Source organism: Macaca fascicularis, chromosome 4 (assembly GCF_037993035.2).
Source record: "Macaca fascicularis isolate 582-1 chromosome 4, T2T-MFA8v1.1".
In the NCBI taxonomy this organism is placed as follows: domain Eukaryota; kingdom Metazoa; phylum Chordata; class Mammalia; order Primates; family Cercopithecidae; genus Macaca; species Macaca fascicularis.
The window spans coordinates 127,199,789-127,335,848 of NC_088378.1; the positions used below are offsets into that span (position 1 = coordinate 127,199,789).

General features: G+C 51.7%; 9 protein-coding genes and 1 long non-coding RNA gene across 66 annotated transcripts in view; 5 read left to right on the top strand and 5 right to left on the bottom strand.

Moving 5' to 3' along the window:
• Positions 1-6,826: 6,826 nt before the first annotated feature.
• On the top strand, positions 6,827-21,488 carry AARS2 (alanyl-tRNA synthetase 2, mitochondrial). 8 transcript variants are annotated; one of them, XM_074037878.1, is made up of 22 exons: positions 6,827-7,082; positions 7,921-8,112; positions 8,647-8,792; positions 9,021-9,188; positions 9,645-9,886; positions 12,784-12,929; positions 13,149-13,257; positions 13,645-13,683; positions 13,786-13,897; positions 14,391-14,524; positions 14,968-15,112; positions 15,349-15,521; positions 15,633-15,746; positions 15,844-15,984; positions 16,739-16,876; positions 16,987-17,096; positions 17,254-17,362; positions 17,656-17,778; positions 18,009-18,119; positions 18,731-18,814; positions 18,929-19,039; positions 19,488-21,488. In XM_074037878.1, exons 5-22 carry the CDS (start codon positions 9,794-9,796, stop codon positions 19,650-19,652), a joined length of 2,157 nt encoding a protein of 718 aa, XP_073893979.1. In that variant the 5' UTR covers positions 6,827-7,082; positions 7,921-8,112; positions 8,647-8,792; positions 9,021-9,188; positions 9,645-9,793; the 3' UTR covers positions 19,653-21,488. The 8 variants fall into 8 exon arrangements, with proteins under 8 accessions (XP_073893979.1, XP_005552910.2, XP_073893980.1 ...); XM_005552853.5 differs by having other exon boundaries at positions 9,742-9,886; XM_074037879.1 differs by lacking the exon at positions 12,784-12,929 and having other exon boundaries at positions 9,742-9,886.
• A 950-nt stretch (positions 21,489-22,438) lies between these two features.
• DRC5 (dynein regulatory complex subunit 5) lies at positions 22,439-40,837 on the top strand. Of its 5 annotated transcripts, none has more exons than XM_005552851.5 (5): positions 22,439-23,070; positions 31,405-31,774; positions 32,780-33,348; positions 37,022-37,471; positions 39,209-40,837. In XM_005552851.5, the coding sequence occupies exons 2-5, from the start codon at positions 31,498-31,500 to the stop codon at positions 39,416-39,418; spliced, it is 1,506 nt and encodes a 501-aa protein (XP_005552908.1). In that variant the 5' UTR covers positions 22,439-23,070; positions 31,405-31,497; the 3' UTR covers positions 39,419-40,837. The 5 variants fall into 5 exon arrangements, with proteins under 5 accessions (XP_005552908.1, XP_073893983.1, XP_045246928.1 ...); XM_074037882.1 differs by having other exon boundaries at positions 37,022-37,210; XM_045390993.3 differs by having other exon boundaries at positions 22,439-22,553.
• Positions 40,144-48,773, bottom strand: TMEM151B (transmembrane protein 151B). The gene is made up of 3 exons (XM_045390990.3): positions 48,345-48,773; positions 45,729-46,169; positions 40,144-44,164 (listed from the first exon to the last, which is right to left on the bottom strand). Exons 1-3 carry the CDS (start codon positions 48,477-48,479, stop codon positions 43,040-43,042), a joined length of 1,701 nt encoding a protein of 566 aa, XP_045246925.1. The 5' UTR covers positions 48,480-48,773; the 3' UTR covers positions 40,144-43,039.
• Positions 48,774-53,642: 4,869 nt separating this feature from the next.
• NFKBIE (NFKB inhibitor epsilon) lies at positions 53,643-61,282 on the top strand. Its single transcript, XM_005552855.5, has 6 exons — positions 53,643-54,212; positions 56,531-56,633; positions 57,341-57,563; positions 58,918-59,006; positions 59,174-59,413; positions 60,174-61,282. Exons 1-6 carry the CDS (start codon positions 53,848-53,850, stop codon positions 60,237-60,239), a joined length of 1,086 nt encoding a protein of 361 aa, XP_005552912.2. The 5' UTR covers positions 53,643-53,847; the 3' UTR covers positions 60,240-61,282.
• A 645-nt stretch (positions 61,283-61,927) lies between these two features.
• SLC35B2 (solute carrier family 35 member B2) lies at positions 61,928-65,338 on the top strand. Of its 5 annotated transcripts, XM_074037904.1 has the most exons (5): positions 61,928-62,067; positions 62,598-62,791; positions 62,977-63,131; positions 63,811-63,886; positions 64,087-65,338. In XM_074037904.1, exons 1-5 carry the CDS (start codon positions 62,057-62,059, stop codon positions 64,104-64,106), a joined length of 456 nt encoding a protein of 151 aa, XP_073894005.1. In that variant the 5' UTR covers positions 61,928-62,056; the 3' UTR covers positions 64,107-65,338. The 5 variants fall into 5 exon arrangements, with proteins under 5 accessions (XP_073894005.1, XP_005552918.1, XP_073894006.1 ...); XM_005552861.4 differs by having other exon boundaries at positions 63,811-65,338; XM_074037905.1 differs by lacking the exon at positions 62,598-62,791.
• A 221-nt stretch (positions 65,339-65,559) lies between these two features.
• On the bottom strand, positions 65,560-72,993 carry HSP90AB1 (heat shock protein 90 alpha family class B member 1). 3 transcript variants are annotated; one of them, XM_005552858.2, is made up of 12 exons: positions 72,791-72,993; positions 70,387-70,533; positions 69,568-69,774; positions 69,305-69,464; positions 68,989-69,122; positions 68,547-68,855; positions 67,934-68,099; positions 67,540-67,730; positions 67,270-67,417; positions 66,886-67,154; positions 66,063-66,396; positions 65,560-65,952 (listed from the first exon to the last, which is right to left on the bottom strand). In XM_005552858.2, the coding sequence occupies exons 2-12, from the start codon at positions 70,531-70,533 to the stop codon at positions 65,843-65,845; spliced, it is 2,175 nt and encodes a 724-aa protein (XP_005552915.1). In that variant the 5' UTR covers positions 72,791-72,993; the 3' UTR covers positions 65,560-65,842. The 3 variants fall into 3 exon arrangements, with proteins under 3 accessions (XP_005552915.1, XP_005552914.1, XP_045246920.1); XM_005552857.3 differs by lacking the exon at positions 72,791-72,993 and adding an exon at positions 71,933-72,028; XM_045390985.3 differs by lacking the exon at positions 72,791-72,993 and adding an exon at positions 71,039-71,609.
• Positions 72,994-82,409: 9,416 nt separating this feature from the next.
• LOC135970620 (uncharacterized) lies at positions 82,410-88,206 on the top strand. The gene is made up of 2 exons (XR_010586396.1): positions 82,410-82,872; positions 87,965-88,206. It is a non-coding gene; the product is annotated as an uncharacterized lncRNA (long non-coding RNA).
• On the bottom strand, positions 85,972-101,125 carry SLC29A1 (solute carrier family 29 member 1 (Augustine blood group)). Of its 39 annotated transcripts, none has more exons than XM_065543965.1 (16): positions 96,814-97,126; positions 96,531-96,624; positions 96,169-96,306; positions 94,265-94,371; positions 93,094-93,173; positions 90,984-91,065; positions 90,664-90,866; positions 90,409-90,548; positions 89,974-90,108; positions 89,790-89,887; positions 89,580-89,658; positions 88,998-89,095; positions 88,017-88,125; positions 87,695-87,780; positions 87,119-87,318; positions 85,972-86,707 (listed from the first exon to the last, which is right to left on the bottom strand). In XM_065543965.1, exons 2-16 carry the CDS (start codon positions 96,586-96,588, stop codon positions 86,596-86,598), a joined length of 1,725 nt encoding a protein of 574 aa, XP_065400037.1. In that variant the 5' UTR covers positions 96,589-96,624; positions 96,814-97,126; the 3' UTR covers positions 85,972-86,595. The 39 variants fall into 39 exon arrangements, 38 of the variants coding, with proteins under 38 accessions (XP_065400037.1, XP_065400036.1, XP_073893997.1 ...); XM_065543964.1 differs by having other exon boundaries at positions 93,094-93,176; XM_074037896.1 differs by lacking the exons at positions 96,169-96,306; positions 96,531-96,624; positions 96,814-97,126 and adding exons at positions 94,979-95,115; positions 100,930-101,125.
• A 1,347-nt stretch (positions 101,126-102,472) lies between these two features.
• On the bottom strand, positions 102,473-108,704 carry MYMX (myomixer, myoblast fusion factor). 2 transcript variants are annotated; one of them, XM_065543980.2, is made up of 2 exons: positions 108,435-108,704; positions 102,473-103,257 (listed from the first exon to the last, which is right to left on the bottom strand). In XM_065543980.2, the coding sequence occupies exon 2, from the start codon at positions 103,233-103,235 to the stop codon at positions 102,981-102,983; it is 255 nt and encodes an 84-aa protein (XP_065400052.1). In that variant the 5' UTR covers positions 103,236-103,257; positions 108,435-108,704; the 3' UTR covers positions 102,473-102,980. The 2 variants fall into 2 exon arrangements, with proteins under 2 accessions (XP_065400052.1, XP_045246913.1); XM_045390978.3 differs by lacking the exon at positions 108,435-108,704 and adding an exon at positions 103,738-103,782.
• A 23,963-nt stretch (positions 108,705-132,667) lies between these two features.
• Positions 132,668-136,060, bottom strand: part of CAPN11 (calpain 11) — a 15,040-nt gene continuing 11,647 nt past the window's right edge. The window contains exons 13-21 of the mRNA XM_005552883.5: positions 135,726-135,765; positions 135,563-135,628; positions 135,420-135,477; positions 135,227-135,291; positions 134,916-134,984; positions 134,039-134,117; positions 133,827-133,943; positions 133,303-133,361; positions 132,668-133,160 (exon numbers count right to left, since the gene is read on the bottom strand). Coding sequence (XP_005552940.3) covers positions 133,134-133,160; positions 133,303-133,361; positions 133,827-133,943; positions 134,039-134,117; positions 134,916-134,984; positions 135,227-135,291; positions 135,420-135,477; positions 135,563-135,628; positions 135,726-135,765 — 580 coding nt within the window. The 3' untranslated portion in view covers positions 132,668-133,133. The remainder of the gene's footprint in view (positions 133,161-133,302; positions 133,362-133,826; positions 133,944-134,038; positions 134,118-134,915; positions 134,985-135,226; positions 135,292-135,419; positions 135,478-135,562; positions 135,629-135,725; positions 135,766-136,060) is intronic.

Consider the following 136,060-nt stretch of genomic DNA (forward strand, 5'->3'; position numbering starts at 1 on the left):
TTCATTTTCTTGCTTTATCAGCTTCTTCTCTGTACCAAATCACTTCTATCTGCATACAAATAAGCCAAATGTTGCTGTTCTTAAAAATAAATAAACAAGTCATGCACAGTGATTCACGCCTATAATCCCAGCACTTTGGGAGGCCAAGGCGGGTGGATCACCTGAGGTCAGGAGTTCAAGACCAGCCTAGCCAACATGGAGAAACTCCATCTCTACTAAAAACACAAAAATTAGCTGGGCGTGATGGTAGGCACCTGTAATCCCAGTTACTTTGGAGGCTGAGGCAGGAGAATAACTTGAACCTGGGAGGCAGAGGTTGCAGTGAGCCAAGATCATGCCACTGCACCCTAGCCTGGACTTTCATATCGAACACTGAATGACCTCTCCATGTAGATGTCTAATTTGAAACTTAACATGACCAAAGTAGACTTACACAAATAAATAAACATACTCCCTAAAGCCCACAGTCCCGTCCAGCCTCTATTGTTTGTGTGTTTTTTTTGTTTTGTTTTGTTTTGTTTTTTTTCCTACTTCTCTTTCCTGAAAAATTCCTCCGGAGTTGCCTATGCTTCCTGTCTCCACCTTCTTGTCTCCCCTCCTCTCCCACTCCAGTTGGGCTTTCCTTCCCATCATCCCACTGAAACTGCTCCCATCTTGCCTGATCCATTGGTTAGGTCTCCGCTCTTTTTCTGCTTAACCCCGCACAGCACCTGGCACACTGGCCACTCCCTTCTTCTTGAATACGGTCATCTGGAGAGCTTGGTGCAACCACACTCTTTCCAGTTTTCCTCCTGACCCTGACTGCCCTCTCAGCCTCTCCTGCAGGCATCTCCTGTTCCAGCTCCCCAGGAAGCACCCAAGATCTCACCTTCCTTTCTTTTTCTCCATCCTGATCTTCCACTAGATGATCTCATCTCATCCAGGACCACCAATGTGCTAGTAACCCCCTAAATCTACAGCTGCAGCTAGATCTTGCCTCTGCACTCCGGACTTTCATATCGAACACTGAATGACCTCTCCGTGTAGATGTCTAATTTCAAGCTTAACATGACCAAAGCAGACTTTTTATTTCCCTTCCACAGACCCGCTCGTTCTCCAGCTTTCCTGTCTCAGTGAATGGCACCACCACCCACCCTGTTATTCGGGTCATAAACTTAGAAATGAATCTTCTCTCCCTTTCTCTGCATCCCATCCATTGGCAAATATAGCCCTACCCTCACATGCAGCCTGAATCTAACCATTTCTCATCTTCACAGCTGCAATCCTGTCCATCACCTCTCTCCTAGACAATGTCAGCAACATCCTTAAAGGCATTGCTGCTTTTGCAATGACCCCCATAGTCAACTCTCCCTCAGTGGAAGGATCTTTCAAAGGCATAAATCAGATCATGTCGCTCCCCTGCTTAAAAACTTCTAATGAACCATTTTATCTGTAAATATGTATTCCTCCTGTCTCTGTCCTCTATAAAAATCTGGAAACAATGACTGACCCAGTAGCAATAAGTATCCCTAGCACCTAGATTGTAGTGTTGAATTACTTTCTCACATTAAAAGTAGCTGGGACTTTTGTAAATGGTTGATTCCAGGTCTGGGGCAAAAAATGGACAAAATAAGCCAGAAACATCTTGCCATAACAGAAAGCAAGGAATCTATCAAAGATTACGAGAGTCATGTCAGAGGGATTCAGAAGCCAAATCAAAAAAGTTCCCACTAACCAAAGATGGGACACTTTTAGCTTTAATGGACACAGCACTGTAATTGAAATGGATTGAAACTGTCAAATAGGCCAAAATCCATGAGTTCACAATGATGCTGAAAGTATAATAATAGCTCACTTTTGGAGAGTGATAGGAACAAATTCATTATCTTGAACACTGATAATCAAAGGGGGAAAAATCAAGCATGTAGCCTTTTCTACATTAACTATACCACTGGTTAACAAACAATTGATTAGGTGAAGCATCTCTTCATGAAAAGACTCCGATTAATAAATGAAAAAGAGATGATAGAATTAACATATCACCATGTTGCACCTTCCAGTGAGTTAACAGATATAGGCATTATGTTATCAGGGCCTGCTAAGATCACAGAAATACAGACAACCAAACATCGATGTACCCTCTGGTGAAGGAACATCTATGGTCTTGCCAAAGGGATTCAAAATTGTGTCTAATCAAATCTCTACATCCAGGTGCTAATTTGCATGAAATAGAGAAGATAGAGGAACATGTTGAATGTGAGTTGAATGTCGAATATGCAGTCAGCAAAAACCTAGACTGTGGGAAACCACAGATCAAATCTCCCTAGCTATGCAATAGATATACTGTAAGGAAAAAGATGGAGATGGAGCCTATCGATAAAAGGATGTAAAATATCAAGTCGATATGCTTTTTTATAACACATGCAAGCCTGTGACGTCTAAGGATGTACATTTGGGTGATAAACTGTAAAGAAATGCAATGCAGGCCGAACTCGGTGGCTCACACCTGTAATCCCAGCACTTTGGGAAGCAGAGGTCAGTGGATCACCTGAGGTCAGGAGTTCGAGACTAGCCTGGCCAACATGGTGAAACCCCGTCTCTACTAAAAATACAAAAATTAGCCAAGCATGGTGGTGGGTGCCAGTAATCTCAGCTACTCGGAGGCTGAGGCAGGAGAATTGCTTGAACCTGGGAGGCGGAGGTTGCAGAGAGCCAAGATCGCACCATTGCACTCCAGCCTGGGCAACAAGAATGAAACTCCATTTCAAAAAAAAAAAAAAAATGCAGTGATTACTATGAAAGTCAGGGTAATAGTCACCTTTGGGAGAAGGAAGATGGTTGGGGGCAGGGCAGAATCCATGGAGGGGCCGCGGGGTGGCTGCAAAGTTCTATTTCAAGACCTGGGTGGTGGATACAAAGATGTCTGCCTTTGAATTAACAACACTGAAACAAGTCAACATTTGTTTTGGTTGATTTTCTGCATCTATGTTTTATGGTGTGATTTTTTAAAAATCTCTGTTGTAGTGTCTGGCAAACTTTTTATAAAAAGGGCCACATATTAAATATTTTAGGCTTTCCAGGCCAAGAGGCAAAATCGAAGTTGTTATGTAGGTATTTCTATAACCATTTAAAACGTTTACCTTGGAGGCCGAGGCGTGAGGAACGCTTGACACCAGGAGTTCAAAACTGGCCTGGGCAACATAGCGAAACCCCATCTCTTTCAAAAATAATAAAAATAAAATAAAATAAAAATAAATAAAATGTAACTACAGTATTTTTTTTAATGCATAAGGATAAACCTCTAGAATTGAGACCCTCAAGGGTCCACCAATACTTGAATTCCTGATTGAGGGGCTCCAACAGCCACTGGTGTGCCCTGATGACTTTGCCAGATTCCCATGGTAACCGCTCCCCTTCCACCCTGGTCCACATTAACCTCCATGTCTCTAAGCCACAGGCGGACGCAGTCACCAACCTCACTTCCCTAAGAAGCTGGGGGAGGGAAGGGGGCGAGCGTTCTTGCGCACAATGAGCTCCCAGCTACACCCACCAACTCTGGGTGAGCACCCCTCCTAGGAGAAAGGGAGAACCTAAGGGCACCTAAGTCTTAGGCCCCAGGACCAGACAAAAGAACGTTTCCTAAAGCCTGTGTCCAGACTCCCCTCACGAGTCCTTGACTACGTCCTTGTCACTCAAGGTGTGGTCTAGTAGACTAGCAACAGCAGCAGCATCACCGGGGAGCCTGCTAGAAATGCAGAATTTCACCCACTCCAGACCTACCGGATCATAGTCTGCACATTTAACAAGCTAGCAGGAGATCCATATGCATATTAATGTTTGACAAGTGTTGGTTGCTTTCACAATCCAGATAAGCCGATGCCATAAATAAACACATCAAACCAGAAACACCTCTCGTAGGTTGACTTTTTAACCTAGACGCTAAAAGACTGCTTTTATGATTTATAAGAGGAAATTCCCAAAGTTGAGTTCCCCATGCTCAGTAAGAATGAAAATTCCCTCCTATCTTCTCTGACCATCAATCCAGCACAGAATGTCTCACTGATCTTGGGGTCTTGCTCTCAAAGCCAATGGGGAAATCAGAAAGGACACTTTCTACTCCTAGAATAAGAGTGTTACATCTTTTAAACAAGTGAAAGGGAGAGCACAAAGAATGGCTGAATGCCTTGAACGTACCAAGATAAGTAGGTCAAATGGCAACATAAGGGAAAATCCCAACTCCAGGGAAGATAAAACACCACTGTCTTAAACAATGAAAGGAGCACCCCAAACGTTGCTCACAAAACCCAGCTGAGTAACTCCCAAAAAGCAGACCCTATTTGCATGTTAAACCTCAAAATGAAATTCCCACAAATACTGAGACAGTGGATCAGTACCCTTCAGAGAAGTTCCCAGGGTTGGTAACTTCCCTGTCTGATGAGTTTTCTCCACCTCCATCTATCTTGGGAAGCTGCAGGCCTTCAGTTTAACTTCCTCATCAGATGACAGTTGCAAACCAGAACAGACACATCCCAATCCTACATGAACCACTTTGCTTCACTGGGAAATATTAAAAAGAACCTAATGATTCACCAAAGAGCACCACATTTAAAGAAAAGAAAATTATCATTTTTAGTGGCAAAGACAAAATAAGATGAGAGAAAAACCTACTTCAAACAGAAAACAACTAAAAACATTTTTCTAAAAATCCAAGGTACATGCTACAACACAGATGAACCTTGAAAACATTATTTTATGTGAAAGAAGCCAGTTACAAAGAACTACATATTATATGATTCCATTTACATGAAATGTCCAGAATATACAAGTCTGTAGAGACAGAAGGTAGATTAGTGGTTGCCAAGGGCTAGGAGGGATGAGACAATTGGGGGTTAATGGCTAAAGGATTTGGGGTTTCATTTGGAAGTAATGAAAATGTTCTAGAAGGGATTGTGGTGATGGTTGGGCAATTCTATGTAAATATACTAAAAGGCATTGAACTGTATACTTTATTTAAATGGGTGAATTGTATAGTATGTAAATTATATTTCAATAAAGCTGTTTTTAAAAATTATATGGCTCCATACTAGATCCAAGTTTGGAGTTTCTACTATAACACAACGACTTTCTGAGCAAAATCTGAAAAAAAAAAAGGTGATGTCAGTACTGAGTAGAGGCCCCACCAGGTTTGCATGGCAAAACACTCCCATCTCAGTTTGGGAAATAATTTCACAGTCTTGTCTAAAGATCATCAATCTCAGCTGGGCGCTGTGGCTCGTGCCTGTATTCCCAGCACTTCGGGAGGCCAAGGCAGGCAGATCGCCTGAGGTCGGGAGTTCAAGACCAGCCTGACCAACATGGAGAAACCCCATCTCTACTAAAAATACAAAATTAGCCAGGCATGGTGGTGCATGCCTGTAATCCCAGCTACTCAGGAGGCTAAGGCAGGAGAATTGCTTGAACCCAGGAGGCGGAGGTTGCTGTGAGCCAAGATTGCGCTATTGTATTCCAGCCTGGGCAACAAGAGCGAAACTCCATCTAAAAAACAAAACAAAACAAAAATCATCAATCTCACAGAAATCCCCAGCTGATTTTAGCTTCCTGTTCCAGAAACACTGGAAAAACCAAAATAGGCCAAACACACTTTCAAAACAATACCTTTAATCTATGTAGGCAAAGGGAGAAAAAGGGGATCATGGAATAGGAGTTATAGGTGCTGTCAGAATACAAAGTTGAGAATTTACTATCACTATAAAAATTCAAGTCCAATGTCGATTCCCCAAAGAAACTATGCATCCAAAGACTCCAAATAACTTAACACACACAGAATGGTGGCTAAAACAGACCACCTGGATGGTTAAGGCCTTCTCCATTATTACACTGACCTCAGCGCTGGAACCTCTATTGAGTTTTAGCTTGGCAGATTCTCTTCTCTCTTCCCAATCTGTTTAATTTTCCAAGCCAAGGGCATCATGAGAAACCCCATGAGCACCCTGATTGCATCCACAAGGACCTGTTGGCTTCAGGGTCACAGCTGCTACTATGGAAAGACAGAAGGGAGAGGTAGGACGGGTATATCTCTTACCTTAAACGAAAACACACAAAACCTCAGTGCATTAGAAGGCTTAGAGAGTGAAATCTCTGCAGCTATCAGCCAACAGCTTCCTCCTGCCTTGACGACCTGGATTCTCTCTGATCCCCAGGCAAATGACAAGACCAAATGTTAGGCAATTAATAATATAGCAGATGCTGTTTGGTTTCTGTGTTCTCCTATAGACTCCTGCTTCAAGGGCAAAATGGCGGTGTCTGATGCCAAGGTCCAAGGGAACTGGCAAATGACTAGAACGTTGCCTAGCACATACTAGGTCTTCAAAAACTATTTGTTGAATATCTCTTGAAGGAATGCTGATACTCCCCTGTCACTCTCTGCCTTCTTCCCTCAGCCTGGAAACACCGACACAAACACACACACACACATACACACACACACGAAGTTGAATCCACACTTGTTTATTGCAACCCCATCTGTAACTTTGCAAAACTAATAAGCACAACAGCAATTACTGCTAGAATACAGATTTCAATGGGCAGGGCATTTTGTTAATTTTGTACCCTAAACGCCCAAAACAATGCCTAGCACATAGTAGGCTCTCAATATGTGTTTAATGCCGAATGAATTAAAAACCTACTATGTGCCAGGCGCTGTGCTAGATCGACTTCTGCCAGCGACCCAATCGATTACTTCCACACCGGCGGCAGAGCCGCCCCCTGAGTCCTCCTACAGCCAGGGGCCGCTGTAGGAAACGCCTGGCTTCCTTGCCTCGTCACTCTTTGACCCCGTAAAGTCACTGCCCGGAGCTAAGATGGCAGCGTCGGTGGCAGCTGCAGCCCGGCGGCTGCGGCGGGCCATTCGAAGGTCGCTCGCATGGCGGGGCCCCAGCCATCGGCTGCTCTCATCGGAGCCCCCTGCAGCCAAGGCCTCGGCCGTGAGGGCCGCCTTTCTGAACTTCTTTCGGGACCGCCATGGCCACCGGCTGGTGCCCTCCGCCTCCGTGCGGCCCCGCGGCGACCCCAGTTTGCTTTTTGTCAACGCGGGCATGAACCAGGTGAGGGCCGAACCATACTGATAGGGAGCGGAGTTTGTGAGTTTTCCGGTGAGAAAGACGCTGCAGGATGGGCAAAAGAAGCGAGAGGCGGAGTTCGTAGCTTTTGGGGAAAGAGGGCGGTGCTTGGTTGGGTAAAGTGATGGGGGTACGGCGCTCAGAGTATAGGGAGGGCTTCGGGAGGGCTTGGGGAGGGCTTGAACTGGGAACTTCTGAATTGGAATTGAGTATTTGGTCCAGAAATGGCTGGAGTGGAATCCCGTGGGGGCAGACTGGTGGGGGAAATCCCATTTCATTTATTCGCTCTTTAAATAAAGATAACGCTTTCATTAAATGTTTATTGATCACCTGTTGTGTGCTGAGTACTATTCTCTAAGCTTTTGATTTTTATCAGCCACTTACCTTTTCTAGACTTCATTGTCCTCATCTGTAAAATAGGGGCGGCGTAAGTTAATCTTAGAGGCCGTCTGGGATCCCTACTAAATAAGTCTTAGTTTTGTACCCTGAAGTTATTGGGTGTGGTTGAAGAAGCTGAGACGGAGGATGCCACATTTCAGTGCCCTGTTTCCAGCTCCCAACACATTCCTCCTTTTACCTTGCCCATTTTACTAGCAGAGGGTCTCCGGTTCATGATTTATTTACCTCTTCTGTGCTCCCCACATACCAGAGATGGCTGTCTCCAGGCTCCCAGGTTGTCCTCCTAGACCAAGATTACAGTGCACTCTCAGGGGCACTGTCAGCCTTCGGTCTGAACAGCCATCCCTAAACCCACTCCCCACATTTCCCTTCTACTGAGAAATTGCGATATCCCTCTCCTCCTCCCCACTTTATGTGCTTCCAGTTCAAGCCAATCTTTCTGGGCACCGTGGATCCACGAAGCGAAATGGCAGGCTTCCGACGTGTGGCCAACAGCCAGAAATGTGTGAGAGCTGGAGGACGCCATAACGACCTGGAAGATGTGGGTCGAGACCTTTCCCATCATACCTTCTTTGAAATGCTTGGCAATTGGGCCTTTGGGGGTGAATATTTTAAGGTGAGTCTCTGGAGAGCATTGATCAGCCAAGAAGGGAGTCAGTTTGTCCTGTTTCCATTGTACTGTCTGCTTAGGCAGGGCCTAATCCAGATGTGGAGGCAAAGTGCTAGTTGAGCAGGTGTAACAGGAATTACCTTGCTTCCCTGATTGGATTGTAAGTCCCTCAAGGGCAGAGACTGTGCTTCCTGCCTAATGACTACTCAAAAATTGTTGTTTGAGCAAATGGTCAAATAGCAATGCTAAGGTACTTACTAAAGTTAAAGATCACTCCAGGCTAGAGTAGGCAGAGAATTTCATGTGAAAGTGGGACTTGTTCTGGGGCTTGAAAGAAGATAGGATTTAGAAGAAGGGGAAGCTTTCTGGGCAGTAAACACTCAGAGGCAGTAATGGTTCATGGCTTATTCTGGGAACAAGATGGCCGCAGAAATGCTTTTGTCTTAAGTGGGGGGCTAAACTCATGTGGCTTGATTACTTCAGTGGGGTCTCCGTCTCACCCATCTTCCTCCCCCGACCCCATGCTGGTTTCTGCTGCAGGAGGAGGCATGTAGCATGGCCTGGGAACTGCTGACTCAGGTCTATGGGATCCCTACGGAAAGGCTCTGGGTCTCCTACTTTGATGGTGACCCTAAGGCAGGGTTGGAGCCAGACTTGGAGACCAGGGACATTTGGCTGAGCTTAGGGTAAGTCAACCCCCTACTTATGTTCATTCCTGGAGGGCAGAAGGACTGGATAATGGAGACTACCAGCACCAATCCTCAGAGTCTCAGCATTTCATTCCAGGATACTGTGGACTTAGCCCTGTTCTTCCTCTTGCTGAGCTTCGACTTGAGGGAGGGGCTCTCGTGGCAGAGAGGGTCCCAGCTTCTGGGTCTGTCTATCTCTCACCACTCGCCTGCCTTTCTCCTCAGGGTGCCTGCTACTCGTGTGCTTTCCTTTGGACCACAAGAGAACTTCTGGGAGATGGGGAATACCGGCCCTTGTGGACCCTGTACCGAGATCCACTATGACCTTGCTGGTGGGGTGGGAGCCCCCCAGCTGGTAGAACTTTGGAACCTGGTCTTCATGCAACACAACAGGTAAGGGGGTGCGGAAGCAGGACGAGAATCCCTGGCTAGAAGTGGAAAAGGTGGCAATTAGAAGATTTTGATCTGTTTCGTATAAAAACAAACACGTAAATGATGCTTACCATGTGCCAGGCACAATTCTCATCACCTTGTAGATAATAACTGATTTAATTGTAGTCTTTGCCTGTGACAGCTTAAACAAGTCACTGCTATTCTCTGTTGAACTTGATGATCAACAAGTTGAGTTGAACTTGATGATCTCAGATTTTCTTCTAGCCTTGACATGTCTTTCTAGGGGCAAAGAATTCTGTCCCAAGATGGGATGTCTGCTGCCCAGGCAAGGGCCCAAGCAGGGGTGAGAGTGGAGATAGCCCTATATGAGAAAGGACAGGACCCCAAGGCCATCATCATCTGCTACTGCAGGGTGGCAGGGGAAGATACTGATTGTCTGGTTCCTCCCATTGTCAGCCCCCTTAGGCTCCCCGCCACCCAACATTACTCCACTTGGGCATCTCACACCTGTAATCCTGGGTGGGGCCTCACCTTGCACACCTTCCCTGGACAGAGAGGCAGATGGAAGCCTGCAGCCCTTGCCCCAGTGGCATGTGGATACAGGAATGGGCCTGGAAAGGCTGGTGGCTGTGCTGCAAGGCAAACACTCCACCTATGACACTGACCTCTTTTCCCCGCTGCTCCACGCCATACAGCAGGTGAGTGCCTCTTCCCTTCCAGAAGCCCTCCAACTTGCTCATCATAGCCCTCAGCCCCATTGCATTCCATCTTTGTTGAGAACTGAGAGTGTTCTCAGCATCTGAGGGCAATAACCAACCAAGAATTCCAAGACGTCAAGCAAGACACTAGGATTCATTACTTATTACCTGCTATTCCTCCTAACTCCTTACCTCTTTCATTTATTCAGAAAATACTTGTTGAGTGCTTGCTTTATGTTAAGTCCTTTGTTTGGTACAGAAGACACAGCAGTAAGCAGGAAAGAGATCATGGAGATTATATGCTAGCATGAGAGATAGACAATAAATGTGTTAAAGAACAAAGTAATAGCTTACAGATTGTGAACAGGCAGTAAACATGGATGAAAGTAACTAGGAAGAAGGAGGGGTACAGAGGAATCTTAGATAAGGTACTTGGGGAAGGCTCACCAAGAAGATGACCTTTGAGCTGAGCCCCGAAGAAGGAGGAGTCAGCCACAAGAAGCTCTTTCCAGGCAGAGGGGACAGCAGGTACCAAGGACCTTGGTACTGATGGATTAGATGGGGAGGGGAGAGAGACATCAAAGATGGCTCCCAGGCTATTGGCTTGAGCAACACAGTGAATGGCATGACTGTTTACTGAGATGAAGAAGCCTGGGGAAGAGAGAGCTTTGGAGCTAGGTGAATCAAGCTCTCTGCTTTGGAGCATTTCCATGTGTGTATAGCTTATACCTTCCCCGTTGCCCCCCAAGAAAGGGCTTGACATGTGCCAGAAACAAAAAGGTGGCCAGCCAGCTAAAGGAGAATCCCATGGGATATAATAGGAACATGTGTCAGTTAGCTTTTGCTGTATAACAAACCACCCTAATGCTCTGTGGCTTAATCACCAACCATGTATTTGCCCCCTGAGTCTGTGAGCTAGAGTTTAGGCTGGGCTTAGCTGGCTCATACTTTGGTCTTGTGTAAGCTCACTCATCCATCTGTGGTCAGCTGAGAGGCAGCTCCTCCTCTGGGGCTTGGCTGGCTGTCAGTTTGGAGGCAGTAGGGGTGACTGGGCCATGTGTCTGTCATCACCTAGCTGGCTGGTCTGGGCTTGTCCACATCACAGCTCAGCAAGGTTCCAAGACAGAGAGCAGACACATAGGCTTAGAACAGTGTTGTTTCCAGTATATTCTGTGGGTCAAAGCAAGTCACAAAGCCAGCACAGATTCAGGGGATGGAGAAACAGAGTCTATCCCTTGATGGGAAACAGCTGTAAAGTCCCATTTTTAAAGTGGCGTATGCATAGGAAAGGGCCATTTTTGTGAACAGTCTACCACAGACAAGAGGGCAGAGTTCAGTCTTGTGGGCCTTGAAGTCCAAAGTGGGGCTTTGATTCTCAGAGTGGCAAGAAGGGTTCTAAGGGCTGGGCACGGTGGTTCATGCCTATAATCCTAGCACTTGGGGAGGCAGAGGGAGGCGGTTCGCTTGAGGTCGGGAGTTGGAGACCAGCCTGGCCAACATGGCAAAACCCTGTCTACTAAAAAATAGAAAAATCAGCAAGGCATGCTGGCACATACCTGTAGTCCCAGCCACTTAGGAGGCTGAGACAGGAGAATCACTTGAACCCAGGAGGTGGAGGTTGCAATAAACTGAGATGGTGCCACTGCACTTCAACCTGGGCAACAGAGTGAGACTTCATCTCAAAAAACATAAATAAATAAAAATGTACATCAGATCATATCACTCTCCACTGAGAACACTTTTTTTTTTTTTTTTTTGAGACAGAGTCTTGCTCTGTCACCCAGGCTGGAGTGCAGTGGCATGATCTCAGCTCACTGCAACCTCTGCCTCTTGGGCTCAAGCAATTCTCATGCCTCAGCCTCTAGAGTAGCTGGGATTACAGCCACCTGCCGTCACACAAAAAATCTGTATATTTTTAGTACAGATGGGGTTTCACCAAGTTGGCCAGGCTGGTTTGAAACTCCTGACCTCGGGTGATCACCCGCCTCAGCCTCCCAAAGTGTTGTGATTACAGGTGTGAGCCACCACGCCCAGCATGATGTACACTTTTAAAAGCCTACTCCTGTTGCTGTGTGGAGGATGAACTGGAGGGAGATGAGAGCAGAAACTTAGGAATCAATTGGGAAGCTGTTATCGATCCAAGCAAGAACCACAGGGCATGACTTCAGCTAACAGCAGTGGAAGTAGAGACAAGTAGATTGATCTGAGAGATCTCATGGAGGTAGAAGCAAAAGGACCCACTGATGGATTACAATGGGTAGGGGAAAGAATTCAAAGATGGCTCCCAGACAATTGAGCAACACAGTGAATGGCATGACTGTTAGATGAAGAAGTTTGGGGAAGAGAGAGGTTTGGAGCTAGGTGAATCAAGCTCCCTGCTTTGGAGCATTTCCATGTATGTAGCTTACACTCTCCCTCCCTGCCCACCCCTACAAAAGATGGGAGAGGCAAGAACAGGCAGTGGAGAGCATCTGGAGTCCAACAGGCCCGGCTGAGATCTCAGATCTGCTCCTTGAGAGCTGGGTAGCCTTGTGTCACTGAGTTCCTCTGAGCCTCAGCTTCCTCTTCTGTAAAGCAAGGATACTAATACCTCCTGGAATGGGCTGTTTTGGGGATTAGAGTTCATGTTGTTCAAGTTCTCACCCAGTTCTGATAGTAGAAATTCAGTAAATGATCACAGATATGTTCACTTGTAGCACCAAATATGAGCCCCGTGAGGGCAGGGGCTGGCTCCTGCTCATCCGTGAGGCTTCTCAGCCCAGGACTGGACTGGCAAGGCCATTCTGGATGTGGTTGGCTTTAGGGCTGAGTTCAGATGCTCTAGAGGCGATAAAGAGCACCTACCTGGGCCAGTTCAGGCAGGGCCACTGGCTGACTCTTTCTCTCCTGCTTCCCAGGGCTGCAGGGCACCCCCTTACTTGGGCCGGGTCGGGGTGGCAGACGAGGGGCGCACAGACACAGCGTACCGCGTGGTGGCTGACCACATCCGCACACTCAGTGTCTGCATCTCTGATGGCGTCTTCCCTGGGATGTCAGGTCCCCCGTGAGTCTGGAAGGGCTACAGAGAGGACAGGGGCTGCTGGGGGTCGCAGGTGGAGGAGGGAAGGAAGAGGAGAGGTGGGTCTGGTTGAGCCAGTAGGAGGAATGGGGAGAGGGAGAGCTTTGGGGTGGGAGCGCACACTGTGGATCTTGTCCTTCCCACTCCCCATATTGCTGACCATGAGCTGCTATGGGTTCATGTCTGGGCTCTGAACCCCTTTAGGCTGGTTCTTCGTCGGATCCTCCGTCGAGCTGTACGTTTCTCCATGGAGATCTTAAAGGCACCACCTGGCTTCCTAGGCAGCCTGGTGCCTGTAGTGGTGGAGACATTGGTAAGGACAGAGCTTCTTCTCCACTGTGGGCCTCCCTGGGCACTTTGGGGAGCCTACCACTGAGCCTAGACAGTGCCCCCAGCCTGGGTGCCCAGAGGTCCCCACCCTAAATGTCCAGCCCAGCATCCTATCAGCAAGCTAAGAAAGCTGTCCTTGCTTGCAAGAAGCAGGAAAACTTGAGGCTCCTTGCCCAAACCGCTGAGCCTTTGACCTCATGACCCCCTTCTGCCACCCTACAGGGAAACCAGTTCCCCATTTGAGTCCCTCTCCCAGCCCCTCAATGTGCCTGAGCCTCCAGGGCAAGTGTCCTCAGGGAGGCCCAGGGTGGGGAGGTGGGGGTGGGTTGGTTGCCTTTCACACCTCCTCAGCCCTCTCCACCTCCCCCAGGGAGATGCTTATCCAGAACTGCAAAGGAACTCAGCCCAGGTACTGGATTCCAGTGGGAGAGAAAGGGGTTGATGGGAGAGTTGTGGAGAGAGACCCTCCTTTCAAGGAGACCTAGCTCCACTTCTGCTCTGTCTGGTTCAGATCTCCAACCTGGTGTTAGAGGACGAGGCAGCCTTCCTGGCCTCCCTGGAGCGGGGTCGGCGGATCATTGATCGGACTCTGAGGACCCTGGGGCCTTCAGATATGTTCCCTGGTCAGTGGGATACCTAGCCCATGCACAAGGGACTTGCTGAGACTTGCCAGGGTGGGCAGAGGAGGGAGCTCTGGGCCAGCCCCCTGCCTCATGTCCACCCCCAACCTCTGCCCAATGTTCCTCTCTCCCTGGACTCTCCTTCCATACCCAGACCCCTCTGCAGCAGGAACACCACCCTGCCCCTCCCTATGTCCACACTGCCCGGCTAGCCCTGCCTCCTGCTTTCCTAGGTTGGCTTCATGCATAGACTGAGCTTCCCTCCTCCCTTGAAATGACCTGTGCCCAGGGAGTACCCTGGACTACCCCCAGCTCTGGCCTTGAGGCATGAAGCCTGAATGTGACCCCTCTCCTGAGGCTACCCAGTATGGAGGGGGTATTTGTGTTTGGCATCTGGTGGCTTCTGCGTGGTTAGAAGGGCCCTGGACCTTACTTTTCTCCCCTTCTTTGTCTAATCCCTCCCCTTGTCAACACTCTTTGTCTTCCTTTCTTAAAGCTGAAGTGGCCTGGTCCTTGTCACTGTCTGGAGACCTGGGGCTCCCCTTGGACATGGTGGAGCTGATGCTGGAGGAGAAAGGGGTCCAGCTGGACTCCACTGGACTGGAGCGGTTGGCCCAGGAGGCGGCCCAGGTACAAGCTGTGGCACCCCCATGCTGGTTCTGTTGGGACACCCCTTCCCCAGCCCTGAGCTCCTGGGGGAAGAGCTGTGGATATTGAGAGAAATCAAGAGTCTGAGATAGGATCTGTCCCCTCACCTGGGAGGTTTCTAAAACCTCAGGCCACGACTTGTAGAAAGCATCACTAGCCAATGGGCTAAACACAAGAGCAGAAGCCAGCACAGCTTCCTGGAGAGGGGCCTTCCAGGGGCAGCGGTGGGCAAGAAGGCCTAATCCCGAGGATCCCACATGATGGATGGTTCACCAACCCGCCCAGGGGCTCTAGCAGGCAGCCAAGCCCTGAATTCTTATTCCAGAAGGGCTGCAGAGTCCACAGCTGTGTGGCAGGGACAGGGCCCTGCGAGGCTGAAGTCCCACTTTCATTCTCCATGTACTTCTTCCATGCCCATCCTGCAGCACCAGGCACGGCAGGCTGAGCCAGTTCAGAAGCAGGGATTGTGGCTTGATGTCCATGCACTGGGGGAGCTGCAGCGCCAAGGAGTGCCCCCAACTGACAGCAGCCCCAAGTACAACTACTCCCTGCGACCCAACGGAAGTTATGGTGAGAGCCTGGACCGAGGTCTGCCACCACAAGCTTGCCTGACCATGACATGACTAAGACGAATGTCCAAGATGGTTGCTGCTGGCCCCTGTGTATTCCCCAGGATGGCCACCAGGGGTCTCTGTGGCCCCCAGCTGGAAGTGCCCTGCCGGGGTGCCTGTTAGCCCCAAGGCACAGACCCACCTTCACGTCCCCAGCCCCTGCCCACCACTAATAACCATTCTGTTCCCTGGCAGAGTTCGGCACCTGTGAGGCCCAGGTGTTGCAACTGTATACAGAGGACGGGACAGCAGTGGCCTCTGTGGGGAAAGGCCAGCGTTGTGGCCTCCTCTTGGACAGGACCAACTTCTACGCCGAACAGGGGGGCCAGGCTTCAGACCGTGGCTACCTGGTGCGGGTAGGGCAAGAGGTGAGTCTCCACCACAGCCCAGGCTGATTTCTGTGGGTGGCAGACCCAAGCCTGGGTGGGAGCCAAGGGGAGGGAAAGGCTACAGGCACTTTGACCCCTACCCTTCCCCAGGACGTGCTGTTCCCAGTAGCCCGGGCCCAGGTCTGTGGGGGTTTCATCCTGCATGAGGCAGTAGCCCCTGAGTGCCTACAGATCGGGGACCAGGTGCAGCTGCATGTGGATAAGGTAAGGATCCTCCCTAACTGTTCCCAATACCCTGCAGCCCTTCACTCTCCCCACCCCCTGCCCTCACCCAGGACCCTGGGTGACAAAAGTATTTCAGGCCTGGCGTCTAGCCTGCATGGCGAAGCACACGGCCACCCACCTGCTGAACTGGGCACTGCGGCAGACCCTGGGCCCTGGCACAGAGCAGCAGGGCTCCCATCTCAATCCTGAGCAGCTGCGCTTGGATGTGACCACCCAGGTGAGCCCGGCACAGAAAGACAGGCTTCATGTGAGGTGACAGGCTTAAAGAGAGACAGCCTGCTGTGAGCGGGTTGCCCTTAGAGGCCTGGGCTCTAGGCCCAGCACAGCCACCCAATCACTATGGGACCCTGGGCAAGTCCTTTCCCCTTGGGCTCCTCGTGCACCAGTGAGGAATCAGGCTACAGAGTAGCTAGGGCCTCACCCAGCTCTGATGTGGGATCCTGAAGGCCCTCCAGCAGGGGCCCTCCCTTCACCTCCAGCCACTCCTTCCTTGTTTCTACTGCCACCCGAGACATTCTTGCTCAAATTGGGCTGCCCTCTCCCTCTGCTGCCACCCTGTCTCCCTGCCCTTCTTACACATCTGGCTCAAATCCTTTCTCCAGGAAGTACTTGCTGGCTAATCCCCATCCCACCTGCTTATTCCCTGCCCCTGCATCCCCCCATCCTGTAGTTCTCTCTTCCATTGGGCTGCCCCTTGTAAGCTCCATGTGGGTACAGCCTCCTTTTTCTGTTTCTTCAACTTTTGGTGCCTAGTGAAAGGCCTGGAGCTTCCAGTAAGCCCAACTCCCAGATAGCTTTCTAAGGAAAAGAATTGTCTGCTCAGCTAGTGTTTATTGAGCACCTATCATGTGCTAGCCACTATTCTAGAACCTGGGGATAGCTCAGTGAACATTGACCATGTTTCAGTGCATCAGTTACAGGTGTGGGGCTGACTGCATGTTGGTCTTTCCATTTCCTCCCCACCCCTCCAGACCGCATTGACCCCAGAGCGGCTCCGGGCAGTGGAGAACACTGTGCAGGAGGCCGTGCAGCAGGATAAGCCTGTGTACATGGAGGAGGTGCCCCTGGCGCTCACTGCCCAGGTCCCTGGCCTGCGCTGTCTGGATGAAGTGAGTTGGGGAAGCCCTTTTGGTAGAGATCGGGGGCCTCCTTCAGGCATACCTGGAGGCTTTATCCTTCTCCTTTGGCAGTTAACGGGCCTGTCCCCTCTTGACCTCAGGTTTACCCAGACCCTGTACGGGTGGTGTCAGTGGGGGTACCCGTGGCCCATGCATTGGACCCAGCCTCCCAAGCCGCACTGCAGACCTCTGTGGAGCTGTGCTGTGGGACGTGAGTCACTCCTTTGTGCTGCCTGGCCCAGGGGCCCCAGATCCTCGCCCTTCCCTTGGTCTTTGGAGCCATCAGCCCTTGATGGGAGATGCACTCTGGCTTCTCCCTTGTCTCCTGTCGTGCGCCCTGACATTCTGTTCCCTCCTTCCTCCCACAGGCACCTGTTACGTACAGGGGCTGTAGGGGACCTGGTTATCATCGGGGACCGCCAGCTTTCCAAGGGCACTACCCGCCTGCTGGCCATCACTGGGGAGCAGGCCCAGCAGGTCAGCTTGCCAGTAGGCCTGGGACTTCTGGGTTGAGTGGGTGCATGGGACACACGCAGGTGACATGCTCGGGCTCAGGGGTGCCCAGCAGAAGAGCCAGTATTAATACTTGCACACCAATGTGGCCATAGCAGCTGTTGGCAGCTGGCATGTGTTTTATTTGGTGCTGGTGCCTTGACTGGTCTTGATTGTTATATCTTATTTGTCCCTGACCAGTAATGAGTTGAGAGGCCTTGTCCTGGGGAGATGAATGTAAGCCTGGCGGCCCTGACCCTCCTGTCCCCTCCCTGCAGGCCCGAGAGCTAGGCCAGAACCTGGCTCAGGAAGTGAAAGCAGCCACTGAGCGACTGAGTCAGGGGAGCCGGGATGTGGCAGAGGCACTGAGGCTGTCCAAGGACATAGGACGACTCATTGAAGTGAGGGCCACGCCTACTGTGGAGCTGTTCGCCACCCTCTCCTGGCCCTATTCCCTCCCCTATTCCTCCCTGGACCCCTCTAGACTCTCCCTAGCACTCCAATCGGGTTGGGCTCCAGCTGGCCCAGATGTTTGTCTACAGGGTGGGTGTCTTCCCTGGCCCTGCTGGTCCCTACCTCAGAGACTATGGCTCAGGGAAGGGCAGAGGTGATGCACTGCTTCTGGCCATAGGCTGTGGAAACTTCTGTGATGCCCCAGTGGCAGCGGCGGGAGCTGCTGGCCACAGTGAAGATGCTGCAGCGGCGTGCCAACACTGCCATCCGTAAGCTGCAGATGGGGCAGGTGAGAGGAGGTTTGGCTGCACCCATGTGCCCAGAGACACTCCAGCACATATACTGAGAAGTCTCAAGGGCTGGGGCGTGGGGGTGAGTCTGAGGCTGTGCAAGGACATGGGGACGGGGTGGTGGCAGCTTCTTCCTTCTCCCGCCAGCTGAGAACCATCACCCAGGCCATTCCCCCACTTCTGTCTCTTTCAAACTGTGTTTCTCCCCCAACTCCCAAGTCTGGCTCAGGCCCCCCAACCCCGGAAGCCTGCTGACTTGATTAGTGCCATTCAGCCCTGATTACACCTCCACTGTGGATCCCCTTTCTCCCGCCCACTCCTGGTCCATCTGTGCTCTGACCTTCCTCCTTTCACCTTCAGCGACCTATTTGTAGGGGCCTGAAGCTATGATGAAAGGAAAGTGGCAAGGGAGATGAGGAAGGACACATGTGGGACCCAAAAAGGAGGCCACCCTAGGCAGAGTCCCTGCCCCCTCTGCCTAGAGCTGATGACCTTTGGGGTGGGTGGGGGAAGCAGGGGATTGCTTAGCTGGGTCTCAGTTCAGAGGTGGGGGCTAATTGGAAACTTGCCTCTCAGCCTGACCCCTCTGCTCATCCTTCCTGCCCCATAGGCTGCAAAGAAAACTCAGGAGCTGCTGGAGCGGCACTCGAAGGGGCCTCTGATTGTGGACACGGTCTCTGCTGAGTCTCTCTCAGTGAGTGCTGGCCAAGCGGGGCTGCCCCAGGGTCTGAGGAGGGCAAAGTCCTGACCAGGAGGTAGCTAGGGGTCTGGGAAGCTATGGGCTCACCATCTGTCTTTCATGGTCCAGGTGCTGGTGAAGGTGGTACGGCAGCTGTGTGAGCAGGCCCCCAGCACATCTGTGCTCCTACTCAGCCCCCAGTCCATGGGGAAGGTGCTGTGTGCCTGTCAGGTGGCCCAGGTGAGGGAAGTGGGAGAGCAGCCCACCACCCCCATTAATACCCATCCTGGTCCAGCTGTCTGATTCTACACCTTTAATTCTTCCCAGACAAAGGGGCCAAGGCTGGGTGGAGGTATCTATGAGAATACTCCAGGACAGGGATAGGGGAATCTCCTTGTTCCTAAAAACAGCCCCTCCCTACTCCAGAAAGCACCAGAGATTCCTTAATTACCAGCCCCTCCCAGGCCTCACATCCCTTGTAAACAAGTAGCAGATGTTCACATTCATAAACCTCCCCACACACATTTCCATCCCAAACCTTCTCCGACTTGTCACCCGACTGCCCCACCATGTGCCCAGCTGGGAAGCGGGCGCTGATCACCTTCAACTCCACTCTTGAGGGTACCTTGGGTGGATGCTGGCAGGGAGGGCCACTCTGCATCGCTTCCCCTTCTGATTCTGTTCCTAGGGTGCCATGCCCACTTTCACAGCAGAGGCCTGGGCACTGGCAGTGTGCAGCCACATGGGGGGCAAGGCCTGGGGCTCGCGAGTGGTGGCCCAAGGCACCGGAAGCACTACTGACCTGGAAGCTGCCCTCAGTACAGCCCGAGCCTATGCCCTCAGCCAGCTCTGACCCAGGCCCACCCGGGGACCCACATGGACTAAAGGCAATGCCAGGAGCCCTGAAGGAGCCAGCAGAATCTTCCTACTGGCTGAAGCAAGGACTAGAGGCTGGAGGCCAAGCAACTGAACCAAAGAGGATCACCCGGGCCAGGCCCTACCTGACACAAGGAGACATGGGCTAGGGAAGGCAGAAGTGGGCCCAAAGACACACACCCCCTTGCTGAATGAGAAGACATGGGCAATTATGGCTGTGACTGCACATTAGAAATTATTTCACTGGCCGGGTATGGTGGTTCACGCCTGTAATCCCAGCACTTTGGGAGGCCGAGGCAGGATCATGAGGTCAAGAGATCAAAACCATCCTGGCTAACACGGTGAAACCCCATCTCTGCTAAAAATTCAAAAAATTAGTCAGGCGTGGTGGCACACGCCTGTAGTCCCAGCTACTCGGGAGGCTGAAGCAGAAGAATCGCTTGAACCTGGGAGGCGGAGGTTGCAGTGGGCTGAGATCGCACCACTGCACTCCAACCTGGGTGACAGAACGAGACTCTGTCTCAAATAAGTAAATAATTTCACAGAGGACAGGAAGCTGCAGAGGTTCTGTTACTTTAAAAAAGAGTAGTTTTGCCCCTCCCAGCAACCTGGTATGGGTGCCCTAACACCAGTCTGAACTCGCACTGTCTGAAAGGCCACCCAGGATCCAAATCAGGCCATCTTCATTGCCATGAGTGTTCAGACAGGCTCTGCGTGGCAGGCAACAGTGGGCACTGACAAAGGGCTCCTTGGCTACTGGGACAACACGGAACCATCCTGTGAAAATCATTTCAGCAGTGGAGACCTTTGCTATCACTTCTTTCATTAGCAATGACCTCTAAATTAAATTAGGCCCTGCTGGTTTGTCGATGAGCAACTGAGAACGTGGCGGGCACCAAACACGATTCCTTCCTTCATGGAGCCTGCTTCTTGTGGAGGAAACAGGCAGTAAAGCAAAAGAAGAGGGTCAGGCTTGGTGGCTCATGCCTATAATCCTGGCATTTTACGAGGCTGAGGTTGGAGGATTGCTTGAGGCCAGAAGTGCAAGACCAGCCTGCACAAACAGCAAGACCCTGTCTACAAAAAAAAAAAAAAAGATCTTCCTGCCTCAGCCTCCCAAGTAGCTGAGACTACCCACACTTTGGTCCCAGCTATTTGGGAGGCTGAGGTGGGAAAATCACTTTAGCCCAAGAATTCAAGGCCACAGTGAGCTATAATCGCACCACTGCACTCCAGGCAACAGAGTGAGGCCCTGTCTTAGAAGGGAGAAAGTGTCAGATGGTGATGAGGTCTGGGGGGAAAAATAGATAATGGGGATTAGGAGTGTGGATGGTGGTATTCCCTCACCAAGAGGTGGCATGTGAGCAGGCAGCTGGGAGGTGAAGGTGTGAGCCATGTGGAAATCTGAGGGAAAAGCATTCCAGGCTGAGGGAACAGCCAATGCAGATGCTGTGAGGTGGCCAGTGCCACTGAGCAGTGAGCTGCTATAGGGGCAGGTGATGAGGTTGGAGAGCGGGGTCAGACAAACTACACTTCTTAAAACAAGTTGTACAGCACCTGCCTCAAGCCTGAGCTAAAGCTGAAAATTGACACCTCAAAGCAGGTGGAAGCCAAGAGATGGAGGAAAGCCCTCCTTCCCTACTAGAATGAGTCCACCTCAGACAGCCAGATGTTGGACCTCTGCCTCTGTTCCTAGATCTCTGTTGCTAGATGAAGGAAAGGGCCCCAGGGGACCCATGTTCAAATCAAGGGCTCCCTGGGTACCAAGTTCTGTGTAGTAAAAATTCTAGCAGCGTGGGCCTGCCTGACATCATTTTCTGCACAGTTTCTCATTCTAATTAAGGCATAGATTTGCTGGTGAGGCACTGGTGAGGGCTTGAACAGACCCAATCCCTGGTGCCTGGCCCCTCGCTGCTTGCAAAGCTTTGCCTCAGCATCCTGGCCACTGGAGCAGTAGCCACTGTTCAGCAGTGCTCACCACAGGCCCTGGTCCAAGTTCCTCCGCGGGCGCCAAGATGAGTTGTGGCACCCCGATTTATTGATGAGTTAACAGAGCTTCGAGATGTACATCCAGGGTAACCAACTAGTAGTCCTCGGCAGAGCCGAAATCAAAGCTACCCTTTGAAACCTCCACCACCCTGGCTGCCTCTCCCTTCCTGAAGGCCACTTTCTTTTTTTATTAGCCGTCCCTCTGAAGTCTGTCCCTCTCACCCTCCAGGAGATCAGGGGCCCCAACCACATCTTGTGGCGCCAGGGCTGGAAGGGTGTTTGGCACAGGACATGGGCTGTGTGAAAGAGCACTCTGTTGGCCTGGAACCTTCCTGCGTCTGGTGCCAGATTTTCAGCCGGGGAAAAGGTGGACGGTGCCCTCCCGCAGGGCCTAAGGTCAACAGGAGACCTCAGGGGAGTTCAGTGACTTACACAGGTGCCCTGGAGAAGGTCCGTCCACCCTCATCTTCCACAGACGCTTTTCCTGGACCAGCTCCCTATCCATGGCCACACAAAAGCTAGCAATAGAGCACAAGGACTCCAGACCAGCAGCCTGCCCGACCTCCACCTCCCGCAGAAAGCCCACCCGTTCCTAGACACGTCCCACGGAAGCACAGGGCATAGCTCAAGACCACGGTCCCACTACCCCCAAAGCGGCCGCTTCCACGGAACCGTCCGAAGGGCTGGCCTCGCCACCCTGCGCGCGAGTGAGCCGCTTGCCGGCGCGCAGCTGCAGCCAAGGAAGCAGCAGCGCCCCCTCCTCTGAACCGCGGCGCACTGGTCCTCCCGGCCCGGCCCGCTCCTAGCAACACGGGGCGTCCCCAACGACAATGACCGGCGCCGGCGCGCGGGACTCTGTGTGAGGCGAGCGCCGAGGCTCCCGAAGCGGGTGAGGCGACCTCGGGGGAGTGGGGACACACAGCCCCGGTCTCCCTTATCGGGGCCCGCTCAGGTCAGCTGGGCCCGGGAGCCCCTCTAGCGTCCTCTGCCCACACCGGCCAGAAGCCCACAGGCGGCCATTGCCTGGGTTCCGTTTTCTGTGGCGGGGAAGCGCCGGTCCGTACCCACAGGAGACCCCACGCCCTCCATGCGAGGACGCCCCGCGCCTCCTCCCCACCACAGTCACTGTCTGCAGACCGTCTGGCCCAGGGCTGGGTATCCGAGTGAGGCGAGCGGAGGAACTATGGGAAGAAGAGGGGGAAAATGGGGCATCCGTAGGGCGTGGAGGAGAGCGGTCCCAAGCCCTGGGGCCCCAGCCTTCTGCGAAAGGCCGTCCCTGTTCCCAGCACCCGAGGGCTGTAATCCCTCCCGCGTGTCCAGAAGCTTGCTTCCGCATCTCCCTCCCTCCCACTGCACTGCCGGTTTTCCTGGGTTACCAAGGAGAAACCAGCGCCTCTACACCCCAGGTAGGATGGGGGAGGGACCCCGTGGCCTTTGCAGCTGAGCTTCCTTGCTAGGGTGTCTGAGCTGAAGGTAAGGAGGGGTGGGAGCAGAACCGCTGGAGTCCCTTTTGAGACAACAGACCTGAGTGGTCAGGAGTTGGGAGGAGGCCAGCCCGGGGGCTGTGGTAAGTGAACTGGCGGTTTCACCCAGCCCAAGTCCAAGTACGCGGGCCGAGGCCCGGTTGGAGAAAGTTTTTTGCCCTTCCATAAATGGAATTCCCAACTTGGGAGTGACTTACCCCAAAGTAAGACATGGTGGGCATGAAAGAAATGGAGGTGGGTGTAGACAAAAGCCGAGAGTCCTGAGGACAGACGAGGGCTCTCCTGAGGGGATCTGGGATGGGAGTGGCTAAGAAGGCAGTCAGAGCAGTGGGTGCAGAGCCAGCTCCTGGGGAAGTGTCCCAGGCACAGAGGTGCTGTCTGCCCAAAGAGAACTGGGTGTCTCCACTTCTCGGCTAAGAGGAAGGGAGGTAAGGACAGTTGAGGACCAGGACTGTGATGCACAAGAAGGTGAGAATGCTCCCCTACAGCATCTTCCTCGTGTTCCCATTAGGGCAGGTGGAAGGAGCTCCTGCCCAGAATGGTTAGATTTAGCTGGGGACCTGAGGAAGGATAGAGAAGACCGGAGACTTCCTGTGGAGGGAATGTGCCAGGGGCAGGAGAGCACTACTCTGCAGCACTCCGTTGGGCTCCTCTGGCCCTCCAAAGGATGCAGGCAGTGGTCCAGCTTGCAGAAGGCTTCTGTGCCCAGCAGTGAACTGGAAGAGGGAGCCTGGACTATTTAGGTCAGCACCAAGGGGATAACCCTGGGCTCCGTGTTGGTGAACAAGAGAGCTCATGAGCTGGAGAAAGTGGGAGACTCACTGGAAAAGTGCTGTGAATGACTGAGTTGGGAGCAATTTATAAGCAACCCCAGCATCTCATGGAAGTAAGAGCATTAGACAGACACAAACTAAAACCTCAGCTTCTCCACTTACTAGCTAGTGACATTTAGTAAGTTACTTAAGCTTTCTAAGTTTCAGTTTCTTCATTTGTGAAACAGGGACAATAGTGTTAAATAATAATCCTCAATAATTAATTTCAGAATTTAATGAAATTATGTAAGTAAGCCATCTAGCATCTTCACTATATCTAACACACATCTTGAGTGCTGGCTCTGGGCCCAGCACTATATGAAATGTCTCACACACATTAACACCTTAATCTTCTGGGTAATCCTATGAAATAGGTACTATTAAGTACTGTCCTCACATTATAGATGAAGAAACTGAGGCAAGCGGGGACCTGCCCAAGGTTGCACAGATAGTGGGGGGCACTGTGGAGATTTGACTTGAGGCAGCAGCTCAACTCCTGAGTACTTAGCCAGCTGCTGTCCTGCCTCCTGCTATGTACATGCCATTGAAGGCCTAGAGCTCTCAATAAATCATAGCTATATATAGCCAAGGGTATCGTTCCCAGAACACCTGTCCACCAGATTCAAGCCATCAGAAATGAGGACAACTCTGGCCAAACTGGAGCATCTTGTCACTTTCTATTACACGTGCTTGGGCATGGAAAGAGCAGTCCTTCACACCCGGTCCTTTGAGTTAATGGCCTGGTATGGATGTTGTTCCCTGTGTGTGATTTCAGGACCCTGGACCCTGGTCCTGAGGATGCACAGTAGGGGCCCAGGGGAGGAGGATTGTCCCTTCCCTAGGGACTGTGGTACCAGGTTAGAGACACAGCCATGTGAAGCCAAACTAGCTGGTAAAGGCAGGCCCCAGAGAAGTGAAAGTCCACTGCATGTGTCCCCACTTTCCCCCTCTGAGAGCACAGCACATCCTTGGATGGGGACACCAGGTGGTGGCACAAGACATACCCACTCCTGGTGGCCCTGACCTCTCTGGAATGTCAGGATTCCTGCCCTGCCCATGTTCAAGACTGGCGTCTTGAACATGCTCCTAGTCTTCAAACTCTGGGATTCTCTGACTGACCCAACAGGTTCCCCAGGGAAGGAAAGCTCCAGAGAGGAAGGTGACCCTTCAGCCACCTCCAGGACTGCCCTGATGAAAATATTAAATTTTGTTTCATTTAGGGGGAAAATGCATTTACCCTAACAGGGATGAAAACTGTACATTAGGGCCCTGAAATTCCCATAGTAAAGTACCAAAGGCCTGGGCGCGCTCTCAGCCCAGGGAGGCCCTCCCCACTTTCCAAGGAGCAAGAATATTCTTTCTTCTTTCCTAGTGGAGGGCAGGAACAGCCAGGGGAAGGGGACATACTGAGTGACTGTGGAGGGGTAGTGTATTGTGACTAGAGGAGGAGACCTGCCCTCAGATGCTGGCCCCGGCTCTCATAGGTGTTTTAGGGCCAGTCATTTCCTGTTTCCTTGTTTCTTCATCTGTAAAATAGGGATAAGGAAGCCCATCCTAGCTCCATTATAGGGTGGTTGAAGAGTCACATGAGACTTTTTTTCTTTTTTAGAGATGGCATCTCGCTATGTTGGCCAGGTTGGTCTTGAATTCTTGGCCCCAAGCAATCCTCCTGCCTTGGCCTCCCAAAGTGCTAGGATTACAGGTGTGAGCCACCACACCCAGCCTTTTTTTTTTTTTTTTTTCCTGAGAGGATAGTTCTGAAAGGACCTTGAAAGGACCTTGCAACTGTTAAGTGCTGGACAGTTGTAAGGTGCTGATACTGTCCCAGCCCTGGAGACATGGAATGTGAGACTAGAGGCTCAATGTAGTCAGGAGAGGAAGAGGCCACAGGAGTGAATCAGGTCCTGTGAGTAATAACCTGGGGGCCTTTGGCCCTTCTCAGCTATCCCTTTGAACTCTTTCATCTACTGATTTAGGATTTTTCCCATAATTTCACTCACCAAACAGTGAGCCTTTTGGTCAAAATGGGGCAGGACCTTTTGGTCAGAAGGAGTAGAAACCCAACTCTTAGCTTTGGCAAAGGGACTTATTAGAAGGCTGCCAACTTAGCTCTCAGAGCTGAAGGCACTGCCAAGGAGCCAGACAGCTCTGGGAGCCTCCGGGACTAGGCATGGGGATCGAAGATACCAGGATGCTGTCTGGGTCTTTCGTTTCTGCTACTCTCCCCCAGGCTTGATTCCCTCCTGCTGCAAACAGACCTTGTAAGTGTGGAGAGAAATGACTTCCAGCAGCAGGAGATCCAGATCCTTCAAGGACACATGTCCTTCTGTCTCCCTCCACTTGGACAAATCTCAAGAAGGACTCTGATTGGCTTATATCAGATAGCCACCCCCAAACAAGTTGCCCTGACCAACAGGATACTCCTGTTGGCCAGAATCTATTATCAGAAGCCAGTGGAGCAGCCCCAAACACCAGCTACCTCGCCTAAAGCAGACCTACCACTGGGCTAGGAATTGGAAACAAAACTGAGGAGGAGACAGCCCCTACACCTCGAGCAGCTCACAGTCTAGTGTGGGTGTGGTGAGAGGGTGGGCAGTCAGGTCACTGGAGTGATGCAGGTACTGGAAAGATGGGGTCTGACAATGGGAGGGGTTGTTTTGTGGCATCAGGGACAAAGAAGCACCTCGCCTTCAGAGAGGAAGTGGTGCTTGAGCTCAGACTCAGAAGACCAGTGATTGTCCCTTTCTCTGGCTGAGATGGTGGGAAAAGCATTTCAGAGGGAACAATTTGAGCAAGGGCTTGGCAGCATGAACTGGGCTGCAATGTCCCAGATGCAAAGAGGAGCTTATTTCTAACAAGGTGTCCAGCCACGGAGGGCCTCACACACCAAGGTGAGGAGGCTGGATTTTACCGTAAGCAGTGATGAGCCGCTAGAGGGCTTACAAGGAGCCTGCCACAGCGGCTGTGTGAAGGCTGGATGTGAGAGAACCAGACTGGATGCCAGAGACTACATGCCCAACAGCTGATGCTGTGATCCAGACAGACACTGAGGCCCTGAGCTAAGGCGGCAGCAGGAAAGGAGAGGCTGCCTGGGTGGGAGGCAGAACTGAATCAGTAAATAGATGGTGGGGTGGGGTGGGAGGGCTGGAAGAGAAGTGATTCCCTGGCTTCTGGTGCCAGCATCTGGATGGATTGAGTTTGAGGGACCTAGGCAGCATCCCAGTGGACTTGAGTCTGGAATGCAGATGTAGGAGAGTCTGGCATTACTCACACCACCACCCCGCAGCCTCACCATCCTGGTAAGCAGTACCCTCTGCTTCTCTGGGACGTCACAGTTAGGAAACCCCACCTGGAAGAGGTGAAAGCTAGAGTCCATCAGCAGGAATGAGTGGACGACCAGGGCAGAATTCTGAGGGACCTTGGCACATGGGGGATGGGCAGAGGGAGAGAAGTCTGTGGTGAAGACTTTTGGAAAAAGAATGGTCGGAAAGTAGGAGGAGAGCCAAGAGAGTGGCACACCAAAGGGTGGCCCCCAAGGGCAGGGGTCAGAACGTGGCCTGCCGAGGGAGGAGCCACACTGCATATCCTCCTCATAACAGTGATAGCGGGGCAGCAAGGAGTTCGTTTTGCTCGTTATCCTTTTAAATATACTGTGTTTTCTATTTTGTTAGTTTTAAAAGTAGATTTTTTAAAAACACTTAGAACTACGTGTTTTTTAGAACACTCCTTAGAATAATCTTCTGTGTCTGGTAATAATTTGCCTGCCAAAATATTTTTGCGATATCCATTTTTTAAAAATCAAGAGATGATTAAATGAAAATTATCCACTCTGATCTTACACAGTTAATTTTTTCAGCATTTGCCTGCCTTGTGGTATGGATGATCCTGTAAACGCTGAAGGTGGCAGGGGCTCATTTTTATACCAGCCATGCACACGGCAGCCATGTGATTTGGAGCGAGGCCCTGCCCCTTCCTTCTGAGAAGTTGATTCAGGGCCCTGGAACATGCCCCGATGGGTCCTGCTGTGTCATGCCCAGAGGCGGGCTGCAGGCACGAAACAGCAGCAAGAGCAATTAGGACCAGATGGCAGGAAGAACTCCAGGTCCTGAAAGTGAGGTGCTAGGCGGTGGGACTAGAGTGACCTCATTGCAGAGGCATCCCGCCTGGCCCCGGGTGGGGTTTCCCAGGTGTGGCTCCCCAGGAGAAGAAGGAGAAGGGACTGCCTGCCAGGATGCTGAGGCTGGATGGTGCTGTGAGGAATGACTAAAGAGCCAACTCCAGGGCAATGCATACCAGCAACCTGGGGCTCCCCCTGCCAAGCCTGGTCCTGCTCCCTGGGTGTGGCCCATGGGTGTCCAGGGACATATCTGGGACCAAGGGAAATTATAGAATGTTTTAGGCCAAAACCAAGCAGGAGTTGGTCTAGTCTGTTGCCTCTGACCTTCCTCCATTGTCTCTGTCGTGCTGTCTATGAGCCCTCAACACCACCCTGCCTCCTTGCCCTTCACATCGATCCTGGAAATAGGGAAGGACCTCAGAAACACTGCACTCATCCAAAGATACCATCTCAGGTCAGCATTCAAGAAGCGGGTCTCCAGGATGTGTTCTCTCCAGCCTCAGACCCCTGCCCCTCATAGTACCTTCATTATCCACATACCCCTCCTATATTCTTTACAATGATCAATATTAACCGACCATTATCTCAGGGGGATCTCCACTACAGCCCATGTAGGAAGATATTATTATCCAGTTTCACAGATAAGAAACTGAAGCTCAGATAGGTTAAGTAACTTGGCCAAGGTCACAAAGCACATAACTGGCAAAGTCAGAAATGCAAAGTCAGCAGGTACCGCTAAGCAACAACCCCCTCCAGCCCTACACTCTGAGAGGCCATTAGTCAAAAAGCACGATCTGGTTATTCCACAATTCTGGACACAATCTGTGTGTGAATTTGCATTTGATTTGCATAAGGGATGTCACAATACCTAGATATCTTTCCTGCACTATCCCTCTCCCCGCCACCTGCCTCTCAACCAGGCTTTTCCTCCTTGAGATGCCTGGCAGGCTGGGGAGCACCATCTGGTCCCTCCCTCTGCCAAGGACGCCTTTGCTGGTTCAGAGTGTTCCCTCCCACCGGCCACTACCCAGTGCACTGAGTCGTCAGGGTGCACATCTGATGGGAAACTGCCTGGAGGAGGAGCTAAGTGCCAGCAGCCCCATTTCCTCCTGCAGATCTCAGGGCAGGAGTGCAAGGGTACAGGAATGGGCAAATGGGGGAGGGTCCCCGGACCAAGACACATCCTCTGTCTTCTGTCTTCAGCCCCAGATTTAGCTACCTTCTCGCCTCCCACGCCTGCCCGCTGCTGTCTGGAATGCTGGGAGGCTGGAAGAGCTAGAGGCAGACTGGATGGGGAGATGGAAGGGAAGGGACCTGGAGCTTGAGCTCTCAGTGGGAAGGAGGAGAGGAGGCTGCGGGCACCCTCGTCAGGGCATGGGTCTCTTTCCCCTCTCCTTTCTCTCTCAACCTGCACTTTCCAAAACGGTAGCCACAGGCTTAATGTGCCCATTGAGCCATCAGATTTTGAAGACTTCATATGAAAACATAGTATATAAAATATCTCATTAATAATTTTATATTGATTATATGATAAATAACATTTTAGACATACTGGGCTAAATATAAAATTAATTTCATGGTCAGGCACTGTGGTTCACGCCTGTAATCCCAGTACTTTGGGAGGCTGAGGCGGGTGGATCACTTGAGGTCAGGAGTTCGAGACCAGCCTGGCCAACATGGTGAAACCCAATCTCTACTAAAAATACAAAAATTGGGCCGGGCGCGGTGGCTCAAGCCTGTAATCCCAGCACTTTGGGAGGCCGAGATGGGCGGATCACGAGGTCAGGAGATCGAGACCATCCTGGCGAACACGGTGAAACCCCGTCTCTACTAAAAAATACAAAAAACTAGCCGGGCGAGGTGGCGGGCGCCTGTAGTCCCAGCTACTCAGGAGGGTGAGGTGGGAGAATGGCGTGAACCCGGGAGGCGGAGCTTGCAGTGAGCTGAGATCTGGCCACTGCACTCCAGCCTGGGCAACAGAGCGAGACTCCATCTCAAAAAAAAAAAAACAATACAAAAACTAGCTGGGTGTGGTGGCGGGCACCTGTAATCCCAGCTACCTGGGAGGCTGAGGCAGGAGAATCACTTGAACCCAAGAGGTGGAGGTTGCAGTGAGCCAAAATCACACCATTGCATTCCAGCGTGGGCAACAAGAGCAAGACAGAAAAAAAAAAAAAAAAAAAACTACTAATGTCACCTGTTTCTCTTTACTTTTTTTTTTTTTTTTTTTTTTTTTTTGAGACAGAGTTTTGCTCTATCACCCAGGCTGGAGTGCAGTAGCGCAATCTTGGCTCACTGCAACCTCTGCCCTCCAGATTTAAGTGATTCTCATGCCTCAGCCTTCCGAGTAGCTGGGACTACAGGCACCTACCACCATGCCCGGCTAATTTGTGTATTTTTAGTAGAGATGGGATTTCACCATGTTTGGCCAGGCTGGTCTCGAATTCCTGACCTCAAGTGACCCACCCACCTTGGCCTCCCAACGTGCTGGGATTACAGGCATGAGCCACCACGCCCAGCCTTGTTTCTCCTTACTTTTTAAAATGTGGGCACTAAAGAAATTAAAATAGCATATGTGGCTTGCATTTTGGCTTGCATTATATTTCTGTTGGCCAGAGCTGTTCTCAACCCCATCCTACGGATCAGGCAGTTGCTGTTCTATAAAATACTTAGTGCAGGGTCCTGTTTTGAGTTGAATGGCTCTTTATTATACCTGTATTTTGGCAATATACACCCCTCACCCTCAGAGGGCCAGTCCAATGTAGGGTTCAGAGCATGAATTTGACAGACTGAATTTAAACCCACCCGTAATATTTCTAAGCTGCATGACATTGGGCAAGTCAATTCGCCTCTCTGTGCTTTAGTTTCCCAGCAGAAAAATGGGAATAATACAAGTGCCTGTCTGAAAAAGGCTTTTCTGAAAAAGGTTTTTCTGAGGACACATGAATTAATAGGCATAAAGAACTAAAAAGATTGTCTGGCACAGAGCAATTACTGTAATTGCTATAGAGCTATTATCTAAAATTTTGGGCTGCTCCTTGCTAGTTTCATGTGTCAGATAATATATTATGCCCTTTGGATGCATTATTTTATCCACTCCTCCAAATAATCCTACTGGAACTGCGACCTTCATTTCTAAGAGGCAGCATCTGAAATTCAGAGAGGTTCAGTAACTTGCCCGAGGTCACACAGATAACCAGTGGATGTGTACCTGGATCTGCTTCACTCCAGGGACTGATCCTTAAGCACTATTCTGTACCACCTCTCTTAGTAAATGCCCACCAAGACCCTCCAAAGTAACACCACTACCTCTTCCTTTTGCTCCAGATCCCTACCTGTATCAAGGACCTGCCAGTCTGAGAAGTTTCTTGTCATAAGGCCATCCAGGGGCCACCTGCCCCTACATTACCAGCCTCCAGCATGCAGGAGACCGTAACAACATCAGCATTGTTGGACCCCAGCCACTCCTCAGTCTCCACCCAGGACAAGTCCTCCACTGGCGGACACACTTCAAGCACAGGCCCACAGCCCTCAAAGCCTTCAATCACACCAGTCTCTGCAAAGTCCAGAAACCCACATCCTGGGGCCAATTTCCATCGGATGCGCCGGATCATTGCTGAGGATCCTGAGTGGTCACTGGCCATCGTGCCCCTCCTCACAGAGCTCTGCATTCAGCACATCATCAGGAACTTCCAGAGTGAGTCTGTCCCTGCTTTGGGTGGGAAGAAGAAGGCCAAGAGTGGGGCAAGGTGGGTGGGGACTCTCTGGAGCCAAGACTGCAGAACCTGGGTCCTGGGGCAGCCCCTGCTCTCCCGTATGGCATCCTCATACCTACTCAACACTTCCCTTCCACCCAAGGCCAAGGCAGTTTCTCCTTCTGTTCCCACCAGGCTCCCACCCACACTGCACCCTCCATGCCTCTGCCCTCTCCTTGCCTTTTCCACTCTCTCCAACAAAACTCAGCCTGAGCCATATCTACTTCCTTCTCCAGAAAGCCTTCCCAAGTGAACCACCCTCCACTCTGATGGAGTCTTCCATGCCATGTAAGGTCTCTTGGTTTGTTCCATATTTTGTGCTCTGTAATATGGATCCTTTCCAAAGATGGGTTGCCAGCCTCTCCTACCAGATGGAGCGCTGTCTGAGGACAGGGCCATTATTTCATCTCCAGCAACTATTGTCACCCAGTCTCACTCATTTTACTTGTTTATTGTCAGCCTCCCCTCACTGGATGTAAACTCCAAAAGGGAAGAGCCCTGTTTTGCTTACTCTTATATCTCCAGCACGTGGGACATAGTAGTCTCTCATAGTGGTACCTCCAGTTTCTGGCACATAGTGGGTGCTCAAAAAATTTCTTGTTTTGAAATGGATGAATCAAATAAGATTGGAAGCCTCTGACCTCAGGAATTGTATTCCCCATCAGACCAGGTGATAATTGAGAGTTGGACCTGAGAGTCTTCCTCAGTCTGGGAGCTCCCTGAGAACAGATGCTGAGATGTCCCCCTTCAGGCAGGGAACATCCCAAAGCTAAAGGCTGGTGTCCCACCCTCCCCCTGATCTCCCCTGAGAGGAGAGGCTGTCTATCCCCTAAGCAGGGAAGGGTCTTCCCTTTGCCTGGTGCTCCCAGGCAGGCCCAGCCTGAGGCATCATGTTGAGGTGTCCCCCAACACTGTGACCCCATGCTTTCCTTCCTCTGTTCCCAAAGATAACCCTATCCTGAAGCAGATGCTCCCGGAACACCAGCAGAAGGTCCTGAACCACCTGTCCCCTGACCTACCACTGGCTGTGACCGCCAACCTGATAGACAATGAGAACTACTGGCTCCGCTGCTGCATGCAGCGCTGGCCCGTGTGCCACGTGGCCCACCATGGCGGCAGCTGGAAACGCATGTTCTTCGAGCGGCACCTGGAGAACCTGCTAAAGCACTTTATCCCAGGCACCACGGACCCCGCGGTGATCCTCGACCTGCTGCCCCTCTGCAGGAATTATGTGCGCAGGGTCCACGTCGATCAGTTCCTTCCGCCGGTGCAGATCCCGGCCCAGCTCCGGCCAGGCGACCAGTCGGACTCAGGCAGCGAGGGAGAGATGGAGGAGCCCACCGTTGACCACTATCAACTGGGCGATCTGGTAGCTGGCCTGAGCCACCTGGAGGAGCTGGACCTGGTGTACGATGTCAAGGACTGCGGCATGAATTTCGAGTGGAATCTCTTCCTCTTCACCTACCGCGACTGCCACTCCTTGGCAGCTGCCATCAAGGCGTGCCACACCCTCAAGGTACTGTCTGCTCCCAGCCTTCCCCCCACCCCTCCTCCGCATCTCTCAGATTCCCTCTCCCCTCCTCTTCCTCCTCTATTGTTACCTTCTTCCCATTTCCTTCTCTTTCATTGGCCAAGTGTTGTTTTTTTTTTTTTTTTGAGACGGAGTCTCGCTCTGTCGCCCAGGCTGGAGTGCAGTGGCCGGATCTCAGCTCACTGCAAGCTCCGCCTCCCGGGTCCACGCCATTCTCCTGCCTCAGCCTCCCGAGTAGCTGGGACTACAGGCGCCCGCCACCTCGCCCGGCTAGTTTTTTTTTGTATTTTTTAGTAGAGACGGGGTTTCACCGTGTTCGCCAGGATGGTCTCCATCTCCTGACCTCGTGATCCTCCCGTCTCGGCCTCCCAAAGTGCTGGGATTACAGGCTTGAGCCACCGCGCCTGCACCCTACACCAAGATACACAGTTCTGGGGGTGTAGAGATGAACAAGGTGCTGCTCTTCCAGTTCACCAGTTTGTTTCATTGAACAAACATATGCACTCCAGGCCCTGTCCTAGGTGCTGAAGATTCAAGGATGAGCAAGATTGTGCCATTTGTGCCCTCTGTAGCTTGATGGGATAAAGGCACTAATTATCAATCATATAAACATAAAATTGATACTAGAATAGGGTTGCCAGATTTAGCAAATGGAAATACAGGACATCCAGTTAAATGTGAATTTCAGGTCCAGGCACGGTGGCTCACACCTGTAGTCTTCCAGCGACTGAGGAGGCTGAGGTAGGAGAATGCCTTGAGCCTAGGAGTTCAAGCCTGCAGTGACCTGCAATCACACCACTGCACTCCAGCCTGGATTACAAAATGAGACCATCTCCAAAAAATTTGAATTTCAGATAAAGAGCAAATAATTTTTAGTATATGTCCTGAATATTCCATGGGGCATTCTTATTTATCTGAAATTTATATTTAACTGGGCATCCTGTACTTTTTTCTGGTACCCCTGAATTGTGATGAATGCCACAAAGAAGAGATACTCTTATGAGAGATTATAAAGGAGCATTTGACCTTGCAGGGGAAGGCTTCCCTGAACAAATGTCACTTACATAGAGATTAGAAGGAGGAGTAGGAGTTATAGTCTCAGAGGGAGGAACATTCCAGGCAGAGGAAGCAGTGCATACAGGCTCTATGGGCAGAGTGAACATGGCCAGCTCAAAGAGAAAGAGAAGACTGTGTGGCTGGCACAGAGTATGAGGTGGTCAGCCTTGCTGGGTAAAGGAGGCCTTGTCCAGGAGGCTGTCTTTATCCTTAGGAGCTCTGGGACACCATCCAAGTGTTTTAGGCAAAAAGGTAGGTACCATTACTGGATTTCACACGTGAAAAGGTCACTCCGTCTGTGAGGGATGATGGCCTGGGCAGGGTAGCAGTGGACGTGCAGATTACCTAGGAGATCATTGCCAAATCCAGGTGAGGGTGAGGGTCATTTCAGCGAGGGTAGTGTCTGTGGAGTCTCAGAGGAGTGGAGAGAGTCAAGACATATTTAGGCAGACATGTGTCTGGCATGCATGGGCCACACTGGCATAGGGAGGATCTGAAGGAGAAGGAAGGAGAAGGAGGTGAGGTGCAAGACGTCTGGCTTGTGAGGCTGGATGGCTGGAGGGGCCATTTGCAGAGACAGGGAATGTGGGAAGAGGATCGGTTTTGAGGGGAAAGAGTGTAAGTTTCAGTTAGAGGCATCTCAAAGAAGGGGTCATTTTGTTAGTCGGGTAGAGGGTCCGAAGCTCAGATGAGAGGTCTGAGTTGAATGTGGAAATGTATGCCGTCTTCATGAAGGTGGCAGTTGCAGCCCTGGATTTGGATGGAGTCTCACAGGGGAGAGCCAAAAGCAAGACAAGGAGAGGCCTGGCATGTGGTCTTAGTGGAAGAAGAGCTTGCCAGGAAGCCAGAGGGAGGAGGAAATGGGGGACATGGCATTGTGTCACAGAGCAAGGGAGGGGTATGTTTCAAGTAGAGGGAGTGAGCAACGGGGTGGAATAGAGCTGAGGACTGGATTTAGTGAACGTGGAGGTCACCGAGGGGGAGCTATTTCAGTGGAGTGGCAGGAACAGAGGCCAGATAGCAGTGGTGTCTGGGGAGAGTGGGAAGTGAGGAATGGGTGGCTGTGATCAGCTCTTTCAAGAACTTGGCTGTGAAGGGGGAAAGGTACAGCCATAACAGATGAGAGCTTTGGGTTCCTTCAGAATAACTCACACATGTTTAAAACCAGTGTAAGGTTCCATCCAGTTGCAAGAAAGGGGATGAATGTAGAAGAGAGGCACGGGTTCATAGACCAATAAGTCAGTGCTTGGTATCAGGAAAATGACAGGTTCCCATTCAATGGCTGGGAAGGCAAGAGGAGAGTTCACCTGCTGAAAGAGGGAGCTCAGCAAGGAGGCCCCTGAATTATGAGGAGGCTGCAAAAAGCTGAAATAGTTGTTGTAGATTATAGGCAGGTATTTTGGCCAGAGAAATATAGTTAGATTGGCATGCAGCGTTACAAGCCTATTGGTGGTTCCAGTGATAGCAACCAGTCCCGTCAGCTGATGTTTTCTATTTTGTCAGTTGCTTGCGCACAGGCATGCAGAAAATAGAGAGTGGGGCTGATCCAGGGTAGGGCTTTGCCAGAGAGATGCAATGAAAAGAGAAGAGACACAAAAGACTCAGCTGGGTAAGAGGAGCATAAAGAGGAGTGAACTGAAGGGTAGGGAGAGAGAGGTCAGACACTCAGAGGTCTCAAGGGAGAGAGAGGAGCAAGACAAGCCAGCAGGAAGGTGAGGGGGAGAGGCTCCCATGGACAATATTCATACTGCCAGCCCCATCCCCTTTCCTTCATTCCTTTATCTCATCCTTTTCCTGCTTCTCCACCTCCCCACTTTCTCCCTGGTTCTTGCCCTGGCAACCTCCTTCAAAGAGGTCCTCTCCTTGCCCTGGTGGATCTTGGCTGGCAGAGGAGGATGCAGTGAGCGGCTGAGGCCTCAGGCAGGCTTGGATTCCAAACCTGTCTCCACTGCTTCAATCACTGTATTACTCTGGGGAAATAATGTAAACCTCCATTTTCTATCTGCAAAATGGAGAGAACTTTCTCTTCTTCACTGAGATGCTGAAGGTTAGAGATAATGGTTATGAAAGACCCAAGCGGCCAGGCGTAGTGGCTCGTGCCTGTAATCCCAGCGTTGTGGGAGGCCGAGGCAGGTGGATCATGAGGTCAGGAGATCGAGACCATCCTGGCTAACACGGTAAAACCCCGACTCTTCTAAAAATACAAAAAATTAGCCAGGTGTGGTGGCGGGCGCCTGTAGTCCCAGCTACTCGGGAGGCTGAGGCAGGAGAATGGTGTGAACCCGCAAGGCGGAGCTTGCAGTGAGCCGAGATCGTGCCACTGCACTCCAGCCTAGGTGACACAGCGAGACTCCATCAAAAAAAAAAAAAAAGGAAGAAAGAAAGAAAAAAGAAAGAGCCAAGCATGTAGTAATTGCTCAATAAACAGTGATCTTTCCTCCCTGCTACCTGCCACCAATTCTACACTACTCTGCCATGCTGGTAGGCCTGGCCCCCTCCATGACCTAACCAGGTGGCCAACACTAGGTGAGCCAAGTTTGCCAAAGATCTAGGTGGGCAGGCTGATTATCCCTGGTGCCATAGACCCTCTGCCTGCCCACAGATCTTCAAGCTGACCCGAAGCAAGGTGGATGATGACAAAGCACGCATCATAATTCGAAGTCTTCTGGACCACCCAGTCCTTGAGGAGCTGGACTTGTCACACAACCTCATTGGGGACCGTGGTGCACGAGGTGCTGCCAAGCTGCTGAACCACAGCCGCCTGCGTGTGCTCAACCTGGCCAACAACCAGGTGCGTGCGCCTGGTGCCCAGTCGCTGGCTCATGCTCTGGCACACAACACCAACCTCATTTCCCTCAACCTACGTCTCAACTGCATCGAGGATGAGGGTGGCCAGGCTCTTGCCCATGCCTTGCAGACCAACAAGTGCCTCACCACACTGCACCTCGGTGGCAATGAGCTGTCTGAACCCACCGCCACACTCCTGTCGCAGGTGCTCGCCATCAACACCACACTCACCAGCATCAACCTGTCCTGCAACCACATCGGGCTGGTGAGCCACCTACTCTGGGCTTGTGAGGGTGGGTGTGGAATCCGACTGCCAGGAGTACTTGTGGGATAATTGTGAAGATCACAGACTTTACATACTACATACCGCATCGAGTATGCACACATACTGTGTATCCCAGTGATTATTATTTTTCCTTTAATCCTTACAGTTACCTAAGTAACTGTATATTAACCCTAAGCGTATTTAAATATATTTAAGTATATAACTAAGTATATTTAACCCTACTTTCTAGATGGAACACTAAGTCTGAGAGGATTATGAATTGCCCAAGGGCATCAAGTCAGTAGAAAGTGGCAAGGCTGTGGTTCAAATCCAAGATTGATTGAAAGCCTGAGTCCTTTCTAATAGACTGTATCTCTCAAACTTTCTTAACCAAGTCTGAGAGTAAGAAATGCAACTTATGACCAGGCACAGTGGCTCACGCGTATAATCTCAACCCTTTGGGAGGCTGAGGTGGGTAGATCACATGAGGCCAGGAGTTTGAGACCAGCCTGGCCAACATGGTGAAACCCCATCTCTACTAAAAATACAACAATTAGCCCAGTGTGGTGGCATGCACCTGTAACCCCAGCTACTCGGGAGGCTGAGGCAGGAGAACTGCTTGAACCCAGGAGGCAGAGATTGCAGTGAGCTAAGATCATGCCACTGCACTCCAGCTTGGGTGACAGTGCAAGACTCCATCTCAAAAAAAAAAAAAAAAAATGCAATTTACATGAACACCAACATAAACATAATTTTGAAATTTATGACTTGTGATATATGCTGATATTTTCCTTTACATTCTACTCTATTGTATTTTTAAATGCTTCTGTGACCCATTAAATTGACTTTGCAACACACTGCTGGGTCACAACCACAGAATGGTGGCATTCTGCCTCCCAACATGAAATTCTTTCACATTGGGGCTAGCCCACCCAACCCGCAGGGGTTGGAGCTGTGATGACCATTGAGCGGGGCCCTCCGTTAGGTCACTGAACCCTCTGCTAAACCTCCCCATGAGAACCTTGCTCACCTACACAGGCACATACACACATGTGCATGCACACACACACACATACACACACACACACAGACACACACACACATTTTCTAGAGGGGGTGCTGTTGACTGCAAGTAATAAAAAGCTTAACCAGAAATGGCCTTAAGCAGGAGGAATATTCAGTGTCTCCCACAACCAGAATTAGAGGGTTGTAGGGTTGGTAAACCCCTGGGTTCAGTGCCACCCTCTGCTCTGCCCACCCCAGCCTCGTGGCTAAGGCCTCTCTAGTGCTTCTCTCGGTCCCAAGATGGCTGCCACAGTTCTGACATCTCACATAGGGACATGCCCAGAGGCAGAAAACAGGAGAACACCTGCTCCCTTTTCTTCTCTTTTTGGAGTGAGGAGAACCTTCCCAGAAGCCACCCCCTCTCAGCTTCCCCCTCGCATCTCATTAGAGTTGTCCCACATGCCCATGGCTGAACCAAAGGAATGGAATTCTCATCATTGCCAGAGATTCATGTTTTTCAAGCTAGTAGGGTTGAGAAATCAATTTAGTGGGTATTGGCTACCATTTTTCAAATGGAAAAGAATAGAATATGTCAACATGCGTCACAAAAAGGTTAAGTATTGTTTTGTGAAACTTTATGTTTTAGTCACATCTACATGAAAATGTGTAGTTATGTATGTCAGATCCTGGGTAGTGATGTATATGACCCCTTCCTTTGCACCCTTCTCCCAGGACGGTGGGAAGCAGCTCCTGGAAGGCATGTCGGACAACAAGACCCTCCTGGAATTTGACTTGCGCCTGTCAGATGTGGCCCAGGAAAGCGAGTACCTCATTGGCCAGGCCCTCTATGCAAACCGAGAAGCAGCCCGCCAGCGGGCCTTGAATCCCAGCCACTTCATGTCAACCATCACTGCCAATGGCCCTGAGAACTCTGTGGGATAAAATGACCTGACTTGGATCATGGCCCCAGCCCTGTCCCTCATTTCATACCCCTGCCATGCCTGCTGCAGACTATCACTCTGGTTCAGAGGGAGCAGGGAGGGGGACCGTGAATATCCTTGGAGTGATCAAGGGTTGTATGGATGGAGACATGAGGCAGGAAAGGGAGACTGGCATGGCGGAAGAAAGGGTATGCAGTAGGAACCCAGCCCCTGTGCCCAGGGAAAGGATATTACTGAACCCCCACAAATGACCAACTTCTTCCAGGAATAGGGAAGTCAGAGAGGTGTGTGAGGGACTGTGCCTGCCAGATTCTCCCACGGGGGCTGCCTGCCTCCCTGACTCCCCTCCCCACCATTTTCTTCTCTACCAAACAGATCCTTGATCTTCAAACACGCACGCACACACACACACACGCGCGCACGCTCTGGCTACAGCAGACCTATGTCTGGCTCTCTTTGCCACCCTCAGCCCTGTAGATGCATTTCCCTGTTGCTTGACTCTGCTTTAGGTGATCCAGTTCTATAGGCCACTCCATCCCCTATTTCCCCAACCCCCAACCTGGGACGGGGACAACGAAATGACACCAGGGACTCAGACCCAGTGGCCTCCTCTGGGGAGGCAGCTGTAGATGACGACTTCCAGGGAAGGATGACACGATTCCTGCCACCCACCCCAGAGAGCTTCCCTGGGAGGGAGGGAAAGAAGTGCCACACTGGGACAGGAAGTCAGTGAGTCATCCACAACTTTATTATCCACCAGTTTGATTTGTACAATCTTTGCGCTTAAATCCACGACAAAAAGGCCACAGTGTGATGCACCCAATTGACAGAGACCTGTCTTCTCCCCAGCCAGGCCCAGCCCACCCCACAAGCCCTTGTCCCCAGGCCACATGGAGCCTTCTAGGTGCCCTCCATGAGTCCCCATCACTCTGTAGCTGTCCACCCTGGGGCCACACCTACAGGAATCACATCAGCCCCCAGGGCCACAAGAGACCTAGCTGACTGATTCAGGCTGAGCGCCATTCCCCATCCTCCTCAGGCTGATTGATTGGCCCAGAGCCTCCAGAACTGTGTCCCCAAAGGGCAGGTCATGGGCTACAACCCCAATCCAGGAGTGCCTGCTCTCCAGGGACTCCTTCCACTAAGCAGACGCTAAGCAGAGCACCAAAGGGGGCTTGGGAGTGACTGCATGTGTATGCCTGTCTAGGCAACCTAGAGTCTGTCTGTGCCTGACACCCTCTGACAGTTCCAGAGTGCAAACGTGTAGGTGTGAGGGTGTGTGTGTGTATAGCCACAGCTGCTAGCAGAGGTTCTAATTAGAGAAACAAGAACATTCAGTGTAAAGTTTAATTTTAGAGATTAATTTTCTGGTTTTTGTTTTCCCTGGCAATCAATAAAGCTACCAAGAAAATAGACCAAAGAATTGGTTTCTCTCTAAGTCTGTGCGTGTGTGGGAGATGAGGCTGTCTGAGACGACCTAGGCAGAAATGGTCAATACAGGCAAAAATAATAATAGAGGTCCCCCTTCCCCTCTTCTGAGACCAGGCTCTGTCTCAGGAACAGGCCTGAGGGAGGAGGAGCCATGTTCCTCCTCCCCTGGAGCCCTGAGGTGGCCAGGCTGTCCCCACACAGAGCATGACATCCGGGTGCCAGCTGGCTAAGAAATGGAGCCTGAGGCCGCAGCTCACCACCTGTACCTCACAGATGTCCATCAGAGGAAAGAAGGGTGCTCCAAATGCCAGGCCCCCAAGGAGCACAGACTCGGGATCCAGGCAGGTTCAGTGCTGATAGGCAGGTGGGCACTACTGCCAGGGAAACCTGGTGGGCAGCCGTTTCCCCTGCCCAAGCCTCTCTCTCTCTAGTCTCTTCTCCCTCCTCACTCAGCCATCTCTACCTGAAAGTAAAGCTAAACCCTTTAGAAGCCATGGGCCATGGTATCCCCACAATTTGGGCCCCTCTCCCTAGGAAGAAGGGAAGGGGAGCCAGAGGTGATGTTGCATAGGTGGAGGCCACACAGTTGGTGGTGCAGGCCTGGCTGGGCTGGAGGAAGATGACAGGGGCTGAAGGAGGGGAAGGAGGAGTTCTGATGGCTCAGGCGAATGTAAGCAGCATCAGGGGTGAGAGATGTGGGTGGCCCAAGGGTTATCCTCTCTAGCCTGAAATGTGAGCTCAAGCCCTGGGCACTAAATCTGCTGGGGAGACTTTAGCCAGGGGAGTTGGGAGGGCAGGAGGGCTGTTCACAGACATGCACACTGAAGCACACTGGGGTGGAGGTGGTGGGGTGCGCACAGGGAGAGAAGGCGGTGTCAGAGCTTTAGGGGAACAGGATGTGGGGCCAGCACCCTGGGGTGGTGGCAGGATGCCCCTTTGAAGACCCTGGGACACACAGCAGGGCTTCAGCTCATAGGATAGGGGAGGATGGAAGGGTTGGGCAAGATTTAGAGAATGCTTGCCTCTGACCCTGCCATTGGAATTATTTCTCCAGTTGGGACTTGTGACAATGTCCTCAGCCCCCCGAGATGTGTTTGAGGGAAAAGCACGCTCCACTCCTCTGCACAGGTTTAGGGAGGCAAAGACCGCCCCCACAGACACCCCACCTTTGGAAGTCCTTTCCTCTACCCTCCACTACCCTCTTCTCTCTTACTCCCACCTGCTTCCAGAGGTCCCCGTTGTCACCCAGGTCTATGTCATGCTCTCTCCCCTTAGTCACTCGCCCTGACCAGCTTTAACAAGTGCCGCCCGGGTGTATCTCACACTCTCTAAAGGGAGTACACACCCAGAACCCAGGTGAGGAGGCCCCTGCCGGGAGGCTGCAGAGTTTAGAGAAAGGACTGAGGTACACAGCCCTCCACATTTCACTCTCCTCCCCACTGCACCCTGGCAACAGCTCTGCAGGACCAGGGAGCGGGAGATGAGTGCCGTCCGTGCGGTGAGCACAGTTCCTCTGGACCTGGAGTGGGGGCCCAGTTAGATAAACAACAGCGGAAGGAGCGGCAGAAGGGAAACCCCAATCTTGGGGTCAGCGCCAAGAAGAGGGCAGCAACATTTCCACGGTGTTGGATGGAGGCTTGGGGCTGACACCTGGCCCCAGCCTCAGACCCGCTAAATGCATTAGCTAGTTGGAATCCAGCCTGCTGGTCACCAAACCACTGCTCCCTCCATAGAGAGAGGCCCCAGGGGAGTGAGGCCACGGAAGAAGGAAAACCCCAAGTTCCCTTCTCCACAGCCTCTAAATCTCCCAGCCGCACGCCAGGGCCTCTCCCTTCAGACAAGGCCCAACGCGGGGCCCACGGTACGGTTGTCATCTAACAGTCAGAAGATCTGTTGAAGGGCTGGACAGGAGGGAGGTGTCCCTTTAGGAACTCAGGGGTGGGGCTGGAAGAATGACTCTGCCAGGGGGATCTCGGGGAGCAGCCGACCCCCCTCCCACCCATCGGTCTCTTTATGTACAGGGACGACAGGGGTCTCGGCCCCATCCGGGTCTGTCTTGCGGCCCTCACCTCCCTTTCCCTGCCCCCCGCGCGGCCTCAGTCATCGTGATGACTCGCCCTGCGTCGCACAGGGAGCACAGTCCGGCGAGGGGCAGGCGGGAGGGCGGCGCGGGCCACGCCGGGGACGGAGGTCACAGTGAGGTCTCTACGCAGGAGCCGTGGCGGTGCAGCGGCCGGTGGCTGTGGCCCAGACACCCCTCCTGCCGGTGGACGATGAGGACCGGAAAGTAGAGGGCGTCGTGGTAGGGCGGTGGAGGCCCGGCCTCCTCCTCGTCGTCGTCCTCGTCGTCCCCCATGCTGGCCTGGCTGGACAGCCGCGTCTGCTCCGTGGGGCAGCTGGCCTCGTTGACGCTCCCGCTGCGGCTGCGCCACAGGCAGCTGCGTCGGGAGCCGTAGAGACGGCCGAGCGAGAAGCGGCTGCCCCCGCAGCCCGCGCCCCCACCGGGGCCCGGGCCGGCCCGCGGGCTGGCGCAGATGCTCAGGGCACTGCGCGAGAAGATGGACGAGCTGCTGACGGCGCGCTGGCAGTGCTCGCAGCTGCGCCGGTAGGGAGCCACGCCCGCCGCGCCCGGGCCGCCTACCCCGCCGTAGCGGCACGAGGGCGCGTAGCCGCCGCTCGCCCCGCCGCAGCGCGTCCCGAGCCCCGCCAGGTCCATGAGCACCGCCTCAGAGTAGCTGGGCACCAGCTGCTGGTTGGAGCGGATGTGCCACTCGAGCTCCGTGCTGTCCACCGTGTTGACCCGCGGCAGGCGGTGGGTGAGCGGGGGCAGCAGCTCGTCGCTGGGGCTGAGGCCGCCGCCCGCGCTACTGGCCGACCCCGGGCCCTCCAGGCCAAAGAGCTTCTCCACGTGGTAGTGTGCGTAAGCCGTGCGGTACTCTGCCAGCACTCGCAGCGGCCACGACAGCGTGAGCAGCGCCGCGGCCCAGAAGGCCGAGGAGCAGGCGTACCAGGGCGGCCGGGCCGGGTCCGGGAAGGCCACCATGAACTCACGGAAGTCCACGTTCTTGAGGTGCATGCCCTCGCGTGCCTCCATGTAGTCGTCCAGGCCCTCGTTCTCTGCGAAGAAGCGCGCGCGCTGGCACAGGTACGCGTTCTCGGCCTCCACGCTGGCGAAACTGAAGCACTTGGTGAAGCGCAGCCTCGTGGCCGGCGCGCCCTCCAGCCCCACCAGCGTCTTGGACACGTCGCGGACGCCACAGCGCGCGTAGTCGAACTCGGCCTCCGCCACGTGCGTGTTGACGCGTTCGTGGTAGACCTGCGGCGCGGGGGGCAGGCGGCTGGGTCGCGAGGAGCCCGTCAGCGGTGCCCGCTTCTGCCCACTCACCCTCGCCTGCCCCATCGCTGCTCTGGTTGCCTGGTCGGACCCTAAGTCTGTCTTGGTTTAGGTGCCGGCTGGAGCTGGTTAGGATCTTTCCGAGTTGCAGAGCAACTGACGCCCTCTGCATAATCAGACGTGAGGACCGGACTAGAACCAGCCCCACCTGTGCGTATTTAAATTCTAACTAAACCCTGCGTCCTCTAGGGGTCAGGCCCTGGCCACGAACTGCCCCTCTGGCTTGCCTGATCCATTTGCCACTGCCTCTGTTTTCCAAAGTGCTCCCGCATCACCACAAACAGCCTTCTCTTCTTCTTTCTTCCCTTTTACAATTGTGTTTCCAAATGGGTTCCCCAGAAGTACTCCCTAAAGAACCCCTCTGTCTCTAGTCTTCCTGTTCAGGCTATAGCTATCACTCAGCCTCCTTCCTGCTTCTCACCGGCCCCAGGCTTCTGTCTGTTGATCCTTATACTAAGACAGATGGCCTACATCTGGGAACGTCTCCTCCAGGACTCCAATATGTCTCATCCTGGCGAGTCCACAAAGTGCTGATTGACCTGCCCACCCCCAGTGAGACTTCCTATGCCCACCTCTTCTTAGACCCTTGAACTTGAGATCCAGGAAGCTGGGATTGAGCCTAGCACTACCACTTAAGAGCAGCAGACTTTAGACAAGTCACTGAGTTTACGTGTCCATACCTGTGAAAGAGAACTCGGTAGCAGTCACCTCACTGAATAGGTAGAGCATGCTATGATATTGGGCATGTGAAGCCATCTCCAACCATTAAGCACTAATTTTTTTTTCTTTTTTCTTTTTTTTGAGATGGGGTCTTGCACTGTGGTGATCACAGCTCACTACAGCCTCAACTGCCCAGCCTCAAATGATTTTCCCACCTCAGTTTCCTGAGTAGCTGGGACTACAGGTGCATACCACCACACCAGCTACTTCTTTTTATTATTTCTACAGATGGGGTGTTACTATGTTGCCACGAGGCAGGCTGGTCTCAAACTCCTGGCTCAAGAGATCCTCCTGCCTCACCAAAGTGCTGAGGTTACAGGCCTGAGCCACCACACTGTGCCATTAATCACCAAATAGACCCATTAAGCACTAAACAGTATACAGATCCTGGAGCCAGATTCCTTGAGCTCGAGTCTCATCTCCACCACATACTGCCTATTTGACCTTAGACATGTTACTTAAACTCTCCAGGCCTCAGTTTCCTCATCTGCAAAATGGGAATACCTGCCTACCTCATAGGGTTATTATGAGGGTTAAATAAATGATTTGATGTGTGTAAAATACTTAGAGCAGAGCCTGGCTCCTGGTCGTTGTTTGCTGTTACGACTATGGTTGTTGCTATTGCCCTGCTGTTGCAATGCTCATGGGAGCTCACTGCTGCCTTGTGCTCCTCCCACCTTCCCCCCAGGGAGGTGGGGAGGGAGTAAGGCAGGGCCAAGTGCCACCTCCCATGTTGAATGTCTTGCACTCCCCACCAGCTCCTCACCTGGGTGGTGGTATAGGCGTCTCCGTTGCGGTATCTGGTGACCTGGCGGGTGCGGCGGACATAGTGGTAGCTGATGGCCTTCCACCAGATGCAGGGTGTGGCTTGCTGCATGCGGCCCACACGCTCCCGCACACTGCTCACATCAACACGGTGCTGCAGCTCATGGCGGGCTTGGCAGTGCCAACACTCCACCAGGTAGACGGCGTACAACATGAGCAGGAAGGCCAGGGGGATGTAGACATAGCCGTTGGAGCAGGGGCTGTCATGGTACATGAGGCTGTTGCCCTGGTAGGCGCTGCTGAAGGTGAGGCGCGTCACTGTGGTGACGTGGCACCAGGCCACTGCCCCCAGGCAGCCGTACATGAGCAGCGAGAGCAGGAGGCACTTCCAGTGGGACTCACGGCAGAGGGACTTGGTGAAAGAGGGCTGGATGGGACGCTGCTGCTCGGGTGGGCAGGGAGAGGGGCCGAGATGAGTGGGAAGTGAGAGCAGGCAGGACCCAGCACAGAGATGGATGCAGGGATGGAGGGGCAGAGGCCAGCACCAGAAATAACAAGCAAAGAGAACAAGGATATGGAAAGAAAAGGTGAGACCAAGATGGAAGTCAGGGGCCAGAGGTAGAAATGGAAGTGACACAGAGTGAGCCATGAGGATAGGAAAGGGGACCAGAATGCCAGCACAGGCAAGTGCAGAGAGAGACACCCCAAGAGGCAGAGAAAGATCAGAGCCAGAGATGGAGGCCCAGGCAGCAAACACAGATGGATAGGATGGTACCCAGAGAGTGTCCAGAGACAGACATAAAGAGGGCAATGAAACAGGAGAAGGTGTGGACAGGGAAGACAGGGGAGGACAGACAGACAGGCATCAGCGAAGGCAGGTCCCCAGCCCAGACCCCTTCCAGGTCCTCTAGAAAAGGGGGAGGGACCCACTGACATCACCTCCCCACTTAACAAGTGGGGCCCTCACTTCCAGATTTGTTTCAGTCCTAGGTTCTAGAGGAGCTGCTCCCCTCCGACCCATCCACCTCCCTAACCCTCACAATTAGCCTAACACCTCCTTTGGAGAAGGGCCTCCAGAGAACCCCAGGCCCTGTCTCATTCCCCATGTTCTGGACCCTGGTTCCCCTGTGAGTCTTCCTCCTGTGCCCTGACATCCTTCCCTTTGTCCTAGGATGGGAGGGAGGGGGCTGGGGTCCCTGAGCGGCAGGCAGTCCAGGAGGAGGTATCCAGAAGGGCAGAGGCATGTGGCTGAGGAGAAGACAGGCATAGGGGATGTGGGACCAGGGTAGCGAGGACAACGTTTGAAGCCCAGCAATTTGTCAAGAGAAAATGAATTTTGGTACTCTCTTGGAGCTGGTCTTTTAAAGCACTTGGCACATTCTGTCCCAGGGTTGGCCCAGGATTTGTTTACATGTCGGGCTCCCCACTAGATTGGGTACTCCTGAGGACCCACACTTCATTCTCTTTGCATCCTAGGTGCCTACTGTGGTGCTGGCCCCCAGCAGCCACATCCTAATTGAGTGTTGAGTTTGATTTATTGTAGTGGCCTGTTTTCCCACCCCTCCTCTCTGCTTTCTAGCTTTAGGAACCCATCCCCCCACCACACACACACACACACACAGCTGCCTGCTGGGATCCTGACTTACCCCCTCAATTCCTCAAGCCTGACCTAGAGGCCAGCCAGGGAAGAGAGGGAAGAGAGGAAAAGAGTGGAAAAGAAGGTACAATAATAGGCATCGAGCCCTGGATCTAGAAGTATGGATAGTTAGGCGAGCTAGGAAATAGCACACAGTACATGTGGACAAGGAGGTTAGGGTACATGTGCCTTTCGGGGAGCCTTGTCCTTAGGAGGTATGAACACATGGGCCCCTTCGTGTGCCTACCTGGTTGTGCGCTTGTCCCCATGTGGGTACCTCTGAAAGGGGCTTTACCTGCAGGCCTATCCCCTCTTGTGTGCCTCTGCCCTAGTGCAGGGTGCATGCGTGTGCACAAGTGTGCATGGGAGGCTGGAGTGGGGGTGCTCTTGGTACTTTCCTCCGTCTCTTTGTCTTCAGGTTCAGAGGACTGAGGACTAGTGACCCCAACTAGGGATATGAGGAAGCAGCAGGAGCCTCGTGAGAGGTGCACACCCCCCCTCCCACACACACACTCCCAATGACCACAGGGGGGATCCCCCTGTACACATCTGACCTCCTTAGGGTCCTAGATCAGGTAACACCACCACTTCCCCATGGTACCCTCCTCGTTCTGTAGCCCCTACAAGTCTCCCTTCCTGGCCTTCAGGGTAGCATCCCCCTCTGTGAGACAGGATCCCTGCCACCGTCCCCACCCCGGTAGAACCTAGCCCCCTCTCTCATAAGCCCAGGGTCCGCGAGGCTCCGCCCCTAGGCCCCTCCCCCTGCCCGGGACCCCTGAGCCCCGCCCCCGGCGCGGCCCCTTCCCCGGCACCGCGGACCGCCGCCGGGTGGGGGCGGCGGCGCGGACTGCGGCTGCAGCTGCCGGCTCGGGGTGCGGGGCGCCGGCCGCGCTGCGGCGGAACCGGCGGGGGCCGCGTGCGATGGGGGATGGGGGGCCAGGCTGCGGCCGCGCTCGGGGAAGGGGCGCCCTCGACTCTCACCTCCTCTCGGGCGGGGCCCTCGTCCGCCGCCGCCGCTGCCGCCGCCGCCGTGAGCTCCTCCGGGACTCCGGGGCCGCCACCGCCGCCGCCGCCGCCGGCGGCGCTCTCTCCCGCAGCCGAGCCAGGGGGGGACATGGCGTAGAGGGGGCGCGTCGAGCTCAGGACCTCCCGGGGGGCTGCCAGGGGCCGGGGGCATCCTGCGCGGGCCCTGGGGAGAGGACGGGAGGGGGCGGGGCCCTCGCTGCTCCCCACCCCCCGCCGGGGGGAGGGGGCCCGGAAAGGGCACCGGGAGTAAGGGGCTGGGGGTTGGGGGTGGGAGGCAGGCTAGGGGGGCCGGGCCGGGGGGGCCGGGGCCGGGGGCGGGTGTCACCTTGAGGCCCTCGCGGCGCCGCTCCGCCTCCCGCCCGCTCCCGCCGCCGCCTTTTGTCTGAGCCGAGCTGGAGCCAGCGCGCCCCCCCTTCCTCCCAGCGCAGCCGAGCCCCGCCCCCAGCCCCCCAAACTCCGCCTTCCCAAGCCTACCTAATAACCACCCCCCGAAGGGGTAAAGCAACAGGGACTCCCCACACCCCTTCCCCGCTCCCAGCCCTGCTCACTGCACCTCCCTCCCGCACTCCCATCTTGGGAGAATCTATGCCGCAACTCCTCTCCATCTGTTCTCCGTGGACTGGGTCCCCGAGGTTCAACTAACAGCACCCCGCCACACACTGCACACATCTCTGGTTCCCCCAAGTTCCTGGGGCACAGGAGTGGGGAGAGGAACTTGATCCTTGAAACCCTAGGGAAGATCCTTACTCCCAGTTGCATGGTGAAGGGTTAAAGCAGAAGCTAGACTTCCAGAGGAATGGAATAGGGTGAAAGGGAAGAGACTGAAGCTAGAGGTGGGAAAGGACTAACAGAGGGCAGAGGGAGGACATTGGAACCGGCCTTCACTGAACCATCTTCCTTCCCTAAAAGAGCAGCTCCAGAGAAGCAGTGAAGTGTGTGCAATGCCCTACGCTGGAGGGCAGGAAACCTGAGTTCTAATTCTCAATCCTGTCTCTGTCATTAAGGAGTTATGTGACCTTGGGCAAGTGCCTTCCTCTCTCTGAGCCTTAATTTCTTCATCTGTGCAGTGAGGAAATTGACTGGACAATTTCTAAGGCTCCGACTTGTGGGTGTAGGAAGCAGGCCAGGCTGAGCCATTGCAAGCAGGCTATCCTTTCAGGCCATCCCACACTGCTCTTGCCTGCATTCCCTGGCACAGCAGGAAGGACCCTGACATTCATTCATTCATTCCTGGATGTCTCCATTCAGTAAACAGGTGTTGGGTACCTATTGTGTAACCAGTACAGAAGTGAAACACAGTTTCCTTCCCTCAAGGAGCACAAAGTCTAATGGGGAGAAAAGAACAGGAAAACCAACCATTATGAAGGATGTAATAAAAGCCATGCATGATCAATCTTGTGCATACACAGTTACTGTGGAATCCTACTATGTGTCATTAGAGTCTTTGACATACAGTAACTGTTCTCGCCAATTACTCATAGGGAACCAAGGCAGAGGGAGAGTGAATGGCTTACTCAAGGTCACCTGCTAGCACTCACAGAGCTAGTCCTAGAATTCAGATCTTTCCCACTCAAAAGTCTATGGGGAATATTTGTGGGTAGGAAGTTAGTTTGATGTCTGATTTTGGGGGATAGGGTACAAGCACACTGATCTGCCCAGGATGTTCCTTCCCCTTATTGGGAACAGCCACTGTTCCCACCCCTCTAGTACACTCCTGGCCCTGTCTTCGTTTTAGTACTCTTCCCTTTCCAGGCAGGTGAAGGTGGCTCTCTGTCCACCTATTGCTTAGAGCTATCCAGCCTGCATGGCCCTCTCCAGGTTGATGGGCCCATTCTCCCTGCCCAGAGGAAGGCGGCTGTCCAGAAGAGGCGGTGGTCTTGTTCACTCCCTTGGCAGAGGCAGAATCTCACTTGGTGACTCATTCCAGCATCTCCCGCCCATGCTTTTTGGGAAGCTGGCCTCACAGCTAACTCCAGCCCTTCTTGTTCCAGTTTCAGCCCCTTCCACGCAATTCAGTCCTCACTGCCCACAGAGAGCAGAGCCCCTAACCTTGGCCTTTCCAAACCTACGGAGGATCCTCTCGTGCTCCCCATTTAGGCACTATAATCTTCCTCTTGACACTCACCCCCACTGCCTTTCTGTCTCCACTTCAAAAGGCTTTGGAGGAGGGACAGTTTAGCTCTTTTGGCCAGCCCTAGAGCTCCAAAGAGACAAAAGGCTACCCCTGCCTTCTCCATTCACACACAGTACCCTTCCCTGGAAGCTACAGGAAAGGGGGGTGAAGGAGGGGGCGGTGGAAGGAGCCAGCTGACCGGCTGGTCACCATGGAAACCAGGCCTGTTTCCTGAAGATGAGCCTAGCTGGGGTGGGTGGAGGTGGGGAGTGGGGGCACAAAGGGAACCAGAAAACAACAGAGAGAAAGACCAGAGGCCCAGCCTCAGAGAAGACTGGAGCTGAAGAGGCGAGGTCAGGCCCCTAACTATGCTGTGGCCTAAGTCAAAGTCCCCAAGTCACCCTTTCAGATAACACTGCAATGGTCCCTCTCCCCATTTCTGGAGTGTTGGAAAGGATTCCTGTCAAGAGTGCAAGCTCTGGTACTGGGGCCAGTGGGTGACTCAATGCTGACCTCATGTGGCCATAAAAGGGACTGCCACACACCTGTTATGGCTCAGGGCCAAACACCTGGCTGAGTTGAGTGGGTTTTTCCTTAAATTCAGACTCCGTATGACTAAAAAGGAGGTCCTTGCACACTCCTGAGTTCTTACGTCCTTGCAGAGGGCTCAAACACTCCCACCCTATGTGGTTTACATCTTGATAAAGAAAAGAAGGTTTCACTAAAAAATATATAAAAGTTTTGGATTACATCAGAAGCCATCTCTGCACTTTCTATTTTACCTTGAGCAAGTCAACTCACCTCTCTGGGCCTCAGTTTCCCAACATTAAAATGTGGATGATAGTGTCAGATTTTGTATGGGTTTTTTTGGTTTTGTTTTTGTTTTTCGACTGAGTCTCACTCTGTTGTCCAGGCTGGAGAGCAGTGGCACGATCTCAGCTCACTGCAACCTCCACCTCCCAGGTTGAAGTGATTCTCCTACCTCAGCCTCCCAAGTAGCTGGGATTAATTGCAGGCATGTGCCACCAGGCCCAGCTAATTTTTGTATTTTTGGTAGAGACAAGGTTTCGCCATGTTGGCCAGGCCAGTCTCGAACTCCTGACCTCAAATGATCCACCTACCTCAGCCTTCCAAAGTTTATAGGTGTGAATACAGGCATGAGCCACTGTGCTCAGCCAAATTTTGAACCCAGTTGGTCTGGGTCTGGAGTTTATTACTATACTTTTGCTGCAGCCTTTGAGGACTGGAGAGGAACATGTCAGGGGAGGAGATTGAGAACATCTGAAATCATGCTGACCCAAGGGAAGGAGATGCTTCAATTTCCCGGGCCTTTCCCCTCGTGGCTCCTCACTGGGCTTCATGCTCATCACATCCTTCCCACTCTGGTCCTACATGGGGTTGAAGAACAGTGGGCCATATTCTCCCCTCAGCCCTCCCCCAACTCTTCTGTCTCCAATCACCCCCCAGAGACTAGGTCCTCCTCTCCGTATCTCTCTTCCCTTCCCATTCTCAGTTCAAAGGGAACCTTCCTTACCTCTCACCCCACTGAGTAGCTGGCCCCACTGTGTGCCCCCACAACACCCTGTTCTCAGTTCTGTCTTATCCCAACCACTCTGAGCTGTAATTGCCAAGGAGCTTTTTTAGGACCATGGGATTTTTTTTGTTGGTCATAGGGGGGTGGTTATGGGTTATTACTGTGATAGTCAGTTTTGCTTCCAATAGAAAGAACAAAGTCAGACATTACAGGAGACCTTCCATACATGTTTAACAAGTGGGTGCATGATGGATGAATAAAATGAGGTTGCAGGGGAAGGGCAGTGGGAAAACTGGCCTCTCCCCTGCAAAATGTTGCTATCTACACTCATCCACCTTCCTTTCCCCAATGCTGGAGATGGAAAAGCTACATGTTTCCTTGGGGATAACCCTGTAAGGGCATTGCTGGCGCTAGGCTGATAGCACTTGGAGTAGTGGGGAGGAACAAGGGAATAAATCATGGGGCATGGGCTTAGGGCTCACTTGTAGTGGGGTTCTCCCACGGCCTTCCTAAGCCTAGGGACAGCGGTTTTCGTACTAAGATTGGGGCTGTGTTAGGGACCTGAGCAGAGTGCAACCAGCATATCTGGGGCCTCCCCAGTCTGACCCCACTTCCTTGACTGCTGGGGTTGACCAGAAACTGTAACTACCCAAGGCCAAGATTTCACCCTTTGAGGAAGAAGAAACCCCATAACCACTTTGCTTTTTAGACAACAGTCTCCATGAGAAGACGCTCTTTCCAAAAAAATTTTTCATGCCCAATTCCATGTGATGTAGGACGTTGACACAGCAGACTGTCTTCGAGGACCCAGAAGAACTGCTCCTTTAAAGATAATGGGAGTCCCCTTTCCCTACCAATATTCCTGGGCACTGATAGGGAAAGATGAGAAAGCAAGAGAAATTGAGATAAATGGGCAAGGGTTAGGAAGCAGTGCTTCCGCAACCCATCACCTACATGCCCTCCCTCAAAGATGCCAGCTTGTACAGACAGTTAATAGATATTTCTTTTAAAACAAATGAATGGTCCGGGCCTAGTGGCTCGCAGCCTGTAATCCCAGCACTTTGGGAGTCCGAGGCAGGCAGATTGCTTGAACCCAGGAGTTCGGGACCAGCCTGGGCAACGTGGCAAGACCCCCGTCTCTACTTGTAGTCCCAGTTACCCGGGAGGCTGAGGCAGGAGAACCGCTTGAACCCAGGAGGCGGAGGTTGCAGTGAGCCGAGATCGCATCACTGCACTCCAGCCTGGGCAACAGATCAAGACTTAGTCTCGAAAAAATAAAAAATAAAAATAAAACAAATGAATTAAGAAATAGAAGTGACAGAAGGAAACAGTACATGCGTGGAACTAATGAGTGAAGGAGGAAGGGGGAAACGGTGAATGAATGAATGAGTGAATGAATCAACGAAGGAGTGAGTCAAGGCCCGGGAACCACAGACTCCAAGCCTACGCAGAGCCCGGGAAGGGGGATTCCGGAGGGGCGGGGCCTCTTTCCGGAAGCGCCCGCCGGGGGCGGGGAGGGGGCGGGGCCACCCGGCTTGCAGCGACCCTGTTGGTCCGGAGGGGCGGGGCGAGGAGGAGGACCCGCTTGGGCGGTTCGGCTGCCCACAGTAACCGCTGGGTGGACCCGGCCAGCGCTCCGAACCTTGTCCTCGCTGTGCGCCGGCCTCTCGGAGCCCCACAGCCCGGGAAGGAGGCCGCCGCGGGCCTGGCGCCCGCTCTGCCAAGCGGACCCGCAACCCGGAAAGGCGGCGCGGCAGAGCCCGTAGCCGGATCCTGCTTAGACCGGGCCCCCGCGGGCCAGCGCCGCGGGCATGTCGGAGGCGCGGAAGGGGCCGGACGAGGCGGACGAGAGCCAGTACGACTCTGGCATTGAGTCTCTGCGCTCTCTGCGCTCCCTACCCGAGCCGACCTCGGCTCCCGCCTCCGGGCCCTCGGACGGCAGCCCCCAGCCCTGCACCCACCCTCCGGGGCCCGCCAAGGAACCACAGCAGAAGGAAGACGCGGATGGGGAGCGGGCTGATTCCACCTATGGCTCCTCCTCGCTCACCGAGAGCCTGTCCTTGCTGGGGGGTCCCGAGGCTGAGGACCCGGCCCCACGCCCGCCACTCCCCCACGTGGGGGCGCTGAGCCCTCAGCAGCTGGAAGCACTCACTTACATCTCCGAGGACGGAGACACGTGAGTATGGGGGCTAGGCGGGATGCTAACTCTGGGCCTGCCCAAGAGCCGCAACAGGCCGGGCACCCCTACTCCCCCGTGAGGATCCTTCAAGTCCCCATTCACTGTTCCAAACTCCAGACTTAACTCTCAGCCAACTTTTGAGGTCCAGCCAGGCCATGGCATCATCTCTGTTCTCCCATTTCGGGGTGGGCAGAGCTGGCAGGACCCTTAACTCAGGGACCCCAGCCAGCATCTTGGAAATCTACCAATAATCCACCCTTAGGAAGAGAAAATTCCCCTGACCGAGTCCAGTTTTTTTGTTTCTTCTTGCTGGGGAAGGGGACATCCTTATTTGCTCAATATCTGGGATTCCCAGTTCCTGACCTCAGAATGCTCTGTCTCCAGGAGCAACAGGTGCCAGTTACAGGTTGCCAGTAGGGGCCAGGAAGCTAGGCGTGGGGGTGCCACCAGGGTGTAGGATTGGGGCTGGTCCTCAGGAGGAGGGGGTGAGCCAGGCTGGGGCACTCTTGCCCCAGCAGACAGATAGGCGGCTGGCTGCCCCAGCTTACTTCCTCCTCTGCTAAGAAAGGGGAAGTGAGGGCTAGAGTCAGCGTCCCTGATATCCTCTACCTCCAGAGACCCCAAGTCCCACTAACTGTTGTGTCTTACTCCCTCACTTAACCCTTCCTCCTTCAGACCCAGGTGGAGTTTTGTGGGAGTGGGCCAGAGGGCAGTTGAAGTAAAAGGCAGTTGTGTGTGATGGGTTGGCCAACTGAGGATTTAGCCCCCCAGGAAGAAGAAAACATTGACACAGGAGGGAAAGGTTGGGATCTGGGGATGAGAAATAGAGTTGGGGAGGGCTAGAATCCCTGATCAAGGGTGCTCATATAAATAGGAGTAGGGGAGGCAGGAGGTGGCTGTCCTAACCTGCTTTTTGGAGATGCAGGGTCCCAATCCTGGGTGGCCATTGATAAAGATAGCTGGTGCACACAGTGGGTGGGAGAGGAGTGACCCAGTCCTTTCTGTACTCTGCCTGGATCACCAGCCCTCAGGTCCAGAACCCCAAGGTTTTGGGGGCTGCATGCAAGATACCTCTGATGACCTTTGATCCAAGGAGAGGGAACTTTTGACACTGCCGTCTTTTGTTAGCCTCTCAGCCCCAGCCTTTTCCATCTCTAGTTAGAAGCAGGTGTTGTGTCCAGACTGGGTGTGTGTGTGGAGGGGAGAAGTGTCCGGGCTTCCCAGCGAGTCCCCAGAGAGGAGGGGCACTTTCCTCCCTCCGTTGGAGGTGTCTGGGCTGTGGGAGGTATGGAAGTGGGAAGAGGAAGTGGGAGGAGGGGATACTGGGGAAGAGAGGGAGGTGGCTGCAAGAATGTGACCCAGAGAGCAGGCCCTGGCCGAGGGGATTTCCAGAGCAGTTCCTCCCTCCCTCCGTCACTCTCCTGGGCCTCTCCTGCTGCCTGCCGCCGAAGCCTGCCGCCCTCCTGCCCAAGCAGTCCCCTCCCCAGTCCAGACGGGCCTTTTAGCCAAGCTACCCCCCTCACTCATGCCCCAAGGCAGCTGTCCCGGCCTAGACCCTCCAGCACTGGCTTTCATTTTCCCCACCTGACGTGGGGAAACCCCGAGACTGGAACTTCCCCTCCCAACTGCCCCCATTACCCCTAGATTAAGGTTCTTGGCCCCCTCAACAAATACATTTTCTGCACTACAAAGACCTCCTCTTGGAGGTGCACACAGGAATGGATGGCCTCTGTTAGGCCCGACCTGGTCTGTGCTATCTGAGAGGTGTCTCTTGACTCCCAGGGAAGGGCAGCAGGACAGGATGCTGCACTGTCTCCTTGCTCCTCTTCCAAGAGTTTCTGTGTCTCTCCCTTGGAATGTGTTAACATTGAGTTGCTTGGGGGTATGGGGTGACCCTGCATCTGTCTCCTTTCCTGTGAGCTGAGGTAGTGGGGTGCTCGGCCTGGAAACCCCCTCTGGACTACTTCGGCAGCTTTCAATTTGGCTTTGAGCTGCAGCTGGCCGGGCAGAGCCCTGAGGGCAAAGAGGAGTGGGTGTGGGCAGGCTGGACAGGAAGGCCCTTGTCCTGTCAGCACCCTGCCCACATGCCCATCCAGCCAAGGCCCTCCTGAAGGCCAGCAGTGGGAACTTGGAGCTCCAACCCCTAGGATCCTGGCTTCCCACACCAACCCTCACTTCCTGGCCCACACTCTCACTTCCTGAACCTACCCTATGGGTAGCTAGTTAAAGTTTGATGTGTTCCTTCTAACCCCAAGACCCCAACCCACTCCCTCTGGCCTGGGCCCTAACGCTGAGCCCCGCCTCTGCTCCCCTAGGCTGGTCCACCTGGCAGTGATTCACGAGGCCCCAGCGGTGCTGCTCTGTTGCCTGGCTTTGCTGCCCCAGGAGGTCCTGGACATTCAAAATAACCTTTACCAGGTTGGTGGCGAGAGAGGGTTGTGCCTAGATACCTGTTTGTGCCCTGGCAGCCATCCCCAGCAGGCACACCAGTCCAAAGGCTGCTCACTTAGGAAACCAAATGCCAGACACAGCTAGAAACTGAGGAGACAGACACAAGTAAGACATGGCCTCTGCGCTGAGGTGCTTGCAGCCTGGGCTGGGGGACTCATATCACCAGCTAAATACACAGCCTGGTGACAAGAGTTGTGATAGAGACACATACCAGCTGCTGTAGGGTCCAGGGTCTGTGTGCAGCAGCCAGGGAAGGCTTACAGAGGAGATGACATCTGAATGGAGCCTTCACAGAGAGTTTCGCCAGGGAGGGACTGCCTGGTGCCTCTCTTTCCTCCTGCAGCCTACCCTCTGGGGGTAACAGAGGTCTCCCCATGGGGTGGGGGGCTAGACTCTGCCCCCACATGTCCTTTCTCCAGGGCCTAAGGTGACTTACAAGAAAAGCAGGGAGCTACTTTCTTCACCTTTCTTCCAGAATTGGGGTCACAAGAGCTTGGTGGGGGAGGGGGTGACAGGAGAAGGGCTTGGTAGGATTTCCTTGGAAGAACAGGCTATGGCCTTAATGAGCTACTTTCAAAGAAGATGCTGGCAGCTGGTGATTCTTGAGCCCAAGCAGGTTCCCAGAGGTGGGAGCATGCTGCAGTGGCCCCATGACCCTCTGTTTGTGCCTCCAGACAGCACTCCATCTGGCTGTACATCTGGACCAACCGGGTGCAGTTCGGGCACTGGTGCTAAAGGGGGCCAGCCGGGCACTACAGGACCGGCATGGTGACACAGCCCTTCATGTGGCCTGCCAGCGCCAGCACCTGGCCTGTGCCCGCTGCCTGCTGGAGGGGCGGCCAGAGCCAGGCAGAGGAACATCTCACTCTCTGGACCTCCAGCTGCAAAACTGGCAAGGTGTGGACAGTCTTAAGGGCCTGTGGGATGAGGAGGGCATAGGAGATAGGGACCCCACTCTTGGGGAAGGGAGGGTCCCAGCTTGTCCATTGGTGCCCCTCCCACTCTAAGCACATAGATATTCCGTACATCTTTGCTAAATGAATGAATGGATGATTTGATTTTGAATTTACCCAGTACCTACTGTGTGCTGAGCAGAAAACTAAATCTTGCCCTTAAGATACTTAGTTTAAGGGCCGGGTACGGTGTCTCACGCCTGTAATCCCAGCACTTTGGGAAGCCAAGGCAGGTGGATCACGAGGTCAGGAGATCGAGACCATCCCAGCTAACATGGTGAAACCCCGTCTCTACTAATAATACAAAAAATTAGCCGGATGTGGTGATGGGCACCTGTAGTCCCAGCTACTCAGGAGGCTGAGGCAGGAGAATGGCGTGAACCCGGGAGGCGGAGCTTGCAGTGAGCCAAGATTGGGCCACTGCACTCCAGCCTGGGCGACAGAGAGAGACTCCATCTCAAAAAAAAAAAAAAAAGATAGTTAGCTTAATAGAGATTAGATGACCTGATTCATTCATTCAACAGAAATGTACTGAGGGTTTTCTATGTGCCAGACATTATCTTGGGAGCTACACCTGCATCTGGGTGCAAAATAGAGAAAGGTTGAGATGAGCAATAAATATAAGAAGTGAACTGTGTAATATCATAAAAGGAAGTAAGTGCTGTAGTAAAAAGTAGAGCGGAGTGAGAGGAAGGAATGTGGGGAGTAGGAGAGTTGATATGATTGTTAAATAGGGTGGCCCGGGAAGGCCTCATGGAGCCAGTGACATCTGAATAGGGCCTTGAAGGAGGTGAAGAATGTAAATTTGAATCGAAATCTCTATTACTAAGCAAGGGTCAGGAGTGTCCAGACCAGAAAGGAGAGCAAAAAGGCCAGGGGAGCACAGAAGGAAGTGGCCACTGAGAAAGGGCTAGGGTCATGAGGATCTTAGGTGGCTTTTCAGAAAAGGTGGCTTTCTGGGCTTGAAGGCAGGTTGTGTGTGTGTGTGTGTGTGTGTGTGTGTGTGTGTGTGTGTGTTGTGATTTGTGTATAGGAGGAGGGTGTTCTTTGGGGGTGTCACTCAGCAGCCTGACCCCTGAAGCATGAAAGTTTCAATAACATGACTCTGAAAAGGTGGAAACTTTGAGTTCCTTTCCCCTTAGACTTTTGAGGGGGTTTTGGGGTTTGCATTTTAACAGTCTTGTGATTAGAGACATTGAGTGGGCAGTGAGTCCCTTGGGGCTGAGTGATAGGGAGGTCCCAGAAGAGAGGGAGTTGGTGGATGCAGATGAGCAGCCCTCACCCTCACCCCATCCCAGGTCTGGCTTGTCTCCACATTGCCACCCTTCAGAAGAACCAACCACTCATGGAACTGCTGCTTCAGAATGGAGCTGACATTGACGTGCAGGTGAGGCAGCCAGCAAAGCACTGCCCAGCCCAGGGCCTGCCCCCACCTGACACAGCCCCAAGCCCCTGCCCAGCAGTCAGAAGTGGTGGCATTCACCTCCTTATCCAGAGCCCAGGCCCAGCACACTGCCTCTGAGGGCCTTGGCTGACATCCTTATTCCTTCCCAGGAGGGCACCAGTGGGAAGACAGCGCTGCACCTGGCTGTGGAAACCCAAGAGCGGGGCCTGGTACAGTTCCTGCTCCAGGCTGGTGCCCAGGTAGATGCCCGCATGCTGAACGGGTGCACACCCCTGCACCTGGCAGCTGGCCGGGGCCTCATGGGCATCTCATCCACTCTGTGCAAGGCGGGTGCTGACTCCCTGCTGCGGAACGTGGAGGATGAGACGCCCCAGGACCTCACTGAGGAAGTAAGAAGCATATGCTTTGCTCTCCAGGGCCTCACACACCCACAGCAGAGAGAGGTTCTGTCATTAGCTGAAAGGGCCAGGGAGCCAGGAGTCCTGGGGTATAACCAGGACTCTATCACTGACCAACTATGGGAACTTGAGCCTGTTTCCTTAGTTGGTCAGGACCAGGGAGCCAAATTTGGACCCCTACAGGGAGCCTGCAGTTAAAGTGAATCAGTGAAGTTGGCCAGGTATGAGACCATGGTGTAATGAGGCCTGTAAGAACCCAGAGAGCCATCCCTGAGGGTCTCTGCACTCAGCTTCAGCACAGGCTTACAGAGCAGGAGTGTGGGCCAGTTTTTCCTGGTCTTGGAATTTTTGGGGAGGTGAAACCCAGATTTTCTGTACAGTCTTTCCTATTCTTAAATGTTCAGTGTAAAAAAAGAAACCTAAATGTTCTATGAGTACCCAGCACCCCCTCCACCACCCCCCAACAACAACAAACAACTCCAGGTCCATGGGCTGGATCACCTCTAAGGTCCCTCCTAAGTTGGATATTCTGGCATTATCTTAGAAAAGGAAGGCTTGCCTAAGTCCTCAGGGCTCTGCCAAGCCCAGAGGGGCCACTATTTTGAGGATTTGTATGAAGATTTGTTCCCTGATGGTCTTCAACTGTCATTTGGTGGGGAGGGAGTGGCCCAACAGGTTTCCCTGGGTCCCCTTTCCCAAGTTGCCTTTTCCCGTGTCCTCTGATCTTGCTTCTCTCCATTCTCCTTCTCAGTCCCTTGTCCTTTTGCCCTTTGATGACCTGAAGATCTCAGGGAAACTGCTGCTGTGTACCGACTGAATCCAGGCAGAGTCTGGGATCCTCGGGGCTCCATCTCTTTCCATTTGGAAGCCGGAGTCATAACTGCTGCAGTTTGGGCCCAGGCTGTGTGTTCTTCTGGTGCCCTAGGGACTGCTGTGGCCAGAGCTTGGGGCCAGCCAGTACAGTCCTGAGCTGAGGAGGAGGGACTGCAAGTGAGAGACAGCCAGTCTGGAAGGAAGAGCTTTCCAGGTGGACAGGGATTCTTGGAAGATCCCCAAAGTCCCAGGTATCCTGGGTGAAGCCTGTTTGCCTCTCTTGAAAATGGCAGGTGCTCTTGTGTGTGCCCATGTTGGGTCAGGCTGAAACTGCCAACCAGTGGGAAACATGGACTCTCCTGAGTGAGAAGAGACTGAAATAGGAGCAAGCAGAACCCTGAGGGGTGTCCCATCTTATTGCTGTTGAGGACCCTTAAACACTGCTGTTTAAAGACTTCACAGGGAAGGTTCTGAACTGAGCCACTGGGGAAGGAACTTTCAGTAACATGACACTAAAATGGCAAGAGATGTTAAAAAAAGCTTTTCCCTTCTAGAGCTGTTTTGCGCGCATGCATGTCTGTGTGCATTGGGGCTTTTTAGACAGGCCTGCCCTGTGGCTTTGTCGTGGAGGTAGAGAGAAGGAAATTGTGCCCTGAGCACGGTAGGACCTTGCTGGGTGGGGTCAGAGGCCAGTAGTCCCCAGGCCTTTCTCTGTGTCCAGCACAGACCCTGTCCTTGCTGTGGAAATGATGAGGGATAGAAGGAGAGGAGGAAGAATGAGAGGACACAGGCCCTGGAGCCCTCACCACTGCCCTGGGGGCTGCCATCTGGAGGAGCCTGGCGACAAGGGTAACCCAGGGAGGCTGGGCACAAGGGAGCTGAGTCCACGTTTTTCCTCCCATTCCTCACCTTCGAGGGCCCTGCTAGGTCAGCCCTATGCTGGCATGAAGAGCGTGGGGCAATAAACCAGCACAGTCGCTGACCACTCATCCAGTGAGGGAGACAGCCGTTAAAAGCATAAACATCCAAATAAAGATGTCCTTACAAGTTGCAGTGGGTGCTATGAAGGGAAAAGAATAATGGGAAGGAAAAGGATGGAGTCGGTAGAGGGTTATGCTTTTTGTGGTCCGGGAACCCCGCCTGAGGAGTATCATCTCAACTGGGATGTAAGGATGAGTAAAGGGATGGGGGCAGAGCATTTGGGGGAAGGCCTGTGAATTAGAGGAAATGAGAGCAAGCCAGCGGGGCTTCACAGCGGGTGAGTGAGTGGGCGAGGAACGCTGGCGAGGCCATGTAGAGCCTCGAAAGTCATGGGAAGTGGGGGGACAGAATTACTACCCAGCCAACAAAGGAAAGAGACACCTTCGTTCTGTCAGAAAACGGGGAAACTAACACAGAGGAGGGGCTTGGGATGCAGAGCCTCACTGTCCTGTCTGCAAGATGGCAATGGTCACCATGACCTCTGGGACGCTTATGAAGGCCAAAGGCGATGACGAAGCACAGGGGAGGCGCCGGGCGGGCGCATCTTCAGGGCTGGCGCTCCCCGCGCCCAGGGGCAGCCCAGCTCCCCGGAACCCGAGCCGCGTCTGCCTCCGGGCCGCGCGGGGGCGCTGTGGCCCGGCGGCGGCCCGGGGCGCTGCGTGGTCGCGGCAGGGGCGGAGGGGACCGCTGGGAGGGAGGCGGGAAGAGCGCGGCACTTCCGCTGGCCGCTGGCTCGCTGGCCGCTCCTGGAGGCGGCGGCGGGAGCGGAGGGAGCGTAGGGGGTGCGCGGCCCGGGGACTCGCATTCCCCGGTCCCCCTCCACCCCACGCGGCCTGGACCATGGACGCCAGGTGGGGGCTAGGGCAGCGGTGAGCTCACGTGACCGAGCCCCCGGGCCACGTGACTGCCGCACATCTGCACGGGGGGCCGGGTGGGGTCCCGGCTGCTCGGCCGTCGGCCAGCATAGGAGCCAGTGGGGATAGGGGGTGCGGCTTGGTTTTGTGCTCCTTGGGGAGCGCTTCGGGCGGAGGGGCAGGGTACCCTGACGCCCCGGGAACGTGGAGGGGAGGGTGGGGGAAGGGGCGCTGCGTCTGGCCTGAGCAGCGGGCTAGCGCTGGAGGGAACAGAGGAGACCTGTGTGGCTAGAAGGGCGGATCCGCCCCCGGGGAGGGAGGAAGCCCTGCCGGGCCAGCGCCGGCGTCCCCTCGCCCCCCCTCGAGAGAGAGAGAGAGAGAGAGAGAGAGAGAGAGAGAGACTCTTTGTCCGGGCCGGAGCTGCAGCGGAGGGGGCGGGGAGACTCCGGGCACTACTCCAGTGTAGTCCCCTCTGGAGAGCGGGGGGGATAACTGCGCCCTAATGCTTATGTCCGCTTTCCTTACAGGTGGTGGGCAGTGGTGGTGCTGGCTGCGTTCCCCTCCCTAGGGGCGGGTGGGGAGACTCCCGAAGCCCCTCCGGAGTCATGGACCCAGCTATGGTTCTTCCGATTTTTGGTGAATGCTGCTGGCTATGCCAGCTTTATGGTACCTGGCTACCTCCTGGTGCAGTACTTCAGGCGGAAGAACTACCTGGAGACCGGTGTGTGAAGAAAGGGCGGGGAAGTGAGCTAGGTCGGGAAGGAGGGTATTTGGCCAGCAGTCCAAACGGGATCTGACTTGGAGAGGGCGGGAGGACGGTAGGCCGGACAGCAGGGCAGGCTGGCTGCTCTGGGGAAGAGGAAGTGCCACGGAGATTTGGGGCTTGACTTTGTGTGCTTTCTTCAGGTAGGGGCCTCTGCTTTCCCCTGGTGAAAGCCTGTGTCTTTGGCAATGAGCCCAAGGCCTCTGATGAGGTTCCCCTGGCGCCCCGAACAGAGGCGGCAGAGACCACCCCGATGTGGCAGGCCCTGAAGCTGCTCTTCTGTGCCACAGGACTCCAGGTGGGTAGGTGGGCTCAGGCTCTCTTCCTGGGTTGGATGCCGGTGGGCAGGGATTCTGCGAAGGTTTCCATTTTACCAGTCCCAGGGCTTTGCTAGTTGGCGTGTTTTGTGTCCTGCTCCCAGAGGCACACTGCACCTCCATCTTGGAGGTGTTTGGGGGAAATGCTCTTTTCTTTCCTCTTCTCTCCAGCACTGGTACTGAAAGTTCATACTGTTGTTTCGAGATGTCTGGTGCAGAAGACTTGCCCTATTCTCTGTGATTTCTACTGTGCCGTTATTATACTTCCTTCCTGCACTGGTGTCTCACATACTGTAAACCCACTGATAAAATTGTGGGGGAGCCATTCAGCCTTCCCCCAGTACTGCATGTGAGAGAGTGCTAAGATGCGGGCCCCATGGCATTTTGCAGTGGGTACTAGTTCTACCTTGAATACCATGTTGAACTACAGATACCCAATTCTGAGAGTTCTTGCCTCCCTGAATTGGTTTTTCACACACAGTTGATTCCCTACAAGGTGAATCCAGACTTGGGAGAAGAAACTTCTACAGAGGAACCAAAAAGTGTATATTTTCCTTTGAATCACTTAGGCATCATCCTGAAGAAGAGGGAGAAGTCAATTTTTGTCTACCTTTTCATTATCTTGCTTATTGTCTCCTTTGCCTCTACCTTCCCCAACAGGTATCTTACCTGACTTGGGGTGTGCTGCAGGAAAGAGTGATGACCCGTAGCTATGGGGCCACAGCCACATCACCGGGTGAGCGCTTTACAGACTCGCAGTTCCTGGTGCTAATGAACCGAGTGCTGGCACTGATTGTGGCTGGCCTCTCCTGTGTCCTCTGCAAGCAGCCCCGGCATGGGGCACCCATGTACCGGTACTCCTTTGCGAGTCTGTCCAATGTGCTTAGCAGCTGGTGCCAATACGAAGCTCTTAAGTTCGTCAGCTTCCCCACCCAGGTGCTGGCCAAGGCCTCTAAGGTGATCCCTGTCATGCTGATGGGAAAGCTTGTGTCTCGGCGCAGCTACGAACACTGGGAGTACCTGACAGCCACCCTCATCTCCATCGGGGTCAGCATGTTTCTGCTATCCAGCGGACCAGAGCCCCGCAGCTCTCCGGCCACCACACTCTCAGGCCTCATCTTACTGGCAGGTTATATTGCTTTTGACAGCTTCACTTCAAACTGGCAGGATGCCCTATTTGCCTATAAGATGTCATCGGTGCAGATGATGTTTGGGGTCAATTTCTTCTCCTGCCTCTTCACAGTAGGCTCACTGCTAGAACAGGGGGCCCTCCTGGAGGGAACCCGCTTCATGGGGCGACACAGTGAGTTTGCTGCCCATGCCCTGCTACTCTCCATCTGCTCTGCATGTGGCCAGCTCTTCATCTTTTACACCATTGGGCAGTTCGGGGCTGCTGTCTTCACCATCATCATGACCCTCCGCCAGGCCTTTGCCATCCTTCTTTCCTGCCTTCTCTATGGCCACACTGTCACTGTGGTGGGAGGGCTGGGAGTGGCTGTGGTCTTTGCTGCCCTCCTACTCAGAGTCTACGCGCGGGGCCGTCTAAAGCAACGGGGAAAGAAGGCTGTGCCTGTTGAGTCTCCTGTGCAGAAGGTTTGAGGGTGGAGAGGGCCTGAGGGGTGAAGTGAAATAGTCTTCTCACCATTTTCTCCTACTGTAACCCGAGGGAGCTGGCTCAAAGGGCAAAATGCAGGTGTTTTCTCAGTATCATAGACTCTGCAGCAGGGGGTGGGGAGCCCAGGAGGCAGCCTTCCCTTTTGCCTTAAGTCACCCATCTTCCAGCAGGCAGTTTATTCTGAGCCCCAGGGTAGAGATAGTCCTCAGTGAGGGGGAGTTTGGGGTCAAGAGGGCATAGGTAGGTTCCACAGTTCCCCCTCCCAGAAGTTTCCTTAAGTCTTGCCCTAGCTGTGCTCTGCTGCCTTCCAGACTCCCCTCTGCAAATACCTGCATTTCTTACCCTGGTGAGAAAAGCACAAGCGGTGTAGGCTCCAATGCTGCTTTCCCAGGAGGGTGAAGTGAAGATGGTGCTGTGTTGTGGAAAGGGGATGCAGATCCCTGCCCAGCACCACCACCTCCTATGCTCCTGGATCCCTAGGCTCTACTCCATGAGCCTGTTGTAGGTTTTGGTACTTTAGAAATGTAACTTTTTGCTCTTATAATTTTATTTTATTAAATTAAATTACAGTAATGGACTTGGTCCTGTGTTTTGACTGAAAAGGCATTATTATATGGTAGTTTTTCAGAAAAACTGCCTTTAGCTTCAGTGTGTGCACTCTTAAGACTCACTGGTATTCTGTATCTTAGCTACAAAACCAGCTTAACTTGCTGTGCTCATGAAAACAGCAAGAGCTGGGGGGGATAGAGAAGCTAGGGAAGAATAAACATCCACTTCACAAGGGAGAGCAAAAGTGTATAAAAACGGCATATTCTTTATTTTGCATACTTTAATTTCAGAACAAAATGAAGAAAATAAAATAAACCACAACACACAACATCCAATCCTGCTGTCAGAGTAGAGAGGGAATGGGGCTTGACACCCTTGGTTTCCTGCCTTCAACACAAGGACAGGAGAGGAAAAACAACACTAGACATCAGCAGGGGGAGCCAGGTGGGACAGGGGCACTTGAGGCTGCAGTGGGAGCCACGGGGACACTATACAAGGGCACAAGTTTTCCAACTATGAACTTCTAACCTAATCGACTTCTTCCATGCGAGACGCATCCTCATCGCCCTCAAGAGGGGGAATCTCATCAGGAACTGCAGCACTGGGTTCTTCTGCTGCCACTTCATCTTCATCAATACCTAAAGTAAAATTAAGCCATGTAAGACTTGATTAAATAGCATTAAGTCAAATCCAGACAGGAGCCTAGTTGCACAAACTCCTTGCCACATCAAGTACCAAAGCTGCTTACCTAGACCTAGCTTGATCATGCGGTAGATGCGGTTGGAGTGGGTCTGGGGATCCTCAAGGGAAAAGCCTGAAGAGAGCAGGGCGGTTTCAAACAGCAGCACCACCAGGTCCTTAACTGCCTTATCATTCTTGTCGGCCTCAGCCTTCTGCCGCAGAGTCTCCACAATGGGGTGGTCAGGGTTGATCTCCAGGTGCTTTTTGGCCATCATATAGCCCATGGTGGAGTTGTCCCGAAGTGCCTGGGCTTTCATGATCCGCTCCATATTGGCTGTCCAGCCATAGGTGCTGGTCACAATGCAGCAGGGTGAAGACACAAGCCTATTGGAGATTGTCACCTGTGGACAATCACAAAAGCCTTAGATTTGCATTAGATCAGTGACCACTTTGAAAGAGAAAACGGACACTGTCAAGCCTGTAATTCCAGCAGGGGGAGGAGGAGGAGGTGGGGCCGATCACTTGAGTTTGAGACCAACCTGGCAAAACCCTCTCTCTACAAAATATACAAAAAATTAACCGGGTGTGGTGGCACATGTCTGTAATCCCAGCCACTCAGGAGACTTGAATTTGCAGTGAGCTGAGATCCAGTCAAAAAAAGAAGAAAATAATATTTTATCTACTCTCACAAGTTAACTGAAGCAATGCCTAATCTGTGCCAAATTTTATTAAAATAGCCTTAAACCTGGCTAGGGAAGAGAACAAGAGGCAAGAAGGCTCCAAACAGTAAATAGGGTGCCTCAAGCCACTAATTGTGTAAAAACATGATTGTGAGGGAGCCCACCTCAAAGGTATGTTACAAAATATATCCTAGCTCCAGAATGGCTTACCTTCTCAACCTTCTTATCTAAGATTTCTTTCATGAGCTTGCAAAGGTTCTCAAACTTTGCCTTGCTCTCTTCCATCTTCTTCTTCTCCTCCTCATCCTCAGGCAGCTCCAGACCCTCCTTGGTAACTGAGACCAGGCTCTTCCCATCAAACTCCTTGAGCTGCTGCACACAGTACTCGTCAATGGGCTCGGTCATATATACCACCTCGAAGCCCCGTTTCCGCACTCGCTCCACAAAAGCTGAGTTGGCCACCTGCTCTTTGCTCTCACCTGTAGGGTAATTAAATGGACTCAGTGACTAAAATGCCTCATACTGCCAGTTCCTAGGTAGCCCTGAAATGTGCTCCCCACTCCTCCAAAAAGGCTTCCATCAGAACCAACGCACCAGTGATGTAATAGATGGACTTCTGTGTCTCCTTCATGCGAGAAACATACTCTGACAGAGATGTCATCTCATCTCCAGACTGGGAGGTGTGATAGCGCAGCAGCTCAGACAGGCGGCGGCGGTTAGTGGAGTCCTCGTGGATTCCAAGCTTGAAGGGTGGGAAGAGAAAAAACAATCCAACTTAACTACAATTCACTTTCTATGTGAATGGAAAAATTTGTTAGTAATTACTAAGAAAGTGGTAAAGGGAATAAGCATTTGCTTCTTTACCTTGAGATTTTTAGAGAATGCCTCATAGAATTTCTTGTAATTCTCCTTGTCTTCTGCCAGCTCAGAGAAGAGCTCAAGACACTTCTTAACAATGTTTTTACGAATGACTTTCAAGATTTTGCTCTGCTGGAGCATTTCTCGGGAGATGTTCAGGGGCAGATCCTCAGAGTCAACCACACCACGAATAAAATCTGCCATCAACCAGGATAAGAAAGCTCAGTAAAAATAGCTAGACCAGAGCTGGTACCCAGATTCAAACAGAAGGCTCTAATAGCCTCCTGAACCCTTATACTTACTATGCATTGCAGAAAATCCTTAACCTAGGATATTCTGGCAGAATGCCGAAAACCTCCCAAGACTTCACCCAACTAAATTAGGCCAAGGAGATACTCACTGAGATACTCTGGTATTAACTCATCACAGCTGTCCATGATGAACACACGACGGACATAGAGTTTGATGTTGTTCTTTTTCTTCTTGTTCTCAAAAAGGTCAAAGGGAGCCCGACGAGGAATGAATAGCAATGCCCTGAATTCCAACTGACCTTCTACAGAAAAGTGCTGAAAAAAAACAAAAAATAAGCAAGTGATACATTTCAAAAGAGGGCCTTTTAGCCCCAACACCAAATTACCTAAAAATGGAATAATGATCCTCCCCATAAGCCTAACGGATAGAGCGCACACACAGGCAGTTCCCGAGAAAACTGAGCCTTAATGCCCTCAACGATCTAGACGAATACTAGCTGTATATAGAAAACAGTCCGCTCTGATCAGAACTCTGGATGTGTAAGGCTGCCAATAGACATTACCCAGATTTCCTTTAGAGAAAGTGAGGTCATTAGGAAGGATGGCACTTCACTATGACCGGGTAATCAGTAAGTGAAAATACATAGCTCTCACATTTCTGTTATCAGCTGGACACGTTCCATGTGTCTATTACCTGCCAACACTCTTCCACTTATTCCTCTCCATATTTGCATGTTGACCCAACATGCAAAGGCTTCTCACCTTGACTGCCAAGTGGTCTTCCCAGTCATTGGTGAGGCTCTTATAGAATTCTCCATACTCCTCTTGGGTGATGTCATCAGGGTTTCTGGTCCAAATAGGCTTGGTCTTGTTTAGCTCTTCCTGATCAATGTATTTCTCTTTGATCTTCTTAGTTTTCTTCTTCTTATCCTTACCACTGTCATCCTCCTCATCTGAACCCACATCTTCGATCTTGGGCTTTTCTTCATCATCTTTATCTTCCTCTTCTTTCTCACCTTTCTCTTCCTCTGCCTCATCATCACTAATTTCCTTCTCTCGCTCCTTCTCCAACTAAGTAAGAAAAACAGAAATTAGCCTTGGAGTACAAAACACCAGGAAAAGCAGAAGCCAGGGACCACGAGATTCTCCAGAACAGGAAACATCCTGCACGCTAAGTGTAAAAGGTTTAAAAGTCCATACTCACATAAAGGGTGATGGGATAGCCTATGAACTGAGAGTGCTTCTTCACTACTTCTTTGACCCGCCTCTCTTCCAAGTACTCTGTCTGATCTTCTTTAAGATGGAGGATCACTTTGGTACCTCTGCCAATGGGCTCACCTAGAAGAGTCAATCATAAGCGTGTAACAGGGCGAAAGTATATGCAGTTGAGACTTACCAAATTAATAAAGTATTAGCGGAACTGCTATGAAGAACTGCTTGACAGGATGCTCAAAATTTCTGCTACTGGTGAGCCCACAAAACTCTAACCCAGCTACCTTGTAACAGAAAAGCTAACTTACCATGGTCAGCCCGCACAGTGAAGGAACCTCCAGCAGAAGACTCCCAAGCATACTGTTCATCATCGTTGTGCTTTGTGATCACAACCACTTTCTCTGCCACCAGGTAGGCAGAATAAAAGCCAACACCAAACTGTCCAATCATGGAGATGTCTGCACCAGCCTGCCAACAAGTTTTTGTAAAGTCAAACACAAAATTTAAAGCAGCAAAAAAAATAAAGAACACTGATGAATATGAATGGTGTATGCCTACAGAACTGCAGTACCTGAAGAGCCTCCATGAATGCTTTAGTACCAGACTTGGCAATGGTTCCCAAATTATTTATGAGATCAGCTTTGGTCATCCCAATGCCTGTGTCTACCAAAGTCAGGGTACGTTCCTGAGGGTTGGGGATGATGTCAATTTTCAGCTCTTTACCACTGTCCAACTTCGAAGGGTCTGTTAAGCTCTCATAGCGAATCTTGTCCAAGGCCTGAAACGAATACAAACAGCAACTTACTTTTGCTCTCTCCGAGACAGGCAATTGCTCTGTTGCCCAAGCTACAGTGCAGTAGTAGCAAGGATGACAGCTCACTGCAGCCTTGACCTCCCTGGTTCAAGCCATCCTCCACCCCAGCCTCCCAAGTAGCTGGGACTACAGGCACATGCCACTGTGCTCAACTAATATTTAATTTTTTGCAGAGACAAGGTCTGGCTGTTGCCCAGGTTGCCCTCGAAATCCTAGGCTCAAGTGATCCTCCTGCCTTGGCGTTACAGGTGTGAGTCAACACGCTCGGTCACTTTTGCTTTCTTAAAGCCCGTGTCTTCAAAGAAAATCTTGGTTTACCTCTCTCAGCCTCAAATCTGATTGCCCCTTATCTTGAGGCTTTAGAACTACAGTTAGTTACATGAGCCCACTTTTTCTGGACATAGTCACTTCCCTTTCAAGTTCAAGATGGCCAGAGAGTAAGACAAATCTTTTTGGAATAGTTGCAACTTTACCCCCTTCAATAGTAATCCCCAACAAAGGCCAAACCACTCCTTTCCTCTCTACGAAGAGTGTCAAAAAAATAAACACACCAAATATAGAAACCACAGCACTTACATCAGAAGCATTAGAGATCAACTCCCGAAGGAAAATCTCCTTGTTGGAATAGAAGGTATTGATGATGAGAGACATGAGTTGGGCAATTTCTGCCTGAAAGGCAAAAGTCTCCACCTCCTCCTCTCCATGGTGCACTTCCTCAGGCATCTAAAATAAAAATGATCATTAATTACAAAACATGAAGGCCTCACATTTTAAAATCCTAAAGGTCATCTCATTTGTTAGGACCTTAAGAGTTGAGACTGGTTTGACCTGAGTACTAGCCCTTCCGAAAAGACCGAAAAAGCATTCTCTTAAAAGATCTCAGGCTACACACTAAGTGGGAAGCCTGAAAATTCAGAAGGAAAAAGAAAATAAGCTGAATGTTCTTCAACCAAATGTCACAGAACCCAGCTACTTAGAGTGGTGACCAGCAGTCTCAACGTCATCCGGTAGTATGGCAGAAACTCATAATGCTGGTCCAACCCAGGTATCCAGAGATCCCAGATAATCCTTACACAAATTTAAATGTGAAAATCGCTACCTACAGTTCTTCATTTGGAGATCAAAGTAACTAGTTTGGCACTAACTTTAAACTGCTCCCCCTGAGATGTCTTCCTAAGACCAGCCCAAGGGCGGGACACTCCTACCCTACACTGCAGGGAGGAATAACCTGGGATCCAGAGGATACCCGCCCGAGGGGCAATTAAATCCGGACAAAGAATCGATAAGCCAAAAGCTCCACTACGACCCCTTCACAGGACAAAATTACAGAACAGGCCCAAACCCAACACAAGGAAGATGGTGGCCGTAACCACCAGGCCGACACTCGTCACTGCCGGACATGCGTCGGCAGGGACCACGCGAGGAGGGGGCGCCGCCGTGCACCCTCCTTCGCCCCAGCATCCGGGCACTGGGGCGGGGCGCCAGAATCCAGAAGCTTCCAGAACAATCTCAGCTCTAGAGGACGGGCGGAGGAGGGAGCCCATGAATCTTCCAGAACCTGCCCCCCTCCCCAACCCTCCTCCACCGGGACTGCAAGAAAGATCTGGAAGGAGGGAGTATGGGGTGCTGGAGACCGAAAGCGCTCCTCCCACACCATGAACCCTCACAGAAACAAAGCACCCAAGGCGGCTTTAACAACGCGTCCGATAAGAGAGGTGGCAAAGCCAATCCCACAGGGCCGTGCTGAGTCACCCGAGCAGGCACCCCCGCCATCCTGCGGTCCCCCTCCGACGCCCTATAGCCGCGTCCGGAAGTGGAGGAGCAAAAATGGCAGCGTCCCGGGCCGCGCGGCCACCACGTGCAGCTGCCCGCCGCGCACTGCCCCAGCCCCACAGCCCACCTCGCTACGGCTAGGAGGAGCCAAGAGAAAGCCCCACCGCCCAAGCACACTAGAGAAAACCGAGGAAAACTCAAGAGCCCTCACCTACCACTACCCTCACCCTATAAAAATCCAGGGCGTTATCCACAAGCCACCCCGGTATCTAGGCTCCCTAAAGGACAGAAAAAAACAAGAGCAACACGAAAGAGCACTAAAGAAGCCTAACGAAGAATTCAGCCTTACCTTGAAAAGAAAAGGCTTACACGTATTAGAGAAGAACGTGGGCTTGCTTTCTGATGACTACCAGGCACAAAACGCTGCGCCGGAGTGACTAGAGAGAGCTACTGCGTGCCCCAAGTCTCCCTATATAAGGCGAAGCACAGAACAGCCGCCCTCCCGTGGATCCCTCCGCCTTAAAGGAGCATGCTTGTCAAGTCCGCACCTGCCGCCACCAGCCCACCTTGACGTCATGGTCCGAAAAAAGGAGGGGGCGGGGAAGAACCCAAGCAACGGATCCACCCACACGTTTGCTTGTGATCACAGCCCCATATCTTCATGTCTAGGACCTGACCCCATCAAGAGCTGGGATAAGGAGTGCTCATTTGGCATATACGGTGTCTCTACGGGCGAGGAATCCATTGACCTCCCTAAAAACCTGTGAGGCAGGAGTCCCCACACCCAAGGACAGAGCCCGGGGGAAACACCTAAAAAGAGCCGAGGCAGCTAACCACTCCGACCGCTGCTCCCATACCCAATCTTCTTCCTAGCATATGCCCTACACATTTCGCATCCCGACACAGGGACTGGCATTCGGGACCCGACCTTGGGTAGCACCAGATCCTGACTCTCCCAGGAGCAGAGGAAGGGCGGAGGGTTCGCAGTGTGGGGTATCTCAGCGTGGGGGGAGGGCGCCGGCCGGGGCCGGCGGGACTCTTTGCCGGCATGCGGCGGAAGGCGCGGCGGCGCTGCGGCTTTCCAGCAGTTTCCAGGCCTGTCTCGGCGGTCCCGCCCCCGCCCGCCCCCTCCCCGCGGGGCTCCGCCTCTCCGGCTGCGGCCAGAGCAGGGTTTTTGCAGCGACCCCACCCGGGGACCGGCTCTGACCTGTCGGAGACGACGCGAGTACTAGCCCAATCCTCAGGGATGGGATGGAGCGTTGGGGAGGGATCGGCTGACCCCTCCTTCCCCGCGTCAATCACACAACACCCAAGCACCTGGGGCGACTCTGCGGGCGTACCGTTTTGCACTCTGAGACTGGAGTCGCTACGGGAGGGACCCCCTCCAGCCCCTGCGGCCGCCACGTACACGGAGCACGGGGACATGCGCCCTCCCTACGCAGGCACGTCAAGCCCTTTCTCAAGCTGGTTCGCTTTTTTTCTCCCACTTCCCTCCTGCAGCTATTTGGACGTGGGAAGGAGGGAGTCTCTAGGAGCCACTGCAGGGCAACAGGAGCTCTTGGAGGCCGCGTGAAGACGCCGGCCAGAGAGCGGCTGGCCAAGTTGTTCCCCTTCAGCCTTGGCACCAGAACCCCTAGGCCATACTCCTGGTCAGTGAACTGCGGCCGCCGTCTCTGGCCTGTCTCCGCCCTTTTGCCTGCCCTCCAGTCGGCAAGCTGTCCTTGCCTTTCCAAGGCGTCATCCGAAAGCCTGCTGGACCCACAGCCCCTCCAGGAGAGAATAGCCGCTCCCTGCTCTGTGCCCTGTAGATGTCCATCTAGTCCCCTTCCTGGCCCACCCCTAGGATGCTTGGGAAGAGTTTCCCCACAGCCACCCACGTCGTCCTCCCTCACCAGCCCTGTTACCCAGTCTACATTCGTTAACAAGCTTTGTTCATGTGTTGAATACCAAAGAAAAAGGACGTCCCTTGCTTTCCTCTTCCTTGTCCCTGTCAACTTCTCCATGCCTGCCATCATCATCCCGATTTTATATCCTTTCTCCCTTTCATTATGGTCTGCAAAAAGCGTATGGCTGGGAGAAGTCTATAAGAAGGGGCATTGGGTGCTCTATTCCTGACCAAAACCGCAAACCAGAGGGAGCGTGATCCCTTAACATACCCTCTCCTTCTAAGCAGAGGGACCTACGTCATTAAAAATCTGCTCCCCAGTTCACAGAGAGCATTCACAAACTCTCACTGTCCTGTGAGCGGATGAAAGCCAGTGTGTACATTATATCAACAGGGAAGTGGCTTTAGTGACTCCCAGGGTCCCTCTACTCAGAGCCCTTGCTACGCTGGCTCCCTTTCTGCTCCAGAAATGGAGCAGGGATGTGATCTCACCCCTAGGACCCAAATCCAAAGCAGGAATCACTCCTGTGGATGGGCTTACCCTGAGCTGGATCCTTTCAGTGTCAAGACTCAGCTGCTTCCTGAAGACTTTCTAAATGGGAAAATCTCAAATCTTACACCAGCATAGAAATTCCACTTTCTCTGCTGGGCGCAGTGGCTCATACCTGTAATCCCAACACTTTGGGAGGCTGAGGTGGGTGGGTCACCCGAGGTCAGTAGTTGGCAACCAGCTTGGCCAACATGGTGAAACCTCCTCTCTACTAAAAATTAGCTGGGCGTGGTGGCGCTTGCCTGTAATCCCAGCTACTTGGGAGGCTGAGGCAGGAAAATCGCTTGAACTCGGGAGGCAGAGGTTTCAGTGAACCAAGACCACGCCATTGCACTCCACCCTGGGCAACAAAAGAGAAACTCCATCTCAAAAAAAAAAAAAAAAGGGCCGGGTGCGGTGGCTCATGCCTGTAATTCCAGCACTTTGGGAGGCCGAGGCCAGCGGATCACGAGGTCAGGAGTTCAAGACGACCCTGGCCACTATGGTGAAACCTGTCTTTACTAAAAATACAAAAATTAGCCGGGCATGGTAGCGCCCGCCTGTAGTCCCAGCTACTTGGGAGGCTGAGGCAGGAGAATCGCTTGAACCCGGGCAGCAGAGGTTGCAGTGAGCCGAGATCACACCGCTGCACTCCAGCCTAGGTGGCACAGTGAGACTCCGTCTCAAAAAAAAAAAAAAAGAAATTACACTTTCTCTTCCAGGAAGCCTTTCAGGACACCGCCTACCTGTGTCCACAAGCTCCATCCTTGGAGATCCTGGGGATGCAGAGGTGCATACACAGGACTGGGAGCCCTCAACACACTGAAGGCTACAGCAGGCCAAGTGTGAACCATAGGAGGATGGGAGAAGCAGCAGAGGCCCTCAGCTCAGCTTGGGAAAGGGAGCAGTCTTAGGACCATGGCTAGCCAGGCCATGACATGGAAAGCATGGAAAGGCACAGAGCCCCACTAGAGGAACTATAGCTCAGGAACCCCAAAGGGAAGCACAAGGAGTTGAAAGTAGCCCTGCAGATGGGGGTTAGGTCGGAGAGGGCTGCAAATGCCACTGATAAGAAGTTCTGACCTTAAGGGTGAGAGAAGTGAAGGTTAAAGACAGGCTTGGCCGGGCGCGGTGGCTCACGCCTGTAATCCCAGCACTTTGGGAGGCCGAGGCGGGCGGATCACAAGGTCAGGACATCGAGACCATCCTGGCTAACACAGTGAAACCCCGTCTCTACTAAAGAATACAAAAAATTAGCCGGGCGTAGTGGTGAGCGCCTATAGTCCCAGCTGCTCGGGAGGCTGAGGCAGGAGAATGGCGTGAACCCAGGAGGTGGAGGTTGCAGTGAGCCGAGATTGTGCCACTGCACCCCAGCCTGGGCGACAGACCAAGACTCCGTCTCAAAAAAAAAAAAAAAAAAAAAAAAAGACAAGCTTAAAACTACATCTTCCAGACTGGGCACGGGTGGCTCATGCCTGTAATCCCAGACTTTTGGGAGGCCAAGGCGGGTGGATCACCTGAGGTCAATAGTTTGAGACCAGCCTAACATGGAGAAACCCCGTCTCTACTAAAAATACAAAATTAGCCGGGTATGGTGGCACACACCTGTAATCCCAGCTACTCAGTAGGCTGAGGCACGAGAATCGCTTGAACCCAGGAGGCAGAGATTCCAGTGAGCCATGATTGCGCCATTGCACTCCAGCCTGGGCAACAAGAGGGAGACTCTGTCTAAAAAAAAAAAAAAACAAAAACAAAACAAAACAAAACAAAACAACTATGTCTTCCGAAGCCTTATTCCCAGCAGTACTTGGAACCACCAATGTTCCCAAGATCCCTTTTATTCCTCCATGAAATCTCCTAGGCCCAGCCCAACCTTCTGCTGTTGGAGGGTGGCCAGCTAAAGTAGGAATTAACAACCCAAGGCCTGCAGCTGGTGTGCCTGCTGTTTGTTTTTTGAATGGCCTGTGGGCCAAGAATGGTTTTTACACTTTTTTTTTTTTTTTTTTTGAGACGGAGTCTTGCTCAGTCGCCTAGGCTGGAGTGCAGTGGCGCAATCTCGGCTCACTGCAAGCTCCGCCTCCCGGGTTCACGCCATTCTCCTGCCTCAGCCTCCCGAGTAGCTGGGACTACAGGCGCCCGCCACCTCACCCAGCTAATTTTTTTTTGTATTTTTAGTAGAGACGGGGTTTCACCATGTTAGCCAGGATGGTCTCGATCTCCTGACCTCGTGATCCACCCGTCTTGGCCTCCCAAAGTGCTGGAATTACAGGCGTGAGCCACCGCGCCCAGCTGGTTTTTACACTTTTTAATGGTTGAAAAAAAAATCAAAAGAAAGTTATTATTTTGACATGGGAAAATTATATGAAATTTGAATTTCTGTTTTCACGAAGTTTTTTTTTATTGTTGTTTTTTGGTTTTTGGGACAGAGTCTCACTCTTATCACTCAGGCTGGAGTGCAGTGGCAGGATCTCAGCTTACTGTGACCTCCACTTCCCAGGTTCAAGCGATTCTCCTGCCTGAGCCTCCCAAGTAGCTGGGATTACAGGCGCCCACCACCACACCCGGCTAATTTTTGCATTTTTAGTAGAGACAGGGTTTCACCATGTTGACCAGGCTGGTTTCGAACTCCTGACCTCAGGTGATCTGCCTGCCTCAGCCTCCCAAAGTGCTGAGATTGCAGGCATGAGCCACCGCGCCTGGCCAATTTTAACGAAGTTTTGTTGAAACACAGCCCTTGTCTTTGACTGCTTCTGTGCCATAAAGTCAAAGTCAATAGTTGTGACAGAAACCATAATGCTTGCAAACCGTAAAACATTTACTCTCTTGCCTTTTACAGAAAACGTTTGCAGACCCCTAAGCTCCATAAAGCTCAGTAAAGTCTTGCAGGGAGCACAGAGATTCAGCCTGGACAGAGTCTCTGGGGTTCAGAGAGGCCACTGAGGGGAGTTAGATAAAGCTCAGTGGATGAATAAAACAACTCAGGGCAACAGGACATCAGAGATATGAGCATGGAGAGTAGCTGTGGACCCTGAACCCCTACAACAAGCAGCCTCTTAAGCTCAGTGCCTGCCAGGTGTGTCCCGTTACTTTCTGGGCCTTCCCAGTTCCATGAGGCTTAGCTCTCTGAATTCCTGAGGGAATACCCTGAACTGACACCCTCCAATACTAGTGAACCTGACATTCAGATGCATTGGACAATTGGGCAGGTCTGCACAGCCAGCGTGGACTCCACCTCTTTGCCTCCATTTTCACATTCCACTAGGACACAAGAGAAGTCTCTTGCACAATTTTTGCTCACTGTATTGTTAGTATTGTTATTTTTTGATGTCATAGAAAATGGAAATTTTTGTTCATTTCCTGTTTCCCAGAGAGTTCAAAAAGCAATTGAGCAATTGAATTTTTGTTTATTGATCCAGCAAGTTGGTAAGCTAGCTTGTTAATTCTTAATTTGTCTATAAATGTTTTGATATATTATATAGGTACAACCGTATCATGTGAAAACAATGACAGTTTGGTTTATCCTTTTCTGGTTCTTGTATCTCTTATTTCTTGTTTTAATGCACCAGCTAGGACCTGCAGAACAAGATGACTGGAAATAGTGATTCTGGGCATCCCCATCTGATTCCTAATCAGAAAATGAAAGCTTCTAACACTTCACCATTGAACTTTTTTTTTTTTTTGAGACAAGGTCCAGGGTCTTGCTCTGTTGCGGGGGCTGAAGTACAGTGGTACATAGCTTACTACAGCCTCAACTTCCCAGGCTCAGGCAATCCTGCCACTTCAACCCCCCAAGTAACTGGGACCACCATGCCTGGCTAATTTTTTTATTTTGTAGAGACGGGGTCTCCCTATGTTGCCCAGACTGGTCTCAAACTCCTGGACTCAAGTGATCCTCCCACCTTGGCCTCCCAAAGTGCTGGGATTACAGGCATGAGCCACCTGCACCCAGCTGAACATATTTACTCTTTCTATTCCTAACTTGCTATAAATTAAAAAAATAATAATAATAAAACCACCATGCCCAGCTAGTTTTTAAAAGTATCTGTAGAGACCGAGTCTTGTGCTGTTGCCCAAGCTGGTCTCAAACTCCTGGGCTGAAGCAGTCCTTCTGCCTTGGGTTCCCAAAGTGCTGGAATTACAGGCGTGAGCCACCAAAAGACAAAAGACTTTATCTTTTCAATTTCTCTTCTATCTAAAGTATGTCTTCTGCCAGGCGAGGTGGCTCATACCTGTAATCCCAGCACTTTGGGAGGTCGAGGTGGGCGGGGGCCAGGAGTTTGAGGCAAGCCTGGCCAAAATGGTGAAACCCCTTCTCTACTAAAAATACAAAAATTAGCCAGGCATGGTGGCAGGCACCTGTAATACTAGCTACTCAAGAGGCTGAGGCAGGAGAATCACTTGAACCCAGGAGGCGGAGTTTGCAGTGAGCCAAGATCACGCCACTGCACTCCAGCCTGGGTGAGACTCTGTCTTAAATAAATAAATAAATAAAATTTAAAAATAAAGTATGTCTTCATTTCTAAAATTGTTTTTCATGTCTTATCTCTTTTTTCTTGTACAATTTCACCAAAGGTTTGCTTGTCTTATTTATATATTTGTTTTCGACTTTTTAAATTTCTGTTTAATTTTTTTTTTTTTAGACAGAGTCTTGTTCTGTCACCCAGGCTGGAGTGCAGTGATGTGATCTCGGCTCACTGCAACCTCCGTCTCCCAGGTTCAAGTGATTCTCCTGCCTCAGCCTCACTAGTAGCTGGGACAACAGGTGTGCCTGCACGCCACCACGCCTGGCTAATTTTTTTGTATTTTTAGTAGAGACAGGGTTCCACCATGTTGGCCAGTGGGGTCTGGAACTCCTGACCTCAAGTGATCCGCCTGCCTCAGCCTCCCAAAGTGCTGGGATTATAAGTGTAAGCCACACTGCCTTGCCTAGTTCTGTTGTTCTTGTTCTATTTTCTTAACTTTAGTACTTAACACATTAATTTCAGCCTTTCTGTTTTTCCAACATAAGGATTTAAGGCTACAAATTTCTCCTTATGTACTATGTTTACTATAGTCCACAAATTTCCATATATTACAAATTTCAAATAATATTCAATATTTTTATTGCAATTCAATTTTAAGGATTTTCTGATTTCTTATGGTATCTTCTTTAACTAATTTAAAAGTGTTTTACATTTTCAATTTTTTTTTTTTTTTTTTTTGAGGCGGAGTCTCGCTCTTGTCGCCTGGGCTGGAGTGCAATGGCACGATCTCGGCTCATTGCAAGCTCCGCCTCCCGGGTTCACGCCATTCTCCTGCCTCAGCCTCCCGAGTGGCTGGGACTACAGGCGCCCGCCACCACGCCTGGCTAATTTTTTGCATTTTTAGTAGAGACGGGGTTTCATCGTGTTAGCCAGGATGGTCTCCATCTCCTGACCTTGTGATCCACCCGCCTCGGCCTCCCAAAGTGCTGGGATTACAGGCGTGAGCCACCACACCCGGCATTTTCAATTATTTCTTATATACCCTTTAATTATGTTGTAGACATACAATGTGGTATGTATGTTACTGGCTCTTTTGTATTTGAGACTTTTTTTTTCTCTCTTTCTTTTTTGAGGCAGAGTCTCACTCTGTCGCCCATGCTGGAGTGCAGTGGCCAGCTGATGGCCCACTGCAGCCTCAACCTCCTGGGCTCAAGCAATCCTCCCACCTCAGCCTCCCAAGTAGCTGGAACTACAGGCATGTGTCACTGGCCCTGGCTGATTGTTTAATTTTTTTTTGTAGAGATGGGATTTTGCCATGTTGTCTAGACTGGTCTCAAATGCCTGGGTTCAAGTGATCTGCCAGCGTCGGCCTCCCAAAGTGCTGTGATCACAGGCATGAGCCACCGTGCTGGGCCTGTATTTGAGACTTCGTTTGTAACTTTAGAAGGTGGTTAATATCTCTAAATGCTCCATATGTGCTTGAGAAAAAACAAACAAACAAAAAAAACCTAGTTGTTAGGTTAAATCTTTTTTTTTTTTCCGAGACGGAGTTTTGCTCTTGTTGCCCAGGCTGGAGTGCAATAGCACAATCTCAGCTCACCACAACCTCCACCTCCCAGGTTCAAGCGATTCTCCTGCCTCAGCCTCCCGAGTAGCTGGGATTACAGCCATGCACCACCACACCCAGCTAATTTTGTATTTTTAGTAGAGACAGGGTTTCTCCATGTTGGTCAGGCTGGTCTCAAACTCCTGGCCTCAGGTGATCCGTCTGCCTCGGCCTCCCAAAGTGCTGGGATTACAGGCGTGAGCCACTGTGCTCAGCCAGGTTAAATCTATTAAATCAAACCTGTTAATTGTGTTGTTCAAAACAAACACATAAAAAACTGCTTGCATGCTTTTGTATTTGAGACTTTTTTTCTCTTTCCTTTTTTGAGACAGTGTCTCACTCTGTCGCCCAGGCTAGAGTGCAGCCCTTTAATCAAGAAAAATATAACCTACTTGAAGGCTGCACAGGACATAGCTTGGAGAAGAGAGAGGCTGAAGGTCTCTCTAGACCAGTCAGGGGTGGGGAAGAGGAGGAGTATAAGCCTTGTCTGAGGAAGAATGCTAGAACATAGGGGCTTAGGGGGAAAGCAGGGATAGAGGACCACTCTAGGTTGGAGGTCTGCTTTAAGCATGTTGCAGGGCACCAAGGAAAGATGTCTAGTAGGCTGAGGGGTATGTAGGAGAGGCCTGGGTTGCAGTCTTAGATCTAGGCATCATGCTGATGGGTGAAATCATGTGCAAGGACAAAAATCACTTAAGGGAGTGCAGTGAGAAAAGGGCCAGAAATTGTGGTCTAAGACACTCCTGAATTGTAAATCAGACATTTAGTAACCTGCTCTATTAATACACATACGACTATGTCTCACTTTTTAAGGATTTATCAGTGGCCTAAGGGGTGTGACTAAGTCCTACCTTGCTACCATTGTCAGCCTATTCCAAAATGTCTGTCCTCCTTCTGTCATCATGCCCACTAGGCACCCCTTTTTGTCTTGGGCATTGTTCAGTGTCCCAGGCCCCTTTTGACTAAGAAGGTAAAACTTAACCCCAAATCAGTTCATCCCAGAGCAGATTATAGCCAGTGGAAAGTGCAGGGGGCAGGTGGCACCACAAACAACCCTGATCTACTTAACTGTTTTGCCTGCCACCTGGCCTGTCCCAAAATGAAGTCATTCCTTTTCAGCATGTAGGTTTCAATGGGCTGGATTTCTGGGCCATTCACTGGCCTCACTGCCACCCCACCCAGCTGATGGAATGGTAGGACTGTGATAGTGCTGCTGGGTGGAGAGGAGCTCACACCCAGGAGGGGCTGAGGTTAGACATCAGGAGGGACTTTGCTGGTTTCACCTGGGTGAGATTATATGAGAGGTCAATGTCCCAGGATTCTTGGGATTCCCCGAGGACGTGAGAAGAGAAGACAAGAGTTGTCTTGTGTCCAAAATAAGGGAGGAAGGTGGACCACATTTGCATTATGGTGCCACATGATGCCTTGTATTTTTCTGTTCCCTTCACTGACTGGGAACTCTCGTAAGGGGAGAAGAGAGAGAGAGAAGAGAGAGAAATATATTTACCTAGTGCTTTGCAGCTTACAGAATATTTTTCCATCCTTTAACCTTTCAGATTCAGTTTTCTGGAGTAAAATGAGCATAGCAATAGTCATCACTTTACAGGGTTATTGGCAAATCAGATAAGGCCATGTAAGACAGTGAGTACAGGGGTGGCTGGCCCAAGTAACGTTGTTATTCACTAGTTCAGTGAATAACAAGTTTCACGACCCACGCGGTTGTCAGGGCAAATGTGACTATCCCTGCCTTACAGATGAGTGGCGCTGCGACGGAACGAGCCTGGCTCAAGGTCACCCGGACACGGGGCAGTGGCATGGGTCTGACACGCAGTCTGGTCACCCACCCGCCAGGACGCAGAAGCGCAGAGCAGTGGCGCTGTGCGCCCGCCAGGGGGCGCGCGGACCGGGTGACCTCACCGGCTCCGCTTCTCGCGGCGGGATGGGGCAGGGGCCTGGTCCCCGTCGCCCCTCTCGCCGTCCCCAGCCCCATGGTTCTCCGCTGTCCGCGGGGTTTAGGGACCCGCGTGGTAGTTCACGCTGGAAATATCTGGAGTAGGGGAAGTGAGGCTTGTGTCTCGAAGCTTCCGGGGACTGGAGATACGGGGGAGGGGAATGAACGCAGGTGGGAAGCAGCCTGGAATAGGCTAGGTGGGGGAACGTGCGGTGCGGGGAGGGCCGTCCTGAGACTCATCCTGATAAGTGATGGCACCACGTAGCTCTGGGGACCTCACCTCCTGCATCCGTGCTCTCCCGCACGCTTAATTTACTTAAGTCAACACATATGTCATATCCTTGTAAGGACGAGGAGGCGGGGCCTAGGGGAGGAGTGACTAATCCGGGATCACAGCTGGTACGGGGCAAGCCCAGGAGAGAGGACAGAGGCCTTCGTGGCGCCCTGCTGACTCACATTTAGCAGTCACCCTGCAGTCTGGTGCCAGAACGCCAGCTTGCTCACTTCCAGCGAGCACCAGGACTGCCAAGGATGCAGAAGACTCTGAGTGGGCACGTCCTCTCCCTGGGAGCATCTATGCAGGAAGCCAGGTCATACTGAGATGAGCCAGAGGAGTCCAGGCCGGACACAGGGCCACTGATGAGGTTGGGGCCAGGGGGAGTTGGGCTCTGCCCATTTCCACCCTTAGTGCCAACCTGCCCAGGAAACAGTTGGTCCCCAAGGGTTTGGGGGGACACTAACAACCTGGCCTCTGAGTCAGATCTGCTGGCTGACCTGCGGACTGCCACTCTTCCTGTGTGTGAAGACTTGGCTTCCAGGCAGGGCTTGCTGGACAAACAGGCCTATTTCCTTAAGGTGACTGCATTTTTCTGTTTACATCCATTTTGAATTACTGTCATAGTTTAACTCTAGTTAAACTTTAACTGGGGGCCGGGTGCAGTCACACCTGTAATCCCAGCACTTTGGGAGGCAGAGGTGAGCAGATCACGAGGTCAGGAGTTCGAGACCAGCTTGGCCAAGATGGTGAAACCCCGTGTCTACTAAAAATACAAAACATAGCCAGACGTGGTGGTACGTGTCTGTAATCACAGCTACTCAGGAGGTGGAGCCTGTAGTAGATCTTGGCGAGGACAAGATCATGCTACTGCACTCCAGCCTGGGTGACAGAGCAATACTCCATCTCAAAAAAAACCAAAAACACTTTAGCCAGGCACGATGGCTCACGCCTGTAATCCCAGCACTTTCGGAGGCCAAGGCAGGAGGATTACCTGAGGTCGGCAGTTTGAGACAAGGCTGACCAACATGGTACAACCCCATCTCTACTAAAAATACAAAATTAGCCAGGCGTGGTGATGCATGCCTGTAATCCCAGCTACTTGGGAGGCTGAGGCAGGAGAATTGCTTGAACCTAGGAGGCGGAGGTTGCGGTGAGCTGAGATTGTGCCATTGCACTCCAGTCTGGGCAACAAGAGTGAAACGCCATCCCACCCCCCACCACCAAAAAAAGTAAAAACAAAAACTTAACTGGGGTTCTTTTGTCAAACGCTTTCCCAGCCCTGGCTTTATATTGCCTCCACCATGGTATTTCCATATTCACCTCAAAGAATAGATAAACAGATACATTCTGACTCATGGATTATACCTAAGGCTTCATTTCTATTTTCCAGGATGGTTGATTACTACGGCTCTTAGCTTTTCAACTGTTTAAAGCCCCAACATTTCATCATAAAAGATTAAATAAGAGGGACATTCCTGTGTTGCAATGGCAGCCACTCCAGGGACAGCAGTTGAAATATTGACTGTTTTGAGCAGAAACGTGACATGGAAGGAAGGTGATGACCAGCAGCAAGTCAGGGCAGCCAGGGATATCTGGTGGATTTTCATGCTCAGCCCTCTCTACTTTACAGGCAGCAAGGTGCTAGCAGGAAGGTGGAGGACCCAGAAGAGACCCCTGCTCCCCAAAGGGTAGGGCCTGCGAGCACCCACTTGGGGTCGGGAGCCATCCCTGCAGCTGAGTGGGCAGGAGGCCTAGGAGCTGCTTTTCCTAACCTCCTCACCCCCTCCAGGTTTACCTGTGAAAACACTGAGGTCAGGAGAATGGAAGAGACTGACATTTTTTAGCATTTGTGTTTTAAAATTTTGGGGAGAAAATACTCTAGTAATTTCCTTCAACATCAATTTAAGTACAGGAAGGGAGAAAGGAACTGTATCCTAGTTTTTCCTTTCAAATCAGTGCTGGGGTTGAGAGGAACCTACTTAGCATCCCCACCTCTATCCCAGGGTCACAAGCAAGGCCTGCTACCACATGGCTGGAGTGGGGCATGTGAGGACTGTGGAGATGAATTCTGCCTTGGGATAAGGCACGTGCCATCAAGCCAACATTTTCCAAGTACCTCTGGGAGGCAGGTATGACATAGCTTGAAAAGCCAAAATAGGAGTAAAAAGTACACCCTAAGCTCAAAAACATGACAGTGGTAGCTGGAGTAAGATAAGAACAAGATAGAAGTCACAACATTATGAAAGCTCTGAGGTGCAAAGAAATTGCACAAACTGGCTGTCGGTGGTGGAGGATCAGAAAACGCTCAGGACACAGACGCATGCTCCAGAGAGCAAGCAGCACCTGCTAGATTCGCTTTCAGATTATTCTTGTGGCCATGTGTGGAATGGACTGGAAGAGACCTGGAAGTCCCAATGGGTCAGGCAGGAGGTGGTGAAGCAACCTTAGGAAGAAATACAGAATTCTGAGGCACCGCTGGTGCTGAGGAAGGAAACCCATAGGGCTCTTTGGGGCTTGGGTACAATGAGAGGACTGAGGACAAGAAAGAGCTCAGGTTTGTACGTTCAGCTTGACTTACTGCCAAACAGCACTGCAGACTGGGGGAAGGATACTCAGGGAACCCCTCAGCTTTTGAACCTGATCCAAAAGGAATGCCTTGTTTTCCAGCACCTCAGATAAATACTCTGGTCTGACAAATGATTAATAGCATATGAACTTCAGTTCCCAGTGCCCTGGTATACTTAGCTACTCCATTAGGGCTTCAGAGCTCATCAAAGAGCCTTAAAAATGTGCTAACAGCCCTTAATGAGGCCTGAAGTTCTCAATTAAATTAAACTCCAGTGAGAAAGGAAGGACTGACAAAGGTGCCAACTCTGTAGCCATCCGCCGGCCGGGGCTGAGTGAGCAGCCCGCACTCAGAATTCAGGAATGTCTCCTGCTTTCTGGGAGGAGTCTGAGACTCGTGGGAGGGTAGGGGGTGCAAATTGCAGGGGTGCTGCACTGTGGCCAGAGCTCTGGTCCCACTTCCAGTCAGGAGGTCATTCTTGAGATGGGAGTCCCAGTGGCAGGGCCCTCTCCACTGAGACACTCTCATAGTTCCATATCAACCCACTCCTCCCTAGGCCAGAGTTTGGGTTGAGAAGGGGAGGGTTGGTTTCACTGTGTGGACACACAGGCCCCTTGTTCCCCAGGAAGTCTGGCAGGCTGAGCTTTGATGTCAGGGCTGGTTGCCAGGTAGGGGAGAACCCTCAGGCCTCAGCCTCTTCCTGCCTGGTGGTGTGGGAGTGCGGCCAGGAGCTGGCCAGTTTTGTAGAGCTCATTGCTGGGGCTGGGGACAGAGTGGAGGGGGTGGCAGTGAAGACAAAGGAAAGATGGGGAGCTATCTCCATCCTCTGTCCTATGAAGCAAAGAAAAACCTGTTCTCTCTGTCTTGGCTAATAGTCTTGGTGTTCTGGTTCTAGGCCTGTCCCTCCCCTATGGCCCCAGCAGGGGGCATTGCAGCCCCTCTGAGGCCAGGAGGACTACCCACCCCCCCTCCCCACCCTCGGGCCCTTGGACCCAGGTCCAGTCCTGGCCAGGGCCCAGCTGGGTCATGCTCATCTCCCGGACTCAGGCTGCCAGCCCTCTACCCACTCCAGGGCATGAAGCCACGGCTGGAGGACACAGGGAGCCAAGGAGAAAAAAACAAGAAAGCTTTATTTGAATCAGAGAGCCTCTGAAGGCACCTGGTTTCTGTCAAATATATTTTTTAAAAAGGCAGTAACGTGGCAACTGTACAGGGTACATGATGGGTAGGAACTGGGCATGGGGAGCTGGGAGGGGGACATGGAGAGAACACAGAGGAGGCGGCGCAGAGGAGAACGGAGGGAGGGGGTATATCAGGTCAAACCATACAACGGTCAGACCCAGCTCCTAGCCACCCCGGGACAGGCGGACAGTCTGGCAGACACTGACACAGACACACAGACACACACACAGAGACACACGTGTTCTCCAAGCCCAAGAGCCTCCGCTGGCCTGCACGAGCAGGGATCAGTCAGAGCCAAGAGTGGAGAAACTCAAGCAGATGCCGAGGCTACACCCCGTCCCTCCACTCTGAGCCCCAAGCCCACAATGTCCCCACTGTCTGTCCAAAGGCTCCCTCTCCAGGGCCTGGAGATCTGGGCCCAGCACACGCCGTGAAAAGCAGAAGTCAGTTAGAAGAAAAACCTCCAGACCAGTGAGGCTCACGCCTGGCAGAAGGAAGGGCAGAAGGCAGACAGGGAAGGAGGCAGGCAGTCCTTCTGTCCATCCATCCTTTGTCACACAATCGCCCGGAACAGGAAGGAGAAAACAGCCCCCAGTGCCAGACCCAGACACAGGAAGAAGGCCATGATGGCTCCTGCGGTCTCCGCCTCAGCCGGCTTCACTTTCCTAAGTGGGGAAGGAAGGGCACGGCTACCTCAGAATGGCTGTACCCCAGCCCAGAGCCTCTGGCTGGAAGGAGGGGTGGGGTGGGGTGACATGACTGTCGAACCTCATTCTGCTGATCAACCCATCCTAGCTGCCTAACCCCAACCTGGCTTCTCCTCCTTGAGGGAATGTGTATGGTGGGGTTGTCTTTCACTCTTTCCTGCGAGCCCGTCTCCACCTACACCCAAGTAAGCCTGGACACCCACCTCCACTACAGTCACTATCCCCTCAGCCTAGGAGCCCCTCCTGAGCCATCTCTCCTTTCAGCTCTGGGAGCAGGGACTCTCCTTTTGCCCTCCCTCTACTGAGTGTCCCCTACTGGAACTCTAGATCCTGTCTGATGCCACCAAGTTCCCTGCCAGCCCTACTCACTTGGGCCCGAAGCACATGCAGAGGCTGGCGAGGTAGCCGTTGGAGAAGGCAAAGGCGGCCATGAAGAAGATGAACCAGGCATCGTGCTCGAAGACCACAGTCAGGTAGTGGCGGGGCTTGATGTTGCACAGCAGCAGCAGCGGCACAAACACCAGCCGGGCCAGCACCAGGCTTGGCAGCCAGCGGCTGTCCTTCCCGGGCTGTGGGCACCAGGCAGGGCCTCAGCCCAGGCCACCACCCCAGGGCACAACCAGGCCCCCAAGGATCCATCTGGGGCCTCTCAGGACCTGAACTGAAACCTCAAAGCCTGGTTCGCCTTAGGGGGTTACTCTTGAAAGGGGCATGGTGGAACCTTCTGGAATGCTGGAAATATTCTATATCTCGATCTGGGCAGGTATGCATATATATATATTCATTAAGTTGTACACTTAAGACTTGTACTTAACTATACATAAATTATGCCTCGACTTTAAAACAAATGGTCCCCTTACTACCATACTTTCTTGGGTTCCCTCTCTGGGTCCAGGCTGGACTCTTACTTCCCACAGGGGCCTGGGGCCCTCTTCCTCCACTTACCCACATGAATACAGCTGTGAGGCTCCGGCCCAACCAGTCAAAGATATTGAAAGTCAAGAAACAGGACACAGGAATGAAGTAACGTTCTGGAAGAGGAGACGAATGGGTGGTTATCAGGCTCACAGAGGCAGGTATAGCAAGCCTAACCTTCACTGGGCCTCAGCTTCCCCAACAGTAAAATGGAGAAGATGCTTCCAGCCCAGGGAAGGGCAAATGGACCCAGGAAATGGGGAGAAGGTGACCCAGGCTCCCTCTCTTCCCTACTTCCAGCCCAGCTCAAGATCCTGTCTGTTCCCATCCTGGGAACCTGTGGCCTCCTCACCCCAGGTGCTGCTGCCTGCAATGCTGGACTTGACCTCAACAGTCACGGCTGGAAACATCCCAATGGTGATAGTGAAGATGAAGCAGACAGAGAAAGCCAGGACTGAGATCTAGATAGAAGGGGTAGAGTCACCCAGGTGCCTGTGTCTTCATGGTGGCTGTGCATTAAAGAACCACGGATCCGGGCCGGACACGGTGGCTCACGCCTGTAATCCCAGCACTTCGGGAGGCCAAGGTGGGTAGATCACCTGAGGTCAGGAGTTTGACACCAGCTTGACCTGGTGAAACCCCATCTCTACTAAATACAAAAAATTAGCTGCGTATGGTGGCATATGCCTGTAATCTCAGCAACTTGGGAGGCTGAGGCAGGAGAATCACTTGAACTCGGGAGATAGAGGTTACAGTGAGTGGAGATTGTGCCATTGCACTCCTGCCTGGGCAACAAGAATGAAACTCTTGTCTCAGAAAAAAAAAAAAAAAAAGGAACCACGAACCCCACCCCTGGCATGCACACATGGGGGGCACACACGCACACACAAAAGAATCCAGGAAGAGCCGGGCGCGGTGGCTCAAGCCTGTAATCCCAGCACTTTGGGAGGCCGAGACGGGCGGATCACGAGGTCAGGAGATCGAGACCATCCTGGCTAACACGGTGAAACCCCGTCTCTACTAAAAAATACAAAAAATTAGCCGGGCGAGGTGGCAGGCGCCTGTAGTCCCAGCTACTCGGGAGGCTGAGGCAGGAGAATGGCGTAAACCCGGGAGGCAGAGCTTGCAGTGAGCTGAGATCCGGCCACTGCACTCCAGCCTGGGTGACAGAGCGAGACTCCGTCTCAAAAAAAAAAAAAAAAAAAAAAAAAAAAAAGAATCCAGGAGTGACCACTCTCAGGTCAGAAAGGGAGGAGATGGGTGGCAGAGGGAGGGAGCAAAAGGAGGAGAGAGAGGACAAGAGGTAGAAGGTAGGATAACCTTCCCTACATACATTTTTCAGGATGGCTTTGATAGAGTGGCTTTCGTTGGTGGGCTGAGAGTTGGAAACTGAAACTCCAGACTCCTCTTTGCCTGCTCTTGGCTCCTCTCCTGCGGGGTGGAAGAATCTCCAAGTTGTGGGGAGGACAGAGCAACAGAAGACAACACAAACATTCCCCAAAAGGGCTGGGATCACTAGAAAGTGGACGCCTCCTTAACCAGTCCCAAACCAGTCCCAGCCGCACCCTAACCCTAAACCAGACCTCGCCTCCAAATCCCTACAGCTCAAGTCCCGGGGGCCTGGCCTCTCCCAGGAGCCTCAGGTCATGTTATTCCTCACTGAGGAATCTGAAATTGCTTCCCACTGCCTTTAGTCCAAACACCTCAGGCGTTCAAGGTCATCCAGGATCTGCCCCCATTTTATAATTGCCGGCCCTTATTTCCTATTGTCTTCCTCTCCCCACCCCAGTCCTTCGGTCCTCCTCTGGCTCAGGGCTGCTAGCTAACACAGTGCACTCATCTTTGTTCTCTTTGCTCGTGCTCTCCCCCGCCTGGTATACCATCCTCCACCCCAGCTTCCTCAGGCTCTTCAGACCTTTGCTAATGAGGTCCAACTTGGTCTCCTGCTCCCCGGGTCCTTCGAGCTTGAGCTGCTGGTAGTAGCGGTAGAATTCCTATCAAGTAAGGGAGACGGGGGAGGTGGATTCACAGGCAGAATCTCCAGAATCCCAGCCTCCTTCAGGTTTTGTCCTTAGAACACCCCAGACCTGTATACCCCAAACCCCAGCTCCCTCCATTTACTCACCAGGCGGGGCAGGCCCAGGTAACAGATGATGGTCAAAATGATAACAGCACAGGCTGTGATAAAGTAGCCAAAGGCACTTTCTGATAGCTCCGAGCCACCTGGGGTGGTGTCAGTGATCAGAGATAGGCCCCATCCCTTCTCCCCACCACACCAGGGCACTGGGCAGGTAGACAGCCGGACTTACTGGCAATAGCGCAGATCATGGCCACGGAGGCAAAGAAGCCTGCTAGGCCCTGGCCACTCATGATGGGGGCCGTGTAGCTGGCAGGCAGGAGGCCAGCCAGACCAAACAGGCTGCCCTGCAGGATGGCACCAAACGCTGGGGAAACAGGGTGGGCATGAGCAGGGGAGCTAGGGTTGGCGGTTGGGGGTGCCCAAGAAGACAGGTCCCTGTGATTCCTACTTTACTCTCGGTGGGCCTTGAGGCTGAGCTGCCCTTCTCTCTGCCCCCTCCCAGCCCTGGTCCAGGCCCACTCAGGCCTCTGAATCCCAACTGCTCACAGCATCCACTCCCTTCAGGCAGAGGCTGGGCTTCTCTCTGGCTAACAGTGGGTCTGAAAAAAGAGTGGGAGTAGTTGGGCACGCCTCCTCCCACAGGCCCCCTCCTGGCCCAGCTTACAGTTAATGAGTACGATCTTGATCATGGTGATGACAAAGAAGGGCAGAGCATCCAGCTGCACCTTCACCAGGATGGCAGTGATCAGAAACACCAGCAGGATGGCCACCAGGCTGCCCAGGATCCGTATGGACTGAGGGATCCTGCCGGGAGAGGCCAAGGGTGGCAGAAACAAGTGGGCAAAGCTGGGGCTCAGCTAAGGGGGTGCAAGACACAGTGAGGGTCAGGCTGGGGGCTGGGGAGGGGGTGGGCACTCACCTCTGATGCAGGAAGGAGTTGAGGTAGGTGAATAACAGCAGGGGCAGCATGGCACATAGGGTCATGACATTGTTGAAGATGACACTGAGAGAGTTCCGCTCAGGCAAGGGTGCTGCAGGGGCGGCTGACGCCTGGGCGTCCTTGCTCAGTTCAGCAGTGACCAAGGACACATTCTGGGACATGTCCAGGCGGTTTGTGAAATACTGCAGGAGTTGCAGAGAGGAGTGTTGAAATCTCTCTCCCTGTGCCTACCAGCACAGAGTCACATCCTGCAGGCACAGTGGGCAATGCCCCATGGAGCCCAGTCCCTCTGGCCTCACCTGAGTGGCCGTCATGAAAAAATTCCATGGGAGCAGCGTTCCCAGACCCAGCATGAAGAAGATAAGCCAGACAGCTTTGTATCTGCAATGGAGGAGGAAAGAGGGGCCAAGTGACGCACCATCCTGCCCCATTCCACGATAAGCCCCAGGGAAGCCCCTGTCCATCCTCAGTCTCTCTAGGTCCCAGGGCATCTGTGTTTGTGTCCATTTGCATGTGTCCTCTTACGGGTGTGGGGGGAGAAAAGGGTACACGGCTTGTTGGAATTCGGGGTGGGGAGGGGGTCAGGGTCATAGGACTGAATGGCATGGCTGACAGGACCATAGTTATCAGTCCTGGAAGGCCTGGGGGACTCTGCAGGCTGGGAACCAGTGTGACCCACACATCCGGAGATGGTTTTAGAAATCCTGCCGAAGGGCTGAGGGCGGGTGGATGAGTGAGAAAGCAAGCAGCAAGTGTCTTCCACCCCCACCAGGCAGGCTGGAAGTAATTATGCTGTCTGGTCAGGGACTGTGTTGCTCCCCAGAGAGGATTCTGAGGTTGAGAAACTCCCATACTATTCTGAACCTACAGGGGCAGGCGGGCGGGGTGCCTCAGGGCCGCTGTGAAGAGAGGGCCTTAGAGCTGTTTTCTTCCTGGCCAAACAGAACTTTGTAGTTCATACCACCCAGGGCAGGCCAGGAGGTATGGGGCCACTGGAGATCATCTGGGCCTCAGGGTATAAATAAGGGCTGCCCTCCTTTGGCCAGGGAAATGCCCCAGGCCCTATACTTCAAGGCCCTTCCGGGTCAGGCCAGCTTCTCCCAGGTAGGCCTTGCCTGAAAGCTGAGTAACCCCAGCCCAGCCCATGCAGATCTCCCGTTGGGTCTGCACACCCTCCCCAGAGCCAACACCAGCTCTGTTCAGAGATGGCAGGGATAAAGCCCAAGGCAGTGAGAAGACAGGCCTGGCCAGAGTGCAGGAGCCTGGACGGCTGGCAGGCCTCACACAGGGATGGAGTGGTGAGTGCCCCACGTGAGCACGTCTAAGTTAATGCAACTGCAGTCCCCCAACCCCCTCATATACACGCTTCCCTTGGAGAAGCTAAAGGCTTGGTTCGGAGGCCCAGAGTGGAAGGAAGAACTCCCGAAGTCACAAAGGAGAGAGGATCGGGGCAGGGGGCGCTGTGAAATGACTGAGCTGTGCAATGAGGCAAATGGAGACAGCGAGGGCTTCAGGGAACTGCCCACAGGAGAGCAGAGGTGGGGATAGACTGGGCAGGCAGCCTGGGAATGAAACACAGGAGGCAGGGAAGCACCCTGGGGCCTGGACTTACTGCCATGCCTCCTTAAATTCCCTTACTTCTAGATCCACTTCCTGGGAAGTAGATACTTTTAGTTCTATTTTACAGGTTGGAAAACAGTCCCAGAGACATTAAGCTACATGCTCAAAGCTCCCACAGGCACAAGTGGCCTAGTTTCATAGCCTTTGGCACAGGAGGGAGATGAGATGGGTAGGGCAGACGTGATGGGTTTCTGGGGCCTCAGCTGGAGGGAAGGACAGAGCCTGATGCTTTGAAGGAGCTTTGGATCTCAGGCATCACTTCCTCAGCCTTCTTGGGTCCCAGATCCCTTTAAGAAATTGAATTAAGCTACAGCCTCTTCTTCCAAAATACATATTCACAGTCATAACTGCAAGTCTAACTTGATTGGGAATTCACAGGCTCCAGAGGCGGGGAATTGAGAAGATCAGATCAAGAACCAGGGTGGGCCAGGTCATCTAAGGCAGAGGCCCAAGGGCAGTTCTGCCAGATGTGCATTGGAAGGAGGGGTGAGGCAAGTATCTCCCCACAGTGGTGGCGGGAGGAGCCAGAAGCCGCTGACTGGAAAGCAACAGTGGAAACACAGACACGCCAGGGAGGGACTGCTGCCCACGCACCCTGCCCTTCCCGCAGACCCCCCAGCCAGCACCCAGCCAAGGCACAAGGGGTCTCCGCCCCTGATGCAGACCTGACTCATAGCTACCTGGCTAGAAGGCCAGCCAGCAGTGGCAACCCCCAATTCCAAAGGACACCGCACCCAGATCCCTGAAAACCCATTCCCTGGATCCACAGCCCAGCCCCCTACCCCTTACCTGTCCTGAGGCTGGTGACTGGTTGTCATGGCGATGATGTTCTCGGTTTTGCCTGGCTGACAGCTCCCTCCCTCAGGGGCCTGCTGGGGGCAGGAACAGTGTAAGGCCCTGTCTTGGCCCTGCCACAGGCCTCCTCAGGCTCTTAGGGGGAGAGGGGGCAGGGCTGACAAAACAGGCCAGTCGAGGAGGTCCACTAAGACCCCCTCTGTACCCTGCCCTCAGGACCACTCAACTTGACCCCCACCCAGCCCCCTGGCCCAGCAGGCCAGTCCTGCACGGCCCCCCTGCCTGCTCAGACTCTACCTGGCTCCCGGCCTGGCCGCTGCCACCGCTATTTTTATCCAGCAGCCGAAGCAGTTTATAAGCTGGGAAACAGGAGGGTGGAGAGCAGGAGGGAAGGAGGAGGAAAGATGATGGGAGGGAGGGAAAGACAGTCAAAGAAGGCAGGGAAGAGGACGAGAGGGGTCAGGGACAGTGATGACAAGGGAAGGAGGGAGACAAATGGAGGAGACACAGCAAAGAGGTCGGGGGAGGAGGAGGAGGAAGGACACAGAGCAGGCAGATCTGCAGCAGCTGAGACAACGGCGATGATGGCTGAGGCCAAACCAGAGGCTCCCCAGGCCCCTCTCCACAAGTCTGGTCTCTCCACCCTCCCTGGGAAGCCCCTGGATTCATGGCTAGAGTGGGGCTGTCCTCTCCTGGAGGCACCCCAGATTCCAGCTTCTCTGCTGTTGGCACCTTAACCTTTCTTTCCAGCCACTGCCCAGGAGCTTCCTAGTTGCTGGCTGGTTTTCCAGGAAAATATTTCATAATGGATGTGGGGGTACAGCCCTTCCTCCTCCCACCTCCTGACCCTAGGGTCACCTAGTCCTCCCTTAGTTCCTCTGTCACAGGCTCCTGTCCTCTTCCCCTTTCTGAGAGTGACCTTGTAAAGAAGATTGGAGGTGTGGATCCCAAAGCTCCTATCCTTCTCCCTCAGCGTCCCTCTCCTGCTCCCTATTTGTGTAGGGGAAGACCCCCGGCACCACCCGATTCAACACTTTTCCCATTGGATGGCATGTTAAGCCAGGCAGATGTGCACTGACACATCCCCCACACTCAGGCCTAGCTGGGCCCAGGCCTTGCTGTTTGGGGTGAAAGGACAGCTTCCCCTCCCTTTCTGGGCACTTACCAGGTGCCCAGACTGGCCAGCGGAAGGGTCAGAGCAGAGCGAGCCTGGGCAGTCCCTAGGAGGTGCTCCTAGTTCAGGCTCAGGCAATGGGCCTTGTCCACGGGCTCCTGGGTGCGGATCCAGAATGAAAAAGGTGGCACAGGGCATATCAGGAGAGAGTCCCTCAGGCTTCCTGGGGCCCCATTCTGAGAAGGCTTGCAAGCAAAGAAGCAGAAGCACACCCAGGAGATAAAAAGCCACCCCTGTCGCTTGGGAGATAAGAGAACAGGGAGTCTCAGCAGGGGAGCTCTCACAGGTGCAGCATTGCTCCAGGGCCCACTCAGACAAACAGTAGCAGCTGGGCACCATGAGACATTCTATGGGCTCTCCCAGTTCCCTGTAGCTCCTCTCAACCCTCGCTGGGGAAACTCCAAGCTCTCCGAGGTCCTCCTCGGCCCCTCACCCCACACCTCCAGATGGAGGCAGAAGGATTCCTGCAATCACCCCTTCAACAAATATTTACTGAGGACCTCTGCATGCTAGCCAGGCACTGTCCTAGGCACCAGAGTGGTGAATAACCATATTTACATTTTCTAGGGGCCGGGCGCGGTGGCTCAAGCCTGTAATCCCAGCACTTTGGGAGGCCGAGGCGGGTGGATCACGAGGTCAGGAGATCGAGACTATCCTGGCTAACATGGTGAAACCCCGTCTCTACTAAAAATACAAAAAACTAACCGGGCGTGGTGGCGGGCGCCTGTAGTCTCAGCTACTTGGGAGGCTGAGGCGGGAGAATGGCGTGAACCCGGGAGGCGGAGCTTGCAGTGAGCCGAGATCACGCCACTGCACTCCAGCCTGGGAGACACAGCGAGACTCTGTCTCAAAAAAAAAAAAAAAAAATACATTTTCTAGGGAGATGAAGGCAAGAGGGCATTACTGGGGTGGGGGTGGGGGTGGGGGAAAGGCTCAGGTCTCAGGTTTTCTTTTTCCTTTTTTTGAGATGGAGTTTTTGCTCCTGTTGCCCAGGTTGGAGTGCAATGGCACAATCTTGGCTCACTGCAAATTCTGCCTCCCAGGTTCAAGTGATTCTCCTGCCTCAGCCTCCTGAGTAGCTGGGAATACAGGCTCCTGCCACCACGCCTGGCTGATTTCTGTATTTTTAGTAGAGACGGGGTTTCACCATGTTGACCAGGCTGGTTTGGAACTCCCGACCTCAGGTGATTCACCCACCTTGGCTTCCCAAAGTGGCTGGGATTACAGGCATGAGCCACCGCACCCTGCCTAGGTCTCAGGTTTTCTATTCGGTAGTAAGGACTCTTCCTTTAGGTTCTTACCTCATACCCGCATACCCTGTACTCCACCCCACAGGCAAGATTCCTGGAAGTAAAGGGCAGGTGCAACTTCAAAGCAGATGGAGGCCTGGGGTGGGGAGAATAGCTCCTGTTTTCCTGGGTAAAACTGGCTTGGGCTTAGAGAAGAAGTATTTATTTCTTCCCTATCCCCCAGCTACACCCCTGCTCTCTCTGTTCTCAGGAGTTCCCATTCCAGTCTTGGGCACAATTCAACTCCACCACGGGCAGCCCTCTCCTCCTGCCCATATCCTAACATTCAGCTGGCCAGCCTTCGTGTTTTGCTCGTCTGCCTTTGCCCAGCAGCAAACAGGGATCTGATACCAGCTCAGAGCATCCGGTGTCCCTCCAACTATGCCTTGGCCTGCTGAGGTGGGCCCCTGAAAGCAGCCACCAAATTGAGTACCTCCCTGCCTCCAGACTCCCAACACCTCTCCTGCAATTCTCCACTCCCAGGATCTCATATGGGGCCAGCCACTATCTGCAGATCTCTCGTCTTTTCCTCACAACCACCCATAAGCTAGTACTAGCACTGAATAGATTGGGCCAGCTGAAGTTCAGAGAGGTTGAGTAACTTGCCTGAGGTCACAGAGCTGGTGAGTGGAGGAGCTAGAATCCAAATTAAATGTTCAAGCTCCTTTTGGAATGGAGAGAGGTATAAAAGCTGCTTCTCAGCTAGCCCTGTAGACTGGGAGGTGGGGGGGAACTCTGATCCAACTAAAGGGAAAAATGAGGTGGAGACCAAGATCATTCCCAGCCTGACTTGAGTGTCAGGCACCTCAGCCCCGCCCCATCACACACATCCTGGCATGGGGAGCTAACACAAGCAGGAGGAAAGTTGAAGGGTCTGGAGGCCACCGAGAGGAGTAGGCAAAAGGACGACAACGGGGCTGGAGAGAGACCCCTAGAGGTGTGAGGGCAGGGTTGGAGCCAGCCTTGACCTACGACTGCTCTCTCCTGGTAAGCAAAGCCGAGGAGTGTGTGTCTTCGCCCTCTCATACACTCTGACAGTAAACCAGTAAATGAGGACGTGCGCTGGAAGGAGACGCCAGGGATACGACTTTAGCCAGTAAAAGACCCAGGTTAAAGAGACAGCCCCGCACCTCCGCTCGCGAGCCTCCATCCCCATCCCCATTCCCCTCCGCCAGCGCAGTCGGCGGCACGGCCCCTCCCTGTTACCGACCAGATCGATCGGGATCACCCGTCCACTCGCCTGCCCCTTACGGAGGTCAACGTGACCGCAGTCTGTTTCAGGCCCGGGAGACAAGCTGTCCAGCCCAGCTCGGGTCCCGGTCCCGGCAGGATCCTCTGGCTCCCTGGCCCGTGCGCGCCACGTGCTGCGCGTCTCCGCACGCTCCGCACTGGGGCCCCACCCGGCGATCCTTCTCCGGGCTGCGGAGCCGTCAGACCCGGCCTCCCTGCCCTCCGTGGCAAGCGGGCAGCGGCGTCTTCTGCCCTGGCGGTCCCCAGTCCCCGGCCCCGGGCAGCACCTGCCTGAGAAGCAGTGCTCTCGCGCTGAGAACCGCGCGCTCTTCCTGCAGCTTCCCGCGCCCGCCGGGGCACATTCAAACCCGCCCTCTGCTGGGCCCGCCCCGCCCTGAGCCCACTGCCACCTCCCTCCCTACACCCGCGAGCCCGCGGCCCCGCCCCCGGCCCGCCCCGCCACCCCACGGCGACTCCGCGCGCTCTGCGGTCCCCACACCGAGCCCCTGCGCCCCCAGGGCCGCCTGGTGGTGTTATTTCGGTAGACAGGACCTCTTTGGGCCCTGCCACACCAAGGTTGTCCTTCGTGTGGGGCACATGGGGCTGGAGGGTACAGCCACACATTAAGGACCTGAGCAGACTCCCATAAAATCTATCTCGGGACTGTTCCATTTACACACCCGCTACTCAGAACGGCCCCGACGCCCTACGGCCCACTCCACCTCAGATGTTCCGTTATCTCTTCCCCAGCCCCGCCCACGCCGCGCTTCCTCCACACTGCACCTTTTTCCTCCCAGCGCCCTCCCTTTCAACGCCCCCTTCTTTCTTTCAGTCCCCCTCGTATTTTCCTTCAAAACTGCTTCTGTCCCCACCTCCCATTTTCTGTGACCAGCATGATGGTTTCCCCATCCCTGACACATCCAGTCCCAGCCACAGACGCGCAAACACCACACCACCCACAACTTTGACTTGGAGGGGGTATGTGCCTCTGCCTGTGCTTGTGTGTGCGCGCGGAGGGGGACAGGGGCACAACCCTCCAACTCCCTCATAATTCACCCTTTCTAAATCCAGCACTTTGGAAAACTGAGGCACAGCTGGGAATGGGAAGAGAAAAAGCCAGGAACAGCCTGACATCCTGAGTGAATCCTATTGTCCCAGCCGTCCTGAGAGGCGGAAGCCTTGCTGATCACGTCCTCCACTAGCTGAGGAGGAAGGTGTGGGCGTGCTGAGGGGTGGTCCAGCAAGTCCCTCCAAGGGAGGGGGAGGGAGGCCCTCTCTTTGGTTGAGCAATAAATGGGGTGGGGTGGGGTGCACTCCCTGCCCTTCCAGCAGCACTCAGTGCTAGAGCGTGATCCTAAGGCTGGAAAGGTCCTGAGGAGAAAATCCAACCCACGCTGCTCACCCCATGCCCACTGACGCGAAGGGCTTGTCCCCTAGAGAAGCCACAGACACTGATTAACAATTGGCAGTACCTCACATCATAGGGATAAGGTAGTCCTATCCTGTCCCCAGAGAAACAGACAGAGCCCTAAGGAGAGAGGTGGCTTTTCTACTTAGGGTCAGTGGCTCTCCCCAAGCTACTCCAGAATGGGTGTCCCAGCCTTGTGTTTCCATGCCCCACAGAGATGACACACATATCCCTTCCCAACCCTCACCCACCCCACCCATCCCCCACATCCCCGCCAGCCCTAACCAGAGGGCAGGAAGATGGGTTTGGGTGGTGTTTTTCTAGGCACTGCTCCGTGACTTGAGAGTGGCTTCATGTCTGTCCACAACCCCCTAATTCCCACCCTCATGTTTGTCCAGTCTCTCTCTCTTCCTCTCCTAGCCCTCCTCTCCCCTCTGCCTTGGCCCCCTTCCTCGCTCCCCACCCTCCTTTCCTGGTCTCTGGGTCTGTGGGGGTGGCAGGGCTAGTGGTCAGAAGATCTGCCAGGCATGGCAAGGCTGGTGGCCAGTGGCTGCAATTGTGTACAAAGGGGACTGGAGGTGGAAGAAAACTGGAGGGAAGTGGTGAGGGTCTCAGGCCAGACTGGGGAAGGCTGGTTCCTCTCCCCACCCGCGCTGGGGCCCTGCTGGCTAGGCGGACGGCAACAGCCAGTGCTGTTATTGTTGGAGAGAAGTCCATCTGGCATCCATCCTGCTGGGCCCCTAGCCAGCACCCACACCCCTCTGTAGCCACCTCCCAAGCAGAGGAGGTTGCTGGGTGCCAGGGCCCCCTGCTGGACAGCCTGGGGAGCCCCAACTCACACAGGCCTTGCCTGGAGTTTTTCTAGCCAAACCTTGCCAGCTCTCTTCAGTCTCTGCCTGGTCTTCTGGCCTCTCTCCCTCCCTGAGCTCCCTCAGGTCCCTGTCGAAGGGGTGGGGTGGGAAGGGTTGGTCCTGCTGCACCCCTACTCTCCACCTTATCCACCACCCTATATGGGACGGTGGCTTGCCCCAGACTCCCTCCCCCACTTGGCAGGCCCCAAGCATGACTTACCACCTCACACACAGTCCTCTCTCTCCCCAGGCCTGTGTCCTCTCAGCTGTCACCAACAAGTCATCTGTGTTTGCTGAAAGTGTGTTTGTTTGGCCTGGGGGTTGGTAACCAGCACATGTCTCATGACTGTCTATGTTCTCAGTTGTGTTTGTGACTATATCTCCATGGCCTTGTGACAGGGCTGGGACTAGGGAGAGGCCAGTAAGGCACTTGCCAGGGGTGTAAAATGTAAGGGGGAGCCAAAAACCTCATTAATCAAGATAAATTTTAGGCCAAGAGCAGTGGCTCATGCCTGAAATCTCAGCACTCTGGGAGGCCGAGGTGGATCACTTGAGCCCAGGAGTTCAAGACCAGCCTGGGCAACATAGTGAGACCCCATCTCTACAAAAAAATTAAAATAAATTAGCCAGGCATGGTGGCTCGAGCCTGTGGTTCCAGCTACTCCAGAGGCTGAGGCGGGAGGTTCACTAGAGCCCAGGAGATCGAGGCTGCAGTGAGCCATCATCCTGCCATTGCACTCCAGCCTGGGCAACAGAGCAAGACCTTGTCAAAAAAAAAAAAAAAAGATAAATTTTAATGTAACCAAAATAAGTTTTTTTTTTGCTTTTTTTGTTTTTTCCTTTGAGACAGAGTCTCTCACTCTGTCACCCAGGCTGGAGTGCAGTGGTGTGATCTCAGCTCACTGCAACCTCCACCTCCTGGGTTCAAAAGATTCTTCTGCCTCAGCCTCCTGAGTAGCTGGGATTACAGGCGTGTGCCACCATGCCCAGCTAATTTTTTTTTTTTTTTTTTTTAAGTAGAGACAGGGTTTCACCACATTGATCAGGCTGGTCTCGAACTCCTGACCTTGTGATCCGCCCGCCTCAGCCTCCCAAAGCACTGGGATTACAGGCATGAGCCACCACGCCCGGCCCTTACCAAAATAAGTTTTAATGCAATGTCTACAAATCAAGATTCCATGATGCCAAGTGCAGTGGCTCACACTGTCATCCCAGCACTTTGGGAGGCCAAGGTAGAAGAATCACTTGAGCTTAGGAGTTCAAGACCAGCCTGGGCATAGTAGGGAGACTCTATCTCTTTAAAAAAAAAAAAACAAACAAACTAGCCAAGCATGTTGACACATGCCTGTGGTCCCGGCACTTTGGGAGACTGAGGTGGGAGGATGTCTGGAGGATGACTTGAGTCCATGAGGTCGAGGCTGCAGTAAGCTGTGATCACACCACTGCCCTCCAGCCTGAACAACAGAGCGAGACTCGGTTTTTGTTTTTGTTTTGTTTTTAAAGACTCCATGGTGAATAAAACATCAAAAATTTTTAAGTAAAGACAGGTGCGGGTACTGGCTCGGGGTTCAAGAAGACTTAATTCTTTGTTCAGCTAGGTCTGGGCTGGTCTTCTAGCCTAATTTTCCACACCTCTTCCCCCTACCCTATGTTCCTGGGGCATCTGTAAGTGGTTGGGGAGTTTGGGGAGGCAGTCATCTAATAACGGCCGTTGAAGTCCCAGAAAAGTGGCCCCGCATCCAGAAACCAAAGATTCAGACTCCCCTAAGACGCTGTAGCCCAGCAGGTTCCCCTACTGGCCCCCTGTCCCACCGGGCAGCGTGGGAACAGCGCAGACCTCGCCCCCACCCCCAGATCCCCCGGCCCCGCCCAGCGCACCTGCTGAGACTGTGGAGTGGGCATCCGGACTTGCGGGGGACGGAAATTCCCAGGCCTGCGGGCCCCTAGTTCTCTCCCTCCTCACCTCGGGGCTGGGGCCATAGCCACGGCTGGAGAGCGCCGCCCGCGCCGGGCTTGACCGGTGCGGGCCGCCGGGCGGAAGAGAGGCTGCAACAGGCGACCCCAGCGCCCGCCCAGAGCTCCGCAGCCGGCTCTGTCCAGTCCTCACGGCTCGGGGGCGGGGAAAGCAGAGCCGACTCAGTGGGAGGGGCCCGTCGAGCCTGACTGGCTGCCGGCGCCTTTGGGCACCTGAGGCTTCGGAAAGGGACGGGGTTAGGGGCCCAGGGTCTCGGACTCCCTTCTCTCTACCCCTCCCCCTAGGTCGCCTCCCTGAGACCTGGGAGCACGTGCACTGGCTTTGAAGACTCCCGAAGGAAGCCGATGGGGTGGTGGGGAGGGACGGCGTGCGGCTGGCAGAAAGCCCCGCAGGGCTGGGAGTGGGGCACACAGCTCAGGGCTCACTTCTTCCCCAACCAAGCCTTCTGACTGGTGTGGAGAGGCGACTGGAATCCCGACAGGGTCCTGTACTCCTCACTATCCTCTGAACCTAGATAGAGCCCAACATTCACCCAGAGAGAGAGGATTATTGCCTGGAAACAATAAACAAATTATCCGGAGGCTGGGATGCAAATGTATCTTTTTTTTTTTTTTTTCCTTAAGACGGAGTTTCGCTCTTGTTGTCCAGGCTGGAGTGCAATGGGGCGATCTCGGCTCACTGCAACCTCCGCCTCCCAGACTCAAGCGATTCTCCTGCCTCAGCCTCTGGAGGAGCTGGGATTACAGGCATACGCCACTACGCCCAGCTAATTTTGTATTTTTACTAGAGACGGGGTTTCTCTATGGTGGTCAGGCAGGTCTCGAACTCCCAACCTCAGGTGATCTGCCTGCCTAGGCCTCCCAAAGTGCTGGGATTACAGGCGTGAGCCACAGCGCCCAGCCCAGACTGTACTTTCTGTTTCCTTAAGCATGTTGATTGACTCTTCTGGGTCTAACTCTTATTTGACCCCTCAGGGGCCTCCCACTAGGGAGAAGGAAATGATGAAGTCAGTTCTTAAGGCCAGTCACCCACCCCTAGTCTCTTCAAGGGTGGGATGACCCTCAAGGGGATGGATTTCTGCACTGCCTCCCTGGGTGGCCTCCCACCCAGTCTCTTAGCAAACGTATCACCCCTCTTCTCACCACCACTAGCTGAGAAGTCCTCAAACTCGCTGGAGGACATTTTCCTCCCTACTGTTCGCTAGCCAGGCAAACTTCCTCCTAGACTCAAGCCATTTCTGGGTCACAGTGTGACATACTGACCGAAACTAAGCAGGGGGAAACAACGTCCAGGCTGTGAGGACTGAAACCACAATGGAATAGGTAGCAAAATAAACCCTTGTACAATTGTCCATCTCTCCTCTCCCCCACCCCCACCAGCTGCCAGGCCAGGTTAAACTGTTTTGCAGGGCAACAGTCTGGGTGATTAGACTTTCAAAGGCATGGAAATAATTCAAATCAAATATTTATTGAGCACTTGCTGAGTGCTGGGCTGTGCAGGCAGGTCTGCCTCCATAGGGAACTCAGATATTATTTTAAGGTAGGTCCTGAGTCTGGAAGACAGTCTGGATTCAAATCTTTCCTCTCTGCTAAATTGTCACTTGTCCCTCAGTTAAGCATTGGGAACCTTGATGTTCTCATTTGCAGGGACGGCAGGGGTGGGTGGGTGTTAGTTCCCCTCCCACCTGAGGCCAGAGGTGATTAGGAGTGGTCTTTGGGAGGAACTCCTGGAGGACAGAGGGGCAATGATCGATTTCATGCTAGATGCAAGGCATTCTTCCAGAAAGACATTTCTGTTGGGAGTGGAGAGGCATGTCTGTGGCAGATCCATCTCATGCACAACCCTCACTATATCTTCTGTCCACTGGGCAGGCTTCGGTCAGTGCTGGTGCCAGGATTATCCTACTCCAGAAGAAAGCATTTTGTGGATTCAGCTGCTGCCAGGACTCGTGGCCTCACTTCTGGGGGCCTAACCTCTCCCTCCTCTCCAGGCGGTCCACTCTTGAGGCCTCCCCAGCGTCTGGCGAGTGTCGCTGGCTGAGAATGAACAGCAGACAGCCCAGCAAAGCCTCTCGCATGTCCTGGGAGCCCAGGCGGCGGGCCAATCGGCGCAGCAGGGGCAGGAGGTACTGGCGGGCCAGGCGGGCGACAGGCAGCAGCAGACGGGACAGCAGCAACCGAAGCAGCAGTGGGAACAGTGGCGCGGGCATGGCAGGGCCAGTGAATCAGTGCCTGGGAAGACAACACAGACTTTAGGCTTGCATGTCCTGCTTCCACCTCACCTGGCAAGGACATGGGGTGGGCAGGAGGTCCCTCTCCCTTCAGTTTACACCTTCCTGCTCCTGACCTCAATTTGCAGGTCGTTTTTGCTTTCATGAAGCCCTTTCTCTTGGCAAGGCAGCTAAGGCAGGAAAGTTCTCACCATAGCACAGACAGGGAGACTGCACCAAGGAAAGAGTAAACCAAAACGTACAGCTTGCCATTTCCAGCTCCAGGCATTCCTATTGCTCCCTGGCCTCTCCCTTCCTCTAGTCACCCCCTCCTCTTCCACAGCCTCCATGCCCCTGGAATTCCCTAACCCTTCTCCCTCAGTCTAGCAGGAGTTCTTCTCCAGGCAATTCTAATTTTTCTTTTGGGGCTCCTGATCCACCTGGACCTGACACTTCCTGACCTCCCAGTCCCCTATCTCCACCAATCCATGGCAGCTCTCACCAGGCAGAACTGCTGCTCAGAATCAGTCTCTGGCTGGATTTGCCTGGAGTGGAGATAGCCCCAGTGGATTCAACACGGGGGTAGCCCCGCCCTGCTCTGCCCCACCAATTACAGCCTGCCTGGGTTGGGGAACGAGGAAGAAACAGCTGTGTTCTAGCACCTGGTATATTGAGGGGAGCGGGCAGCTGGGCTGGCCCCCACTTCCAGTCTAGGGGGAGGAGAGGGCAGGGAACATATGCAGGATTTCCTGCGGAGTTGGAACCCAGATTGCACTTTTTTTTTTTTTTTTTTTTTGAGATGGAGTTTTGCTCTTTTTGCTCAGGCTAGAGTGCAATGGCGGGATCTCGGCTCACTGCAACCTCTGCCTCCTGGGTTCAAGCCATTCTCCTACCTCAGCCTCCCAAGTAGCTGGGATTATAGGAGTGTGCCATCATGCCAGGCTAATTTTTTTGTATTTTTAGTAGAGACGGAGTTTCACCATGTTGGTCAGGCTGGTCTCGAACACCCGAGCTCAAGTGATCCACCTGCTTCGATCTCTCAAAGTGCTGGGATTATAGGCCTGAGCCACCACGCCCAGCCCAGGCTGCACTTTCTAATTGTGTTTCCTTAAGAATGTTGACTCTTTTGTGCTCCAGTCCTCTCCGCTGTAGCCTCAGTAAGTGGGAGTAACTGGAAGGAGTAACTGGAACAGGACAATATGAGAGACCCGCTTGCCTAAACCTCAGAAGCAGTAAGTCTACAGCCCACACACACACCTGAACACCAGGCATGCTCAGAGTGGCCGGGACAGGGAGACTAGGACCCAAGCCATCCTCCCATTTCAGTCTCCCCAGTAGCTGGAACTATAGGTGCATGCATGCCCAGTCAATTTTTTTTTTTTTTTTTTTGTAGAGACAAGTTCTCACTATGTTGCTCAGGGCTGGTCTGGAACTTCTGGCCTCAGTTGATCCTCCTGCCCAGCTTCCCAAATGGATGAGATTACAGGCATGAGCCACCAAACCCAAATTCTAGTTTTGCATAAGTGTATTTTTTTACATTAAGGCTAATTTGTAAAACCTTTTAAATAAATTCATTCAATTTTAGTCAATTTGACTATACAAAATTCTTTCTCCCAATGTTCTATATCCATTCAGGTTTTTAAATTTTCATTGATAATTGTTTATATTTATGGGATACAAAGTAATACTTCAATACATGTATACATTATGGAATAATCAGATCAGAATAATTGGCTTATATATCTCCTCAAATATTTATTTTTTTGTAGTGACAGTATTTACTTTTTAAAATTTTTATTTATTTATTTATTGAGACACGGTCTCACTCTGTCACCCAGGCTGGAGTGCAGTGGCATGATCATGGCTCACTACAGCCTCAGCCTCCTGGGTTCAGCTGATCCTTCCACCTCAGCCTCCCCAGTAGCCACTACAGATGCATGCCACTACGCCAGCTAATTTTTGTATTTTCAGTAGAGACATGTTTGGTCATGTTACCCAGGCTGGTCTTGAACTCCTGAGCCCAAGTGATCCTCCCGCCTCGGCCTCTCAAAGTGCTGGAATTACAGGCATGATCCACCATACCCAGTAGATATTTCAAATCCTCTCTTCTAGCCAGGCATAGTGCTACATGCCTATAGTCTCAGTTACCTGGGAAACTGAGGCAGGAGGATTGCCTAAACCCAGAAGTTCAAATCTAGCCCGACCAACATAGCAAAACCCTGTCTCTAAAAAGAAATTCTAGAGTAGGCACGATGGCTCGCATGGGTAATCCCAGTACTTTGGGAGGAGGAGGTGGGCTGGATCACTTGAGGTCAGGAGTTCAAGACCAGTCTGGATAACATGGCAAAACCCCTTCTCTACTACACACACACACACACCCCTACCTCCCTGGACATGGTGGCGTGTGCCTGAAATCCCAGCTATGCAGGAGGCTTAGACACAAAAATTGCTTGAACCTGGGAGGCAGAAGTTGCAGTGAGCACAGATCACACCACTGCACTCTAGCCTGGTCAACAGAGTGAGACTTCATGTCCACAAAAAAAAAAAAAGCGTTTTTTAGTTGTCTTGAAATATATAATACATTGTATTAACTATAGTCACCTTGATGTGCAGAACACCAGAACTTATTTCTCCTATCTAGGTATAGCTTTGCTCTCACTGAGCAATGCCTTCCCTTTCCTCTTGCACCTCCCATTTCCTTCTTTCATTCTGAAACAACCTTAAATAACCTCCAAACTAGACAAAATTCGTATCTTCCTTTACCCCCCCAAAATTCTTATGCTTTATAAGTTTCTTAACCAAAAGTATGCGTTACTTTTCTTTTGTATTTTGCATGCAAAGTTTCTCTTACAATTTCTAGTTTTAACTACATATACTTAAAATTCTTAACCCTTAGTAACCTTAATTTCTAGTAAAAATAGGAAGTAAGCAGTCACAAACTGTTACAGCAGCATTCTGCAGATTGACAAATCTATAAATGCATCATTTTATTTCTGAAAATATGTGTTTTCTCATAGTATAATTTTATTTGGACAGGGTCTTGGTGTACTGCCCAGTGGAGCCATCATAGCTCACTGCAACCTCAAACTCCTAGGCCCAAGTGATCCTCCCCACCTTGACCTCATCAGTAACTAGTACTACTGTGTCTAGAAATGGTGGGTTCTTGGTCTCACTGACTTCAAGAATGAAGCCGTGGACCCTCCTGGTGAGTGTTAAGTTCTTAAAGATGGTGTGTCCCAAGTTTGTTCCTTCAGACGTTCAAATGTGTCTGGAGCTTCTTCGATGTGGCAGATGCCTGCTTTCACCAGGAGGAAAACTGCAGACCTTCGTGGTGAGTGTTATAGCTCTTAAAGACCCAACCACTGGAGTTGTTTGTTCATTTTTCCCAATGGGTTGGTGGTGTGGTTGGCTTTAAAAGTGAAGCTGGAAACCTTGATAGCGTTACAGCTCATAAACGCAGTGTGAACCCAAAGAGTGACCAACAACATTTGCTGTAAAAAGTGGAAATCTAACGCGTCTACAAAGATCCCATCACATTGCCGCAGGCTAGCGCCGGTAACCTGCTTTTATTCCCTTACCTGGCCCCACCCACATCTTGCTGATTGGCCCATTTTACCGAGAGCTCATTGGTTCACTTTACAGAGAGTTGATTGGTCTGTTTTGACAGAGTGCTGATTGGTGCATTTACAATCCTTGAGCTAGACACAGAGTCACAGAGTGCTAGTTAGCTAGATGCAGAGTTAGCTAGATACAGAGTACCAATTGGTGTATTCACAAACCCTGAGCTAGACACAGAGTGCTGATTGGTGCATTTACATCTAGCTCCTTGAGCTAGACACAGAGTCACAGAGTGCTAGCTAGCCCTCCAAGTCTTCACTAGGTTAGCTAGATACAGCATGCCAGTTGGTGTATTTACAAACCTTGAGCTAAACACATAGTACTGATTGGTGTATTTACAAACCCTGAGGTAGACACAGAGTGCTGACTGGTGCGTTTACAATCCTTGAGCTAGACACAGAGCACTAGACGGAAAAGTTCTCCAAGTCCCCACTGGGTTAGCTAGATACAGAGTGCTGATTGGTGCACATACCATCCTCTGGCTAGATATAAAAGTTCTCCAAGTCCCCATCCAGTTCAGGAGTCCAACTGGCTTCACCCAGTGGTGATCCTGCACTAGAGCTGCAGGCGGAGCTGCCTGCTAGTCACGAGCCGCGCCTGCACTTCTCAGCCCTTGGGCTGTCCAGGGGACCGGGCACCACGGAGCAGGGGCCAGCGCCCGTGGGGGAGGCTCAGGCCGCGCGCGGGAATCCACCGCAGGGAGAGGAGCTCAGACATGGCAGGCTGCAGGTCCTAGCCCTGCCCCGCGGGGAGGCAGCTAAGGCCCTACAAGAATTTGAGTGCAGCGCCAGCGGCCTGGCACTGCTGGGGGACCCGGCTCTACCTCGCAGCTGCTGGCCCGGGTGCTAAGCCCCTCACTGCCCTGGGCCGGCGGTGCTGGCAGGCCGCTCCGTGTGCCGGGCTCGCCGAGCCCGCGCCTGCCGGAACTCACACCGGCCCGCGAGCGCAGTCCCGGTTCCTGCCCGCGCCTCTCCCTCCACACCTCCCCGCAAGCAGAGGGAGGAGGCTCCGGCCTCAGCCAGCCCAGAGAGGGGCTCCCACGGTGCCGTGGCGGGCTGAAGGGCTCCTCAAGTGCCACCACAGTGGACGCTGAGGCCGGAGGCCGAGGAGGCGCTGAGAATGAGGGCTACTAGCACATTGTCATCTCTCAATACTACGGGGTCTTGCTCTGTCACCCAGGCTGGAGTGCAGTGACATGATTATAGCTTACTGGAGCCTCAAACTCCTGGCCTCAAGTGATCTTCCTGCTACAGTCTCCCAAAGTGCTGGGATTGCAGGCCTGAGCCACTGTACCCTGCCCCAGAGTACAATTTTGAAGTGGCAAAGGATGTATTTACTAACAGACCCAGATATCTATAGTTCCTTTGTAATAAGAAGACAAAAGTAGGTAAACTTATGTTCAGCAATTATATGTTTCAGTATTTTATCTTGTTGGGAAATGATCTAGATATACAATGAATAGCCATCACTTAATTTAATGTAGTATAACTTTAGGAGAGTAAGTTACTGAAGAGATTTGGGAATCAGTTTTTAAACAGACATATTATAAAACGTAATTATTGGCCAGGCATGGTGGCTTACCTGTAATTCCAGCATTTTGGGAGGCCAAGGTAGGAAGATCCCTTGAGGCCCACAGTTGGAGACCACCCTAGGCAACATAGGGAGACTCTCTCTACAAAAATAAATATAAATATAAAACCATCAGCCGGGAGTGGTGGTGCACATCTGTTACTCAGGAGGCTGAGACAGGAGGATCGCTTCAGCCTGGAAGTTCGAGACTGCAGTGAGCAATGATTAAGCCACTGCACTGCAGCGTGGGTGATAGAGGAGATCCTGTCTCCAAAATGAAACAAAACAAAACAAAACATGATTACTGTTAAAAGGTATATATATCTGCTGGACATGGCAGCTCACGCCTGTAATCCCAGCCCTTCGGGAGGCCGAGGTGGGCAGATCACAAGGTCAGGAGATCGAGACCATCCTGGCTAACACGGTGAAACTCTGCCTCTACTAAAAATACAAAAAATTAGCCGAGCATGGTGGCTGGTGCCTGTAGTCCCAGCTGCTCAGGAGGCTGAGTGAGGAGAATGGCATGAACCCAGGAGGGGGAGCCTGCAGTGAGCCAAGATCACGCCACTGCACTCCAGCCTGGGCGACAGAGCAACACTCTGTCTCAAATAAATAATAAAAAAATATATATATATATATATATACACACACATTTTCTTTTTTTTTTTTTGACACAGAGTCTTGCTCTGTCACCCAGGCTGGAGTGCAATGGCACGATCTTGGCTCACTGCAACCTCCACCTCCCAGGTTCAAGCAATTCTCCTGCCTCAGCCTCCTGAGTAGCTGGGATTACAGGCACCTGCCACCACACCAAGCTAGTTTTTGTATTTTTAGTAGAGACGGGGTTTCACCATGTTGGCCAGGATGGTCTCAATCTCTTGACCTCGTGATCTGCCTGCCTTGGCCTCCCAAAGTGATGGGATTACAGGCGTGAGCCACCTCAGCCTGCCAAAAGGTATATTTTAAAACTTTTATCCTATTTACATATATTTAAGTCACTTGTTCTTAACAATTATGCTTGGGCAACAATTATGCATGAAAATCTTATGAATCATTAGACAAAGCTAGCCATTATCAAGTTATTTCCCCGATAACTGTTTTATGGCACATGAATGTTGAGCAAATATCATGAAAGCGAAAACCTGCAAGTTAAATACATGGGATTTTGGCTGGGCGTGGTGCCTGTAATCCCAGCACTTTGGGAGGCTGAGGCGAGTGGATCAATAGCTATCCATGGCTCCGAAAATCAATCTGGGGACTATTTGCCTGTCATCAGGGATCAATCTTATCTGGAGGTCCCTGAGTCCCTTAAGAGCAGGAAGCCGGGCACGGTGGCTCATACCTATAATCCCAGCACTTTGGGAGGCTGAGGCAGGAAGATGGCTTGAGCTCAGGAGTTCAAGACCAGCCTGAGCAACATAACCAAACCCTCTCTCTACCAAAAATACAAAAATTAGCTGGGTGTGGCGGCATACACTTATAGTCCCAACTACTCAGGAGGCTGAGACAGGAGGATCACCTGAGCCCTGGAGGTGGAAGTTGCAGTGAGCTGAGATCATGCCACTGCACTCCTGCCTGGGCGACAGAGTGAGACCCTGTCTCAAAGAAAGAGAGTGAGAGGCCGGGCGCGGTGGCTCACGCCTGTAATCCCAGCACTTTGGGAGGCCAAGGCGGGCGGATCACAAGGTCAGGAGATCGAGACCACGGTGAAACCCCGTCTCTACTAAAAATACAAAAAATTAGCCAGGTGCGGTGGCGGGCGCCTGTAGTCCCAGCTACTCAGGAGGCTGAGGCAGGAGAATGGCGTAAACCCAGGAGGCGGAGCTTGCAGTGAGCCGAGATCGCGCCACTGCACTCCAGCCTGGGCGACAGAGTGAGACTCCGTCTCAAAAAAAAAAAAAAAAAAGAGAGTGAGAGAGAGCAGGAAAGCCTAAAGTTTAGTGACTGAGTGGGAAGAGGGATTAGTTCATAGGGCCTATTCCTAGGTGATCTGCCACTGTGTAGAGGGTACTGTGTCTTCTGAACTTGTGAAAGGGCAGACACAGAGTGGGGAGCATAAAGGTGAGTGGGGAGCCCTCTGAAGCAGGCAGAGCTTGACTGCAGAGCCCTGGCAATGGGAGCCTGAAGGAACACCAAAGTGATCCTTGCCACCCATCCTAGGTGCTTCTGCCAAAGTAACTCAACCTATATGTCCCAGGCCTGGAGACCAGTGCTCTCTGTAATTCTTTCAGGTAAAGAGAAGTTAAAACAGGCATCTGGTGTTTAAGGGATTTTCTGAGGAAGCTGGAGGAGCTTAGGGAGTTTAAGGAATTTGCTGAGGAAGTGAGGCCAGATTTTGAGGAGGGCAGTTTAGGGGGTCTAGAGATCCAAGAGATCTTCTGGAGGGCCAGGGCCAGGGAGTTGGGGGTAAACAGGAGTATTAGAAGCTAGAGAAGGGGATTTATGGTGGATTTGGATTTCAATTTTGTTCTAACTGATTTCTGTGTTCTTGTTTTATGATCTCATTAAGGGAGTCCCCAAGGTTAACCTTTATACCACTTTTCAATTTGATCTTCCCATGGGAATTAATAAGTTGTTTAGGAGGAGAGCTGTAAATTTTTTTTCTTTTTCTTTTCTTTTTTTTGAGACAAGATCTCACTCTGTCGCCCAAGCTGACATGCAGTGGTGTGATCAAAGCTCACTGCAGCCTCGACCTCCTGGGCTCCAGCGATTCTCCCAGGCTCAAGCGATCCTCCTACCTCAGCCTCCCAAAGTGCTGGGATTACAGGTGTGAGCCACTGCGCTTGATCAGTTTTATTTTTCTCAAATAGTACCAATTTGTTTATTCCAGAAGTGACTCAAACCAATAAGCTTTTTCATTTAAAGCCCCGGAGGAAACGTTCCAGGCTTGGAATAAATCTTTACTGGCCTGGTGCAGTGGCTCATGCCTGTAATCCCAGCACTTTGAGAGGCCGAGGTGGGCAGATCACCTGAGGTCGGGAGTTCGAGACCAGCCTGACCAACATGGAGAAACCTCGTCTCTACTAAAAATACAAAATTAGCTGGGCGTGGTGGTGCATGCCTGTAATCCCAGGTACTCAGGGGGCTGAAGCAGGAGAATCGCTTGAACCCGGGAGGTGGAGGTTACAGTAAGCCGAGATCGTGCTATTGCACTCCAGCCTGGGCAACAAGAGCGAAACTCCTCAAAAAAAAAAAAAAAAAAAAAAAAAAAAAAAAAAAATCTTTGCTGTGGGTGCAAATGGCATTCCCAATGTGGATGCAGAAGTTGTAGCCCCATAATACAAAAAGTTCACTCCCAGAGACAGCCTAAGAAAGCAAAGACCTTCCCTGTCACAGGCAGTTAAGCATAGTGTTTGTGAAAATGAAATCTTGGTTTGCCAAGGAATGTGGGACAGCTCTAGTCATCTAGTCATAAACCTGCTAATCTGCTCATCTGTGACAGCAGTTGTCCTCTCTCTGGGCAGGCATTAATTGGAGGGGACTTTCCCAGCACTAACCAAGCAATGGAGGTTGAGAAGTCATAGACCCCTTATAGACTGGGACCTCTTATTAAGACAAACACCTCGAGAGCTGGCAAGGCCACACGGAGGGAATGCTGCTCGTCACTTCATGTCTCGGGCTCCCAGCCTGTTAGACTGCCTGCCTGATGCAAGCCAGCACTTGCACCCCTGGCTGGCAGAGACCAGAGAGAATACCTCACTGTCACAAAAGCCATCAAGACACGAAATAAGACAAAAGGAGACTCTCATTCCATGATTCTCCTCCTTATGACAAAGGACACAAAAGATAGAGGCAAAAAACAAACAAAAAATGACTATCCCTGGGAGGGAAGGGATCAAAAACAAGCACTAGACCAATAAACAAAACAAAAAACCCCAGACCCTAGTGTGCCACACAAGAACAAACAAATGTTTTATCTTGCTAATCTAAATTCAGAAAGGGGAAAAACAGGCCAGGCGCAGTGGCTCACGCCTATAACCCCAACACTTTGGGAGGCCGAGGCGGGCGGATCATTTGAGGCCAGGAGTTTTAGACCAGCCTGGCCAACATGGCAAAACCCCGTCTCTACTAAAAAAATTAGCCGGATGTTGTGGCGGGCACCTGTAATCCCAGCTACCTGAGGCTGAGACATGAGAATCACCTGAACCCAGGAGGTGGCGGTTGCAGTGAGCCAAGATCGTGCCACTGCACTCTAGCCTGGGCGACAGAGTGAGACTCGATCTCAAAAAATAAAATAAAATATAACATAAATAAATAAAGAGAAGAAACAAAACCAAAGCGACATTTACCATTCTCACTTTGACCATATCCTGCAGGCAAAGATCTAGGAGCCTAACATGCTAAGAATCTTACCTGGAATCCTACATTGTGGAGTATTGGAGCTAGCAGGTCCCAGACAGTAAGGTCCCTTTGTAACAGAGCCTATATTACTAAAAAAGAAACAACAACAACAAACGAGGTATTTTTTTTTTTTTTTTTTGAGAAGGGGTCTGGCTCTGTCTCTCAGGCTGGAGTGCAGTGGTGTGATCTTAGCTCATTGCAACCTCTGCCTCCCAGGCTCAAGTGATCCTCCCACCTCAACCTCCCAAGTAGCTGAGACTACAGGAATGCACCAGTACACCTGGCTAAATTTTTTCTTTTCTTTTTTTTCTTTGAGAAGAAGTCTTGCTCTGTTGCCCAGGCTGGAGTGCAGTGGCATGATCTCGGCTCACTGCAACCTCCGCCTCCTGGGTTTAAGCAATTCTCCTGCCTCAGCCTCCCGAGTAGCTGGGATTATTGGCGCTCGCCACCATGCCCAGCTAATTTCTGTATTTTTAGTAGAGATGGGATTTCACCATGTTGGTCTTGAAGTCCTAACCTCGTGATCTGCCCACCTTGGCCTCTCAAAGTGCTGTGATTACAGGCATGAACCACCACGCCCAGCCACCAATTTATTTATTTATTTATTTGGTAGAGATAGGGTTTCTCCATGTTGCCCAGGCTGGTCTCAAACTCTTCGGTTCAAGCGATCCACCAGCCTCAGCCTCCCAAAGTGCTGGGATTATAGATATGAACCACTGCTATTTGCCTTTTTCTGTGTCCTTTTCCTCTTCCAATGGATAATTGCTTATACATAGTCATTTTGGTAGAGGTTAGTCACTAATAATTGATTAACTTCATACCCTGACCCTGGGGGGTTGCCCACAAGGCTAATGAATTTTTTTTTTTTTCTTCAAAGAACGATGGTCTCTAGGTCATGCAGACCTCCTTGATGGCATCCAGAAAGTTTGATCGACCTAGGGCTGTTAGCAGCTTTGATCACTGGGGAATCTCACCGCCCACAATCCACCTTAGTCATAAAAGCCCCAGTTTTGTCCAAAGGCAGGTCGGATTTGAAAGTTTGTCTCTCCCGGTCGGGCGCAGTGGCTCATGCCTGTAATCCCAGAACTTTGGGAGGCTGAGGCGTGTGGATTACCTGAGGTCAGGAGTTCGAGACCAGCCTGGCCAACATGGCGAAACCCCGTCTCTACTAAAAATACAAACATTAGCCGGGTGTGGTGGCGGGTGCCTGTAGTCCCAGCTACTGGGGAGGCTGAGACAGGAGAATCACTTGAACCTGGGAGGCGGAGGTTGCAGTGAACCGAGATTGCACCACTGCACTCCAGCCTGGGCAATAAAGCGAGACTCTGTATCTCTTTTTTTTTTTTTTTTTTGAGACGGAGTCTCGCTCTGTCACCCAGGCTGGAGTACAGTGGCGTGATCTCAGCTCACTGTAAGCTCCACCTCCCAGGTTCACACCATTCTCCTGCCTCAGCCTGCTGAGTAGCTGGGACTACAGGTGCCCGCCACCTTGCCCAGCTAATTTTTGGTATTTTTTAGTAGAGATGGGGTTTCACCGTGTGAGCCAGGATGGTCTCGATCTCCTGACCTCATGATCTGCCCACCTCGGCCTCCCAAAGTGCTGGGATTACAGGCGTGAGCCACCGCCACCGGAGACTCTGTCTCAAAAAAGAGAAAGTTTGTCTCTCCCATGCTCACAGGTTGAACAAATCAAATCAACCATTTTCTCTTCCAAAGCACTGATGTGTCACTGTTTGGCTTCCTGCACATCTGGTACTCAAACTGAGCTTTTGGGGTTCTACAAGTATAGGAGAGAAAAAAATATTGCTTCTTGGTACCCTTCTAAGTTCTTTGGCAGGTCTATGTATTAAATTGACATAGACAGATTTACAAGAGAAAAACATTTTTAATTTCATATGTATGCACAGGAGTCCCACAAAAATATAAGACTCCAAGAAACAGCCCGAAAATTAAAGCTTATGTACTCTCCTGAGCTACAGAATAGGGAATTGGGGCTTCTAGAGGTGATGGAGACATAGGAGGGTGAGGGGAGGAAATGGGTGGTAAAAATAAAGGGTGCCTTGTTATGCAGATACAAGTCTCTCAGGTGATAACAATTGTCTGGAGTAAATCTCTTCCTGATATAGATGCCCTCTCTAATGAAAATTTCCTTGTTAGATGTAGATTTCCTTGATAAAAGAACAGAGCAACTCCCATGTCTGCAGTTTCTCAAAATAACAGCTTGAAATAATCAATATCCCAAAGAGATATATTTTGGGGTGGCATAGTCTAGTCACTGGCAGTTCTGTTTTGGAGTGGTGTGTCCTGAGTCCCTAAAGCACCTACTAAAAGGGTCTTTATCCAGAAATCTACGTGGCTTCATCTCTGACCTCCTTCAAATCTTTGCTCAAATATTGCTCAACCATCCTATTTAAATGTACGCTCCTTCCACCCCACCTGCAGCTGCCCTGCCATCCTTTCCTCTACTTTCTTTACCTCTCTGCTAAATCACTGTCAGACATGCTATATATTTTACTTCCTTATCTTGTTGGTTATCTGCCTCCCTTGCTAAACCTAAGATCTACCTGGCACAGTGACTCACTCCTGTAATCCCAGCACTTTGGGAGACCAAGGCGGGTGGATCACCTGAGGTCAGGAGTTTGAGACACCAGCTGGGCCAACATGGAAACCCCGTCTCTACTAAAAATGCAAAAAATTAGCTAGCCATGGTGGTGGGCGCCTGTAATCCCAGCTACTCAGGAGGCTGAGGCAGAAGAATCGCTTGAACCTGGGAGGCAGAGGTTGCATTGTGCTGAGATCATGCCACTGCACTCCAGCCTGGGCGACAGAGAGAAACTCCGTCTCAAATAAATAAATAAATAAATAAATAAAATAAATAAAATGTAAGTTCTGTGAGAGAAGGGACTTGAGAGTAGGAACTATTTTGTCTGTTGTCGTGGCCCAGTTCTTGGCAATAAATACTTGTTTAAAATGTTGTAAGAAATGTGAAAGGAAAAGAGACCCCAAACTCACAAAGGGGAAAGTTAAGCTTGGGAACTGAGTCACACAAAAACTGCCTTATTTTGGTTCCTAAACAGACAGCTACAGCAATGGAAGGCCTCATATTTTCCAGGTGACCTTTCTCACAAATTGCTCAGGAGGAATTCCTTGTGTGCTCCAAAGTCCTCACCCTAAGGCCAAGTTCTGTTGAATCTCACCCTAATAGTGTAAATTAACAGCTTGTCTTCACAGGTATGGGATAAAGACAAGACTAGAAATCATCCCTTTGCCCACCCCAAGACCAACGCATGTTTGACTTCTTCCTCTACTCTGTGTTCGCTTTATCTTACATAAAATGCAGATTTACTGAGCCAAGGTGAAGGCGTAATGGACTGTTTTCCCTCCTGCGGCTCTTTCCCCTTTAAGTATGGAAATCCTGAAACTGTCTTTGGAAAAAGGACAGGCCACAGAGCCTCCTGTAATTTTTGTCTCTTTTTCCCAGGCTCATCCTCAACCTTGGCAAAATAAACCACTAAGTTGACGGAGATCTGTCTCACACACTTTTTTTGGGTTTATGGAACAGATAAATGAAGGTTCTGTGGCAGGATCCAAACCCAGGTTTGCTTGCCCCAGAATCTGTGCAGCTGGGGCACACTCCTAGGATGTGTGTGAGAACCCCTGGGCTGCACAGACAGCTCGAGGGGAGGAACGACAGGCCCTGATGGCTCCCTCTAAGAACTACCAAAGTGCCATACTCCGTGGGGAACCGTGGAGGCCCCACCAAGCACTGGCCCACATCTGTGGTTGCTGTGACCTTGGCTAAGTCACATCTCGCTCCTCCCAGCCTCAGTTTCCATAGCTGTGGGATCTTCCAGCGGTGAGATCCTTGGACCCTGGGATGAGACCCAAAAATACTCCTACCCCACCGCTGCCTCTTGTAAACAGAGTGAGGGATTCCTGGGGCCTGGGATGGTGAGGCAGGTAAAGGAAACTGGCTATTGTGTCTGGGAACAATGGGGAACTCCAGAGGGGTTTGGGCAGTGAGGTGGGGGAGGTGCAGTGGCTGGCTCCAAGGAATGGATCTAGTCTTAGTTTACTCTGCAACCCCCGACCCCTCCTGGGATTAACTGCCCTCTCCACCACCTTCTCATCCTCCATTAGCTCCACCCCACCTCCCTTGGCCTGCCCCAGACATTTTCTCCAAGGCAGGAACACTAAATCTGTTGTGGATTTCCTCAGCATTCCTGGAAAAATAACCATCCTCGTCAGCAACAAAGCTGCCAGGGAGTGGTTTCTTCCAGTTCCCAGTTTAGCCTTGTGTCATGGATCCTTCCTGTACTTCCCAGACCTCTGCCTCCCATGCTCTGCAGGCAACTTTGAGGAAACTGACCAAATCTCGTGTTTCCTTAAGGTCAATTAAAAAAAAAAAAAAAGAGTATCTGGATACCAACTTGTGAAGGTGAGGACTGTGGGCTAGCACTAAGTGGCCCCTGGGGTCTGCCTTCGTGGTCCACTCCCCAGATGCCCAGGGCCATCCAGAAACATTCTGGATGATGCCCATACACAGGCTTCAGTTAATCGAGCCAGACATGACAACATACATTGCGTGCCGACTGTGTGAAGGCCCATGCAAGGCTCTGGGACAGTGGTGAAGAGGACAGACACACCAAGAGCCACCAGAGTGACAGACAGCAGACGGGGAAAACAGGAATGGTAGCAAGAGTTGCACTAGAGTCGGGTCTGGCACCGAGAGTCCTGCTCTTCCCACCCCTTTCTGCATGTCTCCACCCAGGCGCTCAAGAGCATGCTGCCAAAGGCCACTGACTCCGCATGACTTGCATTAAAAACACGTGTCTGAGTCCCAGCTCGTGAAGTTGGCTGGAGGTGCTTCTGAGTTGGTCACTGTGGAACCACATGCTGGCTCTGGGACTCTCTCTCAGGGCCCCTCTGGATGCCAGAGCAGTCTGTATATTGCACAGCAGGGGTTGAGAGTGGCACCTTCCGGAGCTGTGCTATGGGATGGCCCTCCTCCCTAAAATGGGACTTATAATAATACCTACAGCTGACCAGATAAAGAGATGAGGAGAATGTGAGGCTCAGAGTTTGGCTACTAGGAAGGTGTCTCATAAATATTAGTTTCCTTCCGGCCGGGCGCGGTGGCTCAAGCCTGTAATCCCAGCACTTTGGGAGGCCGAGGCGGGCGGATCACAAGGTCAGGAGATCGAGACCACAGTGAAACCCCGTCTCTACTAAAAATACAAAAAATTAGCCGGGCGCGGTGGCAGGCGCCTGTAGTCCTAGCTACTCAGGAGGCTGAGGCAGGAGAATGGCGTGAACCCAGGAGGCGGAGCCTGCAGTGAGCCGAGATCGCGCCACTGCACTCCAGCCTGGGCAACAGCGTGAGACTCCGTCTCAAAAAAAAAAAAAAAAAAAAAATATTAGTTTCTTTCCTTTCACCCTTACGTCAGAGGCCAGTGGAGAACTGGCTGCTCCTTGGAGGCCTGACACAAGGCAACCTGCTGCTCATGGGCAGCACTTAGATCTGAGGCTGGAGCTCTGTTAATGCTTGAAGAATCAAGGGAGGCCTGCAGAGGCTGTGGCCCCTCACTCCGTCATGTTCCACTGGCCTGTTTTCCTCTCTGGAAAATCAGCACTGGTGTGGGGCCCTCCCCATTTGTAGGAGGTTGAGGACAGCTCTGATGCCTAAACAAGGAGTTCTGACAAGGAGCCAGGGAGGCCTCATCATGGGCAGGGAGTGTCAAGGGTTGATGTTGCCAAGGAGAAGGTGGGGAGACCTTAGGGCCAGGAACCACAGCCAGCCAGGTATAGGCAGTGTGGGAGGGGAAAGGGCAGAGTTCTAGCCCAGGAAGTGGGAGCTCAGCCCTGTCATTATCACAGTGCCTTTCTGCCTGGGACAACAGACCAGAAACCATCTACCTGAGTGAGGAGCTAGGGCCTAAATGTGACCACTGAAAGAGGAGGTGATGCACTTTGGAGAGATGGTCCCTTATCCATGACCATCATTCCTCTGCCTACCAATCCCAGGCAATGATAGACCTATGCACAGGCGACCGGGCAGTGGGGCACACACTGGGTATGCCTGTAAGACATGAGCAAAATGGGCCAGGGAGAGTGACAGGTGGGACTTCCCAATCCACAAGAACAGTTGTTCTGGCCAGGGAGGAGGAGGTGGTCCAGGAGAAGAGCTTGTGTAGAATGCAGCCATTGTCCCCACTGAAACAGCTGTTGCCCACTGCCCCCCACCCCTCACTCAGCTGACAGGACCCTGAGGGTGGGAGGCGGGGGCCCTGCCCTCTCTGGCAAGGCCTCAGAGGGAACAGTCAGCTGTTGAGGCAGAAGACAGCTGTTCCCTGGACAGTGAGAGGGATGAGGGTGGACAGAGGACCTTCAGGAGAAGGTAAGGAAGGACATGCCTAGCATATCTGATGTGGGGAGGGAGAGCAGAAAAAACCACAAAGCCCGAGGGAAAAAAATCTAATAAAGACTGGGCAGCTGGATAGCTCCCACCTGTAATCCCAGCACTTCGGGAGGCTGAGGCAGGTGGATCACCTGAGGTCAGGAGCTTGAGACCAGCCTGACCAACAAGGTGAAACCCCATCTCTACTAAAAATATAAAAATTAGCCGGGTGTGGTGGCAGCCGCCTGTAGTCCCAGCTACCCGGGAGGCTGAGACAGGAGAATTGCTTGAACCTGGGAGGCAGAGGTTGCAGTGAGCCCAGATCGCGCCACTGCACTCCAACCTGGATGACAGAGCGAGACTCTGTCTAAAAAAAAAAAAAAAACTAGGCAAGACCCCAGTGGAGAAACAGACTTTTTACAGAGAAACCAAAAAAGAAGACCTAAATATTTGAATATTTGAATGAATGAAGCAAGGTAATGATCAGTAAAGTATCATGTTATAATTTTTGTTTTAAAGAGGAAGGTTCTTCCTCTGTCTCCCAGGCCTGGAGTGCAGTGGCACAATCATAGCTCACTGTAGCCTTGACCTCCTAAGTTCAAGCAATCCTCCCACATCAAGCTCCTGAGTAACCTGGACTACAGGAACAGGCTACCGTGAGCCACTGTGCCTGGCTATAATTGTTATAAAGATGTTAGTTCTGACCAGACATGGTGTCTCATGCCTGTAATCCCAACACTTCAGCAGGTCAAGACGGTTGGATTGCTTGAGCCCAGGAGTTTGAGACCAGCCTGGGTAACATGGCAAAACCCAGTCTCTACCAAAAAATACAAAAATTAGCCAGGCATGATGGCGCATGCCTACAGTCTCAGCTACTTGGGAGGCTGAGGTGGGAGGATGGCTTGAGCCCGGGAAATTGAGGCTGCAGTGAACAGTGATCATGCCACTGGACTCCAGCCTGGGTGGCAGAGAGAGACCATGTCTCAAAAAAATAAAAAAATAATAAAAATAAAATAAAATAAATTAGTTCTCCCCCAAATTAATCTAGAAATTCAATGCAACTCTGACCAAGAATCAACCAATCTGTGTTTTTTGTCTTTCTTTCTGGAAACTGATTATAAAATGTATATGGGAGTCTCAAAAAATAAATAAATAAAATTTATATAGGGAAAAAAAGACCAGGAATAACCAAGTTAATGCTGGAGAAGAAAAAGAAGAGGGGGCCAGGCATGGGGGCTCCCACCTCTAATTCCAGCACTTTGGAAGGCCGAGGCAGGCAGTTCACTTGAGGCGAGGAGTTCGAGATCAGCCTGGGCAATATGATGAAACTGTCTCTACTAAAAATACAAAAGAAAATTAGGGGGCACGGTGGCACACACCTGTAGTCCCAGTTACTCGGGAGGCTGAGGTGGGAGGATCAGCTGAGCCTGGGAAGTCAAGGCTGTTAGGGAACCATGATAGCACCACTGTACTCCAGCCTGGGCAACAGGAGTAAGATCCTGTCTCTAAAATATACAGTGAAAGAAAGGTAACAAAAATAAAAGGGCACTAGCCCTACGGATACCAATCTGGCTAATCTGGTAATATGGGAATGAAAACAGTGTGGCAAAATGCAAGAATAGAGACAGTGACTAAGAAACAGAATAGAGAGATTAGAAACAGATCCAAGAACATGTAGGGGAGAGGGGGAATTGCTGGTCAGTGGAGAAGGGACATAAATGGTCATCCCTAAAGGGAAAAATAAGATTTGATCCTCTGGCACATCAATTACAAAAATAAATTCTGGGCCGGGCGTGGTTACTGATGCCTGTAATCCCAGTATGTCTGGAGGCCAAGGAGGGCGGATCACTTGAGGTCAGGAGTTTGAGACCAGCTTGACTAACGTGGTGAAACCCTGTCTCTCCTAAAAATACAAAAACTAGCTGAGCATGGTGGTACACGCCTGTAATCCAGCCTGGGCCACAGACTAAAACTCTGTCTAAAAAAACAAAAAAATTCTGGTGGCATTAGAGATCTAAATGTATAAAGTCAAACTATAAAATATAGACACTGGTGCCTATAATCCCAGCTACTGGGGAGGCCGAGGTGGGAGAATTGCTTGAACCTGGGAGGCGGAGGTTGCAGTGAGCTGAGATCGCGCCACTGCACTCCAGCCTGGGCGACAGAGCAAGACTCTCAAAAAAATAAATAAGTAAATAAATTAAATTAAATATAGGCACAGATCTTTAGAATTTGGGATAGGCCAGTTACTCGGGAGGCTGAGGTGGGAGGATCAGCTGAGCCTGGGAAGTCAAGGCTGTTAGGGAACCATGATAGCACCACTGTACTCCAGCCTGGGCAACAGGAGTGAGATCCTGTCTCTAAAATATACAGTGAAAGAAAGGTAACAAAAATAAAAGGGCACTAGCCCTACGGATACCTGTAATCCTAGCACTTTGGGAGGCCGAGGCAGGTGGATCATGAGGTCAGAAGATCGAGACCATCCTGGCTAACACAGTGAAACCCCGTCTCTACTAAAAATACAAAAAAAATTAGCCAGGCGTGGTGGTGGGCGCCTGTAGTCCCAGTTACTCGGGAGGCTGAGGCAGGAGAATGGCGTGAACCTGGGAGGCGGAGGTTGCAGTGAGCTGCAATGAGCCGAGTTTGCGCCACTGCACTCGAGCCTGGGTGACAGAGCGAGACTCCGTCTCAAAAAAAAAGGGAATTTGGGATAGTAGAGAATTATGTGTTGTATAAAACAGATTTTACAAACTTTTTGTTATGGTAATTTTTAAAATTATGAGAATAATATAATAAACTCCTATGCATGAGCCACCTAGCTTCAATAGTAAGTTGAAAACTTTTGATACTACAAGAGATACTACAAAGTGAAAAGACAATCCCCCACAGGCTGGAAGGAGATATCTGCAGTCCATATAATTGAAAAAGATTTAGTATCAATTACAAGTAACATGCTTTTATAATCAATAGGGCCAGCAGTGGTAGTTCACACCTTAATCCCAGCATTTTGGGAGGCTGATGCAGGAGGATCACTTGATCCCAGGAGTTCAAGGCCAAAATGGGCAACATAGTCAGGCCCTGTCTTTATTAAAACATAATAGAATCAATAAGAAAATGATAGAAAAAGAAACAAAGGATCAGAGGTGGCAATTTCCTGAAACATGAGTAAGTAATCCATAACTGTGAAAAGCTAGTTATCCCTGCCAGCAAATGGAGAACTGCAAACTATACCCAGAAAGAGTTACCACATCATGCTCCTGAGACGTGGCAAGTCATAGGGTACTGGAAGGAGAGGTGGTGTTGTTTTGTTGTTTGTTTTTTTGAGACGGAGTCTCAATCTGTCCCCCAGGCTGGAGTGCAGTGGTACGATCTCAGCTCACTGCAACCTCCGCCTCCTAGGTTCAAGCGATTCTTCTGCCTCAGCCTCCGGAGTAGCTGGGACTACAGGCATCTGCCACCACACCCAGCTAATTTTTGTAGTTTTAGTAGAGATGGGGTTTCACCATGTTGGTCAGGCTGGTCTCGAACTCCTGACCTCAAATGATCTGCCTGCCTTGGCCTCCCAAAGTGCTGGAATTACAGACATGAGCCACTGTGACTGGCCTGTTCATTTGTTTTTGAGATGAAGGCTCACTCTGTCCCCCAGGCTGGAGTACAGTAGCTCGATCTCGGCTCACTGCACCCTCTGTTTCCTGGGTTCAAGTGATTCTCCTGCCTCAGCCTCTGGAGTAACTGGGATTACTGGCTAATTTTTGTATTTTTAGTAGAGATGGGGTTTTGCTATGTTGGCCAGGCTGGTCTTGAACTCCTGACCTCAGGTAATTTGCTTGCCTCAGCCTCCCAACATGCTGGGGTTACAGGCATGAGCCACCATGCCCAGCCTGTTTGTTTGTTTTGAGACAGAGTTTCACTCTTGTTGCCCAGGATGGAGTGCAATGGCGCCATCTCAGCTCACTGCAACCTCCGCCTCCCAGGTTCAAGCAATTCTGCCTCAGCCTCCTGAGCAGTTGGGATTACAGGCATGCCACCACATCCGGCTAATTTTGCATTTTTAGTAGAGATAGGGTTTCTTCATGTTGGTCAGTCTGGTCTCGAACTCCCGACCTCAAATGATCCATCCACCTCAGCCTCCCAAAGTGTTGGGATTACAGGCATGAACCACCGCGCCCGTCCTGTTTGTTTGTTTTGAGACCGAGTCTCACTCTGTAGCCCAGGCTGGAGTGCAGTGACACAAACTCCACCTCCCAGGTGCAAGTGTTTCTCATGCCTCAGTCTTCTGAGTAACTGGGATTACAGGCATGCACCACCATGCCCAGCTAATTTTTGTAATTTTAATAGAGATGGGCTTTCACCCTGTTGGCCAGGCTGGTCTCAAACTCCTGACCTCAGGTGATCCGCCAGCCTCTGCCTCCTAAAGTGCTGGTATTACAGGTGTGAGTCACTGCTCCCGGCCTGGAGAAAGTGTTTATAACACAATCATTTCAGAGGGCAATTTGGCAATATCTGATAAACCTGCATGTTTATTATTTCCCTGGAACCCAGCAATTCTAAGCTGTAGGGGTGGCTCTAGAGAAACTCCCGTAGATGTGATGCGGAGACATGTACAAGGATGTCCAGGCTGGGAGTGATGGCTCTCGCCAGCACTCTGGGAGGCCGAGGCAGGAGGGTCATTTGAGGTCAGGAGTTTGCGACTAGCCTGGCCAACATAGTGAAACCCTGTCTCTACTAAAAATACTAAAATTAGCTGGATGTGGTGGCGGGCGCCCGTAATTCCAGCTACTCGGGAGGCTGAGGCAGGGGAATTGCTTGAACCTGGGAGGCAGAGGTTGCAGTGAGCTGAGGTCATGCCACTGCACTCCAGCCTGGGCAACAGAGTGAGGCTCTGTCTCAAAAAAGAAAAAAACGAACAAACAAACTAAAAGAAGTTATCCATTCATGTTCTTTATAATAACAAAAAAAGTAGAAACAACTTAAATGTCCATGAATAGGAGAACAGAAAAGTAAATTTAGATGTATTCATAAAACAGAATACTATACAGCAGATAAAATGAAAGTACTATCTCATGTATCAAAGGGGATAAGTATCAAAAACATGATACACGATGTGAGTAAAATAAAACCAAATGGCAAAATGATATGGGCCAAATTACATCATATTTGTAAGAATTTATGATACATGAGCAATAATATCTATTTTTGTGGGTGCATATCCATTTAGTAAAAGTAGAAACATAGCCAGGTGTAGTAGCTCACGCCTGTAATCCCAGCATTTTGGGAGGCTGAGGATCACTTGAGCCCAGAAAGTTGAGGCTGTAGTGAGCCACAGTCATGCCATTGCACTTCAGTCTGGGTGACAGAGCGAGACCCTGTCTCTCACACACATTAAAAAAAAAGAAAAGAAAAGAAAAAAAAATTATAGCATAGACGGGAAAGACAACTTGAGGAGAGTGGCTCCTTCTCAGGGAGAAGGGGCAGAGACGGCGATGTTCCACAGGGAGAGGAGGGGACTATAGCTGTTTCAGTAATGTGTTATTCCTTCAAAAAATAAAGAAAGTGACCGGGCGTGGTAGCTCGTGCCTGTAATCCCAGCACTTTGGGAGGCAGAGGTGGGCGGACCACAGGAGGTCAAGGGTTGGAGACCAGCCTGGCCAACGTGGCAAAACCCCATCTCTACTAAAATTACAAAAATTAGCTGGGCTTGGTGGTGCACACCTGTAATCCCAGCTACTTGGGAGGCTGAGGCAGGAGAATCGCTTAAACCCGGGAGATGAAGGCTGCAGTGAGCCGAACTCCCACCACTACCCTCCAGCCTAAAAAAAAGAATTTGATAAGGAAAAGCAAAAATGGGCCAGGCACAGTGGCTCACGCCTGTAATACCAGCACTTTGGGAGGCCGGGGCGGGCGGATCACCTGAGGTCAGGAGTTCAAGACCAGGCTGACCAAGGTGGTGAAACCCCATCTCTACTAAAAATATAAAAATCAGCCAGGCACTGGTGATGGTGGTGGCGAGCACCTGTAATCCCAGCTACTTGGGAGGCTGAGGTAGGAGAATCGCTGGAACATGGGAGGCGGAGGTTGCAGTGAGCCGAGATCACACCATTGCACTCCAGCCTGGGCAACAGGAGCAAAACTTTGTCTCAAAAAAAAAGAAAGAAAAGAAAAAGAAAAAGAAAAAAAATGTCCAGTACAAAAATGGGCAAGGACAAGAGGCTCAGGCAGGAGGATCACTTGAGCCCAGGCATTCCAGGCTGTAGTGCCTGATGATCCCACCTGTAAATAGCAGCCACTCCAGCCTGGCCAACATAGTGAGAACTTTAAAAAAAATGTGTGTGTGTGTGTGTGTGTATATGTAATATATAACTATATATTCTTTGGGAACATATATAACATACACATAACATATATGTTATATATGTTACATATATTTTATATTTGTGTATATATTACATATATGTTATATATGAAATATATTATGCTATATTAAAAATGTTATATATTATAATATACTATACATTATATATTATAACATATAACATATATGTTATGTTATATATAAGATATATAGTATAAAATACATTTATGTTATATATGTTGTTATTTATATGTTGTATATGACATATAACATGTTATATATAATATAATATATATTTCATATATAACATATATGTTATATGTACAAGTATAGCTTATATATGTTACATATATTGTATATTATATATGCAACATATATTATATATTATATGTAACATATATATGTAACATATATTATATATTATATATGTAACATATATTATATATTATATGTAACATATAGGTAACATATATTATATATTATATGTGTAACATATATATTATATATGTTCCCAAAGAATATAGAGATAGTTCATAGAAAATAAAATGCAAGCAAAAGCAAAAAATGAAGAGTTGCTCAATCTCATTTGCCATAAGAGAAACGCAAATTATGGCTATGCTGAGATACCATTTTTCTTCTACCAGATTAGAAATATGTAAAAAGTTGCCCACACACGGTGTTTATGAGTCTGTAGGGGAAAACGGCAGTCTCTTATCTTGCTTGTGGGAGTACAAATTAGTATTACCCTTACAGAGGGGAATTTCCTTTTTTTCAGAATTACTGATATACATATTCTTTAGCCCAATAATCCTACATTTAGAAATTTATTGTATAAAAATATTTTACTGGGATAAAATGACATATGTATAGTGTTATTTATTGCAGCATTATTTATAATAATGAAAGATTGGAAAAAACTGTCAACAAAGAACTGCTAAATAGTGAGACTTTAATCCAGTGCAGTACTATGCAGTTATAAAAAAAATAAGGAAGCTCTCAGCCAGGCACGGTTGCTTATGCCTGTAATCCTAGCACTTTGGGAGGCCGAGGCGGGCAGATCACTTGAGGTCAGGAGTTCAAAACCAGCCTGGCCAACATGGTGAAACCTCGTCTCAAAAAAAAAAAATTGGCTGGGCATGGTGGCGGGTGCCTGTAATCCCAGCTACCTGGGAGGCTGAGGCACGAGAATTGCTTGAACCTGGGAGGTGGAGGTTGCAGTGAACCGAGATGGTGCCATTGCACTCCAGCCTGGGCAACAAGAGCAAAACTCCGACTCAAAAAAAAAAAAAAGAAAACTCTCTATATATTAATAGAAAAATATCTCCAAGATATATATTTTAAAATTGCTTTTAAAAATAAGCTAGTTATTGGGCTAGGCACAGTTGCTCATGCCTGTAATCTCAATACTTTGGGAGGCCAAGGCAAGAAGATCACTTGAGCCCAGAGGTTCGAGACCAGCCTGGGCAACATAGTGAGACTGTCTCTACAAAAAATAAAAAAAAATAGCTGGTGTGCACCCATAGTCCCAGCTACATGGGAATGAGGCAGAAAGATCATCTGAGCACAAGAGTTTGAGGCTGCAGTGAGCCATGATTGTACCACTGCACTGCAGCCTGGGTGACAGAGGGAGACCCTGTGCCTAAAATAAGCAAAATACCAACCAACAACAACAAAAAAACCAACCACCAAAAACAAAAGAAGCTAATGAGCTCATCCTGCTTTACTTTTTCTTCACTCAGCATCTTCTCAGGCTCTACAGCTGTGGCTGGGTGGCATCTAGTGTGCTGCTTCTGTTGCGTGGCATTCTATGGTTTTCAAGCACATTTGGGACCCAGCTTTCTCGAGACCAGAGGATGAAGCTGCGGAGATATTCTGACGGAGGAGAGGAGTGGGGTTGAGGCTGTTTCTCTGACATAGCCTCATTCTTTGCAGTAAAAGTGGAGGCTGTAGTGAGAGGTCTGGGGGAAATGAGGGCAGTAGGTGTGGAGAATGGCAGTCAGTCATCAGGAGAAGAAATCTAGCTTGCCATGTGGCCTCCATCGAAGTCAACCAGCATGGATCGGGAGGATGCAGGCAGCATGGTTAGTGCCCTTTCCCAGCAAAACCCAGCCACCTGGTTTTATGAGCAGAGGACTAAAAGGGAATAGAAAGTGTGGGGCTGCCTGCCTGTGGTTACAGGTCCCTCAGTGACAGCAAGGACATAGTGGGAATGGCCTCCCAGGGCATTCAGGCTGAGCTGGGATGGAGTTCCAGTGAAGCTGGATGGGAATGGAGCCCGAAGGGACTAGAAGAATGGCGTACCTCGTTTTCCAAATTTTAAATAATATTGTAAATAGCCATTGCTAATAATATTTAATGCAGACAAGTGGTAAACACTTACTAATGTCAAGGACTATTGTAAATCTAATATGCATCTTGCTTATTCAACTCTATGTCATAACCCTCATGCTATTTGTGTTATTTAGTTCAATGGCTTGATATTTTATTGTGTGTAACATCTAATGTGTATGTATTTATTTATTTATTTGTGAGACAGAGCCTCCCTCTGTTGCCCAGGCTGGAATGCAGTGGTTTGATCAGAGCTCACTGCAGCCTTGAACTCCTAGGCTCAAGCGATTTTCCTGCCTCAGCCTCCCGAGTAACTAGGACTGTAAGCATGACCCACCACTCTTGGCTATAATGTGTTCACAACTGAAAATTCGTTTTTTAAATTTTTTTTACTATTATAGATAATATCAAAGTTTTTTTTTTTTTAAAAGAATGATGTGCCTAAGTGCTTCACTTTCATTATCGCATTATCGCAGTTGTCCATCCAACACCCCTCTGAGATAGGAATTGTCACCTCTAATTGACAGATTCAGAAGGACACTCTTTTAGAAATGTAAAATCATTTGCCCAAAGACACACAGCTCATGAATCCTCACCTTGAGCCACTGTGCGAAGTGTTGGGAAAAGAAAATAACTTTTATTTGGCGAGGTGGCAGGTGCCTGTAATCCAGCTTCTTGGGAGACTGAGGCCTGAGAATCACTTGAACCCGGGACGCAGAGGTTGCAGTGAGCTGAGATTGCACCACTGAACTCCAGCCTGGGCAGCAGAGAAAGACTCTGTCTCAAGAAAATAAAAAATAAAAATAAATAAAATAAAAATAACTTATCTGAGGAAGGCAAGTCCTTTTAACTATCAGGCCCAGAGAGACATTAATATGACACACAATTGCACCCTATACCCTGCTCTCCCCTTCAAGCTATGTATTCATCTCTTGAAACTGTTTGCTATTGCGACAAGTAGCTATAAATTATCCTAATAATGCGACACCAGACACTATAGCCAATAAGTAATCAACGTTATTTCTGAAAACCAGAATTCCTGACAAACAACTTTGTACCATTCCACTCACTGTCCTCCTTTTTTACTTTTCTTTTTTTCTTTTCTTTTTCTTCTTTCTTTTTTCTTTTTTGAGACGGAGTCTCTCACTGTCGCCCTGGCTGGAATGCAATGGCGCAATCTCAGCTCACCGCAACCTCCACCTCCCGGGTTCAAGCAATTCTCCTGCCTCAGCTTCCCAAGTAGCTGGGATTACAGGTGCCCGCCACCACACCTGGCTAATTTTTTGTATTTTTACTAGAGACGGTGTTTCGCCATGTTCGGCAGGCCCAACCTCCTGACCTCGTGATCCGCCCGCCTTGGCCTCCCAAAGAGCTGGGATCACAGGCGTGAACCACTATGCCCGGCCCTTTTTTACCTTTAAAAATGCATTTTGGGCCGGGCACAGTGGCTCATGCCTTTAATCTCAGCACTTTGGGAGGCTGGGGGGGTGGGGTGGGGCAGATCACTTGAAGTCCGTAGTTTGAGGCTAGCCTGGCCAACATGGTGAAACCCTGTGTCTACTAAAAATACAAAAATTAGCCAGGTGTGGTAGCGGCAGGTGTCTGTAATCCCAGCTACTAGGGAGGCTGAGGCAGGAGAATCACCTGAGCCCAGGAGGCAGAGGTTACCGTAAGCCAAAACTGTGCCACTGCACTCCAGCCGGGTGACAAAGAGAGACCCTGACACACACACACACACACACACACACCCCAAAACAAAACAAAACAAAAACTTTTTTTTTTTTTTTTTGAGACAAGGCCTCACTCCGTCACCCAGGCTGGAGTGCAGGGAGTGCAGTGGCATTTCACTGCAGCCTCGACCTCCTGGATTCAAGTCATCCTCCCACTTCAGCTCCCCACGCAGCTGGGACCACAGGTGTGTGCCACCAGTCCTGGCTAACTTTTTCTTTTCTTTTTTTGAGACAGTCTCACTCTGTCATCCAGGTTGGAGTGCAGTGGTGCTATCTCGGCTCACTGCAACCTCCGCTTCCCAGGTTCAAGCGATTCTCATGCCTCAGCCTCCTGAGTAGCTGGGACTAGAGGCGTGTGCCACCACGCCTGGCTATTTTTTGTATTTTTAGTAGAGATGGGGTTTCACCATGATGGCCAGGCTGGTCTTGAATTTCTGGCCTCAAGTGATCTGCCCATCCCAAGCTTCCAAAGTGCTGGGGTTATAGGTGTGAACCACTGTACCCAGCCTAAAAATCCACTTGTAACTGCTGCTAATCGGAATGTATATTCAGAACAATTTGAATCTATTTTCCAGGGTTACAATCCTTAAGTTTGGCCCAAACAAACTCTCTACTCATATGAAGCTTGCTTCGTTTTATGTTTACAGAGTGTTCATGAGTAACCAGCTTTGTTACAAACAGGAAGGGATAATCCTGATTTGAGAGTTTTCTGCTTCCTCTCCATCCTGGCTTGAAGTTGGCAGCATCTCACCCTAGGCCATGGAACAAAGGGTGGGGTTAGCATCTTCCTAGGGTCCCCAGAACCAACTGGGACTGCCCAGGACCTCTCAGAGTCTCAAAGGAGACTCTGCTAGGTTTTTGTTTTTAAAAGATGGAGTCTCCCTATATTGCCCAGGGCTGATCTCAAACTCCTCAGCCTCCCAAGTAGCTGGGATTACAAGCATGTGCCACCATGCCCATCATGGACCTGTTAGTTTGAGGCTCCCACTGACCTCTCCTGCTCTCCCTGGGGACTTTTGCTCATCACCCAGAGAAGCTCTGTGGAAAGCAGGTGGTGGCTGCCATCTCTTAGAGAGAGAGGGAGAATGACGAGTGGGAGAACAGTTTTTCAAGAGGCTCCAAAGAGAGTGTGACCTATTCTTTCAGAGTGGACTGGAGACGGAGAGGAAGCAGGGAGGGCTGGCAGGACAGGAAACGATTCCTTTGAAGGCTGTGCGGGGTGGCGATAATGGAGGGAAGGCGGCTTTATATCCAGGCAGACTTTGAAGTCACAAAGAAGACAGGGGCCAGGGCTCGTGCAGAGAATCAGTCACCAGATTAAGGAAGATCAGAATCCCACCTGCTCCACTAAGCACACACGGGCTGGGTTTAGAGCGCGTGGCAGGAAGTTAGCGACCCCAGGAAGCTGCACAGGTACACAGACACAGGAAGGGTTTAGCTTCGTTGGGGATGACAGATCTTTAATCTAGGGGAAGTTGGGGGCGCTGTCTCTACCTGAGAGGCTGAGAAGCGCATGTGCTTGGGCTCCAGTGTCCCTGCCAGAAACCAGAAGGGGATGCCGTGGAGAGCTCTCAAAGGACAGGGGGAGAAGTGCAGTTTAGAGACTGCTGTTAATTGCCTGGATCTTCTCACTACTGCAGGGGGCTGGGGCTGGGGTTGGGGTGTGGGCATCTGAGGCAGAGACCCCGAGGTCAAAAACAGGTGGACCCAGAAATAAGTGTTTCTTCCATGCCTCCTGCAAGAGCAGTAGCTTGACAGGCAACAAATTTCTTTCTTTTTTTAAATTTTCTTTTAAATTCTCAGCAAGGCAAGTTACTTCTATATAGAAGGGTGAGCCTAGACAGAACAATGGGGAGCGCACATTTGGACAAGGGAGGGGAAGGGGTTCTTATTCCTGATGCTGTGTTGTTCCCCTATTGGCTAGGGTTAGACTGCACAGGATAAACTAATTCTGATTGACTAATTTAAAGAGAATGACGGCGTGAGTACTTTGGTAGGAGTCAGGGCAGAGCAGGTAGCAGGCAATTGGAATAAGAATGGAGTAGGTAATTGAAAAGATTGCTTTATGAAGAAGTTTAAAAGTAGCAGGCAAAGAATTGAACATACTGACATATTAATTCTTTGAAAAGAAATCTAGAACTCATATCTAACAATCCCTCCCCTTGTATTTCCTTACAGATTCCTTTTCAAACTTTTTTTTTTTTTTTTTTAAACATGTCTTGACTTAGTTGTTTTGCTTGATTTTCTAAAAGAAGAAGCTTCTCTGGATAAGGTGGAGGATAGTTAAGGGAGGTTTTAGTAAGTGAACAGGCAACAAATTTCTAACAATAGTAATAACAATCTGAATCTGAACACCTTTAAGGCAGGAATGAGTTCACCTATTGCCACAGTCCTCAGCCCTCCCAGTCCCACACCAGGAGGGTTTGTTTGTTTGTTTGTTTATTTAATTTGTTTCTGAGACAGAGTCTTGCTCTGTTGCCTAAGCTGGAGTGAAGTGGTACGATCTTGGCTCACTGCAACCTCCATCCCCCGGGTTCAAGCAGTTCTCCTGCCTCAGCCTCCCAAGTAGCTGGGATTATAGGCGCGTGCCACTAAGCCCAGCTAATTTTTGTATTTTTAGCAGAGATGGAGTTTTGCCATGTTGGCCGGTGTGGTCTCCAACTCCTGACCTCAGGTGATCCACCTGCCTTGGCCCCCCAGAGTGCTAAGATTACAGGCGTGAGCCACCGCGCCCGGCAGGTTCGTTCATTTATGTGACCTGTTGGTTGCTGCAGGTGTCAGATTTTTAACATTTGAGGCCCCTGCAGTGCCACCTTTGGGGACCCCAGTTTGAAGCAGCTGCCAGCTCTGGCTCAGCCCCTCTAGAGGCACTCCACCACAGGGCACACCACACAGTTCTTTACAGGGAGAGACTTGTGTGCTTAGCATCCGGCACTGCCCATAAACACCAACCGTGGCCTCCAGTTATTGTGACAACTGCACATTTCTACATGCTCTCTATCACCTTTGGCTGAGAGCTACCCAATCCTTTGGTCCTGGGGAAGTGACTTCCACCCTTGCCAGTATTTTCATGGGATAAAAACACAGAGACAGGGAAGCCAATGGCATGTGCTATTTATTAGAATAGTGTCCACAGGTGGGGAGGAAAAGAGAGAGGCTGTGCCAGGATGGGTGGTCAGCAGGGAGGTGTGAGCAGGACAGCAAGCATGGAGCGTAAGAAATGAGCTACAAGTCCCTTCCCTATTCTTGATCTCTCCAGCCAGGGGGATCCTGGGGAAGCATCACCTACTCTTTAGTAAAATATACTCTGAGAGCAAGCGATGGTGGGGGAAAGCCAGCCATCAGAAGCCTGGTTTGGGAAAAAAGAGAAAGGCTCTGAGCTCGGGGAGTGGGCACGGAGGTCCCACTGCTGCAGTAAACATGGCACCTGGGACCTGGGCACTGCCACCTGGAGCCCATTTCATCAGCAGAGACCGGATAGCTGAGGGCTACAAGAAGCACCGCACCCTCCTGGGCTAGAACCTCGCTGCTGCTGGTAGAGATGGCCAGGCTCCTGCAGACCTCTATCCCCACATGGTCATCTGCAGCCACTGTGGAGACAGGAAGCAGATCCCAGGGTGGGAAGAGGTGGGGGCAGGATGCTGGCCAGAGGACAGCAGAGCTGGGCGGGGGTGGGGTTGCGAGGCAGGCAGGCGCAATCCTGCAGATTCCTTCCCACCCCTCTCCAAGTACCTGTTCCAGGTTCAAGCAAATATGGCCAGTATTCTTGGGGTCCATGGTTAGAAAGAATGCTGTGTTACAGAGGAAGCGGGGGAGAGGGGCTGAGTGCTAAGTCAGTGTTCTGAAAGAACCACTCCCAACTAGGTAGGAAGGGGCAACACGAGCTGTTACTGGCTGTTCCCCACATAAATCCCCTAGCCCAGTGGGGAATTAATAAGAGCAACTCACATAGCCTCACCAGGAGCCAGGCCCAGTTCTGAGTGCCTTCCATAGACTAACTGGTTTAACCTGCACCTCAGTCCTTTGAGGGCAGCACTATTATTATCCACATTCTAAAGAGGAGGGAATGGAGGCACAGAAAGATTAAGTGACTTGCTCAAGTCACAGCTGCCAGCAAGTGGCGGAGCTGGGCTTTGAACCCATTTCACGTGTGCCTTGTAAGGGGGAGGGGCTCTGGAGCAGCACCCATCAGGGTGTATGGGAGAGGGCCCGCAGCCCCTGGCCTAGGCTGGGGTGTGGGTAGATGCCTAACTCACTGAACATCGTCTTTAGCCTCAGGAAACAGCTGATGAAGCTGTCAAAGTCTACGATCAAGTCATCATCTGCATACCTGGCCACCAGGACCTGCGTTACCTTGTTGTTCAGCTTGATGCCTGAGAGACAGAGAAGTGGGGAGGGGAAAAGTCCAGGCCTCTGGATGCTGCCATCCTCTTCCCTGCCCCAAGGCCCGCACCTGACCCTTGGCCACCTGCTTTCTCAATAGCCAACCGCATCTCATAGGAGTTCAAGGTGCCTGAATGGTCCTGGTCACACTCTCTGAAGATGTCCTGAATAGACAGATAGATGTGGTAGGGCCACATGCATGGCATGGTGGTTGAAATAATGAAATACTGAGGCCGGGTGCAGTGGGTCACGCCTGTAATCCCAGCACTTTGAGAGGCCGAGACAGGTGGATCATCTGAGGTCAGGAGGTCGAGACCAGCCTGGCCAACATGACGAAACCCCGTCTCTACTAAAGATACAAAAATTAGCTGGGTGTGGTGGTGCATGCCTATAATCCCAGCTAGTCAGGAGGCAGGAGGTGGAGGTTACAGTGAGCAGAGATCGCACCACTGCACTCCAGCCTGGGCGACAGAGTGAGATTCCGTCTCAAAAAAAAAAAGAAAAGAAAAGAAAAGAAAAATAAATACTTTAGGACAGTCGGCTCACAGCAGTGGCCTAAGACACCATGCCCCAACTCCAACCCTGGCCCACTCCTGATATGCCTATCATCTGGTGACCTAAAGGTTAATGCCAAGCATGGGTTGTCAGAGGCACTGGTGCCCTGCCCGGCGCTCTCTGTGTGCATCCTTCATGACTAGTTGATACCTGAGCTATACTTGTTATAAAATATTTTGACTGGGTAATATGCCACACTCCAACAGACCCTTTTCTAGTGTGTGTGTGTGTGTGTGTGTGTGTGTGTGTGGTGTTGTGTCTGTACGTGTGTATGTGTGTGTGTGAGTGTGGTGTGGGGGTGTGTGTGTGTGGTTAGGACTCCGGTTCTAGCTTCCCCTCATTAGTTCCATCTCTCCTAAGACCCTCTTTTCCTTACCCCTGGAGGCTGCCCTTTTAGTGCCCTTTACCGTCCATTTCTTGAGTTTTTTCCACAGGATCTTGAACTCTAGAAGCCCCAGCTTGCCAGAGTCATCTTTCTGGAAGGTGGTCAAGGACAGCAGAGAAGGGAGTGGAGAAGGCATCCCAGGGGACAGGGAAGCAGCAGGGCTTCCCGAGGGGACACACAAGCCCTGGGATTCCGGTACTGTAGCAGCCAGAAGAACTGGCATCTTCTGCTACCACAGAGCCTACTCCCCATCAGGGAGGAGGGCATGGCTGGCCTCTGGGCCAGGCTTGTAGTCAGGGGACAGGGCCAAGAGAGCACTGGACAGGAGGATACATCCATGAGGTTGATCATGCAGCGGCAAGCATCCAGGCCAAAGCCCTTGGTCTTGAAGCTTTTGACTGTGAGGAAGGGAGGGGGTAGAAAGGAGACACAGGGTAAATGAGGTATCGTGGGGGGCACTGGGAGTGATCAAGAGGGGCACAAAATATGGGGAAGGGGTCGCGTGCAGCAGGAGTGGAAGACTCACATTTGATGGCCATCCTGTTGAGCAGCCTCTGGAGCTCGTGCGCCCCTATCTCCTTGCCCTAGGAAGGGGGACAGTGAACCCCACTTGGGTCCCTCCAGCCCCTCATCCCCCTCCCGTCAGCCCTCCGCCTGTGGCCTGCTCACCTCTCCTGCCACTATCTTAAACAAATGTAGGAAGTCCTGGTCCATGTCATCCTCAAAGACCTTTTCCTTGGGGCAAGGGAGCGGGAAAGGGACCTGGTCAGAAAACTTCCTTCACAGGCCTGGGAGCTTCCTTCCAACCCCCAGCCCTACAGCCTCCCCTCACCTCTTGGAGTTGCTCAGCATAGTTGACTTCATCCAATTCCCTGGGCAAAATCATTGAAAGCTCAAGAGTTACCGGGGGAGGGAGATGGGGATTTCAGCAGGGTGCTCTGGGGGTCATGTCATGTCTTTGAAGCAATATAGGGCAGCTCCATGGAAATCTGGGTTCTAGTTCTAGGTCTGGTTCTGCCACTAACTGGGACTTCACATTTTCATGCCTCAGTTTCCCTGACTGTAAAATAGGGACAAAGTGAGGGAGGACCTGACAGCAGCTCCCTGAGCTTGATATCCTGTAGCTCTTGGGTGGCAGGCCTTGGAGCAGTGAGGTGCAGTCCCTTA

Coding starts and splice junctions, on each gene's coding strand:
- SLC29A1 (XM_065543964.1), bottom strand. CDS start 96,588: ATGAGAGGGCGAAGACACACACTCCTCGGCTTTGCTTACCAGGAGAGA. Junction 93,177..94,264: donor CTGGCCAGTCTGGGCACCTG/GTAAGTGCCCAG, acceptor TCCTGCCCCCAG/CAGGCCCCTGAGGGAGGGAG. Junction 87,781..88,016: donor TGCAGGCAGCAGCACCTGGG/GTGAGGAGGCCA, acceptor CTCCTCTTCCAG/AACGTTACTTCATTCCTGTG.
- SLC35B2 (XM_005552861.4), top strand. Junction 62,792..62,976: donor GAAGAACTACCTGGAGACCG/GTGTGTGAAGAA, acceptor TGCTTTCTTCAG/GTAGGGGCCTCTGCTTTCCC. Junction 63,132..63,810: donor TCTGTGCCACAGGACTCCAG/GTGGGTAGGTGG, acceptor CTTCCCCAACAG/GTATCTTACCTGACTTGGGG.
- MYMX (XM_065543980.2), bottom strand. CDS start 103,235: ATGCCCGCGCCACTGTTCCCACTGCTGCTTCGGTTGCTGCTGTCCCGT.
- DRC5 (XM_005552851.5), top strand. CDS start 31,498: ATGCAGGAGACCGTAACAACATCAGCATTGTTGGACCCCAGCCACTCC. Junction 31,775..32,779: donor CATCATCAGGAACTTCCAGA/GTGAGTCTGTCC, acceptor CTGTTCCCAAAG/ATAACCCTATCCTGAAGCAG. Junction 33,349..37,021: donor AGGCGTGCCACACCCTCAAG/GTACTGTCTGCT, acceptor GCCTGCCCACAG/ATCTTCAAGCTGACCCGAAG.
- TMEM151B (XM_045390990.3), bottom strand. CDS start 48,479: ATGTCCCCCCCTGGCTCGGCTGCGGGAGAGAGCGCCGCCGGCGGCGGC. Junction 46,170..48,344: donor AGGGCCCCGCCCGAGAGGAG/GTGAGAGTCGAG, acceptor CCACCCGAGCAG/CAGCGTCCCATCCAGCCCTC. Junction 44,165..45,728: donor ACGCCTATACCACCACCCAG/GTGAGGAGCTGG, acceptor CCCGCGCCGCAG/GTCTACCACGAACGCGTCAA.
- AARS2 (XM_005552853.5), top strand. CDS start 6,840: ATGGCAGCGTCGGTGGCAGCTGCAGCCCGGCGGCTGCGGCGGGCCATT. Junction 13,898..14,390: donor GCCTTCAGATATGTTCCCTG/GTCAGTGGGATA, acceptor CCTTTCTTAAAG/CTGAAGTGGCCTGGTCCTTG. Junction 14,525..14,967: donor TGGCCCAGGAGGCGGCCCAG/GTACAAGCTGTG, acceptor CCCATCCTGCAG/CACCAGGCACGGCAGGCTGA.
- NFKBIE (XM_005552855.5), top strand. CDS start 53,848: ATGTCGGAGGCGCGGAAGGGGCCGGACGAGGCGGACGAGAGCCAGTAC. Junction 54,213..56,530: donor ATCTCCGAGGACGGAGACAC/GTGAGTATGGGG, acceptor CTGCTCCCCTAG/GCTGGTCCACCTGGCAGTGA. Junction 59,414..60,173: donor CCCAGGACCTCACTGAGGAA/GTAAGAAGCATA, acceptor TCTCCTTCTCAG/TCCCTTGTCCTTTTGCCCTT.
- HSP90AB1 (XM_005552858.2), bottom strand. CDS start 70,533: ATGCCTGAGGAAGTGCACCATGGAGAGGAGGAGGTGGAGACTTTTGCC. Junction 68,856..68,988: donor GCTATCCCATCACCCTTTAT/GTGAGTATGGAC, acceptor TTTCTTACTTAG/TTGGAGAAGGAGCGAGAGAA. Junction 66,397..66,885: donor TAGATAAGAAGGTTGAGAAG/GTAAGCCATTCT, acceptor GATTGTCCACAG/GTGACAATCTCCAATAGGCT.